Raw genomic sequence first — 144179 nt, 5'->3', positions numbered from 1 at the left:
GTCCAAATTCACTAAAGGGGTGGGGCCACATACAGCCAATCAGATTTCCTTGGTGGATAAACTGCTTCCATTCACGCATTTTTGATGCCAGGAACCTGAAAGCTCACAAATGTGGTCATTGAGTGACTGTGTGTCAAGGTCACAAAAAGTGGGCGGAGCCAAAAACAGCTTTTACTGGGAAAATATAAACTGCAGCCATTCTTACATCGTTAATGGCAGGGTTCTCAAACTTTGCACAGTTGGTCATTGGGTAACTGAGATTAAGATTTTGGAAGGTGGGTGGAGCCTACAACAGCCAATAAAAATTCACCTTTCGATTTTCAAAGGGAATGTTTAAGCTGCTACCATTCTCTTAGGGCCTGTACACACTGCTGCGCTTGCGCTGCGCTTTTCAAATCACATGCGCTTTTCAATCGCAAGGTCTTTTCAAAAATAATGAAAATCGTGGAGACCTGTACACACTGGTGCGATGCGCTTTTCCTATTCTCATGAAGGCTTTCGATTTAAAAATCGCATGCGATTTTAAAAGCGCAGCAGTGTGTACAGGCCCTTATACTGTTAAAAGCAGATGCATCAAACCTGGTACAGTCAGTCACTGGGTGACTAGGGCCCAAACTCAGAAAGGTGGCGGAGCCACAAACAGCCAATAAGATTTGTTTATTTTTCAATGGGAATATACAAAGTATTGATACCAAGGACCCCAAAGCTGATAAACTTGATAATTGAATGACTGTATGTCAAGGTTAGAAAAAGTGGTCGGTGCCAACAACTAAATTTTTAACATGGCAGGGTTCCCAAACTTTACACAATTGGCCACTGGGAGACTGGGATGAATATTCAGAAATGTGGGTGGAGCCTACAACAGCCAATCAAAATTTACCTATTGATTTTCAAGGGGACTATTCACATTGCTACCATTCTTACACTGTTGATGGCAGAGGCCTCAAACCTGATACAGTCAGTCATTGGGTGACTGGGGTCCAAATTCACTAAAGGGATGGAGCCACAAACAGCCTATCAGATTTGTTAGATTGATTTCAGCCATTCTGTTATTGGCAGGGTTCTCAAACGTGACACAGTTGGCCACTGGGTGACTGGGACTAATATTCAGGAAAGTGGGTGGAGCCTACAGCAGCCAATCAAAATTCACCTTTTGATTTTCAAGGGGAATATTGCAACTGCAGCCATTCTTACACTGTTTAATGGCAGAGGCCTCAAACCTGCTATAGTCGGTCGTTAAGTGTCTGGGGTTCAAATTCAGTAAAGGGGCGGAGCCAAAAACAGCCAGATTTCTTTACTGGATAAACTGCTTCCATTACCACAATTTTGATGCCAGGAACCCAAAAGCTCACAAACTTGGTCATTGTGTAGTGACTGTGTGTCCAGGTTACAAAAAGTGGGAGGAGTTAAAACAGATTTTTCTGGGAAATTGTAAACTGCAGCCCTTCTTTACTGTTAATGGAAGGGTTCTCAAACTTAGCATAGCTGCTTACTGGGTGACTGGGATTAATGTTCAGAAAAGTGGGTGGAACCTAAAAATGCCAATCAAAAATCACATGTCGCTTTTCAAGGAGAAAATTACAATTGCTGCCATTCTTGCACTGTTAATGGCACAAGCCTCAGACCTGGTACAGTTGGTCATTGGGTCACAGGGGATCAAATTCAGAAAAGGGGACAGAGCCACAAACAGTGAATCAGATTGGTTTTATTTCATGGGAAAATACAAATTATTGATGCCAAGGACCCCAAAGCTCACAAACTTGGTCATGCCAAAAACAAATTTCACTGGGAAAGTGTAAACTGCAGCCCTTCTTAAACTGTTTATGGCAGGGTTCCCAAACTTTGCCCAGATGGTCACTGAGTGACAGATTAATATTCAGGGAAGTGGGTGGAACCTATAATAGCCAATCAAAATTCACCTGTTGATTTTCAAGTGGATAATTTCAATTGCTGCCATTTTTCCACTGTTAATAGCAGATGCCTCAAACCTGCTACAGTTGGTCATTGGGTGACTGGGGTTCAAATGCTGGAGAGGGGGTGAAGCCACAAACATCCAATCTGATTTGTTTAATTTCTATTGGAATATACAAATGATTGATGCCAAGGACCCCAAAGCTCACAAACTTGGTAATTGAGTGTTTGTCCGTTAGGGTTATAAAGTGGCCGGAGCTAACACCAGCCAAATACATACACGGGCAATGCCGGGTCATCAATGGGTGGAGACAAATACAAATTTCACTGGGAAAATGTAAACTGCAGCTATTCTTACACTGTTAATGGCAGGGTTTTTAAACTTTGCACAGTTGGTCACTGGGTGACTGGGATTAATATTCAGAAAAGTGGGTGGAGCCTACAAAAGTGTATCAAACTTCACCTATTGCTTTTCAATGGGAATATTTAATTGCTACCATTCTTGCACTGTTAATGGCACAGGCCTCAAACCTGGTACAGTTGGTTATTGGGTGACTGGGGTTCAAATTCAGAAAAGGGTGTGGAGCCACAAACAGCCAATCAGATTTTTTCATTTCAATGCAAATTATTGATACCAAAGACCGCAAAGCTCACAAACTTGGTCAGTGAGTAATTGTGTGTTAGGGCTAGAAAAATTATGCAGAGTCAACACCAGCCAAATACATACCCGGGCAACGCTGGGCAATCAGCTAGTATATATATATATATATATTCGCCCTGGTGCTAATGGGGCACCTGTAAAGAAAAACATTTACTCACCTGACAGAAGACTCCTCTACAGGCCTCTGGCGACTGGCGCGCAGCTCCCCCGATCTTCAGCGCAGCAGGTCCTGCTGCACAACTACAGGACAATGGTGCCCAAAACCCTGCACTGGAGACACAAATAGTCTCCGGTGCAGGGCGTCAGATGCCATTTTTCCATGACTGAACCCACAGACTCCGCAGGCTGAAGAGGTGAGCTGCAGGCTGCGGCCGGTGAATTGGCGTATGCTGCAAGCCAGTTCACCACCTGGGGACACACACCGTATGGCAGGCTGGGGGGTGGCAGCCGCAGTCCTCCCTCGCAGCTGCACCTCCCCCTGCACAGCGCTCCAGGCGACTGCCTGGTCGGCCTGGTGCACCAGGCACCTCTAAATCAAACAAATAAAGAGACAATATGCAACCTTGTCGCACTCTTTTACCAATTGTGAACCAGTCAGTTATTCCATACTAGTGCTTCTTGGTTTGCATATAGTTTCCTCAAAAGTGAGAAGATGCTGTGGGTCAATTATGGAAAAAAACACCTATCCCGATCATGGAATGTCACCCGCGGGTCAATCACGGACTGCTCACGGTAAGGTGGGGAGCCACAATTTTTGCCCAATTTGAATGATGAATTGAGCAAAAATATTGTATAGTGTATGGCCAGCATTAGTGACCGGCACTCACGGCTAAACAATTTATTTGTATTTCTTTGATGGTCTCACGTTGGCTAACTTGAGTCTTGCGTATGTGCGGTTAAGTCCTTAGAGAACCGCGCATGCACAGGACTCTTACGGCGGGCGGCGTGATGATGTGATGGGTACGCAGCGGGGGCGAGCACACGCAACTTCAACTGAAGTGGGCGCATTACCGGAGCCGCCAGCGGGACCACGGAGGGGGCTTTGGCATGATATTCAAATTTTCTGAGTTTCACCTGTAGGTAAATCTCAGTCTGAGCGATGATGGAGCTGCTAAATATGGATGGTCAATGATATGCAAATCATTTTGAGTTCATACAGAATTATGAAAATTCTGTATGCAATCTGGAGGATGCCTATTGGTCTGTTAATAGACCAATGGGGAGCCCTTGAGGGGAATTTAAAGATGCTTAGAGCTCTAGTTATACATAGTATAGCTAGAGATACATCCCTGCGGGGCTCCTGCTCTCCTCTCCGCCTACCTATGGCGCCCACCCATGCTTGCACCGTGGAGCACCCACAGCACCTGATATCAGGCGTGGGTGGGCGCGATATGTGCGGTGGGCAGGGAGCAGAGTGGGAGCCCCGCTGGGATGGAGCTCTAGCTATACTTTCTCTCTTGCCCCTCTCACTCACGCTCCCCCACTCTCTCTCCCTCACCCCTCTCATTCATGCTTGCCCCACTCTCATTCACACTCCCCCACTCTCTCTCGCCCCTTTCATTCACGTATGAGAGGAATTGGCACCGGGAGACTTGCTGCTGCACAAGTTCCCGGCTATATTAAATACTATTCCCTCTCCAGGCCGCCATAGATGGTGGGGAATTAAATAATTTGGCTTCCAGCAATTGCTGGAAGCCGAATTATTGTGTTTTAACCGCTTCACAACTGAGGGGTTTACCCCTTCAGCATCCGAGTAATTTTCACCTTTCAGCGCTCCTTACATTCATTCGCCTATAACTTTATCATTACTTATCGCAATGAAATTAACTATATCTTGGTTTTTTGCCACCAATTAGGCTTTCTTTAGGTGGGACATTATGCCAAGAATTATTTTATTCTAAAGGTGTTTTAATGGGAAAATAGGAAAACATTTGGAAAAAAAATAATGATTTTTCAGTTTTCGGCCATTATAGTTTTTAAATAATGCATGCTACTGTCATTAAAATCCCTGTAACTTATTTGCCCATTTGTCCCGGTTATTACACCGTTTAAATTATGTCCCTATCACAATGTTTAGCGCCAATATTTTATTTGCAAATAAAGGTGCATTTTTTTCAGTTTTGCATCCATCCCTAATTACAAGCCCATAATTTATAAAGTAACAGTGGTATACCCTCTTGATATAAATATTTAAAGATTTCAGTCCCTAAGTTAACTATTTATGTTTTTTTATTTTATTTTAATTTTTATTTATTTTTTTATTACAAAAAAAAAAAATTGGTAACAATTGGGGAGTGTGGGAGTTAATGAGTTAATTTTATATTGTAAAATAATGTACACAGTAATTTTTTGTAAATGTGTCCTGCAAGCGTAGGAAGTACACTTGCAGGAAGTTCAGGGAGGCTGGGAAACTGCTTTTTTTCACAATGATCGCGCTGCTTCTCATAGAAGCAGCCGATCATTGCTGGGGGGCAGAGATCAACGAACGGGAATGGTTTTTCCCATTCATTGATCTTCGGATGAGTGGGCGGCGGCGTGCACGATTTCGGGAGCACGCGCACGTGCGAGCGAGAGTGCGGGCAGCGGCGGGGGTGCGTATATCTACACTCCGGGCAGGGAACTAAAGTCCAAAGAAGCGTAGATATACTGTACCCGGGCGGCGAAGTGGCTAAAAGTAACTTCAGCTCCCTATTCCTATTACGGCCTATGGTGGCACGGGCTGCGCCCAAGTCTCCTGCGCTGGATTCACAGTGTTCGCTCTCATTCACACTTGCCCCACTCTCTTTCTCTTTCTCTCACCCCTCTCATTCACACTTCCGCAACTCTCTCTCTCTCATCCCTCTCATTTACACTCTCCCACTCTCTCTACTTTGCACCCTCAATCTAACTCCCCCATTCTCTCCCCTCTCATTCACGCTTGCCCCACTCTCTCTCTCTCGTCCCTCTCAGTCACGCTCACCCCACTCTCTCTCCCTCGCCCCTCTCATTCTCACTCCCCCATTCTCTCTCTCTTGCCTTTCTCATTCACGCTCACCCCACTTTCTCTCTCGCCCTCTCAATTACGCTCGCCCCACTCTCTCTCCCTCGCCCCTCTCATATTCGCTCCCCCACTTTCTCTCTCTCTCTTTCTCACTCCCCTCTCATTCACTCTCGCCCCACTCTTTCTCCCTCGCCCGTTGCTTGCCCTCATTCTCTGGATAAACACTGCAGGTTCCCCACCTCTGCCCTGCAGTAAATTATACACATATTTCAGTAATAACAGGCGCCCATCTGGGTTGTGTTTCACATTTCACAGAAAGAACAATTGAAGCCAGCTTATGTTTTTCCAGGTCCTGCCAAGCTGAGTAATTAAAAGATGTTTTGACATTTTGGTGACCTGGAACCGTACCCGGGTTCCACACTGGCTTTTATTATGACAAATAGTTTGAGTTCTGTCGCTACGGGGAAAATTAATGTTTTTATATTAGCTGCTGCTGTTAGTCTGGGACAAATTTTGGAAGAAATTTAAATTCCTGCAAAACAAAACAAATCAGGATCATAGATATGCACTAATCGCAGGTTCATAGCTACAAGGGAACTACTTGTCCCAGAATGGTCATTTAGCCATTCTTATTAATTAAGTGCTCAGAACTAGACTGCAATTATAAGGATGATCGGGGGAACACAATGCCTGGTGTGTGAGATTCGGAGAGGAAAAGGGAAGCAATCAGCTTTATAATTGAAGCAGGAAAACGAGAGCCGGGGGAAGCTGATTGGGCCATATAGGCTGCATGATGCAGGGAAGCCAGGCATCGGGGCAATCCCCTAGGGCATTATGAAAAAGGATGTGGCGGAAACAACAAAGTCAGAAAAAAATACATGAAGTATTAAGAGATACTGAAGCAAAAAAAATAATAATGATATAATGAATTCGTTGGGTAGCACAGATATTTACTAGAACATTAGTAGCAAAGAAAATATTTTCATATTTTTATTTTCAGTTATATAGTGTTTGTTTTTTATAACATTGCATCATTCTCTAATATTTGCAGTTTACACACTACTCAGCATTCTAAATGATTTTACAGAGCAGACCAGTGAACTATTGACCTGCCCTCTGCAGAGAAAAATAAATTACAATGACTGACAGTTTAGATAACAAGCTTCAGAAGACAGAGCTCTCTGAGACTTTGAAAGTTGTGGAGCTCTTTTGCATAGATAACAACTGGAGTTTAACTCTTCCTGTACTGGAAACAATATTTATACTTATGTCTCTGCTCTTAATGTTTTATTTCTTAGCTGTACTACACATACAAATCATTATATCATAAGTTTATTTTCGCTTCACTGTCTCTTTAAAGTAGCTACAGTATCAGTGCTATAACACTGTCTATATTAGTTACTAGCAAGCTGTTAGCAGGGAGGTGTTGCTTCAGCTGACAGACCAATTACTCTCCTGTCTGCATGCATATGGGATAAAAAGGGAGTGGCCCACACAAGGAGGGAGTGAACAGGCAGCTGGCAGTTGCTCAGGGTAAGAATAATCGAGCGCTGTAAAAACAGCGCAGGAGATTTGGGTGCAGCCAGCGCCACAATAGGAATTACGGCTATAGCAGCGCTCAGTGACTGATTTGGGCGCAGTTAAAAGAAGGCGCACAAAACACTACAAGAACACTAATTCATCCACCCGCAATAGCTGGAAGCAGAATTACATTCCCCCCCCCCTCCCCCCCCTATCATGGCGGCCTGGAGGGGGAATAGTAATTAACAGCGCCGGGACTTGTGCAGGAGCAGGGTGAGCCGTTTAAAGTCTTTCCCCTGCGCTGAAATCTCCAGGCGGGTATGTTATAGGTACACAGAATAAGTTCTATGAATTAGGGCACCAGGTATTTTGCAAGAAAACCTGAAGTAAAAGAAAGAGTTGTAGACTATTACACTACCTGCATTTACTAATCATTTACCAGTAAGGCACATGGGGGTTGATTCCCAAAGCTTATTTTTCATGTCAACTGTAAGGAGAGCTAAATGCATGAGATAAATAAAGAGAGATAGTTCATGAGATAAACAAATAAGGGGGTTGATTCATTAAGCATTAAAGTCAATGGGAACCCTGTGAAGAATAGATCAGATACTCACCTAAGGAGAGGGGAAGGCTGTAAGTCCTAATCAGCCTTCCCTCTCCTCTCCTGGTCCCCGTTACAGCATTCGACCAATTTGGAGGCTTCAGAAGTCTTTGGGAGCCCGGGTGCTCCCGAAAATGGGCCGCTCCAGACTGCACACGTATGGATCCGCCTGTCTTCAGGAGGACTCGGCTCCCAAAGACTTCTGAAGTCCCCCGCAGCCGGGGATTTGAACGGAGGAGCTGCTGCCGCAACAAGAGGACCGAGAGAGGAGCGGGAAGGCCCATTAGGACCCAGAGCCTTCCCTCTCCTTACGCGAGTATCTATTTTTTTTCTTTTGCAATCAGGTTCCCATTGACTTTAATGAGAGGAGCGCAAGTTATGAACATGCTACGTGAGGTACTACAGCCTAGCATGCGCTGCTAACTAACTCGTGCTCCTTCTAAGTAACGGCCTCTCCACTGTACCCGCCCTGAGCCCCGGAAAGTCCAGTGGCTTTAATAGACATGATCGCCGCACTTTCATTGGCCCAATGGGCTGCCTGTAAGGCAGCCCATTGGGCCAATGAAAGTGCGGGGATCACATCCGTTAAAGCCACTGGACTATTAAAGCCCCAATGAGCTTGATGTGGATTGTAATGAGTGAAATAAGTATTTGATCCTCTATAAACAGATCAGTACTTAGTACTTGGTAGCAAAGCCCTTGTTTGCAACCACAGAGATCAGATGTTTCCTGTAGTTGGCCACCAGGTTTGCACACATCTCAGGAGGGATTTTGGCCTACTCCTCTTTGCCGATCCTCTTCAAGCCAGTATGATTTTGAGGTTGATGTTTTGGCAACTCAAACCTTCAGCTCCTTCCATAGATTTTCTATTGGATTAAGGTCTGAAACTGGCTAGGCCACTCCAGGACCTTCATGTGCTTCTTCTTGAGCCACTCCTTTGTTGCCTTGGCCATTGGGCCATTGTCATGCTGGAATACCCATTCACACATCCCATTTTCAATGCCCTTACCAAAGGAAGGAGGTGCTCACCCAATGGCCCCATCTATTGTCCCTTTGATGCAGTGAAGGTGTTCAGTCCCCTTAGTAGAAAAAACACCACCAATGGAAAATGTGCCAACCTCCATGTTTGATGATGGGGATGGTGTTCTTGGGGTCATTTGCAGCATTCCTCCTCCTCCAAAACACAGGAAGTTAAGTTCATGTCAAAGAGCTCAATGTTGCTCATCTGACCACAACACTTTCATCTAGTTCTATTCTGTGTAATTAAGATGTGCATTGGCAAACTGTCTGCAGGCAGGCCTGTATATATGCTGTCTTAAGCAGAGGGACCTTGCAGACTCTACAAAATTTTAGACAGCTCTTTGGTCTTGGCGGCTAATTTGGAATTGGACTAGTTGCTTGCTTCTGTGGACAGGCGTATTTTATACAGGTCCTGTAACAAGCTAGGATTAGGAGCAGAGCCGGTTCTCTCATGAAGCAAGGTGAAACACTTGCATCAGGCGCAGAGATTAGAGGGGCAGCATTTTTGTACTGTGTGTTTACACTAACAGCATGCAGTCAGAGTAGGAGGAGAAGCGAGAGGAGAGTGAGTGAGGTGAAGCAGTCATCATTGGGGAAAAGCAGCTTGTTGTGCTCTGTGAGGAGCCTGAGAGTGAGTGAGTAGGGGGAGGCAGGAGAGCAGCAGTGTTCAATTTGATTTGCACAGCAGAAGGGAGGAGGTAACACTGCTGTCCTGACTGAGGAGGAATGGAGGACCCTGACTGGCTAAGGGTGTGCAATTTGTTTGGCACAGACTTGCAGCCAGTTAGTGTGATATTGTGTTGAGCTGCAGCATGTCTTGTCTGAAGTTGTTGCATATGCTCCCTTGCTGAGTGAGAACATTAAATGATGCATAGTAAATTGTCAGGAGCTGTACAATCATTTCAAATCGTGGGGGGTGGGGGGGGGGGGGAGATATCAGGATATGACTATCAAAGATGGATTAAGGTGAAATGGGGCCTTAGGCAAAATAGCATCTTTAGTTCACCCCCGCTTGCCGCCTGTTATTTTTCTGTAAGATTTAGTAGGGCCAATCAGGCCCCTAAAAAAATCATCAGACCCTAGGGACCTGCCTAAGTTGACTTGTGGTTGATCCAACTCTGATGGACATTATGACTATGGTAGGACAGGCTATGGCTGTATTACGGACATTAGACCATGACTATGGTAGGACATTACATTGGAACTATGGTATTAGACTATGACTGAGGTAGGTACAGTATATTAGATTATGATAGTGGAGACATCACACTATGACTATGGTAGGACATTAGATTATACTATGGTAAGACATTAGATCATGACTATGGTAGGACATTACATTGGGACTATGTTAAGGGCAGAAGATTATGACTATGGTAGGACATTAGATTTTGACTATGGTAAGACATTAGATTATTCTATGGTAAGAGATTCAATTATGACTATGGTAGGACATTACATTATGACTATGGTAGGACATTAAATTATGACTATGGTAGGACATTACATTATGACTATGGTAGGACATTAGATTATGACTATGGTAGGACATTACATTATGACTATGGTAGGACATTACATTATGACTATGGTAGGACATTACATTATGACTATGGTAGGACATTACATTATGACTATGGTAGGACATTTAGATTATGACTATGGTAGGACATTACATTATGACTATGGTAGGACATTAGATTATGACTATGGTAGGACATTAGATTATGACTATGGTAGGACATTACATTATGACTATGGTAGGACATTAGATTATGACTATGGTAGGACATTACAATATGACTATGGTAGGACATTACATTATGACTATGGTAGGACATTACATTATGACTATCGTAGGACATTACATTATGACTATGGTAGGACATTACATTATGACTATGGTAGGACATTACATTATGACTATGGTAGGACATTAGATTATGACTATGGTAGGACATTACATTATGACTATGGTAGGACATTACATTATGACTATGGTAGGACATTAGATTATGACTATGGTAGGACATTACATTATGACTATGGTAGGACATTACATTATGACTATGGTAGGACATTACATTATGACTATGGTAGGACATTACATTATGACTATGGTAGGACATTAGATTATGACTATGGTAGGACATTAGATTATGACTATGGTAGGACATTAGATTATGACTATGGTAGGACATTACATTATGACTATGGTAGGACATTAGATTATGACTATGGTAGGACATTACAATATGACTATGGTAGGACATTACATTATGACTATGGTAGGACATTACATTATGACTATGGTAGGACATTAGATTATGACTATGGTAGGACATTACATTATGACTATGGTAGGACATTACATTATGACTATGGTAGGACATTACATTATGACTATGGTAGGACATTACATTATGACTATGGTAGGACATTACATTATGACTATGGTAGGACATTACATTATGACTATGGTAGGACATTACATTATGACTATGGTAGGACATTACATTATGACTATGGTAGGACATTAGACTAAAGCCTTGTACACATGCTTGATTAAACTCAACCGAGGCGGCCGAGAATCTAGTGTGTATACAGCAGCTCCCGATCCCACTTGGTGCACTGACGAGTTATTCCCCTGACTATGACTATGGGAGAACATCAGATAGTGACATTAAATTATGACTATAGTAGGTCATTGGATTATGACCATAGTATGAATATAAGACTATGGTAGACTCATAATATTGTGACATTCAGTTTAGTCTGTGAAGTGCTGAAAAATATGCCAGTCCTAAAGCAATCTATAATATTATACCCTTCAGGAGAAAGGTATAAAAAGAACGGCATGAAATGCATGTATAGTATCAATATGCAGATGTCCAGCTAGGGAAGGGGACGCTCATATCAGCGGCCTCTGTCTCCACTCTCTGAAGGATTTATCAGTCGGTGGTTCAGCTTCCAAGCACTGAAATGACAGTGTAAACACTGAGCCCATTGACTTTGTCGCTCACATTATGGTCGGGGTAATGAAAACAGAATCTGCGGCTCTTGTAGCCATTCAGCTCTGCCAACCTTGAAACGCCACACGGTATATATTAATAATGGGATATTCTGACTTTTAAAGCACTGCATTGCTCAGGTATAAATCTGGCGCAGGACTGTCTCAGTCTCGGGTCAGTGACAGATTTACTCCTGATAAAATAACTCTGTGTGTTAAGCACAGTGAGCAGGTCACGGTAACCCTGGCTTTCCATTCCGCTCCAGGCTATGTGGATTGGCAGTGCTTGCCTTTCATGCTGCCTCTCCTTGTGGAACCACAACATCTGCCAAAGCTCAAGACTTCCTGCTACACCCTGGGCTGAGAGATACATGGAGGCTGCCATTGCTGTTACACTCTGGAGTGAGAGATACATGGAGGCTGCCATTGCTGCTACACCCTGGAGTGAGAGATACATGGAGGCTGCCATTGCTGCTACACGCTAGAGTGAGAGATACATGGAGGCTGCCATTGCTGCTACACCCTGGGCTGAGAGATACATGGAGGCTGCCATTGCTGCTACACCCTGGAGTGAGAGATACATGGAGGCTGCCATTGCTGCTGCACCCTGGAGTGAGAGATACATGGAGGCTGCCATTGCTGCTACACCCTGGGCTTAGAGATACATGGAGGCTGCCATTGCTGCTACACCCTGGAGTGAGAGATACATGGAGGCTGCCATTGCTGCTACACCCTGGAGTGAGAGATACATGGAGGCTGCCATTGCTGCTACACCCTGGAGTGAGAGATACATGGAGGCTGCCATTGCTGCTACACCCTGGAGTGAGAGATACATGGAGGCTGCCATTGCTGCTACACCCTGGAGTGAGTGATACATGGAGGCTGCCATTGCTGCTACACCCTGGGCTGAGAGATACATGGAGGCTGCCATTGCTGCTACACCCTGGGCTGAGAGATACATGGAGGCTGCCATTGCTGCTACACCCTGGAGTGAGAGATACATGGAGGCTGCCATTGCTGCTACACCCTGGGCTGAGAGATACATGGAGGCTGCCATTGCTGCTACACCCTGGAGTGAGAGATACATGGAGGCTGCCATTGCTGCTACACCCTGGAGTGAGTGATACATGGAGGCTGCCATTGCTGCTACACCCTGGGCTGAGAGATACATGGAGGCTGCCATTGCTGCTACACCCTGGGCTGAGAGATACATGGAGGCTGCCATTGCTGCTACACCCTGGAGTGAGAGATAAATGGAGGCTGCCATTGCTGCTATACCCTGGGCTGAGAGATACATGGAGGCTGCCATTGCTGCTACACCCTGGAGTGAGTGATATATGGAGGCTGCCATTGCTGCTACACCCTGGAGTGAGTGATACATGGAGGCTGCCATTGCTGCTACACCCTGGAGTGAGAGATACATGGAGGCTGCCGTTGCTGCTACACCCTGGAGTGAGTGATATATGGAGGCTGCCATTGCTGCTACACCCTGGAGTGAGAGATACATGGAGGCTGCCATTGCTGCTACACCCTGGAGTGAGAGATACATGGAGGCTGCCATTGCTGCTACACCCTGGAGTGAGAGATACATGGAGGCTGCATTGCTGCTACACTCTGGGCTGAGAGATACATGGAGGCTGCCATTGCTGCTACACTCTGGGCTGAGAGATACATGGAGGCTGCCATTGCTGCTACACCCTGGAGTGAGTGATACATGGAGGCTGCCATTGCTGCTACACCCTGGAGTGAGAGATACATGGAGGCTGCCATTGCTGCTGCACCCTGGAGTGAGTGATACATGGAGGCTGCCATTGCTGCTACACGCTAGAGTGAGAGATACATGGAGGCTGCCATTGCTGCTACACCCTGGAGTGAGAGATACATGGAGGCTGCCGTTGCTGCTGCACCCTGGAGTGAGAGATACATAGAGGCTGCCATTGCTGCTGCACCCTGGAGTGAGAGATACATGGAGGCTGCTGTTCCTGCTATACCCTGGGCTGAGAGATACATGGAGGCTGCCATTACTGCTACACCCTGGAGTGAGAGATACATGGAGGCTGCCATTGCTGCTACACCCTGGAGTGAGAGATACATGGAGGCTGCCATTGCTGCTGCACCCTGGAGTGAGAGATACATGGAGGCTGCCATTGCTGCTACACCCTGGAGTGAGAGATACATGGAGGCTGCCATTGCTGCTACACGCTAGAGTGAGAGATACATGGAGGCTGCCATTGCTGCTACACCCTGGAGTGAGAGATACATGGAGGCTGCCATTGCTGCTACACCCTGGAGTGAGAGATACATGGAGGCTGCCATTGCTGCTACACCCTGGGCTGAGAGATACATGGAGGCTGCCATTGCTGCTATACCCTGGAGTGAGAGATACATGGAGGCTGCCATTGCTGCTGCACCCTGGAGTGAGAGATACATGGAGGCTGCCATTGCTGCTACACCCTGGAGTGAGAGATACATGGAGGCTGCCATTGCTGCTGCACCCTGGAGTGAGAGATACATGGAGGCTGCCATTGCTGCTGCACCCTGGAGTGAGAGATACATGGAGGCTGCCATTGCTGCTACACCCTGGAGTGAGAGATACATGGAGGCTGCCATTGCTGCTACACTCTGGGCTGAGAGATACATGGAGGCTGCCATTGCTGCTACACCCTGGAGTGAGAGATACATGGAGGCTGCCATTGCTGCTGCACCCTGGAGTGAGAGATACATGGAGGCTGCCATTGCTGCTACACCCTGGAGTGAGAGATACATGGAGGCTGCCATTGCTGCTACACGCTAGAGTGAGAGATACATGGAGGCTGCCATTGCTGCTACACCCTGGAGTGAGAGATACATGGAGGCTGCCATTGCTGCTACACCCTGGAGTGAGAGATACATGGAGGCTGCCATTGCTGCTACACCCTGGGCTGAGAGATACATGGAGGCTGCCATTGCTGCTATACCCTGGAGTGAGAGATACATGGAGGCTGCCATTGCTGCTGCACCCTGGAGTGAGAGATACATGGAGGCTGCCATTGCTGCTACACCCTGGAGTGAGAGATACATGGAGGCTGCCATTGCTGCTGCACCCTGGAGTGAGAGATACATGGAGGCTGCCATTGCTGCTGCACCCTGGAGTGAGAGATACATGGAGGCTGCCATTGCTGCTACACCCTGGAGTGAGAGATACATGGAGGCTGCCATTGCTGCTACACTCTGGGCTGAGAGATACATGGAGGCTGCCATTGCTGCTACACCCTGGAGTGAGAGATACGTGGAGGCTGCCATTGCTGCTACACGCTAGAGTGAGAGATACATGGAGGCTGCCATTGCTGCTACACCCTGGGCTGAGAGATACATGGAGGCTGCTGTTCCTGCTATACCCTGGGCTGAGAGATACATGGAGGCTGCCATTGCTGCTACACTCTGGGCTGAGAGATACATGGAGGCTGCATTGCTGCTACATCCTGGAGTGAGAGATACATGGAGGCTGCCATTGCTGCTACACCCTGGAGTGAGAGATACATGGAGGCTGCCATTGCTGCTACACCCTGGGCTGAGAGATACATGGAGGCTGCCATTGCTGCTACACCCTGGGCTGAGAGATACATGGAGGCTGCCATCGCTGCTACACCCTGGGCTGAGAGATACATGGAGGCTGCCATTGCTGCTACACCCTGGAGTGAGAGATACATGGAGGCTGCCATTGCTGCTACACCCTGGAGTGAGAGATACATGGAGGCTGCCATTGCTGCTACACCCTGGAGTGAGAGATACATGGAGGCTGCCATTGCTGCTACACCCTGGAGTGAGAGATACATGGAGGCTGCATTGCTGCTACACCCTGGAGTGAGAGATACATGGAGGCTGCATTGCTGCTACACCCTGGAGTGAGAGATACGTGGAGGCTGCCATTGCTGCTATACCCTGGAGTGAGTGATACATGGAGGCTGCCATTGCTGCTGCACCCTGGAGTGAGAGATACATGGAGGCTGCCATTGCTGCTACACCCTGGAGTGAGAGATACATGGAGGCTGCCATTGCTGCTACACCCTGGGCTGAGAGATACATGGAGGCTGCCATTGCTGCTACACCCTGGAGTGAGAGATACATGGAGGCTGCCATTGCTGCTACACCCTGGAGTGAGAGATACATGGAGGCTGCCATTGCTGCTACACCCTGGGCTGAGAGATACATGGAGGCTGCCATTGCTGCTACACCCTGGAGTGAGTGATACATGGAGGCTGCCATTGCTGCTACACCCTGGAGTGAGTGATACATGGAGGCTGCCATTGCTGCTACACCCTGGAGTGTGAGATACATGGAGGCTGCCATTGCTGCTACACCCTGGAGTGAGAGATACATGGAGGCTGCCATTGCTGCTTCTCCCGGGCTTAGAGATGCATGGAGGCTGCCATTGCTGCTACACCCTGGAGTGAGTGATACATGGAGGCTGCCATTGCTGCTACACCCTGGGCTGAGAGATACATGGAGGCTGCCATTGCTGCTACACCCTGGAGTGTGAGATACATGGAGGCTGCCATTGCTGCTACACCCTGGAGTGAGTGATACATGGAGGCTGCCATTGCTGCTACACCCTGGAGTGAGAGATACATGGAGGCTGCCATTGCTGCTACACCCTGGAGTGTGAGATACATGGAGGCTGCCATTGCTGCTACACCCTGGAGTGAGAGATACATGGAGGCTGCCATTGCTGCTTCTCCCGGGCTTAGAGATACATGGAGGCTGCCATTGCTGCTACACCCTGGAGTGAGTGATACATGGAGGCTGCCATTGCTGCTACACCCTGGGCTGAGAGATACATGGAGGCTGCCATTGCTGCTACACCCTGGAGTGTGAGATACATGGAGGCTGCCATTGCTGCTACACCCTGGAGTGAGAGATACATGGAGGCTGCCATTGCTGCTTCTCCCGGGCTTAGAGATGCATGGAGGCTGCCATTGCTGCTACACCCTGGGCTGAGAGATACATGGAGGCTGCCATTGCTGCTACACCCTGGAGTGAGAGATACATGGAGGCTGCCATTTTTGCTACAACCTGGGCTGAGAGATACATGGAGGCTGCCATTCCTTCTACACCCTGGGCTGAGAGATACATGGAGGCTGCCATCGCTGCTACACCCTGGAGTGAGAGATACATGGAGGCTGCCATTGCTGCTACAACGTAGAGTGAAATCCTGTGAAATCAGCATTAACATTTGCATAATCAAACTCTGAATGATTTGTATGATCTCTGTCTGAGCTACATAAGCTGTGCTCTGCATTGTTATGTCCATCCTGAAGGTGGCACTGCAGCACAAGTCTGGATGCGTTATATAAAGGTTTGTGCAAGATTTTCTGCACCCCCGTGTATTTCAAATACATTGCATTCAATCATGCACAGAATAGGAAAGACTTTCGTGATATTGTGAACCATAGTAACGTTCAGTTACTTTTTAAAAGTACAGCATGCTTAACCCCTGTAAACTGGACGCATTAATAATGTCCTGTTTGACCCTCTTAATGGCAACAAGATGTTTAATGCATCACTTACCACTGCCACCACTGTGCACACGTGCATGTGCTCTCGCCTCTCACACTCGCTGAAACTGCCACATAGGTGATTGGTGAATGGGAACATGTGTTCCCTGAGCCAATCGAAGTGCCTGTAAGGGAAGGATCATGGCTTCAACAAGAAGTCAATGTTCATTCCTGTAGCAAACAAAGAATAAAATATGTGGGGACATCTAGTGGTACAAAAAACACAATACACATTGATTTTACAGTACAAAAATTAAATAAAAAATATTTAGGGCCTTATACAGGGGGTAGTAGTGGATACTAGATGCTAGTGAGAGGCCAGATGACTTTTTTGTTTAGGGGACTGAATGATGGTGGAGGATTATTGGGTTATGGTCGGTGCACTACTAGGACCAGCAGACCTGTCTCCAACAGCTAACGTGTGCACTGGATACACATGATTGCAATATAACAATAGCAACAATAGCAAGAAAAAGAAAAACAACTCTCAGAAGAGGGAACTAGTGTAGCACTGACTGCACCTGTCTGCAACAGCTAAAATGCACTGTGGACACAATGAACATCAATATCACAAGATCAAAACAGAGCCTTTAGAAGGGCTCTGGGGTTATGTAGATGGTAAATTGGTACTGTAGCAGCAAGAAACTTGTCTGAGGAAACAAAACACAGGCCTAACTAACACTTTCCCTATCTGCAGCACACTCTCCCTGATCTGTCTAGCACAGAAGTCAAACACAGATTGTAAAATGGCTGGCTTTCTGATAGGTGGGGGGTGGTCCGGTTGGGAGGGATAGCTGATTAGCTGGCATTTGTCTGCTGACTCTGGGGTAAGGGGTCAAAGTTTGGCCCCATTATAATGTATGGAGGGCGGGTCAAACACGCCATGTGTTCACCTGAGGGGGGGTGAAAGCGAACACCCGTTGTTCGCCGCAAACTATTCGCCAGCAGAACAGTTCGGACCATCTCCATGTGCAACAACAAGCACCCCAAAAAGAAGGCCCTGCAATAATCCAGATGTGTAAAAATACTTCATTTCCCACAATGCAATGCTACACCAATGGACAGTACCGGATAGATAACAGTAATTTTTCAAAAATGATTTTGTTGTATCCACTGTAGCAGGGGCCAGAGGACATTGACATAAATATTTTTGAAAAACTTTTTGTTTTGGAAAAAAAGGAATTGTTAAGGGAACTGAATGACACTTACCTCAGGTGACAGTAAGGTTTATGGAATGTGCAACAACATGCACCCCCCCCCCAAAAAAAAAATGTCCCTGCTAGTGACATCTTTATTGAAGAAGTTCGGCATGGCACAAGAGCTACTGACGTGTTTTTACTCCGCCACCATCGAGTCCGTCCTCTGCTCTAGTGTTGGGCGAACATCTAGATGTTCGGGTTCGGGCCGAACAGGCCGAACATGGCCGCGATGTTCGCAGGGCCGGATTTGTGGGAAGGCATCCAAGGCCGGTTCCTAGGGCGGAAAAGTTCAAAGGGCGCATTGCAAACTGTCTGCGTACCGCATCCACGCACATCGCCAATTGCCGAAGTGATCCAACTGCCTGTGGTGACTGCAGTGTTGCGGGCAGCAGCAACAGACATATCTCCGCCCACCGGCTTCTCCACCCCACTTCCTGCCTGACAGCCCGCTGTTGGATTATGGGGATTATGGGGACAGAGTGTGCAGCGCGATTTGGCTGGTGCTGCTGCTGCTCACACTTAGGTGACTCGGGGGCGCGGCTGCTGGAGGCTCATGGTACAGTCTACAGAGCAACTCCAGGAATTCCGAGACGGAGGAGGACTAGAACGGGGGAGAATGGACGGGAGGCAACTGCACGGCAGAGGAGATTGTCTGACTAGGAGAGGCTCCCCCGGGACTGTGTCGGCTCCATGCATAGAAACAGGCTGCGTGAGTGACAGCTGGGGGAGAGGGCAATGGGCGGACTGCAAGGCTCAACATGCATTGAGAGAGCACCTAAAACTCTAAATGTTCCAGCATAACATTCACCTAAAGCACTGCAAGTCAGGTACAGGCTATGTTGACACTTGTGCATTACAAACCAAACTGGCTAGCCTAATCTGGCACTTGTAGTTCCTCAAACTTGAGCACATACAGGCTATACTTGCACTTGTAGTTCATCACATACAGGCTATATTGGCACTTGTTGTTTATCACATACAGGCTATACTGGCTCTTGTAGTGCAACTTGCATTTTAAGTGCCAGTATAGTCTGTTTGTGATGCACTACAAGTGCCAGTATAGCCTGTGTGTGATGCACTACAAGTGCCAGTATAGCCTGTGTGTGATGCACTACAAGTTCCAGCACAGCCCGTGTGTGGCACTACAAGTACCAGTATAACCTGTGTGTGATGCACTGCAAGTGCCAGTATAGCCTGTGTTTGAGGCACTACAAATGCCAGTTTAGCCTGTACCTGCGGTGATTATTTACTGGATCTGATCTACTTTAGGTATGGTGAGCAGATTTAGGCAATGGATTTAGGCAATGTCCTCTGTGCAGTTTCCCACCACCCAAATCCAGAAGCTGTATAGCGGCTCCTACTGTCCCCCAAAATGTGTAGGCAGGTAACAGGGTGCTACAACTAACACATACAGGACTGCGCTTCAACTGTCAGGCCAAACCACTTCCTCCCTCTTGGTAATGTCAGAGAGGAAGAAGCGACAAAATCACATGATGACGTGCACACCCAGTGGCGTAGCTAAGGAGCTGTGGGCCCCGATACAAGTTTTACAATGGGGCCCCCCCAAGCATTCTATACATAACAATTGATGCGGCGCACCAAAACCTGCCAATGGCAACTACAGGGTCAGAGGTGCAAGAAGGGGATGGGAAACAGTTTGTTAATGATTACCGCTATTCACAGCATCTATAAATGTGATTATTATGAGCACAGGACCAATAGAGCGTTCATTCTGCAGTTGAGGGAGGGCCCCTCTGGCCCAAGGGCCCCGATGCGGTCGCTACCTCTGCACCCCCTATTGCTACGCCCCTGTGCACACCTGCACTCTGGCCTACAGTTCTTTGGCACCACAACTTCCCTCCTGTAGGCAGTCACATGGCTGTGTGACATCAAATATAGGAAGCCATCCACTGCTAGGCAGGTGCGATGGCAGCAGATTTGACTCCAAATCACAACAGGTTCCTGATGTATTTCTCTGACCACTTTGCTAATACTGAGTTTGACACCTTTTTGCCTTCAGAACTTTCTTATTCTTCATGGCATTTCTCTGAAATTTTGATTCACATTAATTGACATGATAGCATCACACAGTTTTTGCGGAGTTATGATCTGTATGTACATCCATCATGCAAATATCTTTAGGGCTCGTTCACACTAGAGGTGTTTTTTGGATTTTTTTAAGCACTGGTGATTTGTACAAATCACCCTAAAAGCGCTGACGCCATGGTTTCCAATGAGATAGTTCTCATTGGGGCGTTCCATTTGCTTTCCGCTGACTAAAGCACTGCATGGACCATTTTCAGGGCCATTTGCCCTGAATGGAAGGTACAGGAAAAACACAAAGGGCTCTATTCATAAAAAAATTGTTGCGAAAAAACTCCTGGAGGGAAAATACCGCAGCGGTATTTTAGATTTCTGGGTGGTCATTCAAAAAAATGTTGGCAGCTGCGATGCAAGTGCGGAGATCTCCCGCTGAAGGCTGGCGGTAAGCTGTCGGAAGGCATGCGGAAACACTTCAGCCGGCAGAGTCCCTCCGTGCGCTGCTCTCTCTGGGAGGTCTGTCCCATTCTCTTGTATGTAATCCGCAGGTTTCTCGCTACATCCGAGGAAGCGGTATTTCCCGTCCACATACCGCTTCCTCTAATCTTTATGAATGACCATTTTGTTACTTTTTTTAGATAAATCTAGAAAAACACTGCAGAAGGCGGAAATTTCTCGCTCTGCTGGGGGATTGTAGATTTTCATGCGGGAACAGCTTTTATGAATGCCCACAATGCTGAATGGTCGGGAAAGTCCGCTGTTTTGAGTGGAAAACTTGCGGTAACCTTTTATGAATAGAGCCCAAAATGCTCACAAAATCGCTTTGTGCAGCGATTGTATTATATACATTAAATACTTTGTATTTATTCTATTCCGGATCAAAGAGTTCACTTCCTGACTTGCGTCAGGGAGTGAATTAAAGAAACGCTCTGGAAAACTGCTTACAAAAACGCTTAGCAAAAACACCCAGCATACAGAAATCGCCGGGAATAAAACAAAATGCGTCAAAAAGCGCCCAATGCGAACTAACACCCTATCGGAACGCAATGGGAACGAGGGCTCAGGGTCTCTTTTTCCTGTGTTTTGGCTTACATTGCAGTTAACACTGCCTGCATCATGGCCACAACTATTTTTCACCGGGTCTACCTCACTCTGAATCCTCCCGCTCCCCCCACCAAATTGCCTAATCTTTTGTTTGAGAGAAAAAAAAACACGTTAGGATGCTGTTGGTCAGGGGGGCGGCTTGTGATAGTGGGCCTAGGGCGGTAAAAAGTACAAATCCGGCCCTGGATGTTCGGGTGTTCGAGCCGAACTCCGAACATAATGGAAGTCAATGGGGACCCGAACTTTCGTGCTTTGTAAAGCCTCCTTACATGCTACATACCCCAAATTTACAGGGTATGTGCACCTTGGGAGTGGATACAAGAGGGAAAAAAATGTAGCAAAAAGAGCTTATAGTTTTTGAGAAAATCGATTTTAAAGTTTCAAAGAGAAAACTGTCTTTTAAATGCGGGAAATGTCTGTTTTCTTTGCACAGGTAACATGCATTTTGTCGCCATGCAGTCATAAATGTAATAAAGATGAGAGGTTCCAGGAAAAGGGACCGGCAACGCTAACCCAGCAGCAGCACACAGGATGGAAGAGGAGGCGCAGGAGGAGAAGGCCACGCTTTCAGGCGCAACTCAGGCCTTGCATGAGGACAAAAAAATGCGTGCGCAAAGCAATGCAATGAGTAGTTTTCAGGACACAATGGGCTATTCGGAGGAGCTATTCCCACCCCCACAATCTTCTACCTGTGAAAGGTCAATGGAACAGCCACAAATGTTGTGCCCGGATTCACAACCTTTTTCTGTGGAAAATGCACCTCGCACTGAAATGCAAGGCGAGGCCGAGGATGAACATGACGTCAACAACTCAACATGACGCAAAATGGGGGTGGAACAGAAAGCTGCTTTCAATGTTTTGAAGGCCTTAATTGCCTCCGGTGGCCAGTTAGATGCATCATTCATCACACCCAAATCCCAGAGCAATGTGTGCAGGAATTTGAATTGCAGGAGGTGTACCGAGATCATCTGGACAAGTGACCAAGTGACCAAGTGACAAGTGACAAAGTGAAAAGTGACAAAGTGACCAGTGACAAAGTGACTGACAAAGTGACCACAGTGACTGACAAAGTGACAAAATGACAAAGTGACCAGTGACAAAGTGACAAAGTGGCAAAATGACAAAGTGACAAAATGACAAAGTGACCAGTGACAAAGTGACAAGTGAGAGGTTGTTCTGGGGAGCTCTACTCCACTGCACACAGTCACATATGAGGAGAGGTCTCGTCGGGACTGCTGATCCTCCTCAGCTTGCTCGAAGCCTTGAGGGTTCCTGAAGATCCTCTGCTTGGAGTTCGCCAGGGTTCAGCTTGGTGTCGGGGTCGGCAGCGTCCTCCTCACTCCAACGTGGCAGATCTTCTGTTGAAGAAAAAAATGTTTTTAAAGTCCAGTACCGCTTCTGAAGGACTCACCAAGAGATGCAGGAGCGCTTCAATCTAGCGCACCATCGCTCGCTGGGTGATGTCTTTCCCTACGCGCTGGAATTCTACGCTGCACATGCTAGCACGCTTTTGCGCAGTGCCGAGGCACATTCCAGCAGCTAGCTACCAAGCTTCTGTGGATCTGATTGGGCCACCATGTTGGACCTCTGCCAAGTCCTCCAAAATTTTGAGCAATCCACGTTGCTTGTGACTGAGCAGTGACAACTCTACAGTCAGCATTACAATACCACTGCTGTGTTTACTGAAGAAATCAATGTTGAAGATGGAAACCGCTGGCATGATGCAAGTGGGGGAATCTGAAGATGAAAACGATCAGCGTGATGATACCAACATCAGGCAATCTGCCTCAGGAAACGCTGGTCCCAGCTATGACAAAGAACAGGACGAGGAACAGCTGGAGTTGGAGCAGGAATTGGATGCCCCCACTGCCGAGGGACAGAGCGGTGCACGTTGGACTTCCACAATTTAGCGGGAAAGGACAGCAGAAGAGGAAGAAAGTGATGCTGGTGACGAATATGGTGCATCACAACAATCACAACGCTCACAAGAACATGAAGACAGAGGAGTCTGGCAGGACTCTCTGGCACACATGGCTCAATTCATGCTAGACTGCATTGAACGCGGCCCGCGCATTATTCACTATTCATTATTATTCATTATTCTGGACAACACCAATTACTGGGTTTATACCCAGTTTATACAAACACAATGTTAAAAAACTGATTGAAGAAAGTGTCAGACAGGTAAAAAATGGAACAATTCCAGCAGGCCCTTGAGGATGGAGACTTTAGAGAGGAGATTGACATCCTCCTCCTTCTCTAGCCAGTTGTACGCCGACAGACTGACTTCAGCAAACCCAGGAGGACCAGGAGGGCAGCAAAGAACACAAGCTGCTGCTAGTGCCCAAAAGTTGACCTGGTTTCGATTACTGGCCAATGTGTGTGAGCTTGCTTTTGACATCCTACAAATCCCTGGAAGACAAGATCCATGAACAGGGAAGAGGAGAAGGAGGGAGGAGGGGGGGGGGGGGGGGGTTACCTTCCAAAACGGTTTGGAAGCATTTAAAAGGGTACTTCTTTTTTAATCCAGATATCCGAATAGGTCGGATATCCGCGGATAATGCGTTCGGATATCCGTGTTCACGCGGATATCCAAAAGGTCAGATTCGGATATCCGAAATGGATCCATTCGGATTATAAAAAGTACTATACGAGCACCCCTGCAACTGAACTGCCTCCCGGCAATCTGCAATCATGAAATCCCGTTCAAAGAACGGGATTTCCTGGAGGGCTTTTCCCTTCACCATGGCGACGGTTGTGATGACGTCATCGACGTCGTGACATCATCGGGAGTCCCGATCCACCCCTCAGCGCTGCCTGGCGCTGATAGGCCAGGCTGCGCAAGGGGTCGGGGGGGGGTCGGCGTGGCGGGTAGTGGCAAATCGGTGCGGAGCGGCGGCGATCGGTGTGCACACGCAGCTAGCAAAGTGCTAGCTGCATGTAGCAAAAAAAAAAAAAAATTATGCAAATCGGCCGTGCAGGGCCTGAGAAATCCTCCTACGTGGCTTACTACGTTCGGGGTTACCGCCAAGAGGATTAAAGGACAACTTTAGTGAGAGGTATGTGGAGCATGCCATATTTGTTTACTTTTAAGCAATGCCAGTTGCCTGGCAGCCCTGCTGATCTATTTGGCTGCAGTAGTGTCTGAATAACACTAGAAACAAGCATGCAGCTAATCTTGTCAGAAACACCTGATCTGCTGCATCCTTGTTCAGGGTCTGTGGCTAAAAGTATTACAGACAGAGGATCATCCAGGCAACTGGTATTGCTTAGTGTACCAGAGACGAAAAAAAAGTTTTCTATATCCCTGGTTGCTTCCTCCAGCCCCAGGGGCGTAGGAATAGACCCTGCAGCCCCTGTCAGTGCGGGAGATGTGCTGCAGGAGGACTCGGGGAGCTGCGAGCCAGATGCCGGGAGAGGAGAAGACTTCTGTCAGGTAAGTGAATTGTTTTTTTTTCACAGGTGCATTTTTTTTTCTAGTGTCTGCTGCCTACATTGTGATTTTCAGGTGACTGCTGCCCACATTGTGATTTTCAGGTGTCTGCTGCCCACATTATGATTTTCTGGTCACTGCTGCCCACATTGTGATTTTCAGGTGTCTGCTGCCCACATTACGATTTTCAGGTGTCTGCTGCCCACATTACGACTTTCTGGTCACTGCTGCCCACATTACGATTTTCAGGTGTCTGCTGCCCACATTACGATTTTCAGGTGTCTGCTGCCCACATTAGGATTTTCTGGTGTCTGCTGCCCACATTGCGATTTTCTGGTGTCTGCTGCCCACATTGCGATTTTCTGGTGTCTGCTGCCCACATTGTGATTTTCAGGTGTCTGCTGCCCACATTACGATTTTCTGGTCACTGCTGCCCACATTGCGATTTTCTGGTGACTGCTGCCCACATTGCGATTTTTCTGGTGACTGCTGCCCACATAAGGATTTTCTGGTGACTGCTGCCCACATTAGGATTTTCTGGTGTCTGCTGCCCACATTACGACATTCTGGTGACTGACTGCTGCCCACATTAGGATTTTCTGGTGACTGCTGCCCACATTAGGATTTTCTGGTGACTGATGCCCACATTGCAATTTTCTGGTGACTGCTGCCCACATGGCGATTTTCTGGTGACTGCTGCCCACATTGCGATTTTCTGGTGAACTCTGCCCACATTACGATTTTCTGGCCCACATTACGATTTTCTGGTGAACACTGCCCACGTTACGATTGTCTGGTGAATGCTGTCCACGTTACGATTTTCTGGTGAACGCTGCCCACATTACGATTTTCTGGCCCACATTACGATTTTCTGGTGAACACTGCCCAAGTTACGATTGTCTGGTAAATGCTGTCCATGTTACAATTTTCTGGTGAACTCTGCCCCCATTACGATTTTCTGGCCCACATTACGATATTCTGGTGAACGCTGCCCACATTACGATTGTCTAGTGAATGCTGCCCACGTTACAATTTTCTGGTGACTGCTGCTCACGTTACTATTTTCTGATGACTGGTGCCCACATTACGATTTTCTGGTGAACTCTGCCCACATTATGATTTTCTAAAGGCCCACATTACGATTTTCTGGTGAACTCTGCCCACATTACGATTTTCTGGCCCACATTACGATTGTCTGGTAAAATGCTGCCCACTTTACAATTAATTTACAGTGAAACGCTGCCCCATTACGATTATTTGGCACCTATGGGGGGGGGGGCCCCATCCAAATATTCGCAGGGGGGCCCAGTAATTTCTAGTTACGCCCCTGTCCAGCCCCATGCGCACAGATCACTCCCATGCCGCCGACCCCCGCTGCCTGCAGCTCCAGTACCGAGTCCCATAACTTCCTCCAGTTGCGGCCAGTCTGACGCAAGAGAAGTGCACTCTCTACGTATCTCTCCAGCAGCCGTAGGAGAGGAATACGTAGAGGGTGCACTTCTCTTGTGTCAGACTGGCCGCAAATGGCTGAATTAATGGGACCCGATCCCAGAGCTGCAGGCTGTGGAGGACGGTGGTGTGGGAGCGATCAGAGCGGATGGGGCTGGAGGAAGCCCCAGGGATGTATAAAACTTTTATTTTTTTTTCGTCTTTGGTTTCCTTTTAAAAGGAAATAAATATGGCTATCACTTTGGCTTCAGGTGTCCTTTAAACGTTATTACTGTCATTTTCTGTCTGCACGAATGCTGCACTCAATCCCATTGGCTCATTTTATCCTGATTGGCTACGCTCAGCGCTTCCGTGTCACCCTGCAGGGGTCAAAGCACGACACCATGGCCAAATCATGGAAAGCACTGCCAAATGTTGCCAACCGGTTTTCTGCTCTGTAGCATCTAATTTACAAAGCTGCAGCTCCTCAGCGTGATCTGAAATGTAGGATATGTGAGCCTATTGTCTGGTACACACAATGCAATTTCCTGTCAGATAGATGAGTTGATTGATTATTATCAACAAGTCCAATCTGATTTCTGATCACTCCTATACAAAACCAATCAGAAAAACGATTGGAAATCAGTTTGCACCTGTCGGAAATAATGGATTTGACCAATCTATCTGATGGGGAAATTGCATGGTGTGTTCCAGGTATTAGGCTCACTTCACATCTGCCACTGGACCATGTGAGGACAGCGGGGGTGGACAGTTTAGTGTTTGATGTGGTCCAGCTGGAGCCCGGGGCAGATGCACTACTTCCATAGCCTACATGGGGAATGCATCTGCCTGTTTGAGAACAGCTCCTGTATATAAAATAGAAGCCATTTACTGTCAGTTTTGTGATGGAAGTGAGTGTGGGGCAATGGACAATGAACTTGACATTGTCTTTTGTGTAAAATGTAAGAACTGCAATTTAAAAAAGTCTAATAGTTATAACTAATATTAATTTCTATTTGTTGTTATCTGCATTACATCTCCAACATTTTCGGTATTATGTTAATGTGGGAAAAAAAAAGGTCGCTACAAACCCCTCCCACTTTTAGGCCACACCCCAAGCCGGTATTTTTTCACCCAAAAGGTGGCAACCCTAGTGGGGAATCATGCGGCGTGCAGAGAAGGACAGCTGTGTGGGGACTGAGTCACAAGTCTTTCGAAGTACAGTAACTAGATAAACACTTTGGTGACCCAGGCGACTTCTCTTGTCAGTCACAATCCCTCCTGCTTTATTGAATGTCCTTTCTGACAGGACACTTGAAGTAAGGTTCGATGGCAAATTTTGACAGCTCTTGCCAGAGATCAAGCCTGCACACCCAGTAGTCGATATCAGCAGTTAGTGCCAGGTAGTCAAATACCTTTCGGTCGAGGCATTCTCTGGGGGTGGATCCTGAAGGGTTCTGGCGATGCATTGGACTTAAAAAACTCTGCATGTCCGAAGTTGCCAACACATTGGCAAAGCACCCTGTCCTTGTAGGCGTGGCCGTGGGAGGATGATTACTGGCACCTCTTACCCTGTTATATTTGCTTTCTGCTGTGACATCACCCTTAAATTCATTGTACAGCATAGTTGGCAGGCTGTTTCGCAAATGCTGCATCCTTTCTGACTTCTGGTACATTGGTAACTTTTACGACACTAAACCGAGGGTCTAGTAGCGTTGCCACCCAGTACAGGTCCTTCTCCTTTATTCTTTTTTATTCAGTTTTCCTTCAGCAGGCAGGAGAGCATGAAAGACCCCACTAGGTTGGATGCAGATGTAGCCGTCTCCTGCTCCTCGTCATCAAGGACATCATCCAAGGTGTCCTAGTCCTCCTCTAGCCACGTACAATACCAGGGGTCCATGAAAGGTGACAACAAGCTCTCTGGGACGCCTGCACCTGTATGGGAAGCAGGAGATTTGGGTGCATGAGACAAGTAGAAAAAAAGGGCGCCCCATTCACTCCCATTATAAATATCGTTTAATGGGCGCCGAACAGGGAAAAAAAAGGCGCTGGAGATTATTAACGTTTTAACAAACGGCACCCGGAGATTTTTAAGGATTTATAACTATGTTTGTGATGATTTAACTTTACAAAATGAGCCCGTGACGAATAACGTTTATAAAGATACTAAATCACTATTTCTAAAACATTTCTAAAACATTATTATCCACCCAAAAAAATTATTTACATTTTTTTATTTACATTTTTTATTTATTAATGTCTGTAAAACATTATTATCCATAGGGGGTCTTAGGTTTAGGCACCACCAGGGGGGTCTTAGGTTTAGGCACCACCAGGGGGTCTAGGGGTTAGGGATAGGTACAGGGAGAGCTTTGGGGTGGTTAGTTTTAGCCACCACCAAGGGGATCTTAGGTTTAGGCACCACCAGGGGGGTCTTAGGTTTAGGCGCCAACTGGGGGGTCTAAGGTTTAGGTACCAACAGGGGGGTCTTAGGTTTGGGCACCAACTGGGGGGTCTTAGGTTTAGGCACCAACAGGGGGGTCTTAGGTTTAGGCACCAATAGGGGGGGTCTTAGGTTTAGGCATCACCAGGGGGTCTTAGGTTTAGGCACCACCAGGGGGGTCTTAGGTTTAGGCACCACCAGGGAGTCTAGGGGTTAGGGATAGGTACAGGGAGGGTTTTTAACAAACGTAAATATAAGTTTCAGTTTACAAACAGGGAAGATTAACGTTTTAAGAATTGCCGATCTCATACACATTATTTAGTGATTTATAAATTCTTAAAACACTATTTGTAAACGAAATTCTACACAATATTTTTATAAACGATAACACCACGCGCCCTTTTTTCCCGGCGCCCTTTTTTGATGTACGCCCTGTATGTTTTCCATTTCCGCAAAGCCAACTTCCTCCTCTGACTTCTCTCTCTGCACTGCTGCAGCAGCTGTACAGCAGGTTATAATGCTCCTTCTGGTGGTGATTGCGACCACAACTCTTCTTCCTGCTCCTGGTCATGCTGATCTACTGCCTGATCAAGAACTCTTCACAGGGCATGCTCCAGGAAAAAAGCATATGGTATGAGCAGGGGCGAGCCTGGGGTGCCTGGCACCTGGGTGCAAGATTTTCTCTGGCGCCTATGGGAGTGGTTAAATTTACCGCGCCCAACCACATAACCACACCCATGTCCTGCCTAATCACACCCACACCTTCCACGCATGCACGTGATACCCCATTCCTACCCCTCTTCCATGGGCTTGCTCCTGGCTGGCTTTGGCTTCCTGCGAGTCTGCTAGTCTCTGGACTGACTCAGGCTGAGAGGCTCTGCGTGTGCGACGCAGTCACACACTGCGTATTTATGGCTGCCTGCGGCCACCCTACTCTCGCTGTCGTAGGCTCCTCCCCCCGCCAAGCCCAAGCGTGAGGTGGGCTGCCTGTATCTTTCCCGTTGCGCCGCGCAGCCTGCCAGTGTTGCCAACCTTTCACGTTATTTTTTTACTGACAAATACCTAAAAATTTACTGACAAAAGATTATTTTTACTGACAAAATTTCCCCACTAAATGCACATAAGAGACAGCTTTTCCCCATGTAAATGCACATAACAAGAGACCGCTTTTCACCAGCAAATGCACATAACAAGAGACCGCTTTTCACCAGCAAATGCACATAACAAGAGACCGCTTTTCACCAGCAAATGCACATAACAAGAGACCGCTTTTCACCAGCAAATGCACATAACAAGAGACCGCTTTTCACCAGCAAATGCACATAACAAGAGACCGCTTTTCACCAGCAAATGCACATAACAAGAGACCGCTTTTCACCAGCAAATGCACATAAGAAGACAGCTTTTCACCAGCAAATGCACATAAGAGAGATTTTCACCAGTAAATGCACATAATGACAAACAGACAGTGTCCCCAGAATATATAGCCAGGGATATATGTCCCCAGGATAGGTAGCCAGGGGGTATATGCGCCCAGGATAGGTAGCCAGGCGGTATATGCGCCCAGGATAGGTAGCCAGGGGGTATACGCGCCCAGGATAGATAGCCATGGGGTATACGCGCCCAGGATAGGTAGCCAGGGGGTATACGCGCCCAGGATAGGTAGCCAGGGGGTATGTGCGCCCAGGATAGGTAGCCAGGGGGTATGTGCGCCCAGGATAGGTAGCCAGGGGGTATGTGCGCCCAGGATAGGTAGCCAGGGGGTATGTGCGCCCAGGATAGGTAGCCAGGTGGTATCTGCGCCCAGGATAGGTAGCCAGGTGGTATCTGCGCCCAGGATAGGTAGCCAGGTGGTATCTGCGCCCAGGATAGGTAGCCAGGTGGTATCTGTGCCCAGGATAGGTAGCCAGGGGGTATGTGCGCCCAGGATAGGTAGCCAGGGGGTATGTGCGCCCAGGATAGGTAGCCAGGGGGTATGTGCGCCCAGGATAGGTAGCCAGGGGGTATGTGCGCCCAGGATAGGTAGCCAGGTGGTATCTGTGCCCAGGATAGGTAGCCAGGTGGTATCTGTGCCCAGGATAGGTAGCCAGGGGGTATGTGCGCCCAGGATAGGTAGCCAGGTGGTATCTGTGCCCAGGATAGGTAGCCTGGGGGTATGTGCGCCCAGGATAGGTAGCCAGGGGGTATGTGCGCCCAGGATAGGTAGCCAGGGGGTATCTGTGCCCAGGATAGGTAGCCAGGGGGTATCTGTGCCCAGGATAGGTAGCCAGGTGGTATGTGCGCCCAGGATAGGTAGCCTGGGGGTATGTGCGCCCAGGATAGGTAGCCAGGGGGTATGTGCGTCCAGGATAGGTAGCCAGGTGGTATCTGTGCCCAGGATAGGTAGCCAGGTGGTATCTGTGCCCAGGATAGGTAGCCAGGTGGTATCTGTGCCCAGGATAGGTAGCCAGGGGGTATGTGCGCCCAGGATAGGTAGCCAGGTGGTATCTGTGCCCAGGATAGGTAGCCAGGTGGTATCTGTGCCCAGGATAGGTAGCCAGGGGGTATGTGCGCCCAGGATAGGTAGCCAGGGGGTATGTGCGCCCAGGATAGGTAGCCAGGTGGTATCTGTGCCCAGGATAGGTAGCCAGGGGGTATGTGCGCCCAGGATAGGTAGCCAGGTGGTATCTGTGCCCAGGATAGGTAGCCAGGGGGTATGTGCGCCCAGGATAGGTAGCCAGGTGGTATCTGTGCCCAGGATAGGTAGCCAGGTGGTATCTGTGCCCAGGATAGGTAGCCAGGGGGTATGTGCGCCCAGGATAGGTAGCCAGGGGGTATGTGCGCCCAGGATAGGTAGCCAGGTGGTATCTGTGCCCAGGATAGGTAGCCAGGGGGTATGTGCGCCCAGGATAGGTAGCCAGGTGGTATCTGTGCCCAGGATAGGTAGCCAGGTGGTATCTGTGCCCAGGATAGGTAGCCAGGTGGTATCTGTGCCCAGGATAGGTAGCCAGGTGGTATCTGTGCCCAGGATAGGTAGCCAGGGGGTATGTGCGCCCAGGATAGGTAGCCAGGGGGTATCTGTGCCCAGGATAGGTAGTGAGTGACAGGAGCGCGCCCCGCCGCCTCCGCTCCCCCCTCACCTTTCAGCAGCCCAGTCAGACCTCAATCAGCGGGCGACCCGACCAGGAAAAGGGCGCCGGACGCACCCGCTCTATATGCGGAAGTGATGTCACTTCCGCATATCAGTGCGGCGTGCTAGGTCCTAGCGCCCGCCCGCCTGATCGAGGTCTGACGCGGCGGCTAGAGGGAGGGAGCTTGAAGCGGCGGCGGCGGCGGCCACAGGGGGAGAGCGGGGCCGGGCGAGCGGGGCCGGGCGGCGCCTCTCAGAGGCAGGCGCCTGGGTGCCTTGCACCCGCAGCACCCGCCCAGGCTCGGCCCTGGGTATGAGGTCGCTGATGGTGCCTTCGGTGTGACTGAACAGGTTTGTTACCTCCTATAAAGGACACAGAGCCTACAGGCATCGTGCATGAGCCCCCAGTAACTCTGCAAAAAAATCCCCAGCTCCACAGATCCTGTCCTAGCACTCAGATCATAGAGATACTCACTGATGGCTCGTTGTTGTGCAGAAGTTCAAACATCAAACACCTAAGTATGGAATTCCAGCATTGCAAATTAAATGCCTTACTGGCATGTTGTGTTGCTGCTGAATGTCAGGAAGGCGCGCCGTGGCCGTGTATGAACATCTGAAATGGCCACACACCATCCTGTCCTGCCTTAGGACTTTCTGAAACCTGGGTACTTAGAGACAAAGCAGTGGACAATCAGATTGAGAACATGTGTCATGCAGGGCACATGTGTTAACTTGTCTGATTTCAGTGCTGCCAACAGATTGCTTCCATTGTCACATACGACTTTTTCGATGTCCAGTTGGTGCAGAGTCAGCCACTGATCCGCCTGTGACTTCAGAGCTTACAAGAGTACTTGTTGGGTATGACTCTTGGATTCCAGGCAAGTCATCCACAAGACAGTATGACAACATCATACCTGTGATGTGGAATAGGCTCTGGGGAGCTGGGGGTGTGCAGTTGTAGTAGAGGTAAAAGAGGGCACAGCAGCAGACAGGGACTTAGCCAAAGAAGATCATGAATCAAATGGAGGAGTAGGAGGAGGTGGCAGGCCTGCATGCAATTCATGGCAATGACACCAATTCCACTGTAAAGCCATGCATTCCATGCATCCCAGCCATCACCAGGTTTACACAGTGGGCAGTGTAGGTAATATACCTGCCCTGATCGTGCTTTGAAGACCATGGTGGTCATATGGGTCCTTGCCCCAACACTCTGCCAGAGTTGAGACATTTCTGCTGGGTACCTTCCACTGCGGTGTCCAAATTTATATACATTTTTTAAATGCCTCAGCGTTCACCAGCGGGTATGGTAAAAGCTGGCAGTTTGGACAAGCCAGCAGTCAGACACTGGACAAGGGGGTGACTCGGAGAAATTTGTTTCTTACGCTCAAACATGTCCCTCACAGAAACTTGACTTGAGCAGGAACTTCTCAAGGTGGAGTGGAAGGTGGTTAAGAAGGGACAAGGAGAGCAGAGGTAGACATAGATGAAGAAGCTGGACCAGGAGGAGGGTGGCTTTGACTTTGTGTGCTTCTTATATTAATGTGTTGATTCCATTGTGCTTTGTGATGGGAGGTCAGGTGCCTTCGCAAAGCAGTTGTACCTAGGTGGGAGTTGGCCTTCCCAACCACTCAGCTTCTTATGGCACAGGTTGCAAACGGCATCACTGTTGTCACAAAGAAAATGCCACACTGCTGAATCTTGTGGTGATGGCATTGTGGTGCTAACAGTTAAAGTTGGCGGGAGTGTTGGCTGGCTGACCCCTGATGCTGATACCTGCTGTTTGCCTCCAGATCCATGCAAGCTCTCCCTGCTTCATACTAGTCTTCTCCTCTCTCTGGGACTCTGTCTCCAAATCCAAACTGTCCTCCTCTTGATCTAGAGTTACCAGACGTCCCGGATTGCCCGGGACGCGTCCCGGATTTGGGGTCCACTGTCCCAGGCAGCACGAGGTCCCAGGAAACGTCCCGCTTTCAGCAGCAGGACGTCCCGGCCTCGGGACTCTGGTCACTCTATCTTCATGAACTGGCAGCGGCGTCTATAGACGCCATGCCAGTTCATTGCCCGCAGCCCCGCTCCAGCCTAACTGTCTTCCGGGGTTCCGACACCGGCAGGCGAGCAGGGCTACGGCAAGATGGCTGCCGGAGCCCTGTACTGGAGACTATTTGTGTCTCCAGTACAGGGCTTTCGGGCGCCATCTTGCCGTAGCCCTGTCAGCGCGGGAGAGAAGATCAGCAGTAAGATGGTCCCGGGAGCAGCGCGCCAGAGGCCGGAGACTTCTGCCAGGTGAGTAAATACTTTCTTTTCCAGGTGAAATGTTTGCCCGCATTGCGTTTCTTTTCTGGTGAAATGTTTGCCCGCATTGCGTTTCTTTTCTGGTGAAATGTTTGCCCGCATTGCGTTTCTTTTCTGGTGAAATTTTTGCCCGCATTGCGTTTCTTTTCTGGTGAAATGTTTGCCCGCATTGCGTTAATTTTCTGGTGAAATGTTTGCCCGCATTGCGTTTCTTTTCTGGTGAAATGTTTGCCCGCATTGCGTTTATTTTCTGGTGAAATGTTTGCCTGCATTGCGTTTATTTTCTGGTGAAATGTTTGCCCGCATTGCGTTTCTTTTCTGGTGAAATGTTTGCCCGCATTGCGTTTATTTTGTACTGACGTTGCCCGCATTGCGTTTATTTTGTACTGACATGTTTGCCCGCATTGCTTTTATTTTCTGGTGAAATGTTTGCCCGCATTGCGTTTATTTTCAGGTGAAATGGTTTCCCGCATTGCGTTAATTTTCTGGTGAAATGTTTGCCCACATTGCGTTTATTTTGTACTGACATGTTGGCCGCATTGCGTTTATTTTGTACTGACATGTTGGCCGCATTGCGTTTATTTTGTACTGACATTTTTGCCCGCATTGCGTTTATTTTGTACTGACATGTTGCCCGCATTGCATTTATTTTATACTGACATGTTGCCCGCATTGCATTTATTTTGTGCTGACATGTTGCCCATTGCGTTTATTTTCTGGTGTCCGGGGTCCGGGAGGATAAAGTCTCAATACGTAGACAAGATGAGGTAAAAAGACAGTGGGAACCTATCATTATGGAGGGTGGAGAGGGGGGTGGGGACAGTGTAAAGATTAAGGAGGTTGGTAAAAATTCAAGTAGCCAATTTCATGTAAACAAAATTGGTAAATGTGGTGGTAAAAATATAAAGTGCATGGTAACCAATGCTCGGAGCCTTGCAAATAAAATAGACGAACTAGAGTTCATTCTGAATGACAAAGGCTATGACATTGTGGGAATAACCGAGACATGGATGGATGAAAGCCATGACTGGATAGCTAATTTAAAAGGATACAATGTGTTTAGGAGGGATAGAACAGGGAAAAAAGGTGGAGGGGTTTGTCTCTTTGTTAAAGAGAATCTGTATTGTTAAAATCGCAGAAAAGTAAACATACCAGTGCGTTAGGGGACATCTCCTATTACCCTCTGTCACAATTTCGCCGCTCCTCGCCGCATTAAAAGTGGTTAAAAACAGTTTTAAAAAGTTTGTTTATAAACAAACAAAATGGCCACCAAAACAGGAAGTAGGTTGATGTACAGTATGTTCACACATAGAAAATACATCCATACACAAGCAGGCTGTATACAGCCTTCCTTTTGTATCTCAAGGGATCATTATACACAGGCAGTGTGCATAGAGGGGCCAGGAGGGGGGAGATGCATCACAGAACCACAACACTGAAGAACTTGGCAGCCTTCCAGACACAGGCTGACAAGTCTGACAAGAGAGAGATAAGTTGATTTATTACAGAGATGGTGATAGTAGAACGTGCTGCAGTAAGCCAGAACACATTAGAATAGCTTTTGGAACTTGTAGGATGATAAAAAACAGGATGTAATTTTTGTTACGGAGTCTCTTTAAGAATTCTCTTACAGCTGTCCTCAACGATGAGATGGAGGAAGATTGCGAAGATGTGGAGTCCGTTTGGGTAAATATTCATGGTGGAAATAAAAGTTGCCAATTGCTTATTGGGGTATGCTACAGGCCACCTCTTATTAATGAAGCTGCAGAACTGCGATTACCACAGCTGATTGAAAAAGCTGCAGGTAAAAATGAGGTCATAATTATGGGCGACTTCAACTTTCCAGACATTGACTGGAGTATTGAGGCTACCCATTCTGGTAAAAGCAGCAGATTTCTGGCAGCACTACAGGACAATTACTTGACTCAAATGGTAACTGAACCAACTAGGGGGCATGCGTTACTGGATCTGATCATTTCTAATAGACCAGATAATGTATCAAATGTGCAGGTTCAAGAACATTTGGGAAATAGTGATCACAACATGATAACGTTTGATCTGGTGACTGATAGGCCACAGGGTAGCGGGACCACTAAAACTATGAATTTTAGAAAAGCAAAGTTCACTCAAATTAGACAGGCACTAAGTTTGGTGAACTGGGATAATGTACTACAAGGGGAAGACACTGAAGGGAAATGGCAAGCTTTTAAACTTATACTCAATCAATACTGTAGTATGTATATCCCATATGGAAACAAAATGTCTAGGAATAAAAAAAGGCCTCTATGGATGAATAGAAAGGTTAAAGATAAAATGAAGAGGAAAAAGAATGCCTATAAGGTCTTAAAACAGGAGGGGACCGAGGCTGCACTAAGCAATTATAAGGAGTGCAATAAAAATTGTAAAAAAGAAATTAGGCAGGCAAAGATTGAAGCTGAAAAACAAATCGCTAAGGATATCAAATCTAACCCAAAAAAGTTTTACAAGTACATTAACTCTAAAAAAAGAAAGGTTGACTGTATAGGACTCCTAAAGGATGAGGATGGGAACTCAATGGTGGATGACCAAGGTAAGGCAGAGTTATTAAATGCTTTCTTTGCTTCTGTCTTCACAAAAGAAACAGCACTGTTGCAAACTACAGAGGCAGAAGAGTCTCAATCTTCTAACTGTAATATTAAATACTTAACGCAGGAAGAAGTGAAGGCAAGACTAAATAAATTAAAAATAGACAAGGCACCTGGCCCGGATGGCATGCATCCTCTGGTCCTAAGGGAATTAAGTTCAGTTATAGATAAACCCCTTTATCTTATCTTTTGTGACTCTCTTGCAACTGGCAGAGTCCCAGTGGATTGGCGTACAGCCCACGTTTTCCCATTATTTAAGAAGGGCAAAAAATCTGATCCAGGAAATTATAGACCTGTAAGTTTAACATCAGTTGTATGCAAACTATTTGAGTAGTTACTAAGAGATACTATACATGACTTCATAGTAGAAAATAATCTTATTTCTCAGCATCAACATGGGTTTACTAAAGACAGGTCCTGTTTGACTAACATGCTCAGCTTTTATGAGGTAGTGAATGCTAATATGGATATTGGGAATGCTGTAGATGTGATATACTTGGACTTTGCAAAGGCCTTCGACACTGTTCCCCACAAAAGTCTGGTGCAAAAGTTGAGGATGCAAGGACTGGGGAAGAGTCTGTGTTCATGGATAGGGAACTGGCTAATGGACAGAAAACAAAGAGTTGTGGTCAATGGATCGTACTCAAAATGGGAGACTGTTAGCAGTGGGGTCCCACAGGGGTCTGTTCTGGGTCCAGTGCTCTTCAATTTATTTATTAATGACCTAGTAGATGCAGTAGTGAGCAATGTTGCTATTTTTGCAGATGATACAAAATTGTGCAGAATCATCAACTCTCAGGAAGATAGTGTCATATTGCAACAGGATCTGGATAGGATGGCTATATGGGCACATACATGGCAGATGAAATTCAATGTTGACAAATGTAAGGTCATGCATTTTGGACGTACTAATGGTCTAGCACCATACAAAATAAATGGGATACAGTTGGGGACATCAAACTTGGAGAAGGACTTAGGAGTACTCATTGATAACAAGTTAAATAATCGTACTCAATGCCAAGCAGCTGCAGCTAAAGCTAACAAAATTTTGGGATGCATTAAAAGGGAAATAAAAACTCGAGATGCTAGCATAATATTGCCCCTGTTTAACTCTCTAGTAAGGCCACATCTGGAATATGGAATTCAGTTCTGGGCACCACATTACAAAAAAGATATTGCAGTTTTAGAGCAGGTGCAGAGACGAGCAACAAAATTGATGCGTGGGATGGAAGGTCTCACTTATCGGGAAAGGTTAGATAAACTGGGTTTATTTAGTCTAGAGAAAAGACGCCTTAGAGGGGATCTAATTAACATGTATAAATACATCAGAGGGCAATATAATACCTTGGCGGATGAGCTTTTTGTCCCTAGGCCTTCTCAAAGGACTAGAGGACATGATCTGCGCATGGAGGAAAAACGTTTTAACCATTTATTTAGGAAAGGGTTCTTTACAGTAAGAGTGATTAAGATGTGGAATGCATTGCCACAGGAAGTCGTTATGGCAAACTCTATACCTGCATTTAAAGGGGGCTTAGATGCTTTCCTTGCGTTGAAAGACATCCATGGCTACAATTACTAGGTAATGCCTAATGATGTTAATCCAGGGATTTTATCTGATTGCCATCTGGAGTCGGGAAGGAATTTTTCCCTTTAGGGGCTAATTGGACCATGCCTTGTAAGGGTTTTTTCGCCTTCCTCTGGATCAACAGGGATATGTGAGGGAGCAGGCTGGTGTTGTACTTTATACTGGTTGAACTCGATGGACGTATGTCTTTTTTTCAACCAAAATAACTATGTAACTATGTAACTATGTAACTGTTACTGTATTTATTATTTAATGCTCATAGATGGCTATGTTTGCTGCTTTGTGGTTACGGTATACTATTAGCATCACACAGTTTCTGCACACCCATGATGCAAAGTCTCGTTTGTCTTATGCCTCGCTGTTACATCATTACGTTAGCTCCGCCCATACAATGTTATGACCATGCCCATTTTTTTGACGCAACCCCCCAGTCTTCGTTGCTGCACGCTCCTCAGTCCTCCCCACTTTTCGCCGTGGCGCGCTAAGCGCGCTGCCCCCCTCCCCCCCACGCCCCCCTCCCCGTCCCAGGTTGGACCCACAAAAATCTGGTCACTCTACTTGATCTCTTCTTGTGGACACCTAGGTCACGCCCATCAACACATTATCAGCATCAGCTACTTCACCTCCATCTGACAACTCAAAAAGACAACTCAAAAAAGGCAGCTGCAGCGGGGACATCATCACACCTTATGTCAATCTGTGTAACGTTGCCTAACTGATACATATCAGGTGTAACATTCTTATCACCTTCATCTTCTGGCAATAATGCTTGCAAATCACTAGCTTCCACAATCTGATGTGGAAATAACTCCTCTGACACATGAAGTGAAGCAGCTGAAGTAGTAGTTGGGGGCCTTGGGGCCTTCTTACAGCTCGGGGTCCTCCTGCGGTTACAGGTGCTGCTCCCCTGTAATTATGCCCCTGTACAGCATTAGGCAGGTGGATTTAATGTGTAGACTGATCAGTTTAAATTAGAACTGTTATTCTTACACGAAAGGTAAACTCATAAAATGTCATGAAGTCTTTATTTGCTCCAGTCTCCACCCCTCCCCCACACTGCAGTTTTCTGACAGGAGGCCAGTTTGAGAGGGATTGAGTCACCTCAGGATCAAAGGTTTATATCACATGAATGCACCTCTGCGAAGGACCTGCTATTATTATACCGGAAATACAGAAAGACATTTGTGCACCTATCAAATCACACCGTTGCATTGTAAACACCCTGTTGAAGGTATAGTATGGTCAGCAGAGGATGGTACAAAGTCGAAGTTACATCAACACTTAGAGGTTTTTTTGATTCTTGAAGATTGCAGATTCAGTGTCACTCTGGTTTGTCTGTCTGCTGAGTGTCCTCTTTGCCAGGCACTCGGCATACTAACCCCAAGGCGAGCTCTTTGCCTGTCCCTTTCCTGGACAGCCAGAAGATTTGCCAAGGCCGAGAAGCAGAGGAGGCTGTGCAGGTGAGGAGTGTTGGTGGTGAGGTGAAGTGGAGAGCGTGGATTCTGGAAGCTCAGCTGTGATTCTGGTAACTGGATCTGTAGTAAGACGCTAATGTGTGTAAATATGTAACCAGATCAAATGTAATTTATCTTATACAGGGATGGACTGCTTGCTGCGTACATTGGATGGGGGGGGGGGGGGGGGGCATATGAAGTTTTAACAACTCTGTATTGCAAATATTTTTACTATTGAAGGACTAATGAACACAGAATAGTCTTCATTGTTTCATTGTATGTCTTTATTGTCACATACAGTGCTTTTACGATAATTCCAGATATCCCAATCAGTGCTGCTCGGATACCCCTTTTCAAAATCCGGATCAGATTCGGATCCGGATACCCCGCTATCCGATCCGGGTCGGATATCCGAGTTCAAACTTTCCCGATCCGAATCCGAATCGGATATCCGACCCTAGTATCCGGCGGATTCGGATATCCGGATAGAAAAAACGGAAGTGGCTTTTAAAGGGACTCCGAGCAGTGCAGAAACTATGGAAAGATGCATATCATTTTAAAGCTCTCTTTCTCCTCTTTCCAATGATATATAAACCACCACCCTACGTCTTTTAGTTTTCTCTATTTTCGCGATTGAAATTGCCGCGGCCGCGATTTCGATCGCGAAAATAGAGAAAACTAAAAGGCGTAGGGCAACGATTTAGGTGTCGTCAGAAAGAGGAGAAAAAGAGCTTTAAAATGATATCCATCTTGCCATAGTTATATTGTATTACACAGGACGACACTTTCCCCAGTGTCAGCAGCTCCATTCTGCTGAATGCAGCTGCTGACTTTGACAAAAAGTCGCCCTGTGTAATACAATATAACTATGGAAAGATGGATATCATTTTAAAGCTCTCTTTCTCCTCTTTCTGACGACACCTAAATCGTTGCCCTACGCCTTTTAGTTTTCTCTATTTTCGCGATCGAAATCACGGCCACGGCAATTTCAATCGCGAAAATAGCGAAAACTAAAAGGCGTAGGGTGGCGGTTTATATATCATTGGAAAGAGGAGAAAGAGAGCTTTAAAATGATGTGCATCTTTCCATAGTTTCTGCACTGCTCGGAGTCCCTTTAAATTGCTTTAAAAGTGTTTTTTAGGGTATACGAGGCATGTAGCATAATTATTTTGTAAAGTGGAACACTAAGTGATGATGTGGGGACTTATTTCCCCCCCCAAAAAAAAAATTGCTGTCAATTACATTAGGCCTAGGTTCCAGACAGCGGTTGTGCAGCCCACATTGTGTCCAAAGTCCGACCGCACAACTGGGAGATGGCAGTTTTCAGCCAAGACACCTCCAAAAAATTACGCAGCAATTGTGTTTTGGGTTAAATCTAGGTGGTATCAGTGACCTGTGGCACCCTGGCGGTGGGAACTGCACAGGCAGCAGGAGTAGGGCAATGCAGCAGCAGCAGGTGTGCCAGGAGCATGCCGGACGTGGCACATTGCAGTTGGCACTTAGCACATGTCACGTGTCACTTACCACCTGTCACTTGCCACTTGTCACGTTGGTACTTGCCAAGTGTCACGTCACGTGGCACTTGACACGTGGCCACGTGCAAGTGACACTTGGCAAGTGACACGTGGTAAGTGACACATGCCAAGTGCCGAGTGACAGTCAGACAGCAGAGGAGAAGCCACTAGTGCACACTAACTGTCACACTGCCACTGTTCACAGCACAGCAGTTCTGTAGATAGCTAACACAGTAGCAGGAGAGCGTTGATTCTGGTAACTGGATCTGTAGTAAGACGCTAGTGTGTGTAAATATGTAACCAGGTCAAATGTAATTTATCTTATACAGGGATGGACTTCTTGCTGCGTACACTGGATGGGGGGGGGGGGGGGGGCATATGAAGTTTTAACAACTCTGTATTGCAAATATGTTTACTATTGAAGGACTAATGAACACAGAATAATCTTCATTGTTTCATTGTATGTCTTCATTGTCACCTGCAGTGCTTTTAAGATAATTCCAGATTTACCAATCAGTGCTGCTCGTATACCCCTTTTCAAAATCCGGATCAGATTCGGATCTGGATACCCCGCTATCCGATCCGGGTCGGATATCCGAGTTCAAAATTTCCCGATCCGAATCGGATATCCGACCCTAGTATCCGGCAGTTTTGGATATCTGGATAGAAAAAACAGAAGTGGCCTTTAAATTGCTTTAAAAATGTTTTTTAGTGTGTTTTTTTAGGGTATATGAGGCATGTAGCATAATTATTTTGTAAAGGGGAACACTAATTGATGATGTGGGGACTTAAAATCCCCCCCCCCCAAAAAAAAAAATGGCTGTCAACAGAGCCGGGACAAGGTCCTCCAGCACCCAAGGCTGAGACACAAGTGCGCCCCTCCATCCCTCCACTCCAGCCGTCACACACTGATTCCTATTAGACTAAGAGGCACCCCAGGGCCCCCAACACCTTAATATCTAGTTATCTTGCTTGCAGTCACTGCCATGTATCCCCTTTTCTTATTTCTTTCTGCTTCAAACACAATTAGGAATGACAGCTGAATGAATTGTGCGCCCCCTCCTACACTGCGCCCTGAGGCTGGAGCCTCTCCAGCCTATGCCTCGGCCCGGCCCTGGCTGTCAATTAACATTAGGCCTAGGTTCAAAACAGCGGTTGTGCAGCCCACATTGTGTCCAAAGTCCAACCGCACAACTGGGACATGGCAGTTTTCAGACAAGAAACCTCCAAAAATGTACGCAGCAATTGTGTTTTGGGTTAAATATAGGTGGTATCAGTGGCCTGTGGCACCCTGGCCTGGCGGTGGGAGCTGCACAGGCAGCAGAAGCAGGGCAATGCAGCAGCAGCAGGTGTAATGTGTGCCAGGAGCATGCCGGACGTGGCACATTGCAATTGGCACTTAGCACGTGTCATGTGTCACTTGCCACGTGTCACTTGCCAAGTGTCATGTGGCACTTGCCAAGTGTCACGTGGCACTTGCCAAGTATCACGTGGCACTTGCCACATGTCACGAGGCACTTGCCAGGGGTCACGTGACACTTGGCAAGTGCCACGTGACACTTGGCAAGTGCCACGTGACACGTGCCAAGTGCCACGTGCCAAGTGCCGAGTGACTGTCACACTGCCACTGCTCACAGCACAGCAGTTCTGTAGAAAGCTAACACAGTATGTACTACTACTGTAACAACTACTAGCACACTGACTGCAGTACTACAGTACTAACTACACAATAACACAGTAATCCTATCCCCTAATCCCTAACCTATACCTAAGGCTAATAGCTGGCCAGCCTGCAGCACACACTCTGATTGTCACACAAATGACATCAAGCTAATTAATGACTTAACAATAGTGTAGTGATAGTGAAGGGGTTAATCACTGAACAGCTTATCACTGTGTACAGCCCTTGGCCCAGCAGCACTGAGCACACACTCTGACTTTCACACTATGACATCAATCAAGCTAATTAACGATTTAACAATAGTGTAGTGATAGCAGTGAAGGGGTTAATCAGTGAACAGCTTTAGGTTTATAACTGTGTACAGCCCCCTTGCTAGGCCACCAGCACTGGAGCATGTCTCTCAGTGAGCATTCAGAAAGCTAAGATGATATGTCTCATCATGGCAGCCCTCCTTATTATACAGAGGGGCTGGCCAGTGTTCCTTTCCGTGATTGGGTGGCAGGGTTTAGGCTGGGAGCCCTCTGATTGGCTCAATGAGGTCAGGTGGGGCTGGCAGAAAGCTAAGACGATACGTCTGATCATGGCAGCCCTCCTTATTATACAGGGGGGCTGGCCAGGGTTCCCCTCTGTGATTGGTTGCTAGGGCTTCTGCTGGGAGCCCTCTGATTGGCTCCAGGACGTCATCTCCTTAGTTACAGTATTTCGGATCCGGATATCCGCGGATATCCGGGTTATGCGGCCAAATATCCGCAGATAGCTATCCGTATTTCTAGAGAAAACCCGGAATCTTGAATCCGATCCGGATAGCGTAAAAAAGTTTGGATATCCGGGTTACCCGGGTATCCGGAATCCTGATGAGCAGCCCTGTTACCAATTACCACGTTGCTGGAAAAGGGTGAGTATACTATCCTCTTATATATTAACCATTTGAGCCTGTGGGTATTTTTCACCTTATGGACGAGAAGAATTTTCCCATTTCAGCGCTCCTCCCTTTCTTTCCCCAATAACTTTATCACTACTTATCACAAAAAAATGGTCTATACCTTATTTTTTCCGCCACCAATTAGGCTTTCTTTGGGTGGTACATTATGTTAAGAATTATTTTATTCTAAATGCATTTTAACTGGAATAATTAAGAAAAAATTGAAAAAAAAATATTATTTCTCAGTTTTCGGCCATTATAGTTTTAAAATACCACATGCTACCGTAATTAAAATCCACACATTTTATTTGCCCATTTGTCCTGTTTATTGCAACGTTAAAATTATATTCCTAGCATAATGTATGGTGACTATTTTATTTGAATATAAAGGTACATTTTTTCAGTTTTACATTCATCGCTAATTTTTAGCCGGTAAATGTATACTATGTATTATATATGTAATATTTTGAACAAAAACAGTGTTTATTCTCGGTGGACATGTCCGGGATTGGCACAAGGGACATTTGTCCCCTGCAGCCAATCCCCCCTGCTACAAGCAACATCACGATCGTGGGCATTTGCCCGCACGATCACATGCAAACCCCCCCAAACTGCAGAGACGTGACTAGCATGTCCCTGCAGCTGTAGCAACTGCCGCTGCAGACATGAGGCTCATGTCCGCGCAGCATAAATGGTTAATAATAAACTCGAATCTTCAGCACCCAATACAGATTATACCACCACACCACGTCCACATGCATTTTACCAGCACCTGGCAAGCATTATACTACCAGCACCCGGCAAGTGTTATACCAGCACCCGGCAAGTGTTATACCAGCACCCAGCAAGCATTATACCAGCCCCAAGCATGGATTATACCAGCACCCAGCATAGATTATACAGGCAACTGTCACAGATTATATCAGCACCTGGCATTGATTATACATGCACCTGGCATACCTTATACCAGCAACCATAACAGATTATAACAGCAACCATCACAGATTATACCAGCACCCAGCAGGCATCAACCACCAGCACCCAGCACAGATTATACCAGCACCCGGCACAGATAATACTAGCACCCGGCACAGATTATTCTAGCACCCGGCACGGATTATACCAGTGCCCGGCACCAATTATACCACCGCCTGGCATGCATTATACCAGCACCCAGCACAGATTATACCAGAGCCCGGCACAAATTATACCAGCACCCGACACAGATTATACCAGCACCCGGCACAGATTATACCAGCGCCCTGCACTTATTATAACAGTACCCGGCATGCATTATACCAGCACCCGGCATGCATTATACCAGCACCTGGCACAGATTATACCAGCACCCGGCACGGATTATACCAGCATGCATTATACCAGCACCTGACCAGATTATACCAACACCTGGATGCATTATACCAGCACCCGGCACAGATTATACCAGCACCCGGCACGGATTATACCAGCACCTGGCACAGATTATACCAGCACCCAGCACAGATTATACCAGCACCCGGCACGGATTATACCAGCACCTGGCACAGATTATACCAGCACCCAGCACAGATTATACCAGCACCCGGCACGGATTATACCAGCACCCGGCAAGGATTATACCAGCACCCGCCACAGATTATACCAGCACGCGGCACAGATTATACCAGCACCCGGCAAGGATTATACCAGCACCCGCCACAGATTATACCAGCACCCGGCACGGATTATACCAGCACCCGGCAAGGATTATACCAGCACCCACCACAGATTATACCAGCACGCGGCACAGATTATACCAGCACCCGGCAAGGATTATACTTGCACCTGGCACAAATTATACCAGCACCCGACACAAATTATACCAGCGCCCGGCACAAATTATACCAGCGTCCGGCATGGATTATACCAGCGCCCGGCATGGATTATACCAGCTCCCGGCATGGATTATACCAGCACCCGGCATGGATTATACCAGCACCCGGCATGGATTATACCAGCGCCCGGCATGGATTATACCAGCACCCGGCATGGATTATACCAGCACCCGGCATGGATTATACCAGCACCCGGCATGGATTATACCAGCACCCAACATAGATTATACCAGCACCCGGCATAGATTATAAAAACATACAGTAATATATTATACAGATTCTATTATTACATAGGTTATAAAACATACAGATAAATTAATTGGCCCTAGACTAGGATACATACACTACACCATACATACATAGGCGTAGCAATCATCCCTGCGGCCCCTGCCATCGCAGGGGGGCCCAGAGGCTTTGGGGGCTCCTCCTACCTCTCCCCCAACCACAAGTGCAGCCAATTAACTAAAAGCATCCCTGTTTGCTCACAAAAAATGTGTGCAGGAGCGTGTGTAATTTTTTCCTGCTTCCAGATGCTGCTTTATAGAAAAGTACTCTCTGATGCTATTTGCCGGCTCCCGATCATGTGACCCTTAAAGGAGTCATCAAGGAAAATTAATAAAATAAGTGCTACTTACCGGGGGCTTCCTCCAGCCCCAAGCTCCCAGCATGTCCCTCACGCAGCTCTCCCCGCAGCCATTCGCCGCAGCTCCGTCCCGGTCCCCGGCGATGACGTGAGGGCGACCTCCAGGTCGGCCTGTACTGCGCCTGCGCGAGCAGCGCTGTCAATCACCACCACGTGGGCCAGAGCGGACTGCGCAGGCACAGTAGTTCTGCGCCTGCGCAGTCCGCTCAGGCCCATGTGGCGGTGATTGACAGCACTGCTCGCGCAGTACAGGCCGTCCTGGAGGTCACCCTCAAGTCATCGCCGGGGACCGGGACGGAGCTGCCGCGAACAGCTGACTGCAGAGCTGCGGCGAGGGACATGCTGGGAGCTTGGGGCTGGAGTTAGCCCCCAGTAAGTAGCACTTATTTTATTAATTTTCCTTGATGAATACTTTAAGGGTTTGGGAACCAAGGGGGCCCTATGCTATCATTTTTGCAGGGGGGCCCTATTAAGTCTAGTTACGCCCCTGCATAGACATATGACTATGGTCGGGATTAGACTGTGAGCCTCCCTGTTAAGTGACCAGACAATATACTCTTTACAGCGCTGCAGAAGATATCAGCGCTATATAAATACTAAATAATCATAATAATTACACCAGCATCCGACACAGATTATGCCAGTATCAGGAATGGGCATGCATTATGCCAGCACCCAGCTAGCATTATAACAGCACCCAGTATTTGCACAAATCTTCATTTGATATAAAATATGTAAAATGAGCTGTCATTTCTAACCCTGCTTTCCCATCCTAGGCAGTGATGTAGCAGCAGAATGCACAGGAGCAGCTCCCTCTGGTGGACATCTGTAAACTGCAATTCTACAATACTGTATATCAATTAGCACAAATTCAAATGCCTGCCTGGTACACACCAGGCAATTTCCCATCAGATAGACGGGTCGAATCGATTACTTCCTACATGTCCAATCTGATTTCGGATTGTTTTTCTAATACATTTTGTATAGAAGTGATCCCAAAATCGGATTGGAAATAATTGATTTGACCCGCTTATCTGATGGGAAATTGCATGGTGTGTACCAGACATAAAGAATACCCAGGCAGGTCATGGTGATCCAGAACGACTAGGAATGTATAAAAGGCTAAAAGAGACCAAAAAGACCTATATTGAAAAGCAATGCTAAATGTAATTTTGCCCTCTTAACCCTTCAGCAGCCAATTTACTTAGAGGCTTGCAAGTGCACTTTTTTCTCTCTTATTTGTTACATTTACTTGTTAGTAATTAGTGCTGCTGTAAAGCGAATTTATTGCCACTTGTCTCTAGGGGGTAGTGTGAGACAATAACAGAGGGCTTCTGCTTTCTGTTTCTATGTCTTACACTAGCAGAGAGACATCAAAGCATTCCAAGAATATACAGCACAACAAGTTCTGCCGGCTGAGGTCAAAAGCACTGATCTACTGATTGCGTGCTTGTTCCAGGTGTGACTCCACTGGTTGCATGCTTGTTCCAGGTGTGGCTCCACTGGCTGCATGCTTGTTCCAGGTGTGGCTCCTCTGGCTGCATGCTTGTTCTAGGTGTGACTCCACTGGTTGCATGCGTGTTTCAGATGTGACTCGACTGATTGCATGCTTATTCCAGATGTGACTCCACTGGCTGCATGCTTTTTCCAGGCGTGACTCACCCTGCTGCATGCTTGATTCAGGTGGGACTCCACTGGCTGCATGCTTGTTCCGGGCGTGACTCAGCCTGCTGCATGCTTGATTAAGGTGGGACTCCACTGGCTGCATGCTTGATTCAGGTGTGACCCCACTGGCTGCATGCTTATTTCAGGTATGACTCTGTTGGCTGCATGCTTGTTCCAAGTGTGACCCCACTGGCTGCATGCTTGATTCAGGTGTGACCCCACTGGCTGCATGCTTATTTCAGGTATGACTCTGTTGGCTGCATGCTTGTTCCAAGTGTGACCCCACTGGCTTCATGCTTGTTCCAGGTGTGACCCCACTGGCTGCATGCTTGTTCCAGGTGTGACTCCACTGGCTGCATGCTTGTTCCAAGTGTGACCCCACTGGCTGCATGCTTGTTCCAGGTGTGACCCCACTGGCTGCATGCTTGTTCCAGGTGTGACCCCACTGGCTGCATGCTTGTTCCAGGTGTGACCCCACTGGCTGCATGCTTGTTCCAGGTGTGACCCCACTGGCTGCATGCTTGTTCCAGGTGTGACCCCACTAGCTGCATGCTTATTTCAGGTATGACTCTGTTGGCTGCATGCTTGTTCCAAGTGTGACCCCACTGGCTTCATGCTTGTTCCAGGTGTGACCCCACTGGCTGCATGCTTGTTCCAGGTGTGACTCCACTGGCTGCATGCTTGTTCCAGGTGTGACCCCACTAGCTGCATGCTTATTTCAGGTATGACTCTGTTGGCTGCATGCTTGTTCCAGGTGTGACACTGACACAGCTGAAGGCATGACAAGCAGTTGGCATTAGTGAAGATAATGACCTCTATGTTCTTCTCACTACAATTTTCCATTAAATCTCACTTTCTGATACAACATTATAGATTAAACTTCAGCCATAAAAAATAAGCAGATTCTGCCAGCGAATGACTGAGGAATACAGTGAATAAACTGTAATAAGCTTTATAGAGTCTCTGGAAGCGAGATAACCTTGGAGAAGCCGAGTATATCAAGCGAAATGGCGCCGCCGTTCTTCGTGAATTTAGGAATGTGAAACCGACATTTTCTCTCCACAGAATTAATTGTATAATAATTTTATCCTCCCTCGGATACGGAATGCGAATGAGATCCCGTTACAACGCGCAGTGCAAATTAGAGTTTTATAGCTGGACGACTATAAAATGTTAAATAAATTTAACAAATACTGAAATAGACGTTTACAGTTTAAGTCAATTTTTCTTTTCGCGTAGAGAGAATGGATGCGATGAGCGTGGGGGAGGTACCTGGTGGATGGATACACTTTCATCTTCCATCACTTTATCACTTGGCTGGGCGGGGAAATCTCTGCGTTTGGGTTCAAAACTCCGCCCACAGAAATGATGATCAGCTACTTCACAAGTATTTTACACTGTGCAGATTGCATCTAGAGAAGTGAGACTTTTTGAAAAGCAAGGAAACCATGTAACACACGTGGAATGTCTCGCGCTCTGCATGTTGTGTGCAATGGCCATACATCAGGCAACTTGGCGGCCGAATGACCAACCGATTCGATTATTATAATCAAATCTGATAAAAATCGGTGCTGCCAAGTGCATGCCCGACGACAATGCAACTAATTTGGATCTGAAATTGGTTGCATATTCGATTGCTCATGCTGCAAGATGTTGGGCAGACTCGCTCGATCAGGTGTGCGGTGGTTATGGCGTGCAATTTCGGGACAGTCCCGACGAACCCCCCGGCGCTGTCTCCTGTAATGTTAAGTGTCCCCCGGGGCCCCGTGCATGCCCTCCTGCTGGCTCTGGCGCACTCCGCTCTACATACACGCGCAGAAAGGGGGCACGTATGATGTCAGACATCATACATGCCGCCACGTTACTAGGCAACCACGTGGCTCGCGTGCATAAAGAATAGAGTATGCCGAAGTCAGTGGGAACAAGCGGAGGTCGCGAACAGATAATGTATAACATGTATGGGGCCCCAGGGGTTAACATTAGAGGTAAAGCGTTGAGGCGGCGAATGCAGCATCACAAGGCTGATTCCTGATTGATTTCAGCATGAAATTGATCAGGAAACAGCCTGCGGAGTGTGGGCAGCCAACAGATCTCACTCTAATCAGATTCCATCAGAGAGAGATATGTATGTTGATCAAATCTGCCCATCATCACTAGATGTATGACCACCTTAAAGGACCACTATCACGAAAAAAGTAGGCAGTTAAAAAATGTGACAGATGATGCTGTTGAAAACAAAGAAAGCCCAGAGAATCCCCCTTAAAAAGATGGACTGGCCCAAAACCTGTCATCTGTCACATTTTTTAACTGCCTACTTTTTTCGCGATAGTGGTGCTTTAAGGGTATTAGAAGGCTGTAGAATGTCTGCTCACACAAAGCCCCGTGCTGCTGAATCATGTGGTGTCATTGCACCATGCATTTTATGCCCAGTGCTGTGCTGCCTGGAACAGGTTAACCTCCTTGGCGGTAACCCCGGGGTAAGCCGCGCAGGAGGTTTTCTCCGGCCCTGCTTGGCCGATTTGTCTAATTTTTTTTTTTGCTGAACGCAGCTAGCACTTTGCTAGCTGCGTCAGCACACCGATCGCCGCCGCCCCGCGCTCGATCGCCGCTATCCGTCGCGCCGTGCAGCCCCCCCCCCCCAGACCCTGTGCGCTGCCTGGCCAATCAGTGCCAGGCAGCGCCGAGGGTTGGCCCGGGACTCCCAATGACGTCCCGACGTCGGCGACATCATCCCGCCCCGTCGCCATGGCGACAGGGCAGGCCCTCCAGGAAATCCCGTTCTTTGAACGGGATTTCCTGATCGAAGCGGGCGGGGGGATGGGGCCCTGGGCTCGCTACATGATATACTAAAAAAAAAAAAAAAACTGCTGCGGCGGTATGAAAAAATCCGCCAGGAGGGTTAAGGTGTCATGATGCCCCAGGCAAAACAGCATCTCAGGCCTACCCCTGCTGGCCAGGTGTCTCTTCTTGGTACAGTTTGGTGGGGGCTGTGGCCAGCCAGGCGCATGCATTTTATAAAGGCACCTGTGTGACAAATGTGACATGATGAATAAAATCTATAACACATTCCAAGACACAAAAAGGTGCAAGAGAGATATATGTATATCCCTACCCTAGCTATACCCCCCCCCCCCACCCCACACCTGACCAGCCTATTTACCATGACTTGGTTACCTACAAGCTAGCCTCAGGTCATGCCATTTTTGCATAGCTAGGCGTTATCTTTAAGCACAGGAGGAAGCTAGAGAGAAACAGCTCATCGGTCCTAACACAACTCAAGGAGTACAGAAAGTCTCAGGCCCAGTGCACACCGAGTGGTTTTTGGAGCGATCCGCCGGCCGCATCCGCCTGGAAAAATTCTTGGCTAATGTATTGCAATGGGATGGTGCACACCGGCGGTTTGAGGTTTTTGCCAAGCCTCAAACCGCCGGTGTGCACCACACATTGAAATACAATAGCCAAGCGTTTTCACTGGCTGATGTGGCTGGTGGATCGCATACAAAATCCGCTTGGTGTGCACCCGGGCCAAATATCTGCTCTCTGCTCCCAAAACCGCTAGCGTTTTGACGATCTGCTAGCGGTTTTGGTGTGCACTGGGCCTCACTCTGTGTTACATAGCAGCACTTATAACAGCAGATGTTTTCCGGAATCTTATAGAGCAGGTTATAAGTGATGGAATAACAGCATGCCATACTGCATGTATGGGACGTGAGCGGGGGTACGTGTTTGTGTCCAGGGACGATTCTAGACTTTTTGCTGCCTGAGGCAAACCTGTGAGGATACGCCCCCCCCCCCCCCCCCTCCTTCCCGATTTGGAATAATCACACAGCTCCTGACAATTTGCACAGCACATTATACAGTAGCTGTGGTGCGAGTTTTGTTTTACTTAATGCTAATATGCCATGTAATATTTCTTCTTCATTTAATGTTCTCAGTCAGCAAGGGAGCATATGCAACAACTTGAGACATGACATGCTGCATCTCAATACAATAACACACTGGCTGGCTGCGAGTCCGTGGCAAACAAACTGCTCATCCTCAGCCAGTTGGTGTCCTCCAATCCTCCTTAGTCAGGACAGCAGTGTCCTCCTCCCTTCTGCTGTGCACGTTAAATGAAACACTGCTGCTCTCCTGCCCACCCCCCTCCTCACTCACTGTCATACTCCTCACACAGCGCAACAAGCTGCTTTTCCCCAATGATGACCTCTTCACTTCTCCTCCTACTCTGACAGCATGCTGCAAGTGTAAACACACAGTACAAAAATGCCCGCCCCTCTAACCTCTGCGCCTGATGTAAGTGTTTCACCTTACTTCATGAGAAAACCATTCCTGTTGGTGTCACACAACCCGTAATGCGCTTTGGAGCGATGAAGGCGTTAAATACATGTATTGTTATTCCGCTTGTCCCATTGTCTCTACAACAAGCGGCTGTATGTCATTGTGAGCTACAGTTGTGCGGAGTCCTGGTGGGCATGCGATGCACGGATATGATTGTACGCAAGAATGAATGCAGAGCCTGCCAGCCTATAATTACACCTCATTCTATTAGCATGGCAGCTGCGTTCTGCTGAGACAATGATTCCCACCCTCCTCTCTTCATCATAGTTATTTTATCATCATGAAAGAATCGTCAAATCACGCTAAAAGTGCCCGCGTGGCCTTACTTAGGGTTAATATAAGGGGGGAGGCCGGTGTCAGGGGCTGGCGGAGGGGTAACATATATCAGGCTTGTAGCTCTAAGTATAGAAACTCCCTGAAGTATGACTGGAAATAACGTTTACAACCTTTTACGTTGCTTTTTGTCCTTCAGCCGCTGCGGCAAACACTCTCTGAAGACAGCTGGCTGACGCTCCCTGAATGAAGCGGGAAATGACTAGTCATGCGTATTATAGAAACACTGTCCTAGGGGGCTATTATACCATAGTGTGATGTGGGCTTCAGATATCGCCTGTAGACAGTTTCAGTATTGGAGCTGTCAGCGCACTGCAGAGATATGTATTAACCACTTGAGGATCGTAGGCTCACACCCCCTAGTGACCAGGCTATTTTTTGCAAATTAGGCCACTGCAGCTTTAAGGCCTCGCTGCAGGGCCGTACAACTCAGCACACAAGTGATTTCCCCCCCCCCCCACTTTTCTGCCCACCAAAAGAGATTTCTGTTGGTGGGCTCTGATCGCTTCCAGAATGGTTTTTTTTTTTTTTTTTATAAATATTTATTTACCTTTTTTTTTTAAAATAAACTAAGCTATTTTTTTTTACTGGCCAGCCCTTCCTTCCTGTCCCCTGCCAGCCAATCACTGTGATCGGCTGATGCCTATGAGAGCCGATCACTCCTGAGCCTGCCAGGGGGACAGCCGTAGATCGCAGCGTTGTACACAGTAAATAGATGGCACTGGGAAACTGATGACAGAGCGGAGCTCGTCATTCAAGCAGAGATGCGCGCGCGATCTCCTTCAAATCCCCGCCCCAGGACTTGACCCCTGCCCCAGCAATACAACCCCCCGCCCACCTAGGGGTGTAGCAATAGCCATAGCAGTCATAGCAGCTGCTATGGGGACCTGGAGCAGAGGGGGCCCAGGTTAGTACTCAATGGCCTTGATTCACTAACCGGCGCTAAGCCGGTTAGTGAGCCTTAAAACTTTGTGGGCTCAAACCAGGGCGGTAGGTTGTTTGCGCCCACATATCGTGCAGAGCTCCGTGCACTTTGCGCGCAGCACGGTGCGCCTATAATGACGCACGGTGCAACGATAACCTCACATGCGGTGCGATGATAATCTCACATGTGGTGCCCCTTTAACCGCACGCCATTATAGGTGCACCGCGGTTTGCACGCAGTGCGACGTTTTCGCCGCGATGTAGCTTTGCACGACTATTAGTGCGGGCAAAGCTACTTTTCGGGCACTGAGTGTCTTTTCATTCCGGCACTAACACTTAGCGCCGGTTAGTGAATCAAGCCCCATGTATTCACCATTAACTTCTTGTGTATCTCCACCCTCTTTCTTTGTCTCAGTGCCCATGAACCGTGTGCAGTGGTGATTGCATAAGAATGTAAATTCCCCAATTAACTCATATCCATAGGGTAGGGGCGGATGGCATTGCCTAATGCCTATATCTGAGGGCCCCATGAAAATTTTGCTATGGGACCTCATGATCTCTAGCTACGCCACTGCGCCTGCCTAGTCCTTACCTCCTGCACCCACAAAGTAAAAAAGGCCCAGCAAGTGATCTCCGAATGAAAAAAAATAATGTCAGATTCTTGTTAACATCACCTGTGCCGAATCCACCAATGCCAAAAATAAACATTGATGACGTGACACCTGATGAAGGTTGTTAGATCGTAACATGTAGTGTGCTCTGTTAATACAAGCTTTTACATTCAAGCCAGGGCCGGGCCGAGGCATAGGCTGGAGAGGCTCTAGCCTCAGGGCGCAGTGTAGGAGGGGGAGCAGAATTCATTCAGCTGTCATTCCTAATTGTGTTTGAAGCAGAAAGAAATAAGAAAAGGGGATACATGGCAGTGACTGCAAGCCAGATAACTAGATATTAAGGTGTTGGGGAGGTTGTGGGCCCTGTGGCACCTCTTAGTCTAATAGCAATCAGTGTGTGATGGCTGGGGTGGGAGGGATGGAGGGGCGCACTTTGGTGTTTCAGCCTTGGGTGCTGGAGGACCTTGTCCCGGCTCTGATTCAAGCATTCAGTGTACAGTTTCATTATTCTGAGATTCAGAATGACATGATTGCCATTTGATTTTAGCACTAGTTATAGACGAACATCGCGAAAGAACATTCACGCACCGTTCGCGAACATTTCTGCAAAAGTTCAGACTGCATTGACTTTAATGGCAGGTGAACTTCTGAAAGCTTCAGGACATACTGTATGTGCAGCCACAATTTATTTTATAAAGGTGTCCAAACTCTCCAAAAACCAGGGCAGTGGCAGGGGTCAAAGGGAGATTGAAGAGACTCTGAAGTCTCCAAAAAAATGAGGTTTTTACTTTAAAAACCTCATTAACATTATTGCCCCTCTCAAATCGATGCATCCCCGTGGCTGAAAACACTCTAAATCCCCCGTAACTCGCCCTGCAAAATCCAGGACTTTCTTGGTTGTGGAATTTGCTGCCGGCTCTTTGCGCGCCAATCAGCACGTATCTCCGCCTCTCGCCGGCACGCTCAGTGAAGGAAGACTGAGAGGGGCGGGGGAGAGGCGGTGATCCGTGTTGATTGACGCACATAGAGGAAGAGCTGCAGTCAAATGCTCTGCCTCTATGCAGAAGGAGCCTGCAATGTGATTTAGGGTGTTTTCAGCCACGGTGATGCAGCGATTTAAGAGGGACAATAATGTTAATGTGGGTTTTAAAGTAAAAACCTCATTTTTTGGAGACTTCAGAGTCTCTATATAATGGCAACATCCCCCCCCCCCCAAAAAAACCCTACATATTTTACGCAGAGGCTTTTTTATGAGTCAACGCAGGAAAACTACATTTCGTTTCTACATTGTTAGTTACACTCACTGTAGCAGAGGTCTGAAAATGGTGCATTTGCCCGCTTAAAGGACCACCATCGCGAAAAAGGGTATCATTTAAAATACATGTAAACACATACAAATAAAAAATATGTTTCTTCCTGAGTAAAATGAGCCATAAATTACTTTTCTCCTATCTTTCTGTCACTTCCAGTAGGTGGTAGAAATCTGACATTACCGACAGGTTTTGGATCAGCTCATTACCTCATGGGAGATTCTTAGCATTGCCTTTATTCTTTAAGAAACTCCTTGAAAAAGATTTATACAAATTTGCTGGCCAGCCTCCCTGCTCGCTGCACAGTTTTTTGGCAGTTGGATGGAGCACCTGCCATTTACTAAGGCCTAGTGCAAACCAGAGCGGTTCGGCTGCGGTTTGCGATCCGCTTGCAGGTGCGGATCCACTTGGGTAATGTATTTCAATGGGCTGGTGCACACCAGAGCAGGAGGCGTTTTGCAGAAACGCATACTCCCGGGCTGCTGCAGATTTTGGATTGCGGAGGCGTTTCTGCCTCAATGTTAAGTATAGGAAAAACGCAAACCGCTCTGAAAAACGGCACTTCAGAGCGGTTTGCCAGGCGGTTTTTGTTACAGTAGCTGTTCAGTAACAGCTTTACTTTAACAATACATTAAATCTACCACACCAAAAACGCTTCACAAAACCGCAAAATGCTAGCTGAAACGCTGCAGAAAAAGAAGAAAAAGCGTTTCAAAATCTGCTAGCATTTTGCGGATCTGCTAGCGGTTTTTGGTGTGCACTAGGCCTAAGTGCTTCTAAAAATAAAGAAAACACTGAGAATCCCCCATGAGGAGATGGGCTAATCTAAAACCTGTCGGTTCTGTCAGATATCTACTACCTGCTGTAAGTGATGGCAACATAGAAGACAAGTCATTTATGTCTTATTTTACTCTGGGAAAATTGTACTTCTTATTCGTATATGTTTATCTGTACTGTATAGTAGAGTGACCAGATTTTTGTGGGTCCAACCTGGGACGGGGAGGGGGGCGTGGGGCAGGGGGGGGGGGGGCGGCCCACGCAGCACGCTGCGTCGAAAAGTGGGGAGGACTGAGGAGCGCGCAGCGACGAAGACTGGGGGGAAGGGGCTGCGCCACAGTGGAAAATGGGCGTGGCCATGACATTGTATGGGCGGAGCTAACGTAATGATGTAACAGTGAGGCATAAGAAAGCAGTGTTTACGCCATGATGTGGACAAACGAGACTTTGCATCATGGGTGTGCAGAAACTGTGTGATGCTAATAGTATACCGTAACCACAAAGCAGCAAACATAGCCATCTATGACCATTAAATAATAAATGCAGTAACAGTTACCCCGGACACCAGAAAATAAACGCAATAGGCAACATGTCAGCACAAAATAACCGCAATGCGGGCAACATGTCAGTATAAAATAAATGCAATGCGGGCAAACATGTCAGTATAAAATAAATGCAATGCGGGCAAACATGTCAGTACAAAATAAACGCAATGCGGGCAACATGTCAGTACAAAATAAACGCAATGCGGGCAAACATGTCAGTACAACATAAACGCAATGCGGGCAACATGTCAGTACAAAATAAACGCAATGCGGGCAAACATTTCACCAGAAAATAAACGCAATGCGGGCAAACATGTCAGTACAAAATAAACGCAATGCGGGCAACATGTCAGTACAAAATAAACGCAATGCGGGCAACATGTCAGTACAAAATAAACGCAATGCGGGCAAACATGTCAGTACAAAATAAATGCAATGCGGGCAACATGTCAGTACAAAATAAATGCAATGCGGGCAAACATTTCACCAGAAAATAAACGCAATGCGGGCAAACATGTCAGTACAAAATAAACGCAATGCGGGCAAACATGTCAGTAGAAAATAAACGCAATGCAGGCAACATGTCAGTACAAAATAAACGCAATGCGGGCAAACATTTCACCAGAAAAGAAACGCAATGCGGGCAAACATTTCACCAGAAAAGAAACGCAATGCGGGCAAACATTTCACCAGAAAAGAAACGCAATGCGGGCAAACATTTCACCAGAAAAGAAACGCAATGCGGGCAAACCTTCCACCAGAAAATAAATGCAATGCGGGCAAACATGTCACCTGGAAAAAAAAGCATTTACTCACCTGGCAGAAGTCTCCGGCCTCTGGCGCGCTGCTCCCGGGACCACCATCCCCCTGCATATCTCACGCGCTGACAGGGCTACGGCAAGATGGCGCCTGAAGCCCTGTACTGGAGACACAAATACTCTCCAGTACAGGACTTCGGCAGCCATCTTGCCGTAGCCCTGCTCGCCTGCTGGTGTCGGAACAGACACCGGAAGAGGAGGCTGGAGCGGGGCTGCAGGCAATGAACTGGCACGGCGTCTATAGACGCCGCTGCCAGTTCATGAGGATGGAGTGGCCAGAGTCCCGAGGCCGGGATGTCCCGCTGCCTAAAGCGGGACGTTTCCCGGGACCTCATTAAGCCTGGGACAGCGGACCCCGAATCCGGGACGCGTCTTGGGCAATCCGGGACGTCTGGTCACTCTACGTTAGGGGCACGTTATGCGTAGAAGTGTACCGAACGGTTTGCCGGCGAACGGTTCCAGGCGAACATTGGGGGTTCGCGTTCGCCTGCGCCAGGCGAACTTTTCCGGAAGTTCGATTCGCCCCATAATGCACTATGAGGGTCAACTTTGACCCTCTGCATCACAGTCAGCAGGCACATTGTAGCCATTCAGGCTACAGTAAGCCCTGGAGCCCCACCCCCCCTTATATAAGGCAGCCTCCGGCGGCCATTACAGTCACTCGTGTGCCTGCTAGAGAGAGGAAAGGGACAGCTGCTGCAGACTTTTTCTCTTAGGGACAGATTAGTTAGGTTCTAGGCTGCTTTGCTTGTTCCTGACTGATTAATATTGCTTTTAAAGCACCCAGCAACAGCTCTTTTCAGAGCTCAACCTGTACATTTTTTTTTCTGACACTTTTGTTGCATGCACAGCCTTGCTAATTAATAGTGTGTGTGCCACTGCCAGCAGCCCAGCACATTCAGTGACTGACTGCCTGTGTGTGTGACAGGGAGCTGCACATTGTACTACCCAGTACTGCGTATACCCCAGTACCTGTTGTGTTTACTTAACCCACCTCATCACTGCATATACCTAGCTTTGTGTTGAGTGAACCCAGCTCACTGCATCTAACTACCCAGTACCTGTTGTGTTTACTTAACCCACCTCATCACTGCATATACCTAGCGTTGTGTTGAGTGAACCCAGCTCACTGCATCTAAGTCTAACTACCTGTTGTGTTGAGTGAGAACCCACCTCACTGCATCTTAAGTACCTTTTTTTTTAACAGGTAAATTTTTATTGAAAATTTCCTTTTTTGGTTACAACATAACATAACATATTATAGGACCCAAGGGGTCCAACTTATCTACCATAACTGAACAATGGGTCATTACATCATTGGTAGGAAGTCGAGAGAAAGAAGAGGATAGATTCTTCAACGAGAAAAGTCGTGAAGAAGAAGAGAAGAGAAGAAAAATCATCTCACCATATCATTACATGTGACTGTCATCATTATCTGGAGTCTCATTCCATTGCTGGATGTTGCGAATGATTATTGAATCAGAATAAAAAGAGCTTGCCTGTATAAGTTCTAGAGTTAAGTCTTAATTACACTAATTCCTGATTGTGGTAGTCAGGAGAGACCATCAAGGCCTATCGCCCTGTGTATTGTAGTGCATGTACCCCCCTCCCACCAGATCCCGTCCGCAGCTACAGCCACACCATAGATTCTCATTAATTATCACATAAGGATATTCCGCAGAGCCTCTGCACAAGTTTTGTATGCAAGTATTTATGTTGTTTGTTGTATTTCCTGCTGCACCTCATCCGGATCTGTAGAACTGTATTAGTATTCCTAGCCTGTTAGCTGTGTTCTAAACGTCAGTCAGCACATTCCTGCAATATCTGTCACACCATCCCGACCAGATGTTGTCAAATTTAGTGGGACAGTTCCTACTTTTATAAGTCATCTTGCATAATGGTAGCATTTTGTTAACCATGTTTATCCATTCAGTCTTGGTAGGCACAACAGACTGGTTCCAATGAGCTAGAATTACTTTCCTAGCTATATGACATAATGTGTAAATCATTGCTATTTTGTATTTGCTGTAGCTGCCTTTAACAAATATACCCAGCATCACCATTTTGGTGTCGAATTTGAATGGGGAATCTATCACGTTGCGAATTGTTTTTTCTATTTGGTCCCAATACCTGGCCAGTGCTGGGCATGACCAAAACATATGCATGAAGCTTCCCTCTGTCGAGTGACATCTAGTGCATAAGTTCGAGTGTGCTGCATTGATTTTGTGTAGCCTAACCGGCGTATAGTATACCCTGTGGAGATATTTCAGCTGGATTAATCTGTCCCTGGACGAGATCAGAACCGATGCACCCCTAGCCACTGCCTCCTCCCACACCTCTCCTTCTATTTCCCCCCCTAGGTCCTGTTCCCATTGGCTACGGATCTGTATTATGGCCCAACTGGTTCATAATTTCTGCATAAATAGCAGAAAGCGGCTTGTCTAGGTGTTTGGTTATCAACAGGGATTCAATTGGGTTGGATTTAGTCAAAATCCTTCCCCTGCCAAATTGAGCTTTGGTCGCATGTGATAGCTGGTGATATCTAAATTGCATATGGTTAGGGTGATCATTTGCTAGTTTAAGTTCAGAGAAGGATAATAGGATTCCATCTGGGGCGATATCCTTTAATATTTTAACTCCATATCTAGCCCAGACGGCTGGGTCAGGTATAGTAGAGAATTGAGAGGCATATGGGTTGCCCCATAATGGGGTATAAGGGGACCATTGTTGAGGAGGTGTTAACCTGCGATGGAGGTACTGCCATGCCCTAATAGGAGTTTTCATGACAGTATTGATATTTGGAGTGGAGTTGGGGCCTCTAAATGGCAGGTTTAAAAGGGCTTCGTAGGAGCCCATTATGGCTGCTTCTACCACCACTGCAGGGTTAAGCTCGTTACAAGAGAACCACCAGCGTACACTGACCAATGTGGATGCCAAGTAATAGTGGAAGAAGTTGGGCATAGCCAATCCTCCTTCTTCTGTAGGTAGCTCTAACATTTTAAGTGACATGCGTGGAATTTTCTTTGACCATATAAATGGTATAAGAGTTTTGTTTAATTCAGTAAAATATTTTTTGGGTATCCAGACTGGGGAATTTCGAAAGATATAAGTGAATTTGGGGAGCAACATCATTTTTATCGCATTGACTCTGCCAATAAGTGTCAGGGGTAGCTCTTGCCAGGTGTTGCATTTATCCTTAACCTTTTTAATTATAGGGAGGAGATTGTTACCCAAGAACTTATCAAGGTCTTTTTGTATTATTATGCCAAGGTACGTAAACTTCGTAGACCACTGCAGGATTGCGTTAGAGCTGATGTATGAAGAGAGGTCCTTGTCTAATGGAAAAAGAATTGACTTTGTCTTGTTTATTTTTAAGCCTGACCATTTCCCAAAACAATCAATTGCCTCTAGGGCAGCAGCTAGGGATGGGCCCGAGTCCTCGAGGTATAGAAGGACATCGTCCGCGTAAAGAGATATCTTCTCTTCAAGCCTTCCCATCTGAAGCCCACGTATATTACTGGATTGCCTAATTATAATTGCCAATGGCTCAATAGCCAAGGCAAACAAGGCCGGCGAAAGGGGGCACCCCTGTCTCGTACCTCTGGTTAAATTGAAGGCCTGTGTAATTTTATTATTTATGCGTAACTTAGCTGTGGGGTTAATATAAAGTAGCCGGATCATCTTAATAAAGTTGGTGCCTATGCCAAATCTATCTTAAGTACCTTTACTGTATACTGTTCAGTGAACCCAGCTCACTGCATCTAACTACCCAGTACCTGTTGTGTTTACTTAACCCACATCATCACTGCATATACCTAGCGTTGTGTTGAGTGAACCCAGCTCACTGCATCTAACTACCTGTTGTGTTGAGTGTGAACCCACCTGGCCACCTCACTGCATCTAACTACCTGTTGTGTTGAGTGAGAACCCACCTCACTGCATCTTAAGTACCTTTACTGTTGAGTGAACCCAGCTCACTGCATCTAACTACCTGTTGTGTTGAGTGTGAACCCACCTGGCCACCTCACTGCATCTAACTACCTGTTGTGTTGAGTGAGAACCCACCTCACTGCATCTTAAGTACCTTTACTGTTGAGTGAACCCAGCTCACTGCATCTAACTACCCAGTACCTGTTGTGTTTACTTAACCCACTTCATCACTGCATATACCTAGCCTTGTGTTGAGTGAACCCAGCTCACTGCATCTAATTACCTGTTGTGTTGAGTGTGAACCCACCTGGCCACCTCACTGCATCTAACTATCTGTTGTGTTGCGTGAGAACCCACCTCACTGCATCTTAAGTACCTTTACTGTTGAGTGAACCCAGCTCACTGCATCTAACTACCTGTTGTGTTGAGTGTGAACCCACCTGGCCACCTCACTGCATCTAACTACCTGTTGTGTTGAGTGAGAACCTACCTCACTGCATCTTAAGTACCTTTACTGTTGAGTGAACCCAGCTCACTGCATCTAACTACCCAGTACCTGTTGTGTTTACTTAACCCACCTCATCACTGCATATACCTAGCCTTGTGTTGAGTGAACCCAGCTCACTGCATCTAACTACCTGTTGTGTTGAGTGAGAACCCACCTCACTGCATCTTAAGTACCTTTACTGTTGAGTGAACCCAGCTCACTGCATCTAACTACCCAGTACCTGTTGTGTTTACTTAACCCACCTCATCACTGCATATACCTAGCCTTGTGTTGAGTGAACCCAGCTCACTGCATCTAATTACCTGTTGTGTTGAGTGTGAACCCACCTGGCCACCTCACTGCATCTAACTACCTGTTGTGTTGAGTGAGAACCCACCTCACTGCATCTTAAGTACCTTTACTGTTGAGCGAACCCAGCTCACTGCATCTAACTACCTGTTGTGTTGAGTGTGAACCCACCTGGCCACCTCACTGCATCTAACTACCTGTTGTGTTGAGTGAGAACCCACCTCACTGCATCTTAAGTACCTTTACTGTTGAGTGAACCCAGCTCACTGCATCTAACTACCTGTTGTGTTGAGTGTGAACCCACCTGGCCACCTCACTGCATCTAACTACCTGTTGTGTTGAGTGAGAACACACCTCACTGCATATAGCTAGCATACCCCCGAGATGGACAAAATGGACAAACCAGGTAGAGGAAGAGGTAGAGGCATACCCAGAGGAAGGCCACCAGGCACCGGCAGGTCTGTGGCTGTGCGAGGTGGTGTTGCTGTGATTTCATGCGGACCTGCCCCAAAATACAGTGCTCAGAAGAAGGCACGTGCCATCACTTCCCAAAATCGTGAGGAGGTGATTGAGTATTTAACACAGAACACCTCATCTCCCGCAGCCACCAGCGCTACAACAAGCACCACATCCGCTGCATTTGACACTTCGCAGGAGTTATTTGGTGGTGGTGGTGAAATCACTGATTCCCAGCCACTACTGCAACAACAACAAGAAGGCGCAGGTACACCACCTCATACGTCTGAGTTAGGTGGCGATAGTATGGACGTAACGTGTGTGGATGGGGATGATGGTGGACCACCTGAAGTTGGTGCACTTGAGGAGGTGTCTGAGGAAAGCGCAGCTGGCCAGGAGGATTATGATGACGATTATACGGATACCACATATGTTCCCGGTAGAGGAGATGACCAGGGGGACAGTTCAGAGGAGGAGTCAGAGAGGAGTAGGAGGAGACGACTCCATGATAGAAGCAGAGGGAGCTCGTCCTCAGAAACAGCTGGGGGCAGTGTCCGGTGCCATGTATCGCCAGCTATGGCCAGGGAGCACACATGCCCTTCAACGTCAGCTGCTGCTGATGCCACCGTAGCGCCATCACCCCAGGGGGGCTCAGCGGTTTGGAAATTTTTTCACGTGTGTGTCTCAGATCGGAGCAAAGCCATCTGTTGTCTCTGCCAGCAAAAATTGAGCCGTGGAAAGGCCAACTCTCACGTAGGGACAAGTGCCTTACGAAGGCACCTGGAGAGAAGGCACAAACAGCTATGGCAAGAACACCTGAGGAAAAGAAGCACCCCTCAAAAGACAAGCAGCGGAGAACAACCGTGGCAGCCGTCACAGGGGGCTTCTGCTGCTCCACGTTCCCATGGTATTGTTCGTGGCTGGGGGGAGGAAGAATGGATACACTTTTAAACAATTTAAAAATACAACCATCTAAACTTTCAAACAATTTAAAAATACAAACATCTAAACTTTCAAACAATTTAAAAATACAACCATCTAAACTTTCAAACAATTTAAAAATACAACCATCTATCATTTTCAAAAAATTTAAAAAAAGGGCAAAAAAACTTGCCCTCCGTAAAACATTCTTGGCAAATGCTTTCGACTTGGTTTGTCTTCCGCTGGCTCAAGGGTCCATCTGACCACAGATGCCTGGTCTGCAAAGCAAGGTCAGGGCAGCTACAGCATGGGTCTCAGCAGGCTCCCACTTCGGGCCGCAATCCAACCTTCATTCCCCGCGGTGACAATGACAGACTTGCCCTCCATAACGGATTCCCGTTAAAGGATTTAAAGTTAATTAATTTCAAATACACAGCAGGGCCTCGAAAGTCCGCCTCCTGTATTGTTATTTTTGGTCACTACCTCGGGGCGGGCGTGCATGCCTACCTGCTGCCCTCCTTGGATGTGTAGTGGTAGCCGTTTCTCAGGCTCCACACCGGATTCCATCCCTCATTCCCCGGCCATTACCCGGGGTCACAAATGACAGACTTGCCCGCCCTCATATGATTCTCGTGAAAGGAATGTGGTGTCATCTTTGCCCGCCATAACTATGTTCTCGTTAAAGGATTTAAAGTACATTAATTTCAAATACACAGCAGGGCCTCGAAAGTCCGCCTCCTGTATTGTTATTTTTGGTCACTACCTCGGGGCGGGCGTGCATGCCTACCTGCTGCCCTCCTTGGATGTGTAGTGGTAGCCGTTTCTCAGGCTCCACACCGGATTCCATCCCTCATTCACCAGCCATTACCCGGGGTCACAATGGCAGACTTGCCCGCCTCCACAGGATTCTCATTGTAGCGGTACTGAACAAGTACACAGCAAGTAGAAAATGTAAATTAAACAACAAAACGTAAGCTTTTTAACAATGCCATGGAAAGTTGAGAAGGAAGTCACACATTACCTGACATCACTGAGTGAGGAAGAGCAATCACGCCATGTTGCGCAGTAGTCCAGCATGGCCGTCACTACACAAACAGCTGTTTGCGGTGCGTTACACAGTGAGTTTGGTGTGTCAGTGTGAAGCAGTACTCTAATTACACTCCCTGATTGATGTATACACATGCAAGATGTTTGAAAGCACGTTAGGCCTGCAATTTAGCATTCAATGTGATTTCTGCCCTTAAAACGCTGCTTTGCGTCACATCCAGATTTTTCACCGGGACTTTTGGCATGTATCCCACTCCGCCATGCCCCCCTCCAGGTGTTAGACCCCTTGAAACATCTTTTCCATCACTTTTGTGGCCAGCATAATTTTTTCTATTTTTCAAAGTTCGCCTCCCCATTGAAGTCTATTGCGGTTCGCAAATTTTTCCGCGAACCGAACCTTCTGCGGAAGTTCGCGAACCGAAAATCGGAGGTTCGCGACATCTCTAGTTATGCGACCATAACGTCCCCTAAAACGCAACGTTTTAGTGTGTAAGTAGCCTTAATGTAATGATTTTCGCAATAGTGGTCCTTTAATAAATGTTTTACAGAACAGTCAGTCAAGTCAGTGACACCTTATTTTTTATTGTGACAGTAAACTCAAACAGAAATCAAATGCTGCAGTAACAACACACCAGGGCCGGGACAACACAGAGGCCGGAAAGGCGGGAGCCTCTGAGCGGCAGGTCATCAGGTCAGACTGGGGCACTTTCAAAGACATTCCAATCCTCAGACAGTTATGGTGGCCACTAATGATCCAATCTTTCTCATCCAATCTTACCAAATCTATGTAGTAGAAGAGTAAACTGAGTGAATATACTTGAACAGATAATATGGGCAGTCCCTTATATTACATAGAAATGGTAAGATTGGATGAAAAAGATTGGATCATTAGTGGCTACCTTTAAGGAAAAAAAAGTTTTTTTTTCCACTGTCCTGTGAGACACAGCTAAGGGAGTGTAGATAAAAAGCTCTTTGCACAGTTGTTCTGAAAGAGTGCACCTAATAAGGAGTCATACATAGTTTAGACAGTAAGATTGGTAGACAGTTCCTTGTTTGTTTTTTTTATCTCTTCTTTGCTGACTTCTGTCAGTGATGTCATCCAGCCAGTGGCGGACATACGGCCGTGCAGGCCGTGCCGCCGCACGAGGGCCCCTGAAGTTCCGCTGCTTCAGGGGCCCATTAAGTATTGCAGGTTTTTTTTTTTAATTTTACCTTTTATTTTTATTTTAACCTGGGGGGCCCCTACTCCTGTCCTCCCCCCTCACATCGGCCCCCCCCCTCCCCCTCATGCGATGCGGCGGGAGAGCAGAAAATCCAGGAAGTCTCCGCCGGGGCTGCAGCAGACACTAGAGGCTGCTGCCGCTTGGTCTCCCGTGTCTCCAACTTTGTACACTGCTCGCTACTTCCTGGTTTAGTAGCGAGCAGTGTACAAAGTTGGAGACACGGGAGACCAAGCGGCAGCAGCCTCTAGTGTCTGCTGCAGCCCCGGCGGAGACTTCCTGGATTTTCTGCTCTCCCGCCCGCCGCCGCCGCCGCGCATACCGGGAGGGGGGCCCCGAGGTGAGTGAGGGAGGATAGGAGTCGGGCCCCCCACCCGGATAGCTACACACCCATCCACCCGGCTACCTTACCCACCCGGCTACCTACCCACCCGGATACCCACACACCCACCCGGCTACCTAACCACCCACCCAGCTACCTACCCGGCTACCTAACCACCCTGCTGGCTACCTACCCACCCGGCTACCTACCCACCCGGATACCCACACACCCACCCGGCTACCTACCCGGCTACCTAACCACCCACCCGGCTACCTACCCGGCTACCTAACCACCCTGCCGGCTACCCACCCACCCACCCGGCTACCTACCCGGCTACCTAACCACCCTGCCGGCTACCTACCCACCCACCCGGCTACCTACCCACTCGGCTACCTAACCACCCACCCGGCTACCTACCCACCCGGCTACCTACCCGGCTACCTAACCACCCACCCGACTACCTACCCACCCGGCTACCTAACCACCCACACATCTACGCACTCACCCGGCTACCTACCCACCCGGCTACCTAGCCACCCACCCGTCTACCCACCCGGCTACCTACCCACCCAGCTACCTAACCACCCTGCCGGCTACCTACCCACCCACCCGGATACCTACCCACCCACCCGGCTACCTACCCACCCAGCTACCTACCCGGCTACCTAACCACCCACCCGGCTACCCACCCGGCTACCTAACCACCCACACATCTACCCACCCGGCTACCTAACCACCCACCCGTCTACCTACCCACCCAGCTACCTAACCACCCTGCCGGCTACCTACCCACCCGGCTACCTACCCACCCGGCTACCTACCCACCCGGCTACCTACCCACCTGGCTACCCACCCACCCGGCTACCCAACCACTCACCCGGCTACCTAACCACCCACCCGGCTACCTACCCGGCTACCTAACCACCCACCCGGCTACCTACACACCCACCCGGCTACCTACCCACCCACCAGGCTACCTACCTACCTACCCACCCGGCTACCTACCAACCCACCAGGCTACCTACCTAAAGACCCACCAGGCTACCTACCCACCCACCCAGCTACCTAACCACCCACCTACCCACCCACCAGGCTACCTACCCACCAGGCTACCCACCCACCCGGCTACCCAGCCACCCACCAGGCTACTTACCCACCCGGCTAAGGGCTGCCTACCTACCTACCCACCAGGCTACCTATCCACCCAACCACCCATGGGAGCTGCGCGCTGGATGGAGGCTGGGACAGGAGGTCTGCTGCTGCAGGTGAGTAAATGGTTTTTTTTATTATTTATTTTAGCAGGTGTATGTTCTGGGCAGGTCTGCCACATGATTGCGTGTATGTTCTGGGCAGGTCTGCCACATGATTGCATGTATGTTCTGGGCAAATTTGCTACATGATTGCATGTGTTTTCTGGGCAAATCTGCCGACATGATTGCACGTATTTTCTGGGCATATCTGCCGACATGATTGCACGTATTTTCTGGGCATATCTGCCGACATGATTGCACGTATTTTCTGGGCATATCTGCCGACATGATTGCACGTATTTTCTGGGCATATCTGCCGACATGATTGCACGTATTTTCTGGGCATATCTGCCGACATGATTGCACGTATTTTCTGGGCATATCTGCCGACATGATTGCACGTATTTTCTGGGCATATCTGCCGACATGATTGCACGTATTTTCTGGGCATATCTGCCGACATGATTGCACGTATTTTCTGGGCATATCTGCCGACATGATTGCACGTATTTTCTGGGCATATCTGCTCACATTATGTGTATTTTCATGAGAAAACCTGCACAATTATGTGAATTTTCTGGGGAAAGGGTCACCAAAACCTGGGCCCACTGTCTTTGCGTTGCACTTTTCAAGGGAACCTGAGGTGAGAATAATATTGAGGCTGCCATATTTCTCTCCTTTTAAGCAATACCAGTTGCCTGGTTGCCGTTCTGGTCCTCTGCCTCTTATTCTTTCAACCATAGACCCTGAACAAGCATGCAGCAGGTCAGGGGTTTCTGACAATATTGTCAGAACTGAGAAGATTAAGCTGCATGCTTGTTGCTGGTGTTATTCAGTTTATTACTGCAGCCAAATAGATCAGCAGGGCCGCCAGGCAACTAGTATTGTTTAAAAGGAAATAAATATGGCAGCCTCCATATCACTCTCACCCCGGGATCACTTTAAATTACAGTTAGCTCCGCCCTTATCCGGTCATTGCCACGCCCATTTTTTGCCGCGGCGCTACGCGCCGCAGGTTCTGTCCACACCCATTTTTTGCTGCGGCGTGCTTCGCGCGTCGTAGGTTATAGCCACGCCCATTTTTTGCCACGGCGCGCTTTGCGCGCCGCAGGTCAGGAGGGCCCACAATTGATATTTTGCACAGGGGCCCACTGCTGCCTGTGTCCGCCACTGCATCCAGCTGCTCCCCCAGGAAGCAGCTCAGTCATGCATGGGTGGCTGATGGAGAATGGAATTCTAATGGAAAGAAAAACAAAAGTTTGCTTTCTTAAAACAGAAAGAATTTGCGATAATTCAGGTTGGAGTGAGCTTGAGATGTCTCCCAGTGCATTACTGCCAAATATATGCAAATTAACCATTAACAGGGAAAGAGAAAGGTATTTGTGCTGTTCGTGTGTATGTGAGAGAGAAGCCCTGCTCCCTTCCTCCATCCTCAGGGCCGGCGCTACCATTAAGGCAAAGGAGGCAGCTGCCCCAGGGCCCCAGAGCTTGTAGGGGCCCCCAGTGGCTACAAGAGGAAAAAAATTTTTTGCAAATCGGCCTTATAGTTTTTGAGAAAATCGATTTTAAAGTTTCAAAGGAAAAAAACAAAACACATTTAAAAACCTGTCGACTTTAATGGTTAATAGCAAATCCACCTTAAATGCTAGAAACCCTAAATTTGCAGGGTATGTTAAGGAGATCGTTAGGAATAAGAGGAAAAAACTATTTTTCAAAAAGACCTTAGAGTTTTTGAGAAAATCGATTTTAAAGTTTAGAAGGAAAAAAGTATACTTTTAAATGCGGTAAATGTCACTTTTAGTAGCAAACCTAACGGTAGTGTAATTTTACAGGCATCAAACGAAAGCGCAATAAATTATCTGACGGGGTTTCCAGGGGTCCATACGCAGCCGCAGCGCTTTGGCCAGGGATCGCTATACAGCAGCAATATGGCTGTATGAAGATCCCTGGCATTTTTTCCTATTTTCCCAATTTTTTATGTTTAGAGTGTGGGAATTTAAAAAAAAAAAAATTATGTGGGGTCCCCCTCCTGAAACTTTTTAACCCCTTGTCCCCCATGCAGGCTGGGATAGCCAGAATGTGGAGCTCCGACCGATTGGGACTTCACACCCTGACTATACCAGCTGCAAAAAAGGTCCCCTAATGCCGATTTTTGTTCCGGGGTATCTGTTGGGGGGGCCCAGGTTTATTTTGCCCTGGGGCCCCATTGTTGCTTAAACCGGCCCTGTCCATCCTGAACCTGTGCTCTGGAAGTAAGGGAGACTGTAGGCTGAAAAGGCTTCTGTGCTTCTCCCTACCGCCCTTCACTCCCAGTACTGAAAAGGACCTGGACTTACAGAAATGACACTGCAGTGTCCTAATGCTGCCATGCTAGAGTAAAGGCAGCCATACATCTAGCGATGATGGGCAGATTTCACCAAGAGACAAATCTCTCTCTTATCCAATCTGATTAAAGAGAGATCTGTCAGGTGCCCATACACCTCAGACCGATTCACCGATTTTAGCATGACATCTCTTGGGAATCAGACGAGTCCCCTGCTTCTGCTGCATCCGCCGCCCCCTAGTGTATAAATGTGCCCCCCAATGTGTATTTATACATAACCTGTCCTGTGTTGCCCCCGTGCGGTGCCCATACATCTTCTGCTCCTCCATTTGCGCTTCACATGCCGCTGGCATTTAGCACACGTGACATCACACATGCGTCACACGCTATATGCTGGTGGCATGTGAGCCACAAATGGAAGAGAAGAAGCTGAAGGTGGATGGGCACCGTGTGGTAAACGACACAGGACAGGAAATGTATAAATGCACACATGGGGGCACATTTATACATTTGGGGGAACAGCACCAGGGGTTTTGTCGCATCCATCACTCGGACCACTTTACAAAGTACATAGTCATGTCACTGACTGCCCTCTGATGAGCTCACGTTCTATTCTCTGCCATAGTCATAATCTAATCTTCTACCATATTATTATTGTGTATTTATAAATTACTGACATCTTCTGCAGCACATTACAGAGTACATAGTCATGTCACTGACTGCCCTCAGAGGAGCTCACAATCTAATCCCTACCATAGTCATAGTCCAATCTTCTACCATATTATTATTATGTATTTAAATAACACTGACATCTTCTGCAGCACTTTACAGGGTACATAGTCATGTCACTGACTGTCCTCTGATGAGCTCACTTTCTATTCTCTGCCATAGTCATAATCTAATCTTCTACCATATTATTATTGTGTATTTATATAGCACTGACATCTTCTGCAGCACTTTACAGGGTACATAGTAATGTCACTAACTGTCCTCAGAGGAGCTCACACTCTAATCCTACCATACTTATAGTCTAATGTCCTACCATATTATTATTATTATGTATTTATATAGCACTGACATCTTCTGCAGCACTTTACAGGGTACATAGTCATGTCACCGACTGTCCTCAGAGGCGCTCACAATCTAATCCTACCATAGTCATAGTCTAATGTCCTACCATATTATTGTGTATTTATATAGCACTGACATCTTCTGCAGCACATTACAGAGTACATAGTCATGTCACTGACTGTCCTCAGAGGCGTTCACAATCTAATCCTACCATACTCCTAGTCTAATACCCTACAATATTACTATTATGTATTTATATAGCACTGACATCTTCTGCAGCACTGTAGAGAGTACATAGTCATGTCACTGACTGTCCTCAGAGGAGCTCACAATCTAATCCCTGCCATAGTCATAGTCTAATGTCCTAACATATTATTATTATTATGTATTGATATAGCACTGACATCTTCTGCAGCACATTACAGAGTACATAGCCATGCCACTGACTGTCCTCAGAGGAGCTCACAATCTAATCCTACCATACTTATAGTCTAATGTCCTACCATATTAATAGTATGTATTTATATAGCACTGACATCTTCTGCAGCACTTAACAGGGTACATAGTCATGTCACCGACTGTCCTCAGAGGCGCTCACAATCTAATCCTACCATACTCCTAGTCTAATACCCTACAATATTATTATGTATTTATATAGCACTGACATCTTCTGCAGCACATTACAGAGTACATAGTCATATCACCGACTGTCCTCAGAGGCGCTCACAATCTAATCCTACCATACTCCTAGTCTAATACCCTACAATATTACTATTATGTATTTATATAGCACTGACATCTTCTGCAGCACTGTACAGAGTACATAGTCGTGTCACTGACTGTCCTCAGAGGAGCTGACAATCGTATCCCTGCCATAGTCATAGTCTAATGTCCTAACATATTATTATTATTATGTATTTATATAGCACTGACATCTTCTGCAGCACATTACAGACTACATAGTCATGTCACTGACTCTCCTCAGAGGAGCTCACTATCTAATCCCTGCCAAAGTCATAGTGTAATGTCCTAACATATTATTATTATTATTATTATTATTATTATTATGTATTTATATAGCACTGACATCTTCTGCAGCACATTACAGAGTACATAGCCATGTCACTGTCTGTCCTCAGAGGAGCTCACTATCTAATCCTACCATACTTATGGTCTATGTCCTACCATATTAATATTACGTATTTATATAGCACTGACATCTTCTGCAGCACATTACAGAGTACATAGTCATGTCACCGACTGTCCTCAGAGGCGCTCACAATCTAATCCTACCATACTCCTAGTCTAATACTCTACAATATTACTATTATGTATTTATATAGCACTGACATCTTCTGCAGCACTGTACAGAGTGCATAGTCGTGTCACTGACTGTCCTCAGAGGAGCTCACAATCTAATCCCTGCCATAGTCATAGTCTAATGTCCTAACATATTATTATTATTATGTATTTATATAGCACTGACATCTTCTGCAGCACATTACAGACTACATAGTCATGTCACTGACTCTCCTCAGAGGAACTCACTATCTAATCCCTGACAAAGTCATAGTGTAATGTCCTAACATATTATTATTATTATTATTATTATGTATTTATATAGCACTGACATCTTCTGCAGCACATTACAGAGTACATAGCCATGTCACTGACTGTCCTCAGAGGCGCTCACAATCTAATCCTACCATACTCCTAGTCTAATACTCTACAATATTACTATTATGTATTTATATAGCACTGACATCTTCTACAGCACTGTACAGAGTACATAGTCGTGTCACTGACTGTCCTCAGAGGAGCTCACAATCTAATCCCTGCCATAGTCATATACTAATATTTTCACTATAGGATTGTTTGGGGGAAACCAGTTGACTTGTATGTTTTTGTACCAGTATGTTTTGAAAATGTAGGAGGATATGAAGTATCTGAATGAAATCTGGGGGCACTTATATCTGGCTTCCTGTATTGGGGGAACCTATTTCTGGAGTGATACTGGGGGCCCCTATACCTGTACCTGGCCACCTACACAGGGGGCACCTATACCTGGCTACCTAAAACTCATAGCAAAAAAAGACTTCAAGTAATCTCCACTATTGTGATGATTACTGTATACGTGCCCAATGCAGTCCTGTGGAGCAGCTCACTATATACACCAGCCTGTAAAGAGGAACAATAACTGAGATGTGGCCGATGAAAGGGGGGGGGGCGTACTTGGGCAGCTCAGCCTCTGTTGGTGATAGACCTTGTCCCGGCCCTGCAACACACACTGAGTGATGTGAGTGCAACAGTTGGTGTCACAAAAGGTGATGTCAGTGTCAGTGACACGTATTACTTTTATATAGTGACAGTGGACTCAAAAAGAATTCAAATGCTCCAGAGTGGGCCTAACACACTGCACAAACAATTTACCATGCTTTCACATTGCACGCATTGGCGTCCGTATTTCGGCACCGCGTGTAGGAGGCAGACACGCACAACATCAGAAGTGCATAGACTGCATTGCCTGATGTTCACACTGCATGCGTTCCATACCAGTGCGGTGCACAAACGCATGCTGCACGCATTTTTTAGCAAAACGCGTGGGAATGGGATCAACCACGTAATGCATGCAATCGCAGATGGCGGGGAATCACGGGTGTATCTACCGCCCCTGCAAGACATGCAGCCACGGGGGGCCCCGAGGGGGAGAAACCTGAGAGGTGGCCCGTGGCTCTGATGCTCACCACCCACCTGTATGCCTTAACGAGCGGGCTGACACTGCAAAATTGATTTGTTTTGATGCAGACTGTTCCTGCAGAGTGCGGTGGCAGGCACTAGGACCTGGAGGAATGCTTCTTTCCTCTCTCCTATACATCCTGCTTGGACGCTTCCTCGCCAAGCAGATTGGGCAGCCCCGCATGCGCAGTACGAGCCTGTGTCCCATTAAATTACGCAGCCACGTAAAACGTCCTAAATATCTCCGCTTTCACACCACGCACACTCCCGAAATTTTCAGGGGAGGGAGGGGACCCCCAGATCTAGCTCTGTGCCGACTTGCAGCCCCCGAGCCCCGCTGGTTCCCGAGACTGATTGCAGCAAACCTATCTCGGGAACCAGCGGGGCTCGGGGGCTGCAATTCGACACAGAGCTAGATCTGGGGGTCCCCTCCCTCCCCTGAAAATTTCAGGAGTGTACGTGGTGCGGAAGCGGAGATATTTCAGATAAATAATGTCTAACTTCCCACTGAGCATGCGTGATACTCAGTAAGGAAGGCTGCTTCCGGGCTGCCCATTCTGACATTACATCGGTCAAGCACGCTGGATGGAGAAGGGCAGGCGACATAATCCAGACCAGGAAGAAGAATGTGTCACGCTGTCGCTGCCAAATGTATGTGAGACACACAGCCTGTCTGTGATGTGTGCAGTGTGTATGTGCCTGTGAAGTGTGCAGTGTGTATGTGCCTGTGATGTGTGCAGTGTGTATGTGCCTGTGATGTGTGCAGTGTGTATGTGCCTGTGATGTGTGCAGTGTGTATGTGTCTGTGATGTGTGCAGTGTGTATGTGTCTGTGATGTGTGCAGTGTGTATGTGTCTGTGATGTGTGCAGTGTGTATGTGTCTGTGATGTGTGCAGTGTGTAGTGTGTATGTGATGTGTGCAGTGTGTATGTGTCTGTGAAGTGTGCAGTGTGTATGTGTCTGTGATGTGTGCAGTGTGTATGTGTCTGTGATCAGGGCCGGATTTAGGCCAAGGCCGCCTAGGCATAGATGGAGGGGAAGAGGAAGCTTCTGCACCGGAGACAAGCGGAGAAATGAGTGACACTGATAGCTGCTGCGGGGTGAAGGTGAGCTGGATACTGAAAGGGGAGTGGCAAAAGGAGGGATTAATGGAGTCATCTGGCCACCTATACTGGAGGGGAGGGGTCATCAGGCTACCTATACTGGAAGGGTCATCTCGCTATACTGAAGCTGAAGGGGGCGGCTGGTGTCAGTGCCTTGGGCGGTAAGAAATCCGGCCCTGTCTGTGATGTGTGCAGTGTGTATGTGTCTGTGAAGTGTGCAGTGTGTATGTGCCTGTGATGTGTGCAGTGTGTATGTTCCTGTGATGTGTGCAGTGTGTATGTGTCTGTGATGTGTGCAGTGTGTATGTGTCTGTGATGTGTGCAGTGTGTATGTGCCTGTGATGTGTGCAGTGTGTATGTGTCTGTGATGTGTGCAGTGTGTATGTGTCTGTGATGTGTGCAGTGTGTATGTGTCTGTGAAGTGTGCAGTGTGTATGTGTCTGTGAAGTGTGCAGTGTGTATGTGCCTGTGATGTGTGCAGTGTGTATGTGCCTGTGATGTGTGTAGTGTGTATGTGCCTGTGATGTGTGCAGTGTGTATGTGTCTGTGATGTGTGCAGTGTGTATGTGCCTGTGATGTGTGCAGTGTGTATGTGCCTGTGATGTGTGCAGTGTGTATGTGCCTGTGATGTGTGCAGTGTGTATGTGCCTGTGATGTGTGCAGTGTGTATGTGCCTGTGATGTGTGCAGTGTGTATGTGTCTGTGATGTGTGCAGTGTGTATGTGCCTGTGATGTGTGCAGTGTGTATGCGTCTGTGATGTGTGCAGTGTGTATGTGTCTGTGATCTGTGAAGTGTGCAGTGCGTCTGTGCAATGTGCAGTGCATCTGTGCAATGTGCAGTGCGTCTGTGAAGTGTGCAGTGTGTATGTGTCTGTGAAGTGTGCAGTGTGTATGTGTCTGTGAAGTGTGCAATGTGTATGTGTCTGTGATGTGTGAAGTGTGCAGTGTGTATGTGTCTGTGATGTGTGCAGTGTGTATGTGTCTGTGATGTGTGCAGTGTGTATGTGTCTGTGATGTGTGCAGTGTGTATGTGTCTGTGAAGTGTGCAGTGTGTATGTGTCTGTGATGTGTGCAGTGTGTATGTGTCTGTGATGTGTGCAGTGTGTATGTGTCTGTGATGTGTGCAGTGTGTATGTGTCTGTGATGTGTGCAGTGTGTATGTGCCTGTGATGTGTGCAGTGTGTATGTGTCTGTGATGTGTGCAGTGTGTATGTGCCTGTGATGTGTGCAGTGTGTATGTGCCTGTGATGTGTGCAGTGTGTATGTGTCTGTGATGTGTACAGTGCGTGTGTGCCTGTGATGTGTGCAGTGTGTATGCGTCTGTGATGTGTGCAGTGTGTATGTGTCTGTGATCTGTGAAGTGTGCAGTGCGTCTGTGAAGTGTGCAATGTGTATGTGTCTGTGATGTGTGCAGTGTGTATGTGTCTGTGATGTGTGCAGTGTGTATGTGTCTGTGATGTGTGCAGTGTGTATGTGCCTGTGATGTGTGCAGTGTGTATGCGTCTGTGATGTGTGCAGTGTGTATGTGCCTGTGATGTGTGCAGTGTGTATGCGTCTGTGATGTGTGCAGTGTGTATGTGTCTGTGATCTGTGAAGTGTGCAGTGCGTCTGTGCAATGTGCAGTGCGTCTGTGCAATGTGCAGTGCGTCTGTGAAGTGTGCAGTGTGTATGTGTCTGTGAAGTGTGCAGTGTGTATGTGCCTGTGATGTATGCAGTGTGTATGTGCCTGTGATGTGTGCAGTGTGTATGCGTCTGTGATGTGTGCAGTGTGTATGTGTCTGTGATCTGTGAAGTGTGCAGTGCGTCTGTGCAATGTGCAGTGCGTCTATGAAGTGTGCAGTGTGTATGTGTCTGTGAAGTGTGCAGTGTGTATGTGTCTGTGAAGTGTGCAGTGTGTATGTGTCTGTGATGTGTGAAGTGTGCAGTGTGTATGTGATGTGTGAAGTGTGCAGTGTGTATGTGTCTGTGATGTGTGCAGTGTGTATGTGTCTGTGATGTGTGCAGTGTGTATGTGTCTGTGATGTGTGCAGTGTGTATGTCTGTGATGTGTGCAGTGTGTATGTGTCTGTGAAGTGTGATGTGTGCAGTGTGTATGTGTCTGTGATGTGTGCAGTGTGTATGTGTGCAGTGTGCAGTGCGTCTGTGAAGTGTGCAGTGCGTCTGTGAAGTGTGCAGTGCGTCTGTGCAGTGCGTCTGTGAAGTGTGCAGTGCGTCTGTGAAGTGTGCAGTGCGTCTGTGAAGTGTGCAGTGCGTCTGTGAAGTGTGCAGTGCGTCTGTGAAGTGTGCAGTGCGTCTGTGAAGTTGGCAGTGCGTCTGTGATGTGTGCAGTGCATCTGTGATGTGTGCAGTGCGTCTGTGATGTGTAGTGTGAGACATGTGTAGTGTGGATGTGATGTGTGAAGTGTGCAGTGTGTATGTGTCTGTGATGTGTGCAGTGTGTATGTGTCTGTGATGTGTGCAGTGTGTATGTGTCTGTGAAGTGTGCAGTGTGTATGTGTCTGTGATGTGTGCAGTGTGTATGTGTCTGTGATGTGTGCAGTGTGTATGTGTCTGTGATGTGTGCAGTGTGTATGTGTCTGTGATGTGTGCAGTGTGTATGTGCCTGTGATGTGTGCAGTGTGTATGTGTCTGTGATGTGTGCAGTGTGTATGTGCCTGTGATGTGTGCAGTGTGTATGTGCCTGTGATGTGTGCAGTGTGTATGTGTCTGTGATGTGTACAGTGCGTGTGTGCCTGTGATGTGTGCAGTGTGTATGCGTCTGTGATGTGTGCAGTGTGTATGTGTCTGTGATCTGTGAAGTGTGCAGTGCGTCTGTGAAGTGTGCAATGTGTATGTGTCTGTGATGTGTGCAGTGTGTATGTGTCTGTGATGTGTGCAGTGTGTATGTGTCTGTGATGTGTGCAGTGTGTATGTGCCTGTGATGTGTGCAGTGTGTATGCGTCTGTGATGTGTGCAGTGTGTATGTGCCTGTGATGTGTGCAGTGTGTATGCGTCTGTGATGTGTGCAGTGTGTATGTGTCTGTGATCTGTGAAGTGTGCAGTGCGTCTGTGCAATGTGCAGTGCGTCTGTGCAATGTGCAGTGCGTCTGTGAAGTGTGCAGTGTGTATGTGTCTGTGAAGTGTGCAGTGTGTATGTGCCTGTGATGTATGCAGTGTGTATGTGCCTGTGATGTGTGCAGTGTGTATGCGTCTGTGATGTGTGCAGTGTGTATGTGTCTGTGATCTGTGAAGTGTGCAGTGCGTCTGTGCAATGTGCAGTGCGTCTATGAAGTGTGCAGTGTGTATGTGTCTGTGAAGTGTGCAGTGTGTATGTGTCTGTGAAGTGTGCAGTGTGTATGTGTCTGTGATGTGTGAAGTGTGCAGTGTGTATGTGATGTGTGAAGTGTGCAGTGTGTATGTGTCTGTGATGTGTGCAGTGTGTATGTGTCTGTGATGTGTGCAGTGTGTATGTGTCTGTGATGTGTGCAGTGTGTATGTCTGTGATGTGTGCAGTGTGTATGTGTCTGTGAAGTGTGATGTGTGCAGTGTGTATGTGTCTGTGATGTGTGCAGTGTGTATGTGTGCAGTGTGCAGTGCGTCTGTGAAGTGTGCAGTGCGTCTGTGAAGTGTGCAGTGCGTCTGTGCAGTGCGTCTGTGAAGTGTGCAGTGCGTCTGTGAAGTGTGCAGTGCGTCTGTGAAGTGTGCAGTGCGTCTGTGAAGTGTGCAGTGCGTCTGTGAAGTGTGCAGTGCGTCTGTGAAGTTGGCAGTGCGTCTGTGATGTGTGCAGTGCATCTGTGATGTGTGCAGTGCGTCTGTGATGTGTAGTGTGAGACATGTGTAGTGTGGATGTGATGTGTGAAGTGTGCAGTGTGTATGTGTCTGTGATGTGTGCAGTGTGTATGTGTCTGTGATGTGTGCAGTGTGTATGTGTCTGTGATGTGTGCAGTGTGTATGTGTCTGTGATGTGTGCAGTGTGTATGTGTCTGTGAAGTGTGATGTGTGCAGTGTGTATGTGTCTGTGATGTGTGCAGTGTGTATGTGTGCAGTGTGCAGTGCGTCTGTGAAGTGTGCAGTGCGTCTGTGAAGTGTGCAGTGCGTCTGTGAAGTGTGCAGTGCGTCTGTGCAGTGCGTCTGTGAAGTGTGCAGTGCGTCTGTGAAGTGTGCAGTGCGTCTGTGAAGTGTGCAGTGCGTCTGTGAAGTGTGCAGTGCGTCTGTGCAGTGTGGAGTGCATCTGTGAAGTGTGCAGTGCGTCTGTGAAGTGTGCAGTGCGTCTGTGAAGTGTGCAGTGCGTCTGTGAAGTGTGCAGTGCGTCTGTGAAGTGTGCAGTGCGTCTGTGAAGTGTGCAGTGCGTCTGTGAAGTGTGCAGTGCGTCTGTGATGTGTGCAGTGCGTCTGTGAAGTGTGCAGTGCGTCTGTGCAGTGCGTCTGTGAAGTGTGCAGTGCGTCTGTGAAGTGTGCAGTGCGTCTGTGAAGTGTGCAGTGCGTCTGTGAAGTGTGCAGTGCGTCTGTGCAGTGTGGAGTGCATCTGTGAAGTGTGCAGTGCGTCTGTGAAGTGTGCAGTGCGTCTGTGAAGTGTGCAGTGCGTCTGTGAAGTGTGCAGTGCGTCTGTGAAGTGTGCAGTGCGTCTGTGAAGTGTGCAGTGCGTCTGTGAAGTGTGCAGTGCGTCTGTGATGTGTGCAGTGCGTCTGTGATGTGTGCAGTGCGTCTGTGATGTGTAGTGTGAGACATGTGTAGTGTGGATGTGATGTGTGTGGCTGGGGCTGCAGAGACTGTGGGGGGCTTGACTCCGAGCCTTAGTGTATATTAATATATATATATATATATATATACAGTGGAGGAAATAATTATTTGACCCCTCACTGATTTTGTAAGTTTGTCCAATGACAAAGAAATGAAAAGTCTCAGAACAGTATCATTTCAATGGTATGTTTATTTTAACAGTGGCACATCAAAAGGAAAATCGAAAAAATAACCTTAAATAAAAGATAGCAACTGATTTGCATTTCATTGAGTGAAATAAGTTTTTGAACCCCTACCAACCATTAAGAGTTCTGGCTCCCACAGAATGGTTAGACACTTCTACTCAATTAGTCACCCTCATTAAGGACACCTGTCTTAATTAGTCACCTGTATAAAAGACACCTGTCCACAGAATCAATCAATCAAGCAGACTCCAAACATGGGACTCTTTCCAACATGGGAAAGACCAAAGAGCTGTCCAAGGATGTCAGAGACAAAATTGTAGACCTGCACAAGGCTGGAATGGGCTACAAAACCATTAGCAAGAAGCTGGGAGAGAACGTGACAACTGTTGGTGCGATTGTTCGAAAATGGAAGGAGCACAAAATGACCATCAATCGACCTCGCTCTGGGGCTCCACGCAAGATCTCACCTCTTGGGGTGTCAATGGTTCTGAGAAAGGTGAAAAAGCATCCTCGAACTACATGGGAGGAGTTAGTGAATGACCTCAAATTAGCAGAGACCACAGTCACCAAGAAAACCATTGGAAACACATTACACCGCAATGGATTAAAATCCTGCAGGGCTCGCAAGGTCCCCCTGCTGAAGAAGGCACATGTGCAGGCCCGTCTGAAGTTTGCCAATGAACACCTGAATGATTCTGTGAGTGACTGGGAGAAGGTGCTGTGGTTTGATGAGACCAAAATAGAGCTCTTTGGCATTAACTCAACTCGCTGTGTTTGGAGGAAGAAAAATGCTGCCTATGACCCCCAAAACACCGTCCCCACTGTCAAGCATGAGGGTGGAAACATTTTGCTTTGGGGGTGTTTTTCTGCTAAGGGCACAGGACAACTTAATCGCATTAACGGGAAAATGGACGGAGCCATGTATCGTGAAATCCTGAATGACAACCTCCTTCCCTCTGCCAGGAAACTGAAAATGGCTCGTGGATGGGTGTTCCAGCACGACAATGACCCAAAACATACAGCAAAGGCAGCAAAGGAGTGGCTCAAGAAGAAGCACATTAAGGTCATGGAGTGGCCTAGTCAGTCTCCGGACCTTAATCCAATAGAAAACCTATGGAGGGAGTTTAAGCTCAGAGTTGCACAGAGACAGCCTCGAAACCTTAGGGATTTAGAGATGATCTGCAAAAAGAGGAGTGGACCAACATTCTTCCTAAAATGTGTGCAAACTTGGTCATCAATTACAAGAAACGTTTGACCTCTGTGCTTGCAAACCAGGGTTTTTCCACTAAGTACTAAGTCTTTTATTGTTAGAGGGTTCAAAAACTTATTTCACTCAATGAAATGCAAATCAGTTGCTATCTTTTATTTAAGGTTATTTTTTCGATTTTCCTTTTGATGTGCTATCTGCCAATGTTAAAATAAACCTACCATTGAAATGATACTGTTCTGAGACTTTTCATTTCTTTGTCATTGGACAAACTTACAAAATCAGTGAGGGGTCAAATAATTATTTCCTCCACTATATATACACATCCTCCATTGGCAAGGTTATCTCCTCCATGGGTTTTAACTATCATCTGTATGCAGATGACCCCCACATCTACATCCACACCCCTGACATATCCACCACTACCATGGACAAAGTCTCCTCCTGCCAATCAGCCATCTCCTCCTGGATGTCTGCTAGGTTCCTGAAACTAAATCTAGACAAAACGGAATTTATGATCTTCCCACCCCAGCCATCCACGAACCTTCCAGATGTGCAGGTCACTGTTAACCACACTACCATTCGCCCTACCTCTCAAGCCCGCTGTCTGGGTGTCACCCTGGACTCCGCACTCTCCTTCACTTCCCACATCCAAAACCTCACAAAGTCCTGCAACTTCCACCTTCGTAACATCTGTAAGATTCGCCCTTTCCTGACCTCTGCCACCACCAAACTCCTCATCTATGCCCTCATAATTTCCCGCCTTGACTACTGCAATGCCCTGCTGTCTGGTCTCCATATGACCCGAACAGCCCCACTGCAGTCCATCATGAATGCGGCAGCCAGAATTATCCACTGCTCCCATCGCTCCACCACGGCAGATCCCCTCCTAGAATCCCTCCACTGGCTTCCTATCCAGTCCAGAATCAGATTCAAGATACTGTGTCTGACCTACAAATCTGTCCACAAAACCTGTCCAACCTACATTTCTGATCTTACTCAGAGGTACACACCTAGCCGCTCACTCCGCTCTTCCAATGAACTTCGCCTAACCGCCCCCCGCATCACCCAGTCCCATGCACGCCTCCAGGACTTCTCAAGAGCTGCTCCAACACTATAGAACTTCCTACCTCCACCCATTAGGGCAGCCCCCTCCTTCAACATCTTCAAGAAAGCCCTCAAAACTCACCTTTTCACTCTGGCCTACTACCCCTCACAAGTGCTCTAAACTAGAGTGACCAGACGTCCCGGAGTGCCCGGGACGCATCCCAGATTCGGGGTCCGCTGTCCCAGGTTTAATGAGGTCCCGGGAAACGTCCCGCTTTAGGCAGCGGGACGTCCCGGCCTTGGGACTCTGGCTACTCCATCCTCATCATGAACTGGCAGCGGCGTCTATAGACGCCGTGCCAGTTCATTGCCTGCAGCCCCGCTCCAGCCTCCTTCTTCCGCTGTCTGTTCCGACACCGGCAGGCGAGCAGGGCTACGGCAAGATGGCTGCCGAAGCCCTGAACTGGAGACTATTTGTGTCCATCTTGCCGTAGCCCTGTCAGCGTGGGAGATATGCAGGGGGAAGGTGGTCCCGGGAGCAGCGCGCCAGAGGCCGGAGACTTCTACCAGGTGAGTAAATGCTTTTTTTCCAGGTGAAATGTTTGCCCGCATTGCATTTATTTTCTGGTGGAAGGTTTGCCCGTATTGCGTTTCTTTTCTGGTGAAACGTTTGCCCGCATTGCGTTTCTTTTCTGGTGAAATGTTTGCCCGCATTGCGTTTCTTTTCCAGGTGAAATGTTTGCCCGCATTGCGTTTCTTTTCCAGGTGAAATGTTTGCCCGCATTGCGTTTCTTTTTTGGTGAAATGTTTGCCCGCATTGCGTTTCTTTTCTGGTGAAATGTTTGCCCGCATTGCGTTTATTTTGTACTGACATGTTGCCCGCATTGCGTTTATTTTGTGCTGACATGTTGCCCGCATTGCGTTTATTTTGTACTGACATGTTTGCCCGCATTGCGTTTATTGTCTGGTGAAATGTTTGTCCGCATTGCGTTTATTTTCTGGTGAAATGTTTGCCCGCATTGCGTTTCTTTTCTGGTGAAATGTTTGCCCGCATTGCGTTTCTTTTCTGGTGAAATGTTTGCCCGCATTGCGTTTCTTTTGTAGGTGAAATGTTTGCCCGCATTGCGTTTATTTTGTACTGACATGTTGCCCGCATTGCGTTTATTTTGTACTGACATGTTGCCCGCATTGCGTTTATTTTTTACTGACATGTTTGCCCGCATTGCGTTTATTTTGTACTGACATGTGTGCCCGCATTGCGTTTATTTTGTACTGACATGTTTGCCCACATTGCGTTTATTTTGTACTGACATGTTGCCCGCATTGCATTTATTTTATACTGACATGTTGCCCGCATTGCGTTTATTTTGTGCTGACATGTTGCCCGCATTGCGTTTATTTTGTGCTGACATGTTTGCCCACATTGCGTTTATTTTGTACTGACATGTTGCCCGCATTGCATTTATTTTATACTGACATGTTGTCCGCATTGCGTTTATTTTGTGCTGACATGTTGCCTATTGCGTTTATTTTCTGGTGTCCGGGGTAACTGTTACTGCATTTATTATTTAATGGTCATAGATGGCTATGTTTGCTGCTTTGTGGTTACGGTATACTATTAGCATCACACAGTTTCTGCACACCCATGATGCAAAGTCTCATTTGTCCACATCATGGCGTAAACACTGCTTTCTTATGCCTCGCTGTTACATCATTACGTTAGCTCCGCCCATACAATGTCATGGCCACGCCCATTTTTCGCCGCGGCGCCGTCTATTCCTGTATTGTCATATTGCTGTATGTCACCCCTAAATATTGTCTGTAACCTAAATTAATGTTCAGCGCTGCGTAATATGTTGGCACTTTATAAATACAATAAATAAATTATATATATACACATACACACATATATATATATATATATATATATATATATATATATATATATCCTGCCTGATTTATTTTTGGAGGGAGGGGGCGGTTGTTGCTGCTGGGGGGAAGGGGAGTGTTTGGTTGGGGGGCCCCATCCAGAGTTTGGCAAGGGGGCATGGCCATCTGCAAGTGATAATGTAAACGAGGCCTTAGGGTTACTAACAGTCCTGAAAAGGACTTTTGGGGCTCTAGCTGGTGAACTACAAGGAGCACTACTTAGGTGGTTTCTCCACTTTGCGTTATGTTCGGCCTACTCTAAACCACCAGAGAAACTATATTGGAGAGTAAACCCTAGATCATCAAGGAAACCATATGGGGAGGGGGGGCAGCATTAGACACCAGGGATCTGTATAGGGGAAGGAGGGGGCCACTAGACAGCAGGAAACTGTATAGAGGAGAAAGGACCACTAAACAATAGGGGATGGAGGGGGGCTATTAGACACCAGTGAACTTTATAAGTGAGAGAGATGACCACTAGACATTGAGGTCGGCCCACGACTTGGTACCAGAGCTCAATTTCGGCCCACTTTGTATTTGAGTTCGACACCCCTGCCCTAGCCTAAGGGTACATTCACAGTGGTGTGTTGCGGAACGTCGCAATGCAATGCAACACCTATGCAATGTTCACAATGCGGCCGGTGCAACTTAAAGGCGTGCGGCATCCAAACGGACTGCATGCACACAAAATGCGCGCTAACAGTGACACAACATTTTTATTGACTGCGTGCTTCACTGTTTACGACACAAAGTATAGATAACGTGTGGTGCGACTCCATTGCCTTCCTGCTTATACAGGGAGCGCAACACCCACTGTGCACCAAGCCTAACTCTGCTCATTGAAAAGTTCAGTGTTAGATGAAAGTATCACAAATGTTGAGGGATCTGAATTTAATTTATAATGCTAATCAATAAATGGTGATTTGGGGTTCCATTGTCTGCATTGTCTGGGCAGCATGGTGGCGTAGTGGTTAGCGCTCTTGCCTTGCAATGCTGCGTCCCCGGTTCGTATCCCAGCCAGGTCAACATCTGCAAGGAGTTTGTATGTTCTCCCTGAGTCTGTGTGGGTTTCCTCCGGGCACTCCGGTTTCCTCCCACATCCCAAAAACATACAGATAAGTTAATTGGCTTCCCCCTAAAAATTTGCCCTAGACTACAATACATACACTAAGATATAGACATATAACTATGGTAGGGACTAGATTGTGAGCTCCTCCGAGGGACAGTTAGTGACAAGACTAAATATACTCTGTACAGCGCTGCAGAAGATGTCGGCGCTATATAAATACTAAATAATAATAATGTTTGAAAACTGCAGAGGATTGTAACTGGATTAAACGTCCCTCTGTCCGATCACCATGGCGTTTTCTCGTTACTCTCCAAGCGCTGCCTAAAACTCCATCGCCAGCCTTTTGGGCGGATTGACCCTTCAATTCCATTTTTTCATTGAAAATATTGAATTCCCGTTCGGCTGGCCGTTCTCGACTTTGCTTCATATTAAACGCTCTAGCTACCGGGCCAAAAATTGATTTTTTTTTCCTTTTCTGCCTTTTCTCTACAAAGATGTAATGACAGGTGACTTGTTCTGTTATTGAGAAAAAAATGTCATTTTTTTTCTTTAACATCGTAGTGCCTGAATACAGCAAAGAGGGGGCCGCTAATGCAGTGCGCAGTGCCGAGCGCCCAGCTGGTACCTCCAGCTACTGCTATTGTTGAGGGACGTTTGTAGAATGTGCGGCACACAGAGCACTTATGTATGGCGGTATTCAGAAGAAAAGGAACAGATTTATATCCAGAAGATGGTTTACTAGCAGCCAGGTCTGTCTCTTGGGCAGTGCGGGCAAGATGACCTCCCTGAGTGCAGACCAGCAAGTAGAAGAAGGGGGGCGCAGGCAGAAGGACATAACCGCTAGGGAGCTGGTGACGTGCGGTGCAGCCTAATGGAAGAAGAAAGAAGATTACCAGCGTGAGCACCTTCCTTGACTCCTCCTGGGCTGCGTGCACCTGACGTCAAGTCAACATCATGTTACCAACACGTGATGACACCTGATGTCCTGTAGCGGTACTGCAGGCTGTCAGTTCGTGGCGCCCATGGAGGAGTCGGCTTTCCGGGCTCTCTTCGCCTGTGTGTTTTCCTAGTCCCTGCTTCCTCCTGGATGAGCGGCTGGTCACTAGTAAGTAGGCAGATCTACTTGTGACATGTGGCTGTGCGACTGTCCCTAAAGAGTAGGGGTTCGTAAGTCCACGGGGGGGGGGGGGGGGGGGTGGATTTCTGTCACTCTGGAGGGACCAGTACATGCCTCCAGGTTAGCGACACCTCTTTTGCTATCGGGGGGGGGGGGGGGGGGAAACAACCTACGCAGGATTAGGTGGGCTGTGCTCAGGTGTCAGGGATCACAACAAAACGTACAACAACAAGCCAAATCTCTAGCAGATGTCAGGTTACTGCTGTACACATGCTGGAGTCACTCACCATTCTTGGCCGAGGCTCTCTTTATTGTCAAGGACTGAGATTCTGCAAGTTCTACAAATTCTTCAAGACCCAACTGCTTGTATGTGCTGCTCCACAGACACTCTGCTGATAGTTGTACTGATTATTAAAGTGTACCTGTAGGGGAAAAAGTGACTATGGGGTACTCATTCGGAAGGGGGGGGGGCTCTGGATCCAGGAGAGACTCCCCCCCCCCCCCCCTGTTCTCCTCCACTGGCCCGTTCCAGCACTGGGGCCTCTGAAAAATCGCTTCTCAAAAGCTTGCGCACTAGCACAGGCCCACTCAGCTTCCTTTGGCAACGGAGGCATAGCTATGGGTGGGCAAGGGGGGGACACATGTCCCTGGGCGCAGCACTGTAAGGGAGCACAAAGCATGGCCATTGCACCCCCAAGTGAGTGAGAGGTGGCTCGCTGGCTGCCCAAAGTGGCCCTGCTTCTCTCCCTCTCTCTGCAGAGGAATGCAGAAGTGTTAACAGCAGCAGAACAAGGGGGCACACCTGGCTAACTATAGGGGGTACATCTGGCTATCTAAACATGGTGAAGGAAGGCACATTTGGCTATCTAAAGGGGGAGAAGGGAGGCACAACTGGCTATCTAAACAACATTTGTACATTTGGCTCCATCCATGACCACACCCAAATTCTGATGCATGGCCATGCCCAATTTGTCCTTTGGGGTGCAAAAACTGTCTTTGTCCCCGGGCGCTGAAAATCCTATCTACACCTCTGTTTGGCAAAATCTGAGCCTGATCGGGTCCATGCTACTGCACATGCGTGAGCCATCTGCACCTGAGCAGTAGCATGGGCCCATTTAGGCTCGGCTTTTTCTGCCAGAGCGGCTCTTTGTTACTGCGCAGGTGCAGTGTGGACACGCCTTGGGGGTCTCGGCACTGGATGTGGCTGGTGGAGGAGGACGGGGAGGCCTCTTTAGGATCCAGAGACTTCTTCTCCAGAGGTAAATATCTGTTTTTGGGCATTACAAACCTCCCTGGTTTGATTCAGGTCCTTTTTACACTAGCAGGTAATACCTGAGTAGCATTACCCTATTTTTCTGCAAGGGGCCCCAAAAGCATTGAAAAACTATAGAGACTTTTGCACGTATTTCTTTCACTTGCAGTGCACTGGAAGTATCCGAGCTGACGCAAGGGCAACAGAGTGTTACTCGCAAGCACCACGCTTAACACACGGTGCTTGGGGTAATGGAAGTCTATAAGCGATACACATGCACAGACCAACGGGAATCCCAGGGAATCTCAGTAACGTATTTCCTGCTATGCACATGACTCTGACGGGCATTCCGCGATTAAAAGCAATCTCAAAACGTGTTGCCTGCAGCATTTTGTTGCGATTTTCGAACAGTCACGGTACAGTGCTTAACCACTTGAGGACTGCAGTGTTAAAGTGGATCCGAGATGAACTTTTACACATTGCATAATTGTGTTCCTTTCCTATTGTTTATAGGGCATTCCTCAAGTCAAATACTTTTTTGTTTTTGTTTTAATGCTCTAATTCCCTATAAGCTAAATAAGCCACTCCCACGGGTTTTCAGAGAGCCAAGGCACTTTTAGACAGTAGCAAGGGCTCATGGGAGCTCAGTCTGGGCAGGAGGGGGAGGTATTACTAGCCAGAGATTTCCAAGGCAGAGGGGAGGAGGGAGGAGGAGGGGGGATTAGTTTTCTTTGCTCAAGATGCAGATAAGCCTGCCTCTGTGTAATGTTTACAAACAACATGGCTGCTGTCATTGTATCACAGGAAGAAATATTCTTATTCTATTAAAGCTGTTTGCAGCTAGATATGCTGTGTAAACTATCTAAACTTTAGATAAGATATATAGACAAGTTACTTGTTATAGTTAGTTTTTCATCTCGGATCCGCTTTAAACCCCCCTAAAGACCAGGCCGCTTCTCACTAAATTGGCCACTGCAGCGTTAAGGGCTCGCTGCAGGGCTGCACAACTCAGCACACAAGTGATTCCCCCTCCCCCCCTTTTCTCCCCACCAACAGAGCTTTCTGTTATTGGGGAGTTCTGATCGTCCGCCAGATGTTTTTTTTTTTAATAAATATTTTTATTATTTTTCTAATAAATATGCCGATTTTTATTTTTACTCTTCCCCATCCCTCCCTCCCCCCACCAGCCGATCACTCCCCAGCTTCTGCCTTAGATCGCTGCGCTGTACGGGGTAAATAATTGCCGTCTAACAGTCTCCTAGCGGCGATCGCCGCTGGCGGACTAGAGGCAGAGTGGAGCTCTGTCATTCATGCGGAGATGGGCGCGCATCCACGCGCACAATTTCCTGCAGTAGCCGGCCCCAGGACCGCCTAACGCCAATTGGCGTCAAGTCCTGCGGCCGGCTACTGCAGGAGATCGTGCGTGTCGGTCACGCCGATGGGTCATTAGGAAGTTAAACAAGCGCTGAATCACGGAAGTATACAGTGATTTTACCGCGCTAATTGTGGTAAAGTCACCCGTGCTAAACGGTAGCGGTTTGCGCTTTCAAGTGTGAATGGGCTCTAAAACAGGCCCCAAGCTAGCCCATCTTTCCTGCTTCCAAGATATCATCAAGAAATAATGGTTCACTTGCTGCCTAATATATCCACCCCATGACAGGTGCTATTGTAATGAGAATTATTGTTATCCACGTCACCTGACAGTGGTTTCAGTGAAGCACATGATCGGTATATTATTCAGCCAAGCAAAGAAAGGAGAGAAGGCAAAGCTTGTGTTAGAATCACTGAACAAATAAACCTACCCATCTAGTCTAACATGATCGCCATAGCCAAGCCTCCGCCCACCTGACCTTCCCCTGTCTGGCCTGCACTGTACAGGATGGTACAGGAGATCTGGCAGTCTTGTAGTGATGGGAATTCCGGCTCTTCTCGGAGAATCGGCTCTTCTGAATCGGCTCCCATTAAAGAGCCGGCTTTTACGGCTCTGAATCGGCTCTTCATTAAAATTCACTAGACACCACTCAGAATCGAAGTAAAAGCCCCGCCTCTGTCTCCTTGACAACTCCAGACTGCTTCTCTGACTGGGCAATCCCTCCTGCTATTGCTCTGCTCCGCCCCATACACTCCTACAAGCTGCAAGAGGAGGACTACATCTCCCAGCATGCCTCAGCGCCCTTTATTACACAGCAAATTAGAGCTGTGTGGGGCGGCTGATGCATCGGCTCTTTTAAAACTGAGAACCGGCTCTTGTCGTTCGCAGCAAAGATCGTTCGCGAACGACCCATCACTACAGTCTTGGCATGATGGAGCTTAAAGCTGCCCAATGTCATTATTAACGAGTTCTGCAGCGTCAGTCTGGAGATTTCCTGCAGTCTGCAGAGCGACATGAGAACCGTGCAGGTGAGGGATCATCACCTCCATACGTCTCTGTATGTCTTCTAGTTTATCTTCTCTCGGGGTAAATGAAAGAACATCTGGGGGTTCTTAGCACGCTTATGTTATATACATGCATCATCTCTGCAAATAGAGTGACTTTTTTTTCAGTAGTTCTATCCAGCTTCCTTTTAAGGGCGCTTTTTCATTTTTGTAAGCGCTAGCGATTTTTCAAAATCGCCTTGAAAGCGCTTACACCATGCTTTCCTATGCGCTAGTTCAGATTGGGACGTTGCGTTCGCTTTCCGATTAGTATAGCGCTGTATGGACCATTTTCGGGCAATTTTGTGATAATGGGAGGTATAGAAAAAGCGCAAAGCGCTAGAGAAAACTCTTTTGCTGGCGATTTCGTGGACGTTTTTTCCCTGTTACAGACCTAATTAATGATCATTTATGCAAATTTATAGGTCCTTTTACCTTTAAAAATAAGGCCTAGGATACTTAGAAATTGCAAAACATCCCAAAAAGTGCTTACAAAAATGCTTACCAAAAACACCCAATGCACAGAACTCCATGGTGGTGATTTTTAGTGTTCAGCTGTGGATTAAAGCAACTTTCGCACTGTGCACTTTGCATTGTGTTGTGCACTCTAGAAAATAGGATTGCAACGTGACAGTATTGAAAAGTTGTTTTGCACATTGTGAGTGCGATGTGATGTATACAGTGAAGCATATACTACTTAGAAGTATGCTTCACTAAATGGTAAACTCGCACCTTGTTCTGTATGTGCACAGCATGCTGCACATTTATTCCCCACGCGCACCACTAACGTTCCGATGATGTTATTGTAGCACTGAAATATATTTGCATCGCATTGCAACAGATGCAGTGTGAAAGTAGTCTTATGGTTAGATTTATGTAGTGGGTATTTTTAGCAATCAGCAGTGGAGTGACAGTTAGCTTTGTGCAGCAGTTAATGGCCATGGCAGTGGTTTTTAGCACTCAGCAGTGGGCTGACGGTTAGCTTTGTGCAGCGGTGACTGGTCATCACTGTTATTTTGTAGCTTTTTGCAGTGGATTGACGGTTAGCTTTTTAAAGCAGTGATTGGTTATGGAGGTGATTTTTAGCATTCAGCACTGGATTGACGGTTAGCTATGTGCAGCAGGGATTGGTCACAGAGATGATTATTCATATTCAGCAGTGGATAGACGGTTCGCTTTCTACAGCGGTGATTGGTCACAGAGATCATATACTGTATAGTTTATAGTGTTAAGCAGCGGATTGACAGTAAGCTTTCTATACGGTGATTGGTAATGGCAGTGGTTTTTAGTGTTCAGCAGTGGACTGACAGTTAGCTTTGTGCAGCAGTCATTGGTCATGGCTGTGATATTTAGTGTTTGCCGGTGTAGTGACGGTTAGCTTTGTGCAGCACTGAAGTGATTGACCACAGAGGTGATTTTTAGCATTCAACACTGGACTGACTGTTAGGTATGTGATTGTGATTGGTCATGGTGGTGACTTTTAGCATTCAACAATGGACTGACTGTTAGGTATGTGATTGGTCATGGCTGTGATTTTTAGTGTTCAGCAGTGGATTGACGGTTAGTTTTGTGCAATGGTGACCGGTCATGGCGGTGGTTTTGTAGCTTTTTGCAGTGGACTGATGGTTAGCTTTGTGCAGCAGTGTTTGGTAATGGCAGAGGTTTTGGCATTCTGCAGTGGAGTGACGGTTACCTCTCCCCCCAAAGTCCACCAGAGTTTATAGTAAAGCAACAGAGGTCCTGGCCACATGAAGTTATGGAGATTAAGCTGAGACTACCTGCAGGATGGTTAGAGATGTAATTGGTTAAATGTTCTCATTAAGTCACAGTGGAGAATCCATCAGTGTTCTGTATGAGGGGTGCTAAAAAATACTAAGTCTGACCAAGGAGGGAATAATCTACAACCAAGAGATGTACATTGCATCCCACTCCAACGTTTTACTCCTATGGCAATTCACTTCTCAAGGTCTGTTAACAATAACAATAATATTTTTATAGCGCTTTTCTCCCTGGGGACTCAAAGTGCTGTGACCTGCATTATGCAGTCTCAAAGGCTAGGGAGAAGAGGTGAGTTTTTAGCCTTTTTTTAAAGCTGTCCAGAGAAGGAGCCTCTCGCACTGATTGTGGAAGTGAGTTCAATAGAGTCGGGGCTGCATAGCAAAAGGCCCGAGCACCAAATGTTAGGTGTATCCTGGGAATAACTAGCTTTATCTTGTTGGCAGAGCGGAGGGTGTGTGGAGGGGTATAAAGATCCAATAGATTCGCTATGCATTTGGGTCCCATGTGGTTTAGAGCCTTGAATGTCAGCAGGCAGATCTTAAAATGGATTCTCCATTTTACTGGCAATCAGTGGAGAGTTTGCAGTACTGGGGTGATGTGTGAGCCGTGGGGGGCATTGCAGTACTGGGGAAATGTGTGAGCTGCGGGGGGCATTGGCTAGGAGTCTGGCTGCAGCATTCTGTACTAGTTGTAAGGGGTGCAGAACCTTATCCAGGGATCTGACGAACGGGGCATTGCAGTAATCCAGGTGAGAGGATACAAATGCATGAACCAGGGCAGGTACTGTAGGTCTTCAGCTGGGATAAGGTGTTTGATTCTCACTATATTTCTTAGATGGAAGAAGGAGGACTTGACGACAGCTGATACCTGGTGTCTTGAGTTTTAAATTTCCATCCAGGATCACCCCAAGGTTTTGCACAGAGTCTTTATACTGTACGGTATCTCCCCCAATTGCTAGTTTGAGGTGGGGAGCGTTTTGAACTTTATCCATCATGTGTGGCCCGCCTACCACCAACACCTCTGTTTTGTCAGAGTTCAGCCTCAGCCATCCAATTTTGTAAATCCACTAGACACGCATTGATGGATGCTGATGGGCCTTGGGTGCCAGGCTTGAAGGACAGATACAGTTGTGTGTCATCTGCATAACAATGGTATTCTAGGCCATAGTTCTGGATAATTTTGTCCAGTGGGCATGTAAACTGCAAAGAGTAATGGTGATAGCACAGGACCCTGTGGAACTCCATAGGCAAGTGGAACTGGATTAGAGTAGTGGTGTGTGCCCAGACATACTTGCTGTGTCCTGTTAACCTGCCAAAATAAATTCTGAGTTCTGGTTACTGAAGTCTATCTCTGGCTGCTGGCATGGGCGTAATAATAGCCCCTGTGACCCCTGCCACTGCAGAGGGGTCCCATTGGCTTTGAGGGCGCCTCCTCCTCCCAGCTGCATGCAGAGTAGCACAGGAAGCATTATATTTACCTGCTTTCAGAGCCATGGATCTCCGTACATCAAAACAGCAGCACATTCTGCTGCCATTCTCCGAGCTCTCGATCACATGACACGCATCAGATCAGTCATGTGATAGGGAGCCGGTGAATGGCAGCAGTGAGAGTGTGCTGTGATGCATGGAGGCAGGGGCGTAGCAATAGGGGGTGCAGAGGTAGCGACCGCATCGGGGCCCTTGGGCCAGAGGGGCCCCAAAGGGCCCTCCCTCAATTACAATATTAGCTCTCTATTGGTCCTGTGTTCATAATAATCCCTTCTATAGATAATTTGAATAGTGGTAATCATTAACACACTGTTCCCCGCCCCCTTCTTGCACCTCTGACACTGTGGTTGCCATTGGCAGGTTTTGGTGCGCCATATCAATTGTTATGTATAGAGTGCTTGGGGGGCCCCAATGTAAAACTTGCATCGGGGCCCACAGCTCCTTAGCTACGCCACTGCATGGAGGAGACCCGCAGAGCTGGAACAGGTAGTGAGTGTAAGAGTGTAATATCTGCTCTCAGTGCTGTGGTGCTCCTCAGTGTATCCCAGCACACGCTGCCTGCCTGGTGCTTGGGGGGGGGGGGGGGTTTGCTATCGACCTAGGGGTCTCCATGCAGTTTTTTCTGCAGGGGGGGGAGCAATACATGGTAGTTACGCTCCTGGCTGCTGGTATCGCCTCCAAGTCATTCCCTACATTTCCATCCTGTTCAAACTCTTACGTTAGGATATCTCCTTTAATAGGCACTACAAAATTAAGTAGTATTTATTTTATTTATTTATTTGTTGTATTTATAAAGCGCCAACATATTACGCAGCGCTAGTATTCTGAATAAACTAAAGATAGTCATCAAAATATCTTCCTTATGCTCAAAAAACATGTCCATAACTTTTCCTATTGAGGTTAGAAGATAATTCCATGCACAGGAAAGCTGATCACTGAGGGAGTGCAAATTGCCAAAACTTAACTGTAGATCCAGTGAGAAGAGAAAGGGGCCATGCACATCCCTGTGTTAAAACTTAACTTTTATTCAAACAAGAGAAAAAGGCATACGTTACATATCCTGTGGATTACAGAGAGAGGTACAGGCAAAGTGGGGAGGTCGACAGCCGTTTTGCAACCTTATATGCAGTGGCGCATCGTCCTGGGGTTCCTGTGGTCATAGACATGATAAAACAGTTTCAGGTCACCATAGACGTTCTCCCAGCTTTTGTGGCAACTTTATTCTCCCAATCTCCATGCCAAAAATTGTCAGACCACATCTTCACAGGTGAGTAGGGCGGCGTGTGTCGCTCAGTGTATACATCATATACTTATGTTTCCTCTGCAGGCTATCTTCTGCAGGAGCCTCACAAAAGTCCAGAGTTCACCTCTTCATAGTCCTCGAATCTTGGTCTTTGCTGCACTTTGCCTTATATCACTCGATTATGTGATCAGTACTGTTGGCGTAAGTTCTTTCTTCTGGGCCACAGTTTCACTGGGTCTTATTACCACCATAGTATTGGTCTAATGTCGTATTATCTTTAGCCAACGGGTTAGGATCTTGGTGTTTCTATGCGACTCGTTGATGGTTTTGTGTTATCTTTTAGATCGGTTTGGCAATTGTTGTCCTTCAGAAAGAGACACGTCGTCGTCTCGAAACATTGGAGTGTTTTACATGCAGCAATAAAGATTTAAATGTACTCTTCATCTGGAGTGCCGACCACTCACTCTGACTATATGTTGGTTGTCCAGTAGCCATTGGTCTGAGCACCCAGGAACCATTGGGCCAATACCCTATGGTTGTGTCACGCACGCACGCACGTACGCACGCACGCACGCACACACACACACACACACACACACACACACACACACACACACACACATATACTATTTCGTTTCTTCAAAATTGTGAGGCTTGGTGGTGTATTCTCCACAGTCAGCATGCAACGCATGAGCTGGCGTGGAGGAGGTACACACACCAGCACAAGGAAACAGGCTATCCCTAGTATAGTGGAGGGGAGGACTGACTCCAATAGGAGATTGTGGCGCACAGAGCCGGTGCAGATCTGACAGCCACAAACAATGCTTTCGTTATAACGTCTCAGCGCAAAGTAGCGCTGAGCGCATAAACCAGAACTGAGGAGATCAGGACAGGTAGACAGAATGAACGCTTGCTAGCTAGCGGCTACTTAGCGACAGCAAGCGTCCAAAACCAGACAGACTGGAATGAGGCAGCCAATGCGTTGCGGCGATGGCGTGCCTCACAAAGACAGGACAGGATAGTCAGAAAATAGCAGGATTAAGATAGATGAACGTAACACAGATAAATATACAATAAGTATGTTTTCCTAGCGTATTACAATTACAGCTATCAATGAAACTATTTGTAACGTCTGACTAACATATGTATATATCGGCAATGAACCGATATATGACATAAGCAGGAACGCTGACTAGGAATGGAGTAACACAGGGAACAGGACTCAGAAGGATTCGCTATCTCTTCGCAGAGATGAACGCAATCCACAAACGGTAACAGAACAGGATTCAGAAGGATTCGTTATCTCTTCGCAGAGATGAACGCAATCCACAAACGGTAACAGAACAGGATTCAGAAGGATTCGTTATCTCTTCGCAGAGATGAACGCAATCCACAAACGGTAACAGAACAGGATTCAGAAGGATTCGTTATCTCTTCGCAGAGATGAACGCAATCCACAAACAGAACCAGGAGCAGGGTAACTACCTCAGCACGGGTGGTCACGGTACGCGCAACCTACCAAAACGTGCTGGAAACTGACTAACTGCACACAGGATATAAACAGTTCGTGTACGTATACATCAGCGACACTGATGTATTAACGTAACACAAATACAAGGAAAATAATAAACGTGCTGGTATGCATATATATTGGCAATGAACCAATATATGATGCAAAGACCAGCAAAGTATCTTTATAACAAGAAACACGATCGGGGGTTAAAGCGACAGCAAGGCAGGCTTAAGCTGAAGCTATGAAAACCCAAGGAAACCCTGCAGGAAGCAGATCTTTATACTGAGGTCATCCAATGGGAGCAGACATGCAGATTCCCACACAGGTGAATGATAATCAGTCACAAGCTGACAGCAGGGAAAGACAGACAAAGCTATGCAACTTGCATGGAAATAGATCAGAACTGCCTGAGCTGCAGCACTACTTCCAGCAATAGCTGCTGCAGCAGCGATCATTACAGTACCCCCGCCTTTAAAAGCGGATTCCAGACGCTTTTCAAAACTGAAATTTCCAACAAAACAGTCTGACTGATAATTCATGATGACCGGGACAGCCCGGCAAGACCGAATTCCAGAATCAGTCCCCACAAGACTGGACCCATCAGAACCAGAACCTACAGAACCATGCCCATCAGTACTACAAGCCCCAATGTGACACCCATCAGAACCATGATTTCCAGAAGAAAGCCCTCCGAAATTCCCTGAGCGATACCCACCACCTTCCAGGAACCGTTCAGAAACGCCAAAGCCTTTGCAATGCCCACCGGTACTGTCTTTACCAACACAAAACCCACTGTTGAACCAGTCCAAGGCACCAGGACAAGTTTTATCAGAGACCTCCCAGAACACCTTGAAGCTCCAAAGAGATCCCCATAGGTCAGAATGCCCCTTAGGCTCACATGGAGAACTATCAAGAACCCCTATGGAACCTAGGGCAATTCCCGAGTCAGGGCCACAAGGACAAACATCAATATCAGGGCTTTCAGGGACCAGAACCATCTCTGGGCATGCAGGCAGACTGGCAACATCAGAACGTGTTCCCACTAAGGAAGCATCAGAGCACGCTAACACCTTAGACACACTTGGGCATTCTGGCACACAAAGAACATCTGGGCACACCGGCACAAGAGAAACCTCTGGGCATGTCAAGGAACTGTGAGCCTCAGGGTCAGCCAAGACAGGACCAAAACCAGGACTGGCCAAAAAAAAATCATCATGACTAAACTTCGCAACTACTGGACTTTTACACGAGAATGCTGGATCAGACTTAGATGTCGCTGATTCCAGCAAAGTCAGTAACAAATCAGATTCAGGGGCACTAACAAGACAGGACAAATCTTCTGATGTATGCACTGAACCAGATAGGGACTCCACAACTACCTCTGGACTGAACAGAGACTCATTTAATACACTGGATTGGAGCTCATGAGGCGCTGCAGAACAAGTCAGTATTGCAGCAGCCCCCACTGGACTAGGCAAAACTGAGGAATTCCCTGGACAGGAAGGGGACCCTGGAACCTCTGCCACAGCGGCCAGAGAACCAGAATCTTTCAGGATACAGGGCTGGGTTTCAGGAACACTCATCAGACCGGACTGAAATTCTGAGATTTCTATTATTTTGACCAGAGAATCAGAATTATCCATGTTACAGGGCAAGACTTCTGAAACATTCAGAGGACAGGGCTGGAGTTCCTCGGCTGTTACAACACTGGAGAGGGACTCAACAACATTGGTTAAATCAGACTGTGTACAGGGCAAGGTATCTGACACACTTGCTGACGAGGACAATATTTCAATGGCTTCTGCTTTGCTGGGCAGAAATTCATCAAGTTTTATTAGAGCAGACTGTAATTCCAAAACAGCTGCTAGACAAGTGAATATTACTGCAACACCAACTGAGGTAAGCAGTGCTTCAGCCTCCTCTGCTAGAGGGTTTAAAGTATCCAAAGTACTGGGTGAAGCATAAGACTCTGCGACCACAGCTTCACTGGACAGGATCACTGAACAGTCCATATTGCAGGGCAAAACCATGGAAGCACCTGCTGGACAGCATAATGATTCTGTGACCTGAGTTTCATTGGAGAGATCTACTGCACAATTCATGGTACAGGGCAAATTTATTGGAAAATTTTCTGAACAAGGTAATAATTCTGCGATTTCAGGTTCACATAGCAGATGCTCTGAGCTATACACGAAACTAGAGCGAGGTGTAGAAACAGGAAGATCAAGACACAATGTTTACGCATCTGAATCACCATTCATTTGCTGGGACTCGGAAACTGATGTAGTGCATCTATTGGCATCTGCTGGATCAGACAGGAGTTGAACTTTCCTGATACCTCCACGTCTCCATACTTCCTGGGTTAGCTCCTCCCCCTAACCCCTATAGGACCCGTATAGATCTATAAATAAAGGTCATGACCCTATACACCCCATTCTCTTTTTTTGTCCTCAGACACTATAGGATCCGTGGTGGTATGGTTATTTTCAACTGTATATTTTATTCTATCTTATTCTATCTTTACACTAATTAATCTATTTTCTAGCTCATTGAGCACCTTACCCGTAATGCTAGGTTTTTTTCCAGCTACCTACATTTTTTTCCCTGGCTGGGAGACTTCTATGGCTGCTAAATGCGCCCCACATAGAGCTCCTACGGATCAGTATGGTGTTTTGCACGGGCTAAATGCCTGTAAGGATTCACTGTGTGTCCGCTTCAGGATGCGCTTGGCCTACCTGTGGGCTTTCTCCTCATCTCGTATCATCTTCATGTTGCTCAGGGAGGACTGGGAGCGCTGCAATGGCGGCGGCGGCTTCCGGTATCCTCCAACAGCGTCCGGAAGTGGATTCTGCGCATGCGTGCGCCAGCGCCGGCCAAAGTACTCGGAGGAGTTCCGAGCGGACATATTGGTTGTGGGCGCACGTGCCCTTTCTAGCGTGCGTAGGTGGAGCACGCTTAGGGCGCTGTATTTAAGTCAGTTCGTTCCTCTCCTTCAAAGAGAGAGGAGTGGAGGACTGATAGGCTCCGCTGGTTGGTGCATTTTGCCTCTGACAGTGTGGACTTTCAGGAACTTAGTTGAATAGTAAGTAGGAAATATTCTCAATGGTCTAATCATAGTGTTGGCTCTTTTGGCTAATTTATATGAGGTTATTGATTACTGGTTTGTATTCCCCACAGTGAATCCAGCCGAAAATACTGATCCAGGTCCATCTGGGTAAGGTTTTTTTCCATATATCTTAAAGGGGCCTCAAAAAAAAAAAAAAAAAAAAAAAAGGGGTAGCATACAATTAGCAATTAAATTATTGCTTATATGTTCTAGAACACAGAATCAGGAGGATACAGACCAGGGATCTAACAGACCAAGGTCTACAGTTCAGCCAGTAGATAATGCTTCTTCAGGAGCTTCTAGGTAAGAAATGGGATATTATCCACATAAATATTATTCCAAAAAAAAACAACAATCCCCAATAAAGCAATTAAATATTGCTTATGTTTTGTAGAGCGAGTGGTACAAGAGGATCTGAAGCAAGATCTAACCGTACACATTCAAGGTCAAGATCAAGATCGAGATCAAGATCAAGATCAAGACCAAAGAAACATATTTCAAAAAAGACTCGCAGATCATCTAGGTCTAGATCCAGGTCACGCTCCAGGAGAAGGAGGCATTCCTCTAGATCAGGCTATCATCATCACAGTTACAGATATAGATCACCATCACCAATTAACAGACGCTTACCGGATAAAAATCAATGTTGGGCCTGTCCCGGTCAGGCAATGCCAGGAAAGACTGTGTGTGAGACATGCTTTGCTCAGCTAGCAAAGTCACAAGAGAACAAAACCGAAGACATATCTGACATAATAAGAAAAGTGGTGAGAGAAGAGGTGATGGCACATTCATCAACCTCTCAACAAGCGGAAAAAGATCAAGAATCAATTGATACGGACAGAGGAGAAGATGATGAAGCCCCTTGTCTATTTGACTTCAGACTAACAAGCCCTTTCATAACGGCTATAAAGGAGGCACTAGATTGGGCAGAACCCTCCGGCGAGGAAGAACAAAGCAGGGAGTATTACTCACATTTATCGAAAAAATTGAATACTTTTCCAATAATGAGGGAAATAAGAAACTTAATTCTGGAGGAATGGAAGAAGGTGGAAAACAAAACCTCATTTCATAATCGTTTTTCCAAACTTTATCCATTAAAAGACGAGGAGGTACCTTTCCTCTTAAACCCGCCAACAATAGATGCTTCTTTATCAAGACTAGCGAAGCATGTGACGCTTCCTAGGGAGGATTCCGCAATCTTTAAGGATCCGCTTGAACGGAGAGTAGACAACGACCTGAAGAGATCATATGTATCGGCAGGGGCTACCTGTAAACCAGCCATAGCTCTTACTTCAGTGGCAAAAGCTCTTAAAGTCTGGACATCCAATATAGAGCAAGCAGTTCAACAGGATGCAGATAAGGAAGAAATATTATCAGCAATGGAAGATTTGAAAATTACGGCAGACTTTGTAGGCGAAGCTTCAATGGACATCCTTAGATCACTTTCCAGGATTATGCTAAACTCAGTCACCGCAAAGAGGGCTATGTGGTTAAAGTCATGGAGGGCAGACATGGGCTCCAAACAGAATTGGGTTAAGATACCATACGATGGAGTATCTCTCTTTGGGAACGAGATGGATAAGGCGATTTCCAGAGTAACCGGAGGAAAATCGGGACTTATCCCACAAGACAGGCCACAGAAGAGAAATTTTCCGCCCAACAGGAAACAAAATACCCGTTTCAAAGACGCAAGAACATATAGACCAGGTAAACCGTTCAGAGGTAACTGGAAAAGTTCACAATCTTCTCTAGCAAGATCACTGAAATCTAATACATCGTCTTCTGGCCAAACTAAGCAGTCTTTTTGAAGTTACGCCCACCCGGACGTCCATGGTGGGGTCCCGTCTGATGAACTTCAAGGACGTTTGGGTGGAAAAGGTCAAGGACAAATGGGTAATTGCGACAATATCAGCAGGGCACAAATGGAAATTTCGATACTCTCCGAGAGACAAATTTATTCAAACACGGCTTCCAAAGAACCAAGAAAAGGCAGCCACATTGAGAGACTATGTGAATTTATTGCTGCAACAGAACGCAATACGCACAGTCCCATCAGGGGAGGAAGGAAAAGGTATCTACTCTCAGCTCTTCCTTGTGCAGAAAAAAAGCGGAGGATACCGTCCGGTGATAGACCTGAAGTATCTAAACAGATCGATATCAATTCCGAAATTCAAAATGGAATCCCTCCAATCAATTATTCTGGTCATCATGCCCCAAGATTGGATGCTATCCATCGATCTTCAGGACGCGTATCTTCATATACCCATACAGGAGAAACTGCAAAAGTACCTGAGATTTTGTATAGACGATACACATCTCCAATTCAATTCTTTGCCCTTCGGGCTCTCAACAGCACCTCGGACATTCACAAAGGTGTTAGTCTCAGCAGTGGCGGAGTTGAGGCTCAAGGGTATCAGAATTCACCATTATCTAGACGATATCTTGATTTTGGCAGACTCAGAGCTGAAACTAATCATGCACAGAGACATCACAATCAAATTTTTGGAAGAGTTGGGTTGGATAATCAACCTCAAGAAGAGCCAGATGACTCCATCCAGGAGATTAATCTACCTCGGAGCAACCTTCGACACAGTGTTCAACACAGTGTGCTTACCGGAGGAGAAAGTACAAAAGATTCACAAAATGATGTATTCAACAATGTACCTTCCTTACATCTCAGCAAGACAGTGCCTGCAGGTACTAGGAGTAATGTCATCAGTGATTCCCATGGTGAGATGGTCCAGATGGAACATGAGAAAATTTCAGTTGAATTTCCTAGGCCAATGGAATCAATCATCAATGAGCCAAAGAATAAAGCTATCAATACCTTGCAGGATTTCATTACTATGGTGGACCAACCAGGACAACTTAAGACAGGGCTTCTCACTTATTCCCCAAAACTGGAGCATAATTACGTCAGATGCGAGCCAGGAAGGCTGGGGAGCCCATTGTCTTCATCACTGGGCACAGGGTCAGTGGCCGGAGGTCCAGAAAAAAGTTGTTTCCAATGTATTAGAACTCAGGGCAGCTTTTCAGGCAACCAAAGCTTTTGCACATGTTGTGAGGAATACAGCCTTATGCTTAAGGATGGACAATCGTGCAGCTGTAGCATATGTCCAGAAGCAAGGTGGGACCAGGAGCTTATCACTAATGAAGGAGCTTTCTCCATTAATGAATTGGGCAGAGGAGAACCTGATAGCAATCAGAGCAGTCTACCTTCCAGGGAAATCGAACGTGCAAGCGGATTTCCTATCTCGGAATACGCTCGACAACAACGAGTGGAAGTTGAACTCGGGAGTTTTCAAGCAGATAGTACAATTGTGGGGTCTTCCTCAAATAGACCTTTTTGCATCAGACCACAACAACCAATTGCCAGTATTTCTCTCCAGACACTGGGTCCCAGGCACAAGTGGAATAGATGCTTTGACGTTTCCATGGAAGGCATCACTGGTATATGCCTTCCCCCCAGTTCCACTATTACTGAGATTCCTGAGGAGGCTGATGACAGAACAAATGGAAGCAATAGTGGTGGCTCCTTACTGGCCCAAGAGGCCTTGGTTTCCTCTATTATTCAGGATGTCACTTTACCCTCCTCTGAGGTTACAGATGTCACAGAACATATTAACACAGAACGGAATGAGTCATCAGAATCCGGAGATGCTGTCCTTAGCGGTATGGAGATTGAAAGGAAAATTCTAATCGAAGCAGGATTCTCTCAGTCAGTGATAGGTACCTTATTGCAGGCAAGAAAAGTCTCAACAAACAAATCATATCACAGAATATGGAAAAAATTCATAGACTTTTCTTCAATCAGGAGAGTTGACTTTATGTCCCCATCAATACCTCATATTCTCGAGTTTTTACAAACAGGCGTTGACCTTGGCTTAAGTGTCAGTACCATAAGAGGTCAAATATCAGCCATTTCAAGTCTGATAGGCAAGAGACTGTCTGCAGACAGACTGATCCAGTTGTTCTGCCAGGCATTAATGAAAATCAGACCGCCAATCAAAAAGATACTTCCCTCATGGGATTTGCCGTTGGTTCTGGAATACTTATCGGGGCCTCCTTTTGAGCCTATTGAATCCTGTTCTATTTGGAACCTAACTCTGAAAGCAACATTCCTAGTAGCCATATCTTCGGGCAGAAGAGTCTCAGAGATTCAAGCTTTGGGAGCTACTGATCCTTATATTACCTTTTTCCCAGATAGGGTAGTTCTGAGACCAGTAATGACTTTTCTACCAAAGGTAGTTTCAACTAAACATCTAAATCAAGAGTGGACGCTGCCAGCCTTTCCAGACTCAGAAGAAGGATCTTCATACAAGCATCTGGACATTGCTAGGATTTTGAGAGTTTACATTGAGGCTACAGAACCTTTTAGAAGTTCGGATCATCTGTTTGTTTGTCCTTCAGGCCCCAGAAAGGGGAAGGAGGTTTCGGCTAGGACAATAGCCACCTGGGTAGTCAGATTTATAAAGTCAGCCTACAGAAACATTGGAACAAATGAAATGCCCTCAACTTCAGCACATTCAACCAGAGGTGTATCAGCTTCATGGGCAGCCTCATCGGGGGTTTCGCTTACTACAATATGTAAAGCAGCAAATTGGGCTTCCCCAAATACATTTATCAAACATTACAGAATAGATCCATCTGTGTTAACCTCTGTTAATTTTGGAAGAAAAGTCTTGGCATCTGTGGATAAATAATTGTTATCTGACCTTATATAAATATTTTGCATATTCCCACCCGTCTGGTTTATTGTGTGCTAGTTATATCCCAGGAAGTATGGAGACGTGGAGGTATCAGGAAAGCTGGAAAATTTGTACTTACCTCTGTAATTTTCCTTTCCTGATACAACTCCACGTCGACATACGACCCTCCCTTATTTTTGTGTGTCTGAGTACTATAAACAAGAATGGGGTGTATAGGGTCATGACCTTTATTTATAGATCTATACGGGTCCTATAGGGGTTAGGGGGAGGAGCTAACCCAGGAAGTATGTCGACGTGGAGTTGTATCAGGAAAGGAAAATTACAGAGGTAAGTACAAATTTTCCAGCTTTATTAACACAGGTAATTTCTGCAGAAGTGTTTGCAGAGACAGGCAAGATTTTTCTGGTGTCTGTTTCACTAAACAAAGAGTCATGAGTACTGGCTAGGCTGGACTCGGAAGTCAGCAGGACCTCTGGATTCTCTGCTGAGAAATTTGCGCAGGGCAAGGTTAAGAATGTATCAGTGGCTTCTGTTTTACTGGGAAGTAACACTGAGTTATCCATGGTACAGGGTGGAATTGCAGGAACTTCAATTTCACACAAAAAGAGCTCCGAATCACCTGCTGAATCAGCCAAAGGTGCTGAAGCAGGCGGGTCAGAACGCCAAATTTGCGAATTCGGAGTCACATAAAAATCATCCAAAATCAGTTCCCACACATCAATCAAAGGAGCCACACAGTCATACCTACACACACCAGCCTCTATTAGGTTATAGGCTGACTTAATGCATGCGTTCAATACCACTTCACTTTTTGCACTGTAAAATTTACAAAATGAACTTGAATCATTCTTCCATTCACAGACCAGGGCTTCCATCTCTCCCCTCTCGAATGGAGGATTCCAAGCATACTTAACAGGCAGATCATGGTTTGCAGATATGATTGTAGCAGGCACATGTATAGGGTTAATTAGCAGGTGATTGGCAGATTCCTTATTCTTAAGAATCTCCAATACCTGTAGCAAGTGTTGAACTGTAGTGTATGCAAACTTTCCTTGCTTCGCAAATAAGTTGATTTGTTCAATACTCTGTAATATCTCCTCATAATCATACTCAGATAATTCTTTTAAACAAAAATCTTTATTTTCCCTAGCCAGGGAGGAAAGTTCATTAGTAGTTTCATAAGTCCATTTAACTCCCCTGAAAGACAATTGCATTTCATTATCTGTTAATGGCAGAATCTCATTATAGGTCTCAGTCGCTAAGGATAACGATTCTGCAGATTGGACACGTTTCTTAGAACGTTTGCGTTTTGCCTTTGACCTTGCGGTTTTTGGTGTTTTATTCAAAGCTGCAGGAAAATTATCAGTAACACTTTCTGCTTGCTGAACATTTTTGCAAGCAATTGAAGGAGTAGCTGATTGGCCTGCTGCCAGGAGTTCATTAAGAGGAAAAGGCAATGGATCTATGCGCAACCAGTTATGGATCACAAACGCTAGAAATTCCAGCGGTCTATCTTTCAAATCGGAATGATTGAGAACATCAAATGCCCACTGGAATAATTCCCCTTTAAACAAAATATAACTTAGTTGGAGTGCCCAGGTTGAAACAGGAGTCGCTTGGAGATCAGGATTGGTCAGGAACCTGGCACATTCAGAGAAAAACTCATTTTCTGTTTCAGAGCTAAGTTCTTCAAATTTCTTAAAGGAACAGGAACCATAATTAACAGTGTCATACTTTCTGGGAATCCCCCCCACAATGGGGATTGGTAATGGGGTTTTCATAATGTGAGGCTTGGTGGTGTATTCTCCACAGTCAGCATGCAACGCATGAGCTGGCGTGGAGGAGGTACACACACCAGCACAAGGAAACAGGCTATCCCTAGTATAGTGGAGGGGAGGACTGACTCCAATAGGAGATTGTGGCGCACAGAGCCGGTGCAGATCTGACAGCCACAAACAATGCTTTCGTTATAACGTCTCAGCGCAAAGTAGCGCTGAGCGCATAAACCAGAACTGAGGAGATCAGGACAGGTAGACAGAATGAACGCTTGCTAGCTAGCGGCTACTTAGCGACAGCAAGCGTCCAAAACCAGACAGACTGGAATGAGGCAGCCAATGCGTTGCGGCGATGGCGTGCCTCACAAAGACAGGACAGGATAGTCAGAAAATAGCAGGATTAAGATAGATGAACGTAACACAGATAAATATACAATAAGTATGTTTTCCTAGCGTATTACAATTACAGCTATCAATGAAACTATTTGTAACGTCTGACTAACATATGTATATATCGGCAATGAACCGATATATGACATAAGCAGGAACGCTGACTAGGAATGGAGTAACACAGGGAACAGGACTCAGAAGGATTCGCTATCTCTTCGCAGAGATGAACGCAATCCACAAACGGTAACAGAACAGGATTCAGAAGGATTCGTTATCTCTTCGCAGAGATGAACGCAATCCACAAACGGTAACAGAACAGGATTCAGAAGGATTCGTTATCTCTTCGCAGAGATGAACGCAATCCACAAACAGAACCAGGAGCAGGGTAACTACCTCAGCACGGGTGGTCACGGTACGCGCAACCTACCAAAACGTGCTGGAAACTGACTAACTGCACACAGGATATAAACAGTTCGTGTACGTATACATCAGCGACACTGATGTATTAACGTAACACAAATACAAGGAAAATAATAAACGTGCTGGTATGCATATATATTGGCAATGAACCAATATATGATGCAAAGACCAGCAAAGTATCTTTATAACAAGAAACACGATCGGGGGTTAAAGCGACAGCAAGGCAGGCTTAAGCTGAAGCTATGAAAACCCAAGGAAACCCTGCAGGAAGCAGATCTTTATACTGAGGTCATCCAATGGGAGCAGACATGCAGATTCCCACACAGGTGAATGATAATCAGTCACAAGCTGACAGCAGGGAAAGACAGACAAAGCTATGCAACTTGCATGGAAATAGATCAGAACTGCCTGAGCTGCAGCACTACTTCCAGCAATAGCTGCTGCAGCAGCGATCATTACAAAAATATTGCACTTTTTGTTAGCATAGGTTTGTCAATGTCTGTCTGGGGGAAAAAAAAAACAATGCTTTGGATTGAGAACTTTTTAGCAAACCCTTGTAAATAATAATAAAAAAATTATACGGGTTATAGGATTCTTAAGGTGGTTACATACTGAAAGATTTGCAGCAGATTTGACCATCAGATAGATTTCTGTCAGATGCCTGTTAGGTCGAATCTGACTGAATCTATCTGATGTGTGCCACACACTAGGAACAGATTTCCAATAGATTTTTTCAGAATGATATCTATTGGAAATCGATCTAAATGCATTATTGGACCATTAGATCCAATGCAACTCTATGGGCCATCGATCTGCTGCCAGCAGCGGATCGACCTAGATTTTCCTTCCTGTCAAATAGATCAAATCGATCATAATCGGTCACAAATCGATTTGCGTCCGATCGATTCAAACAATCGATGTCTGAAATCAACCAGTGTATTGGCCCCTTTAGAGAAGATTATTTCCTGTATGCGACCCTCATAGGACTTGCCTTGCGATATGCTGTTTGCTTTGCTGCCATTGTACAAAAAAATAAATAAAATATATATATATATATATACTTTTTTGTTAAAGAAGACCTGTACTGAAAAAAGTTCCCCTGGGGGGTACTCACCTCAGTAGGGGAAGCCTCTGGACCCTATCGAGGCTTCCCCCGTCCTCCTGTGTCCCACGGCGGTCTCGCTGCAGCCCACGGAACGCACAGGCGACAATTGTCGGGCTGTGCAATATTTACCTTTTTCTGGCTCCAGCGGGGGCGCTGTTCCGACTCTTCTGACTGAGATAGGCAGAAATAGCCGATCTCCATCGGGTCCGCTCTACTGCGCAGGTGCAGAAGACTTGTGCCTGCGCAGTAGAGCGGCCCGACGGAGAGCAGCTATTTTCGCCTATCTCCGTAGCAAGAGCAGCTACTGCGCCTGCGCTGGAGCCAAGAGGTAAATATTTACATCGCCGCCGCTTCGGGAGGTGTTTCGCCGTCGCCGTGGGACCGAGGAGGACGGGGGAAGCCTCAATAGGATCCGGAGGCTTCCCCCACCTCAGGTGAGTACCCCCCAGGGGAGGATTTTTCATTACAGATTTTCTTTAATAAAATGTAGTTAATAATAAAGTAACCAAAAGGCTGGATAGTAAAACATGAAAAATGTCTTGTGTCTGAGCAACGTCCCCGCACTGAAGCACGATCAATAACACCCTATTGATCAGGAGCCTCCGTTATTTAACTGTGCCCTTATCTTTTAATGTTGCTATTATCAGCTAAATATAAAAGCACAGATGAGAAGTGATCGCAGGTCTATTGGCCATCTAATGACAACATATTAATACATCTGATAGCACCTTATGAGGTTTCCTTTATTACTTGTATAGTTGATGTATGATCTGCGCCCACTGGGATAATACCTCCTGTTTATCTTTCTATCAACTCCATCCTGGCAATGACATCATTGTGGCCAACACAGTCACAGGATATTAAAAAATATTCAGTGCCGTATCATGAAACATTTCTAGATGAGGCCACTATAAAATATTGGGGTAGATTCACTAAAATCTATTAATATTGTTGTGTGCAGAAAATATTGTGCAATTAGTGTGGCCCGTGATACATGGGTAACGCAGGTGGTGCTTTGATAAGGAACGTTACGTTACTTGCATGATGCACATTACCATAGCATGTGTTACCTATAGGATACGCAAGGCCGGATTTATACTTTTTGTGCCCCTAGGCAAAGTATGTTAAGGCTCTCCTTTCTTGTGCAGCAGTACTCCTCCCATTCCAAATGCAGCCCCCTCTTCCATGTGTAACATCCATGTACAGCACTCCCTCCCATTCCATGTGCAGCCCCCTCTTCCATGTGTATCATCCATGTACAGCAGCCCCTCCCATTTATGTGCCGCCCCCTCTTCCATGTGTATTATCCATGTACGGCAGCCCCTTCCATTCCATGTGCAGCCCCCTCTTCCATGTGTATCATCCATGTACAGCAGTCCCTCCCATTCCATGTGTAGCCCCCTCTTCCATGTGTATCATCCATGTACAGCAGCCCCTCCCATTCCATGTGCAGCATCCATGTACAGCAGCCCCCTCCCATTCCATGTGCAGCCCCCTCTTCCATGTGTATCATCCATGTACAGCAGCCCCTCCCATTCCATGTGCAGCCCCCTCTTCCATGTGCAACATCAATGTACAGCACTCCCTCCCATTCCATGTGCAGCCCCCTCTTCCATGTGTATCATCCATGTACAGCAGCCCCTCCCATTCCATGTGCAGTCCCCTCTTCCATGTGTATCATCCATGTACAGCAGCCCCTCCCATTCCATGTGCAGCCCCCTCTTCCATGTGTATCATCCATGTACAGCAGCCCCTCCCATTCCATGTGCAGCCCCCTCCTCCGTGCATCATCCATGTGCAGCAGCCCCTCCCATTCTATGTGCAGCCCCCTCTTCCATGTGTATCATAAATGTACAGAAGCCCCTCCCCTACCATGTGCAGCCCCCTCTTCCATGTGCAACATCCAAAAGCAGCAGCGTCTCCCCTTCCATGTGCAGCCCCTCTCATCCATGTGTATTTCCAATGTATGCAGCCCCTCTTTCATGAACAGCTCCCTTGGGCATCAGTTTCCCTTTTTTTTTTCGTGTGTTGCTCCCCATTTTCAGCCTCCTTTTTCATATGTAGCAACCCCTCTTTCATGTGTAGGTGCCCCCTTGGGCTGCAGCCGCCCAAGGCCCTTGTTTTTTGCCTTTCCAGAAATCTGGCCCAGAGGACACGCTAAGTGCGCAATGCATGGTACTGTGCTGGGGTAACTATAGCAAAGTCCCCAGTATCCGGCATCAGCAGGGATCGCCTGATGCTGGATACGGTTGCTTGAGCAGCCGGCCTAAAAAGCCGAATGAAGGCTCACCTTGCTGCCGCTCAAATCTCCGCTAAATACAATTCCCCTTCCGAGTTGAAGTAACTCAGAGGGAGATGTAATTTGGGGTCTGGCGATCACCAGAGCCCTGAATTACCCTTGCGCGGGGTGTGCAGCATAGCATTAGTGCTATGTCGGTGCCCAGCTTAGGGGCTCGGTGTTGAGTACCGAAATTAACTGATTCAGTGCAGGAGTGTGTCAATCAAACTAAATAAACTGGACTTTGGTGGAAAAAACAGTATATATGACTAATTTAGCTGTGGAAAATGCCATACTGCAGAAATGCAATAACATCTAGTTGATTCTGGTAGCAATATATTATTTAACAACCCCCCTCCCCCCCCAAAAAAAAAAAAAAAAAAAAAAAAAAACGTTTTACTTTAGAAGTTTCATGAGAAATCCAGTAACCTTCTCTTCAGTTAAAATCCTCCTATTAGATTTGTATAGGCCACTCAGTTACTTATTTAAGGTATCTTGGGTCTAAAAGGAGGTAGATGAGATGTTCATGATTGTGATTGGAGAGAGAAAGGTTCTTTTTTGTACTCAGTAAGCAATTACACATACAGACATTTTTACTTGCCTTAAAGCAAATCTGCAGTGGAAATAAATTTATGAGATAATCAATTACATGTGTAGTATGGACAATAAATAGAACATAAGTAGCAATGTAAAGAGTCCCGTGTTGTCTTCCAGTACAGGAAGAGTTAGGGCTCGTTTCCACTAGTGCGGCGTGCGTCTCGTAGACGCACGCCGGCACTGAGCGGGTGGGCGGGATCGCAGGCGATTCCCATCAGCCGTGCCATGCACGGCTATGGGAATCGCAGCCTCCGCCGCGAATTCTGTGGGGGTTTCCGGCCGAATCGCTACTGCAAGCGATTCGGCCGGCGGCGCCGTTGTCCCCTATGGCAGAGTTTCCCCGCGCGATTTGCCTGCGGGGAAACTCTGCGGATTCGCGGCCGTTTCCGCGAGAGTGGAAACGGGCCCTTAGTTGAGTTTTTATCTATGCATAAGAGCTTCTCTGAGGTTTTCTGAAGAGCTTAAAGAAATTGTCAGCCATAAAATGCTGCCTCCTGACATACTTACCTGGGGCTTCCTCCAGCCCCTTGCAGCCCACATGTCCCACCACCAGGCATGGTCGGAAGAGCCCATTTCCGATTCCGCTGTAATTCCGCATACCGGCATAACGAAATCCCGCTACCGCTGCATTCCGGCGTAATTCCGCTACATTCCGGCATAATTCCGCGTAATTCCGCCGGGTAAATTTTCCGTAATTTTTAAATGGATTTCCGTAAATTTCAGCGGAACTACTCAGTTGCTCATTTGAAACATCGTTTTTGTATCTGAAATTTAAGATGATCATCAATACTGTTGATAATAGTCTATTGTTAATAAAGTTGATTTGTACTTTTTAAATTTAGCTAAAAAAAAGTACTTTCGTTTTTTGCGGAAATCCGTTTCTTTTGTAATGCGGAGTGATTGGGTGGCGCCCAGGCGGAAGTTCGCAGATGTCACTTCCAGCCAGGAGTCCCTGAGTGCATGTGGACGGTAATAGTGAAGATAGTTACCAGGACAGGAGGAGTGACGTCAGCATCAGCAAGCATTTGCAAGTGATTTCACCAGCTGATCATGATTAGTCAACTAATTCCACATATCCTGATTGGTAAAAAAAATTTCCGATTCCGAATTCACGGTATTCCGCATATTCCGACTACCGTTTTGTAATTTCCGCGTTCCGCGGTACAATGCGGAACACCCAATTCCGGCGGAATTTCGGAAAATTAGCTTCCGTGGAATTCGGAAGCTCATGGCTGTCCACCACGCCGCATCTCCACTCGCAGCCGCTGACCCGGGGGGCCCCACCGTTTCAGAGGCCGACCTCGAGGGCATCCTTACTGCACCTGCGCGAGCGCCGCTGTCTATCAAACCCAAGGGCTTGATTGACAGCGGCGCTCGCGCAGGCGCACTAGAGGAGGTCGGCCTCTGCACCGGTGGGGACCCCGGGCCGGCGGCTGCAAGCGGAAATACGGCGTGGGACATGTCGGCTGCAAGGGGCTGAAGGAAGCCCCGGGTAAGTAAATCAGGGGGCAGCATTTTATGACTGACAACTCCTTTAAACAGCCAAGAAACTGTGAGAGACAGCTTGAGATAAGGTTTTACTTCAGGAAAGTTCAAAGGGTCATTATTTCTGCTTTGTTTTATTGCTTAAAATACAGAGTGGTGATCCTAAACATGCAACTGTGAAAGTCTGATGCAATGTTTTAAATAAAGCTATATATACTAAATTTAAAAATATGGGACTCTTTTCTTTGCTACTGATTATCCATACAATTCATTATCTCATAAGTTTATTTTCACTTCAGAATTGCTTTAAATGCAGGTGTGGCAATATGGTGCCCCATTAAAGATAAAACTGTAAAAGCTGGGGATATTACTAAATTATTTTGAACTGAAAAAATTATGTACACCGAAAATTATGTACAAAATGATGTGTCTTCAAGAATGTGAAATGCAGAAGTCCAGATAGAACTTATTTATTTTCTTGACCTGGATAAAGATCATAGAAAAAGATATGTACAGAATGTTTGTCCCAGATGAATGGTAATTATTTTTTGTGTTTGTTTTTTTCAATGTACAGAAAATGGACATCAACAAATATTTTTCTAGAGTGGGATATAAGAGATCTAGCAAAGCAAGTGACCTTGAAGCCTTGTTTGAGATCATGTATCGCCACGTCATGACCTTACCCTTTGAGAACCTCAGTGTACATTGTCGCGAGCCTATCTCTCTGAACATAGAAGACATTTTTGAAAAAGTTGTGATGAAGCAGAGAGGGGGATGGTGTTCTGAGCTCAACCATCTTCTCTTTTGGGTTTTGAAGTCCATGGATTACAATGTGGTGATGCTCGCAACTCATGTTTACCAACCCCATTTGGACGAATACAACCCCTCTGCTACTCATCTATTACTCAAGGTGACGATAGACAACAAGGTGTACATTGTGGATGGGGCTTTTGGATCCTCCTCCCAAATCTGGCAACCCCTGGAGCTCATAAGTGGGAAGGATCAGCTTCAGACTCCTGGAATATTCCGTCTCACAGAAAATAATGGGACTTGGTTCTTGGACAAGATAAGGAGAAAGCAGATGGTGTCTGATGGGTCGTTCTCAGAATCAGAACTTATCGATAGATCATGTTATAAGAAGATCCACTGTTTTACCTTAGAGGAGAGGACTATAGAGTTCTTTGAGTTTTCCAGCAGATTCCATCAAACATCTCCAGAGTCTGCCTTCGCCAACAAGTCAGTGTGTACTCTCCAGGTTAGTGATGGACTACGAGCACTAGTTGGATGGACATACACAGAAACCAAATACAATTATCGAGAAGGCATTGACCTGGTGGAGTTTAAAACGCTACAAAATGATGAAATAGAAGAGGTTTTAAGAGAGAAATTTGGTATTGTCTTACAATCTAGGCTTGTTGTGGCCAACAACCCTGGCAGATACACAATTTAAGGGTGAAAGCTTGAATACACATTTGATGGTTGCTTCATGGGCAAAACATAATATCCAAAACATTTTTTGATGATTTGTAAATTTTTTAAAAGAAAAAATTGTCACATTTACAAAGTATGGATTTATATTTCCTTTTACAGAGCTCATCACCCGGTTTTATGGGTGGAAAGAGGTGCAACTCTTTCTGTTGGTTTCTCTGCATCAGTTTTTAGGCTCATTCACATGTTCACATAAAATAAATGGGTGGGACACATTTCCCAAAATGACCAGTGTTTGGCAGTTAACTGGTGGCCCAGTTGTCTAAAATGACACTTTCACTGTAGGCATTTCAGTTTTAGGAGTACCACTCATGATAGTAGATATGTAAGAGAGTACTTTGGGTCCTCCAGGCCAATACTGCCAAAGTGATAACATGTGTTCCTCTATTTGCCTATGGAGCTAGAGGTAAGAGTTATCTGGGCAAAACCAGCTAGCCTGAACTATCATGGACTGTGGACAGCTCTTATTAGTTTAGGGATTAAAGACAGAAGGTACTATGTCTGCTGACATCAGTCTGTAGGTCAGTTTGGAGGTCGGTGAGTGGTGCACATTGTAGGAACCCCTCACAATCAAGTATTCTGTATTACTCATGTATTTAAGAAGCATCTCTTTGGGCCAATGTCACGGACGATTGCGGGGACGCAGGCGCGTCCTGGAACCGCCCGTGAAGAAAAGCGATCGCACTCGATTCTCTGCGTCGATTGCGCTTCAAATCGATAGAATCTGGATTGAGTGTGTAGGAGGTCTGCAGTCCTTTCTTAGCAGAGGAATAGCATCACCTTAACTGCAGGATGGCTCTTTTGATATGCTAATGAGCCTGGGCCCAGAGAGTCCCTGGCTTCAAGCTGTGCTGATGGCCCATCCATCAGGTATAAGGTGACAAGCAGCTGGCAGGAAGACTGGCCCTGTGACTGCTGATCAAGCCAGAGGTGTAAACTCAAAGTTGTCTAAGCAGATTTCACATTCAGATGTTAATTGAAGGAGCCAACAGGGCCTTTTCATAGACAAGAAGCAGACACAGCTGGACTCCAGTCAGGCTGACTCCGGCCTTAGCAGGAAGAAATGAATGTACAATATAATCTTTTGCCCATTTACAGAATACAATAAATAGGGTGGTTATGAGAGCGGTATCTTTGGATCCCTAGGGTCATGCTGGATCTCTTGATACCAGTCGAGAGGGGCCCGGGGCCCCTACCACCCAGGTATGAATCTACTCAGGACCCTGATCTGATGCACTAGCCATGTCAGGTATCATATTAATCTGTATTTTCCTCCAAGTATGAAGCTGTTACCCCCCTAAATGTAACGTGTATGGTTCAGGAGTTACAGCAATTCATAAGTTTAGCTCTAAAATCTCTCAGAGGGAATGAACTGTCATTTGCTGGTAGCTCAGAGGGGGCTGGCATTGCCACACCCCCAAACCAGCTTCATCAAAAGCACAGAGCCAGCAGGCGGGCTGGGTCCTCCACACTGAACCATCTTGCACTCATCAGATGCCAGCTTGAGGATATGCTGGTATCCACCTGGTCTGAACTCTGGACTTTGAAACCAAGGACTTTATGATTCTTCCCACAATAAGGACATCTTTCCAGGAACTAAGTAATTTTCTCCCTTCTTTTATTTTTCATACTGGCTATTGCTGTTTTCATAATTGTTGATTTTCATAATTGTCTGTATATATTAATTATTTATATTGCGTGAATAAACGACTTTCTCCAAGTCATTCACTTTCCGCTACCCTGCTTATCAGCACACACAGAAATGATCCCGGGTCTCTGAAGATACGCTACTGTTTGTTTGTTGTTGGCTAGACAGAATATCGTGTGTTTAACCGTTTTATTCGCAGGATTAGTCAGTCAGTTAGTGGGCCCCACGGTCCCATAGTAACCGCGGTGGTGGCAGTTTACTCTGAACCAGTAGGTGACGTTGCAATCACCCGTGTCTCACAGGCTCCCTTCTGAGTTGTCTGCGGCTAATTCTTAGCGGTTCCTGCGCATTGACTGCGACCAGAGTTCGCACGATCTGTGCGCTGGCACCGTTTAGAAGGCTAAGTGCGGTCAGCCACAAGGGCTCCTGTGACAGCCAACAATTTAAAAGAACAATTACTCTGAAATAACTGGGAGGGAGAAGGCGCCCCCAAAAAAAGGTGGTGGTGGATGAACGGTATATCTATATTATGTTACTAAAAATAGCAAAAAATATACTACGTGGTAATATATACTACCCTACCGGGCAGCACGGTGGCATAGTGGTTAGCGCTCTCGCCTTGCATCCAGGGCTGTGGAGTCGGTCCAAAAATCCACCGACTCCGACTCCTCAGTTTAGGATTCCACCGACTCCGACTCCTCAACTCCGACTCCTCTAATTTGCATATTACAATTTTGTTGATTAAAAGTATGTAACATGAAATTCGTCTCTTAACTGCCAACGCTTAGGAATTTTACAAGACAACTGAAGTGAGAAGGATATGTAGACTACTATATTTATTCCCTTTAGACTAAAACTAGTCCTTGGTAAGAGTACTTGTAAAAGGTACAAACCGGAACAAAGAACATCTATCAGGCCCTAGGCAATGTAAGTGTGGGTACATGTAAGAATGATGTGCAGGTACTCTGCAGGGGAATGAGGAGATTGTAAACAGACAACACCTCTGTGTTCAATGTGCACAGCATTCTCAGTGGATTCCCTGCAGCTCTGTGGGGAGTGCATATGTAGAGTATAGTACTACTGTGTAACAAAGTAAACCTAAGACAGATTAAACTAAAGTTTTATACATACCTGGTGCTTCCTCCAGCCGCCTTCAGGATAATCAGTCCCTCGTTGTCCTCCTCCACCACCTGGATCTTCTGCTATGAGTCCAGGTACTTGAGCCAGTCGGGCGTAGTGCGCATGCACACACTCCGCCGCCAGGAGCATACTACACCTGTGCAGCACTATTGCGCAGGTGCAGAATGTTCCTGGCTGTGGGAGCAGCATGCGGCCGGACAGCGCTGACTGGCTGAATTACCAGGACTCATAGCAGAAGATCCGGGTGGTGGAGGACAGCGAGGGACTGATTAGACTGAAGGGGGCTGGAGGAAGCCCCAGGTATGTATAAAACTTTACTTTTCATCCGTCTCAGTTACCCTTTAATTTGTAGTCACCAAACCAAATTTTAACAACATATCAAATTATTTGATTTCATCAGCAAAGGGAGTGCATACATTTGCATAAATCAGCATCAATGCAGAATTATTTCCATCTTGTTGACCATCTCTATTAGTGACACAGCTACACATCAGGCTTTATTCTTACAGCATAGATGTTATTTAGTATATATAAGAGATTCCTGTGTACACATCATATATACAGTCACAATCAGATATGTATATCTGACCTTAAAAATACGGGGACTGCTTTATTGAGCAGCACAAGTAACTAATTTTGATTGGTTTATTTCATTTTTGTGGACTAAGCACAGCTATTACGGTATATATAGTGTATATATACATTATTTTTAATGACTATTATCTGAGAAATAGAAAAATGTATCATATTTTCTATTTTAATTACAGTTACAAATTCATTAGGAGTCGGTGAATTTTTTCCCGACTCCGACTCCAGGCACCCAAAATTGCCCGGCTCCACGACTCCGACTCCACGACTCCGACTCCGACTCCACAGCCCTGCTTGCATCGCTGGGTCCCCGGTTCGAATTCTAGCCAGGTCAACATCAGCAAGGAGTTTGTATGTTCTCCCCGTGTCTGTGTGGGGTTTCTCCAGGCACTCCGGTTTCCTCCCACATCCCAAAAACATACAGATATGTTAATTGGCTTCCCCCCTAAATTGGCCCTAGATTACAATGCATACACTACACAATATAGACATATGACTATGGTAGGGACTAGGTTGTGAGCTCCTTTGAGGGACAGTTAGTGACAAGACTATATATACTCTGTACAGCGATGCGGAAGATGTTGGTGCTATATAAATACTAAATAATAAGAATAAAAATGGCTTACCTCAAAGGAAGGGGCAAAGCCAATGTCAAACAAAAAGTTTTATTATTCATCAGACACTTAGTGATAACGCGTTTCGCGGAACACAGTCTGCTTCCTCAGATCAAATACAAAGTGTCTGAAACAGGGAACAATGTAGGCACTCCTTAGAATAATATTATAATCAACATATAACAATATATATCAACATATAAAAACATTCCAAGATGATCATTAAAAAACGCATATAATAATCGTATGCCTATAAATATAATCATCTTGGAATGTTTTAATATGTTGATATATATTGTTATATGTTGATTATAATATTCTAAGGAGTGCCTACATTGTTCCCCATTTCAGACACTGCTTTGAATTTGATCTGAGGAAGCGGACTGTGTTCCGTGAAACGTGTTATCATAGTGTCTGATGAATAATAAAACTTTTTGTTTAAAATTGGTTTTGCCCACTTCATGTGAGGTAAGCTATTTTTATTTTTTGCTATTTTTAGTCACCTAATATAGATATACCGTTCATCCACTACCACCTAATTTTGGGGCACCTTCTCCCTCTCAGTTGTTATGTCACAGCCTCCCAGCTGCTTTGGGGGGTTAGTCTAGTGTTCAATTTCTGAACTATTGTTTTTTTTCTGGAGCACGACCCACATATTTGATGACCAAAGAACCCGAGTGAGGACGGGATTTCCTCACCTGCCTTCATACTGTGATTGCTAGTCGTGCTACCCACACTTGTCAATATTCCTTTGCTCTTTAAGACTACGTGATCAGCACTTGACATACTACATCATAAGAGGCTCCTGGTGTCTCTGTGTTTTCTCCTGTCTCCCTAGGAAGTCTGTTGAATCCCTTGGGATAACACACACCCAATTATTCTGAAATGGCCTCCAGAACGGATCAGGGCATTTAGCATGAAATAATCTGTAGCAGCCACCAGTCAGCAGGGCAGAGTGAGTTGCTCTATAGGCCCATACACACGTCGGATTTTTCTGAACGACGGGTCGTTTGAACGTCCCGTCGTTCAGTCGTCCGCACGCCAAATCGGGCGCCCGGCGGATGGCTCAAAATCAGCCTTATCACCCGAACGACAGTCTGTACACACGCCCGATTTGGCGTGTGGACGACTGAACGACGGGATGTTCAAACGACCCGTCGTTTGGAAAAATCCGACGTGTGTATGGGCCTTATCAATCAACTGATTTGATTGTATCAGTATTGTGTGCAGCCAGTCAGAAAGCAATGTTTGCTGGTTTTGTAGCTTATATATCTACCTATAGCCCCTATGAAACAGGTTTCCTAAGTTGACGAGAACTGTGGTCAATAACATAGACTTTACGGCATTATGAATCTGTGGCTCAGTCCACAAGGCTGACTTTCTCTCTAGTACAGGAAAATACTTGCAGCTGCAGTGACATTAAAGATCTTTAGAGTCCTTCAGAGCAGAGGATGAGTATTCAGACTACTTTAGAGCAGAGTATGAGTATTCAGGCTACTTCAGAGCAGAGTATCAGCATTGAGACTACTTCAGAGCAGAGTATGAGTATTGAGACTACTTCAGAGCAGAGTATGAGTATTGAGACTACTTCAGAGCAGAGTATGAGTATTGAGACTACTTCAGAGCAGAGTATGAGTATTGAGACTACTTCAGAGCAGAGTATCAATATTCAGACTACTTCAGAGCAGAGTATAGGAACATGGACTTCTTGAGACCCGATTATGAGTATTCAGACTAGTTTAGAGCAGAGTATGGCAACTTGGACCGCTTGAGAGCAGAGTTTGAGTATTCAGACTACTTCAGAGCAGAGTATGAGTATTCAGACTACTTCAGAGCAGAATATAGGAACTTGGACTGCTTGAGAGCAAAGTATGAGTAGTTACACTAGTTCAGAGCAGAATATGAGAACTTAGACTGCTTGAGAGCATAGTATGAGTATTCAGACTATTCCAGAGCAGAGAATGGGTACCAGCCCCATTTCTAGAGGCGTGCTGCCGCCCTAAGCACAGAGGGAAGGGGGGGGGGGGGGGCGCCGTGATGCAGGGGGAGCCGCGGCCACACTGAGATTCAGCCGCTGGAGGGAAGTCCCGACTTCTCCCCCTCTTCCTCTCCCCAGGGCTCCCCTCCGTGCTCCCCCTCTATGCAGAGTTAGAGCAGGGAAGCATTTATTAATAACTCACCTCCCTGCTCGTTCCAATCGCCGCCGCTCACTTGCCGCTGATCTCTGTCTGCATAGCCGCCACTGATACACGCTCTACTTCCTGCTTGACAGGAAGTAGAGTGTATATCAGCGGCTATGCAGATGGAGATTAGCGGTAAGTGAGCGGTGGCGATTGGAACGAGCAGGGAGGTGAGTTGTCAATACATGCTTCCCAGCGCTAGCTCTGCAAAGAGGGGGAGCACGGAGGGGTGCCCCGAGGAGAGGAAGGGGGGGGGGGGGGGAGTCGGGCTCTCCTCCAGTGGCTGAGTCTCAGTGTGGCCGCGCCTCCTACCTATCCAACCTATACTGCGGGCACTCACCTAGCTACTCTATACTGGGAGCGCCTACCTATCTAGCCTATACTGGTGGCACCTACCTACCTACCTTATACTGTGGGCACCTACCTATCTAACCTATACTGGGGGCACCTATGTATCTAACCTATACTGGGGGCTCCTACCTATCTAACCTATACTGGTGGCAACTATACTGGCTACCTATATTGGAGGCACCTACCTAGCTAACCTACACTGGGGGCACCTACCTATCTAACCTATACTGGGGGCAACTATACTGGCTACCTATATTGGAGGCACCCACCTAGCAAACCTATACTGGGGGCTATACCAGGTGCACCTGCCTGTCCAAACTATACTGGGGGCAACTATACTGGCTACCTATACTGGGGGAGCCTATAGCTGGCTACCTACACTAGGTGCAACTAGACCTGGCTAACCTATACTGCAGGCACCTATACCCGGCTCCATGTAGGGGGGCGGGCGCTCAATTTTTACACCCCCGCTGTGAGTGCAATTTAGCCTAGAAACTGCCCTGATGAGTACTAGGACTGCTAGAGAGCAGAATGGCTTCAATTTACTAAGACACGCTTGGTAAAAAATTAATGTTCGATAATTAAACTCATGCAGTATTTTACACTTTTTTTTTCCTTTCAAATTCACTAAGATTTTTACACATGTGGTAATAGTTTGGTAATTTACCAAAAGACTGCATGACAATTCATTAAGATTCTTACCTCATGCAGTATTTCATTCGGTATTTGATGGATTATTGCAATGCAGAGAAAATGGATGAATGATGGGATTTTTTTTACTATACCAACAAGTAAAGAGCAAGTCCAAGCTGCATAAAATTAACAAAAAATTTGTATCAGTTCAAAACCATTAGTATCTTATTAACTATTTCCAACTACTACTACTAACATTGGAAAATATGTTTTCATTATTAACTTTCTTATTTTTCTGAATAGTTTACCGTTATTAGTTTTCATTTTTCTCTGCGGTTTCCTCCCTTCTATATACCAAACATCTCACTTGTTTTACTGTATGCTCTATTCTTTGTGAATTGACATTTATTGAGGTATTTACTGCACAAGTCAGTAATTGACTTTACTAGCAAGCTTGGATTTATTTTACAGGAGCCTATAGGCACAGATGTCCGGGCACCTTAGACTTTGCCTTCCATGAACCTACCAACCCCCACCGAACCGCACCACAAGTGTGCTGGCTGGCCCAGCTATCACTTCTCCCTTACTTCCCTTGCCCGTCATAGGTAGCTAGAGGTGCCCCTTAGTATTAGGTAGCCAGAAGTACCCTCAAGTAACTAGAGGTGCCCCCAAGCATTAGGTAGCTAGGAACATCAGTACTAAGTAGCTGGAGGTGCCCCTGACTGAAGGGAGATCTAGTCAGTGGAATGCTGAGAGCAGGGTGAGTAACCTTATTTACACCCTCATCAGTAGAGATGTCGCCGAACGGTTCGGGTCCTGGAGAAGTACGGCTGCGCTGGGCCGGCGGTGCGCGTCCTTGAACGCACGACTGTTGCCGGGCACTTTCTGCGCATGTACGTGACGTCATGAGTGACGTCACGCTCATGCGCAGAGAGTGGCCGGCAACAGGCGCGCGATCAAAGACGTGCACCGCCGGCCCAGCGCAGCCGTACTACTCCGGGTCATAGCGACCCGGAAGTGGTAGCGGCCCATAGGGGTTCGCCGGTGAACGGTTCGCCTACATCCCTACTGATCAGGACTCTGCATAGGGAAGGAGATAAATCATAGGGAAGGAGATAAATCATGAGTTAAGTCAAATAAGTGGAGATAAATTATAAGTTAAGTCATTTAAAGTTTAAATGCTCACACACACGCTCAACAAAAAGTCTTTTAAATGCACAATTATCAAACAACTTTTGCTGTTGAAACAAACCAAAAAAGTTGTTTGCTGTTGTTCAAACTGTTGGATTGACTTGAGCTGGGTCTTATCAGTTGTTTGAACAATAGCAAACAACCTTTTTGGTTTGTTTCAACAACATAAGTTGTTTGATAATTGTGCATTTAAAAGATTTTTTGTTGAGCGTGTGTATGAGGCTTTAGGCTTTCACACCATTTCTTGTGAAACACCTAAAAAAAAATCTCTTGCTATTGTTCAAGCAGCTAATAAGACTGATAGGAAGTCAATCCAAATGTTGAATTGACTTCTTATCAGCTGCTTGAACAATAGCAAGAGATTTTTTTAGGTGTTTCACAATAAAAATTGTGAGAGCCTAAAGGATCATACACCTACTAACTATCTGTCCAACTATCTGCCAAACTTGTCTGTTAAGCCCCATACAACTTTTGTTGTGAAACAAGTTGAAACAACTAAAAAAAAGTATTTTGCGATTGTTCAAACAGCTGATAAGACTGATAAGAAGTCAATCCAAAATACTTTTTTTAGTTGTTTCAACTTGTTTCACAACAAAAGCTGTTTGACAATTGTGCTGCAGAAAACACCACTGTTGAGCGTGTGAATGGGGCTTAACAGACAAGTTTGGCAGATAGTTGGACAGATAGTTGGTAGGTGTGTATGAACATTGCGTACAAACGCTCTACAGAAGCACACGACGGGTCCGTTGGACCCTCCCGCTGGGCGGACTTTCAGCAGACTGTAGTGCGTGTGTACGCATTGTCGGCGGACTGATAAGGCTGTTCCTGAACGATTACACACGCACTACAGTCTGCTGAAAGTCCGCCCAGCCGGAGGGTCCGGCGGACCAATCGGTGGCTTCTGTAGTTCATGTATACGCACCTAAAATGACTGCTGTTGAGTGTGTGTATGGGGCTTTAAACATACGCAACAACATATTAATCTTTAAAGAAAATCATTTCTTTGTTACAGCTAATACAAATCCTGCAATAAATCCGCAGTTTGTCTACTTCCTGCTTTCATGGAAGCAGACATATTGTTAACATCCTGTGTTTACCAAATAGCTCTCTGCCGAGGCAACCAGCTGACACATTTGAAGAGATCAAATTACAACTTGTGATTAGTCACAGATGAGGGGGAATTAGACAGGCTAGACTCTCTAAATACAACAGCCAGTATCTTCCTCTGTGAATTCCTGCTGGCGCCTCTGTTCTTTTAGCAATCTGTGCATATGTATATCTATTAAAAAAACAACCTTTTAGCCTATCACATTGTTAGGGGGTGTGGTTATAAATAATGACAGTTGGTACAGTCTATTTTTTTTTCTTGTCTGCCAGTAGTAAAGATGATGACTTGCAAGCTGATTGTGGATCAAACAATATGAACAAATTACATGGCAAATTTCAATCATTTCTTGAGCTCTCTTTCCTCTTGATCCCTCTTCTATTTTTTACTTCTCACTTTGTAATGTATTGATTTTATTTTTTTTCCCTTTTCGCTAAAGTTCCTCTTTAAGGTGTAAATCACAACTACACTGTAGAAGAGACTTTTAGCTCACCTGTACAGTTATTAAATAATGAGTAAAAAAAAAAACCTCACCTGTGTCTGTGTATTTCGTTTTGGCTGTGAAGGACAGTAGATCCAGCAATGTTACCTGTATATTTGGCCTCCTGACGACTCTCCCCGTTATGGATGCTTCTATTCACAGGTCACAGTGCAGGAGAATCCACAACCACCCTGGGAATGAGTAGAGAATAAGGTCATCAGGCCTGTGGAAACTATGATGAGAAGTTACAGTGAGGTGAGGTCAGATGAAGTCAGGTGAGCCTGACCTGAATAGGATACGTTTGGTATTATCTAAATACGTTGTGTATCCGGCACGTAGCTGGCTCAGAGATATTCCCCACTCCAGACTACGTCTTGCCCGATGATCCCTGCTGGCCATGGAGGACTTTGGAGATGCATGTGGATTCCCCAGGTCTGTGAGATACCGGTAAGCACAATAATTAATTTTTATCTTGTAAGTGCATTCATTTTCTACAAAAAAAAAATATCACACCATAGGTCCACCACACCACTGGCTTACCTATGTGGGGACACTGTAGATCTGCCTGGCTACCTGGGGGCACTGTGGATCTGCCTAGCTATCTGGGGCCATTGTGGAACTGCCTGGCTTTTGGGGACAGTGTGGATCTGCCTGGCTGTCTGGGGACACTAGGGATCTGCCTGGCTGTCTGGGGACACTAGGGATCTGCCTGGCTGTCTGGGGACACTAGGGATCTGCCTGGCTGTCTGGGGACACTAGGGATCTGCCTGGCTGTCTGGGGACACTAGGGATCTGCCTGGCTTTGGGGGACAGTGGGGATCTGCCTGGCTATCTAGGGACACTGGTAATATGCTTGGCTATCTGGGGACACTACGGATCTGTCTGGCTATCTGGAGACAGTGGGGATCTGCCTGGCTATCTGGGGATGCTGGTAATCTGCCTGGCTATCTGGGGACACTGGTGATCTCCCTGGCTATCTGGGGACACTAGGGATCTGCCTGGCTATCGGGGGACACTAGGGATCTACCGGGCTATCTGGGGACACTGGGGTGGGGATCTGCCTGGCTATCTGGGGACCTGCTTGGCTATCTGGGGACACTGGGGTGGGGATCTGCCTGGCTATCTGGGGACACGCCTGGCTGAGGACACTGGGGTGGGGATCTGCCTGGCTATCTGGGGACACTAGGGATCTACCGGGCTATCTGGGGACCTGCCTGGCTATCTGGGGACACTGGGGTGGGGATCTGCCTGGCTATCTGGGGACCTGCTTGGCTATCTGGGGACACTGGGGTGGGGATCTGCCTGGCTATCTGGGGACCTGCTTGGCTATCTGGGGACACTGGGGTGGGGATCTGCCTGGCTATCTGGGGACACTGGGGATCTGCCTGGCTGAGGACACTGGGGTGGGGATCTGCCTGGCTATCTGAGGACACTGGTAATCTGCCTGGCTATCTGGGGACACTAGGGACCTGCCTGGCTAACTGGGGACACTGGTAATCTGCCTGGCTATCTGGGGATCGTCCTGGCTATCTGGGGACCTGCCTGGCTATCTGGGGACACTGGTGTGGGGATCTGCCTGGCTATCTGGGGACACTGGAGTGGGGATCTACCTGGCTATCTGGGGACACTGGGGTGGGGATCTGCCTGGCTATCTGGGGTCACTGGGGATCATCCTGGCTATCTGAGGACCTGCCTAATGGAATTCTATGGGCCTCAGGAAAAAATGCATATGCATTTTCTATGCGTTTTCAAACCTGCGTTTTTAAAACGCAGCAAAAACACACATAATGAACGTCAATGGGAACGCAATGGTATGCGTTTTCTCTGTGTTTTTATATGCATTTTTTCAATAAAAACACGTATTTTTTTGTTGCTGTATTTCCGCCTCCTGTTGTCTTCATAGTGATTTGCCTAAATGGAAATATAAAAAGGCATGGAAATATAAAAACCGCAAACGCATTAAAACGCACACAACATTAACATAAAACATGACATAAAACGCAGCCTTACGTTATATTATGTGTGCACTCAGCCTCATGCTCTAACAAGTCAGCACCAATGATTAGTTTATTGACAGGTTTCACTCATATCCGCCAAAAATGTTGCAGGCAATTGTGTTCCATTTAAGGGTGGTTCAGTAAGGTTATATCTGCAATATGTGCACGTCCGAGGTTAGCGGGACGCTGTTATTTATAGCTTGTAAAGCAATCCCCGGTTGCGCTGCAGCTACGCAGTAACATCTACAGGCCTGCTGGATCGCTGTCTGGCTGATTTGACCTTTCTGTAAGGTAGCGGCCTCAGGAGACGCTCCGCTGGCGTTATAAACATCTCTTACGGCAATCTACGCCGTGTACATCTCATACAGGGAGGGGCTAAACTGCTTACAGGTCTGTCTGCAAGAAAACATGAAACGTCCGATAAAGACAAAACACAGAGTAAAAATAAAGAAGCATCAATAATCGGAGAGCCCTGTAGATAGAAATACAAGAACAGAGGTCTGCTGAGCGGGAAAAAGAACCCAACCCCTCCCCTCTCCTGCTAACCAAAGGCAGAAGCTCTGACAGCATATGCTCCAATGTCTAACACCTTGTACACATCTACTAGAAGGTTCTTAGCCAATCAGGGTTGCCCCGTCGAGCATTTAGTATGTGTACAGCGGCCTCCGATTCCCCAGATGTATCAGCAAGAAATCCTAATTGGGATTGTTTCGGCTGAGCCTATTGTTCTCCTACTCACCCAGCGCACTCTGTGCCCTTGCAGTGTTTGCAGTGCTGCCTGCTCTACACCCCCCCCCTTCCCCGGCTTAGTAACAGACAATGCCTGCAGGCGATAGTCCTTATACATGTGTATGAGGCCCTCTGTAACAGTTGAAAAGAGCGCAAGATGCGTCCTGTTGAAATAGGTGCCCGATAAAATAGCTGGCGCCGCAAAAGCGCAGTGTGTATAGCAGGTGGCCTCTTAGCGTCCACGTTTTTATCAGGTGTGCTTCTCACCAGGATGCTGGTGGATAGGGTTAGACAACTGCACCGGGAGGGGGGTGCCTTTAGTATTAGGACCCAGGGGGTCATTAGGGTTGGGCAATGGGGGGTGGGTTTAAAGTTAGGCACCACCGGGTGGGTTTTAGGGTTGGGCACCACAAGAGGAGGTCTCAGGGTTAGGCACCGCCAGGTAGGTCTTATGTGTGGGCACTACTACTTAGAGGGTGGTGCTCTGTGTGAGAGTAGGGTTAGGTCACAGTAAAATATTGGTAAAGATAACCAATATTTTACTATATGAATAAAGTAGTAGAATATCGGTAACCAATATTCTACTAACGGCTATTTCCTGCGCCCTATTTAACAGGCGCCATTATTGAATGGACGCCTCTGTAACCCGATACATAGTGGTACACATCGTTTATCATCATTATTGTGTCCACATAAATTGTAGCATACTTCTGTAGCTGGGGGAATTGTGAATTGCAGATTGTGAGGTCAGAGAGGGATAATCGGATTGTCACAGTCAGGTAATGAGAATGGATTATGCGCGTGCCGGACACATTAATCCTGCAGCTAAATCCACACCATCCTATAAGGGGATTAACATTATAGAGCCAGAAATCAGATCACTAGCGGGCCTGCTATGATGCTCACGAGAGAGGGCAGCTGATTGGCCAGCCGGTGACACTGGCAGGGCGAGGGGGCTTCAGAGGGAGAGGCGAGGAAATAAAAAGGATCTGTTTAAATTTTGATGAACTTCTGCTAAAAAGCATTGTAGGAGATATGGGGACACGTTGTAAATAGTGGATGGGAATATTAATGATGGAACAGAGCTCCGCATCTCTGAGTGCTCAAGTGTTTAATTATAAAATATCGCATGTGTTATTTTATTACGGAAAAGCACTAGAATTTTTTTACAGTGTTGGTGCATTGTTAGTGTGTTAGTGAAAAGTGTGGTTAAAAGGAGGCTCTAATTAAACTGTATTGCAGGTTTTTGCTCTCCTTTAAAGAACAAGCGACACCCATGCTAACCTAAAAAATAAAAAACACATATATAAGTAGATAAATACTAGTTCTGCTTACATAACAGATGTATTGTGCTATCTGCTAAACAATTCCTGTGAATTTTATAAAGGAAAAGCAGAAAATCCTATTCTAGGCAGTGGCCATCTTGCCAAGCTAATGCTGACATCATATCCTCCCTGACTCTTGTTTCTCCCCCTCCCTTCTCTTGCTCATTGTGTATTCATTAACTGCCCTCCTCCCAGAGTCTTCAGACACTCCCACTGAGGTGTATACTAGGAACTGCACTGCCTTTTTTTTCTTTTCTCCTCCAATCGCTGAGTCACCTCAGCCTTGCTTGTAAACACAAGTGAGCAGAGGATCATGTTTCAGATAGGCTTGGCAGGGAAATACATGGAAGAGGAGGACTATATTATAGATAAAAAGAACCTCCAGCAGGCAACTGTTTGGCACTGACTACTAAAGGGCCAGTGCTCCTAAAGTATGTGATAACTCCAAATCATAACAGCAGAAAAAGTTTTGCAAGTTTTGAATGCAGGATTAGTATCTTTATCACTTAAAGGACAACTGAAGAGAGAGGTATATGGAGGCTGCCATGTTTATTTCCTTTTAAGCAATACCAGTTGCCTGGCAGCCCTGCTGATCCTCTGCCTCTAATACTATTAGCCATAGCCCCTGAACACGTATGCAGGAGATCAGGTGTTGCAGACTTTAAAGTCAGATCTGACAAGACTAGCTGCATGCTTGTTTCTGGTGTTATTCAGATACTACTGCAGAGAAATAGACCAGCAGGGCTGCCAGGCAACTGGTATTGATTGAAAGGAAATAAATATGGCAGCCTCCATATACCTTACTTCAGTGCCCCTTTAATACACTCGGGCCAGTTGCTGTTGAAATTTGATTTTTATGGTGACAATCCCGCTTTAAAATATTGGTAAAATAGTAGCATTAGACACACACTAAAGGTGCCCATACATCGCTAGACCAAGAGACATCAGAGATCTGCTGGCTGCCCATACACCGCTGATGGATTCCCAACAGATGCTGAAATCTGTCAGGAAGCGGCCCAATGGCGCTGCTGACGCCTCCTGTCTGGCCAACCGCCCAAATGTAAACATTGCCCCAGTGCCTATGCAGTGCAGTGACGTTGGTGGCGAGTGACGTCGGCTGGAGGCAGCCATAGTGACACACGTCAGGATTTTAAGTATGAAACAGCGGCTGTAAGTGAGCGGCGGAGTGGGAAACACAATGTCAGTGTATGTGGCGAAGTGACCCCTCTGGCCCTATACAAACAGCGGAGCAGCCCCTGCAATCCCTGAGGCCTGAGCGGTAGTGAACATCACCGCTGGTACATAGTTGTATGAGAATGCTATTAGGCAGGGATTTGCTGGCCTCTCATGTGGGACTTTTCTTTTAGGCCTCTTTTCCACGAACTGTTTACAGGCAGTGAAATGCCTCTCAAACTCTCACAACTGCTGACTGCTGCTGGTAACTGCTTGTTGCTGCCTGGTAACTGCTTGCTGAGCACACAGTTCAAACAGTTCGTGGAAAAGAGGCCTTAAAGCTGTAACTACATCGGCTTTGAATTAAAGTTTTTAAGCACTTTTACGGGATGGAAGCATTTTTTATTTAATACACGGAAAGTATCAAGAAAGCATTAAAGAGAACCCGAGGCCAGGGTCGGTGCTACCATAGAGGCAAAGGAGGCAATTGCCTCAGGGTCCCAGAGCCTGTAGGGGCCCCCAGTGGCTACAAGAGGAAAACATTTTTTTCAAAAAGACCTTAGTTTTTGAGAAAATCGATTTTAAAGTTTCAAAGGAAAAAAGTATACTTTTAAATGCGGTAAATGTCACTTTTAGCAGCAAACTTAACGGTAGTGTAATTTTACATGTATCAAAAGAAAGAGCAATAAATTTCCTGACGAGGTTTCCAGGGGGTCCATACGCAGCCGCAGTGCTTTGGCCAGGGATCGCTATATAGCCGCAATATGGCTGTATGAAGATCCCTGGCATTTTTTCCTATTTTCCCTTTTTTTTATGTTTAGAGTGTGGGAAAAACATTTTTTTTTAAATTATGTGAGGTCCCCCCTCCTGAAACTTTTTAACCCCTTGTTCCCCTTGCAGGCTGGGATAGCCAGAATGTGAAGCTCTGACCGATTGGGGCTTCACACCCTGACTATACCAGCTGCAAAAAAGGTCCCTTAATGCCGATTTTGTTCCGGGGTATCTGTTGGGGGGCCCCCCAGGTTTATTTTGCCCTGGTGCCCCATTGTTGCTAAAACCAGCCCTGCCCGAGGCAGTGCGGTGGGGAACAGTAGGGACACAGAGGCATGTTCCCTGCCTCATGGCATGCCTCTGTCTCACCCCCCTGCCAATCTCTGCCCCCCCCCCCCACGCTATAGCCCCCCGACAGTGGTGACAATAATTGTCACTACTCTCGAGGGGAAAGGAGGAGAGGGATTCCCTGCTCAAAACTCCCACTGGGGGCGTTCTTGCATGCTTTCCACAGCTGCTATTGGGCAGCTGTCTCTCCCTGGCCACTCCCCCGCCTTCCTGCATGCTGAGAGAGCATCTCGCATTTCTGTAATTACGGGCGTAAATTTTGCCACTACGGCTCAAATTTATAATTTCGTAATTGCCATACAAACCGTAATTCGGAATTCTGTAAGCGTGATTTCGGTTGCGTAATTTTGCGTTTCTGCTGATTATGTCAATTTAAGTAATTACTAAACTCAAAGTCACTCACTAGATTGCAATTACTGATAATGCAAAGGCCCCTGCACGTGCTGTCACTTTAAATGTATCACGAGGCTCTATCTGCAGCCACTTCTAAGACAGGTGCTCTTTGTCAAGGTGCAATTAGTGCTCATACATGCTGAGACACTTGGTTTTGGGCCTTGCAATATCTGATAATGCAAAGGTCCCTGCACGTGCTGTTGCTTTAAAAGTTTTAGGAGGCTCTACCTGCAGCCACTTCTAAGACAGGTGCTCTTTATCAAGGTGCATGTAGCGGTCATGCATGCTGAGACACTTGGTTTTGGGCCTTGCAGTATCTGAAGCCAGGGGTAAGTATAAATTAGCAATAGTGTACCATCTCTGGTACACTTTAAGAGGGGGGGGGGGGAAAACTGTGGTTGGTAAGTGGTTAAACAATACTAGTTGCCTGGCAGTCCTGCTGCTCTTTCTGGTCAGTAGGTTCTAGATCACACACCTGAAACAATCATGCAGCTAATCTTTTGATTTTTGTCATAGAGATCTGATCATTAGGGTTGTTAAGGGTCCATGGCTTAATGTATTGATCAGTGAATCAGCAGGACTGCGAGGTAATGTGCATTATTTAAAAGGAAATAAACATATCAGCCTCCATTTCCCTCTCACATCAGGTTCCCTTTAAAGAGGAGCTCTTTACTTAGAAATAAGCGGCTCCTTCACAAAAGCTAACCATATACCAGTCTCTATAAAGAGAATATAAAATAGCCCCATACCTGGAAAAGCTCCAAAACTCTCGAGAGGAAAATCCTGAGTGTCTACAGACTGAGTGCTCACAACCTGGAAATAGAGTCTGGGAGGCACAGACAGACGTACAAACCCAGGGAGGAGAGACTGTGCCAACACTGTGAGCAGAAGACCCCTGAGGATGAAAGCCGCTTCCTGCTGCACTGTCCCAAATATACTGCAACCAGGGACACTTACTTTAAGAAATTGCTGGAACTATTCCCAGACTTTCTCACATTAGAAGATGAGAGAAAAACATATATGTGACGCCGGGCGACGCCCAGTCGTCCGAGGATTCGCGGCCGATTGTCCGATCGCAACCGTGATCGGAAAACTGACATTCTTTATTTTTAAAATAGAAGTTTTTCCTTCCTGCCTTCCCCCCCCTTTTGCCATGAGGGCTGAATGGGCCTGCGTTAGCATATGGCTAAAGCAACCTGGTTTAGCAAGAAATCCTGTTAAGCCTCCCGGAAAAGCTCTGGTGACACTAATGTGCTAATTGGGCAGAGCTGAAATACCAACAGAGTCTATTCAACAGGGGAAGCTAGCACAGCATGAGGTCTATTGACACCTACATTCCTCCCAGTCTTGACGGCACCGACTAAACTGAGTATGGAATGCATGGTGTTGATAACTTTGTCACATTTTGCAAATACCATCCATGGGAGGAATATGAAAATTACATAATTTTGTTTCCCTAATTCTGTAGAATATGGTGATACTAGACATAGCCAGGTAACCCGAGCAGGGGCTGAGATATGAATAATGGGGTCCCCGTGCGCCCCAAATATTGCAAGTTTGATGTCCTATGAACGTGTATTCTCAGCCCAATCTGAATATGAAATCGGTTTGCATGTGCGACAAAACCCCGGCGGGGTATGAAATTGGACATATTTTGTGGATGGCTGGAAGTTCCTCCCCTGAGAACTCACTGCCTGACACGCCCCTGGGCTGAGCTTGAGACTCCGCCCAGAAATGTCAGTGCTCAAAACTGATTGCATGAGGACCCCCAGCCAATTCCCCCACTTTCCATCATACCGAAAAGACTGCCACTGCTTGGGGAAATAGCAGTGGCCATCTTGCAGGCGGAGCAACGGCCATGTGGTTCGGCCATATTGCGAACTAACTGCAACAAAGGAACTTTGTCTTTTCCCGAACGGACTTTCCACAGAATCATAAGTATTCGTTCTTTTTATCCCTTTTTCTTTTATGTACTGTGTTATCACTGTCTCTCATCGTTTAATTGTTCACGATTGTCTGTATATATTAATTATTTATATTGTAACAAATAAAGGCTTTTTAAAAGGTCTTTACCTCTCAGTAAAACCTTCTATTCAGTATACACAGACGAGACCTAAACTTCCGAAGGGACGCTACTGTTTTGATAGATAGATAGGAATTGCACAGTTTTAACCGGTTGTTTGTTTCACAGGTCTATAGCCAGTTAGCAGTTTTCTCTGGGCTGATAGAAAACAGAGATGGTGGCAAATCTACCCCTGGGTTGGAGTAAAAGTGTATTTTCGTAACCTCACAGGCTCCCTACTGCGTCGTGACGCTCAAACTCCGCCAATTCTACGCAGATTGCGTCCATAGCTCTCAATCTGTGTGCTAGAATCGGATCGGACGGTTTTGCGTGTTCACGGCCAGTGGGGCTCTTGTGACAGTGGTCGGCAGCGTTTGGGATCTGTGTGTGCTGATAGTATCTCAGGTAGGGCTATCGAATTAGCCCTATCGAGAAACGAACTAATTCGTTGGTAGTGACTGAGTGCAATATATTTTTCATATATACAGAGAGACTGTGTAACCAGTACCCCTCCCCTAAGTTTTCTTTTATTTGGCATGGAAATGTCCGGGAATTACAAGGTCATGGTCCTATCCGACCTGCAGAGTCTGTGCGAGGCGAGAGGCATGGACATCCGCGGCAAGAAACAGCAGGACCTGATAACGGACTTGTACCGATGGGATAGCCAGAATCTGCGGACGCTGGAGGTGTCCACTGTGGAGGACACCGGCTCATCTAACGCAAGTCGAGGGGAACCAGAGACTGAAGATCCTGTGCGTACCGAGGTTGAGCAACCCGCGGGCAATGCGGCAACAGATACGCAGGAGGCTGTCAGTGTGATCCCCGACCCCAGAACCCCTGAAAGTACTCGCCTGGAACCGGCCAGTACTGGACTGTCCAGTTATGTTGATCCAGTAATGCAGCAGGCATTGCAAAAGCTGATGGAAACTGATGTGGACAAGTACCTGCAGTACATGGCGGAGCAAAAGCGAGAGGAACGCCAATCTGCAGAGGCGCGGGAGAGACGACAGCATGAGCTGAACATGGCGAAAGTGCAGCAAGCCAGCCGGAGTTCAACGCCCAGCCTCCCTGCTGAAGGGACTGCCGCTCCAGTAAGTGCAAAATTTAAATTTGCTATTATCGAAAAAGACACTGACATTGACTTGTTTTTGAGGTCTTTTGAAAAGGCCTGCCGTCAGTATCGTCTGTCCCAAGACCAGTGGGCCAGACATCTGACACCCTTGCTGCGCTACAAAGCGCTTGATGCTTTCTCAGAGCTGCCTGTGGAAAAGGACAATGATTATACCGCTATAAAGGAGGCTATAATCACTAAGTACCAGCTGACGCCAGAAGCCTACCGGAAAAGGTTCAGGTCCTGGCAGAAAAAATCTACTGATTCTTATCAAGATGTGGTCAGCAGTCTGCTCACCACACTCCGCCAGTGGACGCTAGGCCTCACTAAAGGGTCTTACGGTGTCCTGGAGGACTTAATCGTCCTGGAGCAGTTTCTGAACATTTGCCCGGCTGATGTACGCCAGTTTGTGCTGGAGCGCCGACCGGCGTCAGCGACGGTCGCTGCAGACCTCGCTGAGACCTTTGCAACGGCCAGGGTGCCGGAGACCCGCAGGACTGCCCCATCTAGCTGGAGAGGAGGTCAGTCCCACAATTTTGCAGACTCTCCTACCTCTGTGAGCCGTGCGCCCCAGAGGCCCTCCAGCGCAGCTGCTGCGTCCAGGCCTGCAGTAACAGAGGGCATCACCTGTCACTTTTGCCGCAAGCCCGGACACATGAAGTTTAACTGCCCGGAGCGGAGGCAGACAGCGCCAGCTCCTGCACCACCTACACCTCGCCCACGGCAACTGCCGCCAGCCAGCGCACCCCAGCCGGGAGCACCCAACAACGTCATGTTCGCAGGTGGGAGAGGGATCCACTCCGCTACGAGCAACCACCAGCTGGTTACAGTGAACGACCAGCTTGTTACCGGTTTCCGCGACACTGGAGCGGATGTCACCCTGGTGCGTGCGCACCTGGTCCCGACGGAAAATATCCTCCCTGACAAATACCTTACCCTCACTGGAGTGGGGGGCACTCTTTCTCGCATTCCCCAGGCTCGGGTGTCCATCGATTGGGGGGTGGGGGTTCAAGAGAAGGTTGTTGGGGTCCTGGACCAACTGCCGGTCCCAGTTTTGTTGGGGACCGACCTGGGCAAGCTTGTGTCCTATTATGAACCTGCCCCAAGCCCCTCAGACTGCCAGGAGGGAGACGGACTCTCCGCCCACACTAAGGTACTTTGCACCAAGGGGCAAGAACAGGGGGGAGGTGGGTTGAATGTGCCCAGTCCAGGGGTACCGAGTCCAATAGTACCTGTGTCACAGGTACCTGTGTTTGATATACCGATTGTTTGTGATGAAAATGTTGTTGTACCTGTCACTGTAATTCATGCATGCAGCCAGGATGTGAGTAATGCCAGTATGTGCCAGTCTGAAGGTGTACCTGTACTGGCAGTAACACGCAGCCGCGCTGCTCAGAACCTGGGCTCAGAGCAGGTGGAAGAGGTTCCGGCCTCCTCCCCCTCCTCTGACCACAGGGATGGTAGCCTTCAGCCACTAACTGCATATGCCACGGGCCAGCTGGCTGAGAGCGAGAGTGCTGCATTTGTGCAAGCACTCCAGACTGACCCTAGCCTCGAGGCACTCAGAAGACAGGCTTCGGAGCCCCTCACGAATGAAGATACCTTCAAGGTATATTGGGAAGGTGGTAAGCTGTACAGCGAGCCTGTACAGCCCACCGAAGGTGAAACAAGTGTGGGTACCAAGTTGCTTGTGGTACCCAGTGCCTTCCGGGGGCATGTGCTGAAGTCCGCACATGACATTCCCCTGGCAGGGCACTTGGGAATCCACAAGACACTTGACCGTATCCAGGGTCATTTCTACTGGCCCAGGATGCGGATCGATGTGACCAACTATTGCCGCTCATGTACTGTTTGCCAAAAGGTAAAACGGGCTGGGAACCCCCGCAAGGCTCCCTTGTGTCCACTGCCAATCATAGGTGAGCCCTTTCACAGAGTGGCAGTCGACATAATTGGACCATTGCCCACTCCCAGCAGCAGTGGCAAAAGGTACATCCTGACGGTGGTGGATTACGCCACCCGCTATCCTGAGGCCATGGCGCTTTCCTCCCTGAGGGCGGACAAGGTAGCAGACGCGCTACTTAACATTTTCTCCCGAGTCGGGTTCCCTGCGGAGATGCTCTCCGATCAGGGATCCCAGTTTATGTCCGAACTCATGGAGGCCCTGTGCAAAAAGATACACATGACGCACATTGTCTCCAGTCCCTACCACCCGCAGACCAATGGACTGTGTGAACGGTTCAACGGGACGCTGAAGCAAATGCTGACCACGTTTGTTGAGTCGCAAGGTGGGGACTGGGAACGATACCTGCCTCATCTGTTGTTTGCGTACAGGGAGGTGCCGCAGGAGTCAACCGGGTTTTCCCCGTTTGAACTCCTGTATGGGAGGAATGTCCGAGGACCCTTACAATTGATGCGGGAGACATGGGAGGGCAAGGGCGACCCCACTGATGTCTCCGTGGTCGATTACGTCCTCAAGTTCAGGGACAAAATGGAGTCCCTGTCCGCAGTAGTGACCAACAACCTGGCCCAGGCTCAGGCCAAACAAAAAGCATGGTACGACCGCACTGCTGGAGAGCGGTCATTTGATGTGGGTGACAAGGTATATGCCCTTCTTCCCGTGAGGCAGAACAAGCTGCAAGCAGCCTGGGAGGGGCCTTTTACTGTAGTGCAGCGGTTAAACCCTCTGACGTATCTAGTGAACATGGGGGGCAGGAAGCAGAAGAGCTTTCATGTAAACATGCTGAAGGCCCACCATGACAGGACCCAGTATGCGCTGCCAGTGTGCAGCCGGTTAGAGCAGGGAGAGGCAGACCCCCTGTTAGACCTGCTGGCTGACGTACGAGATGTGGACGGCGACCTAAACGTCAATCCACAGCTCGCCTCAGCCCAGCAAGAGCAGTTACAGAAGGTGCTGGGCCAGTACCAGCACACCTTCTCCGGTATCCCGGGGCGGACCAGTATGGCGGTGCATGGGGTAGATACAGGTACCCATCCCCCCATCAGGCAATCCGCTTACCGTGTCTCTCCCGAGGTACAGGCGGACATGCAGAAGGAGGTGAGGGAGATGCTGGAGTTAGGGGTGGTTCAAAAGTCCAGTAGTGCCTGGGCAGCCCCTGTTGTCCTGGTCCCCAAGAAGGACCAGACAACTCGGTTCTGCGTAGACTACAGGAAACTGAACGCCATCACCACTACAGACGCCTACCCCATGCCTCGCATTGATGAGCTGCTAGATACACTGGCATCAGCCAGGTACCTATCAATCATGGATCTGAGCCGGGGGTATTGGCAGATACCACTTGCACCTGACGCGAGGCAAAAGTCGGCCTTCATCACCCCTTTCGGCCTCTTCGAGTTCACGATGATGCCCTTTGGGATGAAGAACGCCCCCGCCACGTTTCAGCGGGCCGTGAACGACCTGCTAGAGGGAATGCAAGGGTTCGCTGTAGCGTATCTGGATGACATTGCGGTGTTCAGCCCCACCTGGGAAGAACACCTCAAACACCTGTCCCAGGTACTAGAGAGGCTGGCCATGGCCAATCTGACGGTTAAACCGAGTAAGTGTCAGATTGGCATGACCGAGGTGCAGTACTTAGGTCACCGGGTGGGGGGTAACACCCTGAAACCTGACACGGGAAAGGTGGACGCCATCCTGGCATGGCCTCGACCTATCACGAAAAAGCAGGTCCAGGCGTTCCTGGGGACCGCCGGCTACTATAGGAAATTTGTTCCCGCCTATAGTACACTGGCGAAGCCCCTGACCGATGCCACTAGCAAGAAGCACCCCAAGGTTGTTAGCTGGACCCCCGCTTGCGAGAATGCCTTCCAGGCCTTGAAGCAGGCCCTCGCAAGCGCCCCTGTGCTTCAGGCCCCAGACTTCAGTCGTCGGTTTGTGGTGCAAACCGATGCCTCTGACTACGGTCTCGGCGCAGTCCTCAGCCAGGTGGATGGAAAGGGGGATGAACACCCTATCCTCTACCTGAGCCGGAAGCTCCTGCCCCGAGAGGTAGCCTACTCCACAACTGAAAAGGAGTGCCTGGCGATCGTGTGGGCCCTACAGAAACTGCAGTCGTATCTGTACGGCCACTCCTTCACGATCGTCACTGATCACAATCCCCTGAGTTGGCTAAACCGTACTGCTGGAACCAACGGCAAGCTCCTACGGTGGAGCCTGTCATTGCAGCAGTACGACTTTACGATCCAACACAAAGCAGGCAGCCGACACCAAAACGCTGATGGGCTGTCGCGGTGTCAGGGGGAACCCGACCCAACAGCGCCAATAGCTGCTACGGAAGGCGTCCTGTTGACACCTCCCTGAGCAGAGCTCGGGAAGGGGGAGGTGTGACGCCGGGCGACGCCCAGTCGTCCGAGGATTCGCGGCCGATTGTCCGATCGCAAAACTGACATTCTTTATTTTTAAAATAGAAGTTTTTCCTTCCTGCCTTCCCCCCCCTTTTGCCATGAGGGCTGAATGGGCCTGCGTTAGCATATGGCTAAAGCAACCTGGTTTAGCAAGAAATCCTGTTAAGCCTCCCGGAAAAGCTCTGGTGACACTAATGTGCTAATTGGGCAGAGCTGAAATACCAACAGAGTCTATTCAACAGGGGAAGCTAGCACAGCATGAGGTCTATTGACACCTACATTCCTCCCAGTCTTGACGGCACCGACTAAACTGAGTATGGAATGCATGGTGTTGATAACTTTGTCACATTTTGCAAATACCATCCATGGGAGGAATATGAAAATTACATAATTTTGTTTCCCTAATTCTGTAGAATATGGTGATACTAGACATAGCCAGGTAACCCGAGCAGGGGCTGAGATATGAATAATGGGGTCCCCGTGCGCCCCAAATATTGCAAGTTTGATGTCCTATGAACGTGTATTCTCAGCCCAATCTGAATATGAAATCGGTTTGCATGTGCGACAAAACCCCGGCGGGGTATGAAATTGGACATATTTTGTGGATGGCTGGAGGTTCCTCCCCTGAGAACTCACTGCCTGACACGCCCCTGGGCTGAGCTTGAGACTCCGCCCAGAAATGTCAGTGCTCAAAACTGATTGCATGAGGACCCCCAGCCAATTCCCCCACTTTCCATCATACCGAAAAGACTGCCACTGCTTGGGGAAATAGCAGTGGCCATCTTGCAGGCGGAGCAACGGCCATGTGGTTCGGCCATATTGCGAACTAACTGCAACAAAGGAACTTTGTCTTTTCCCGAACGGACTTTCCACAGAATCATAAGTATTCGTTCTTTTTATCCCTTTTTCTTTTATGTACTGTGTTATCACTGTCTCTCATCGTTTAATTGTTCACGATTGTCTGTATATATTAATTATTTATATTGTAACAAATAAAGGCTTTTTAAAAGGTCTTTACCTCTCAGTAAAACCTTCTATTCAGTATACACAGACGAGACCTAAACTTCCGAAGGGACGCTACTGTTTTGATAGATAGATAGGAATTGCACAGTTTTAACCGGTTGTTTGTTTCACAGGTCTATAGCCAGTTAGCAGTTTTCTCTGGGCTGATAGAAAACAGAGATGGTGGCAAATCTACCCCTGGGTTGGAGTAAAAGTGTATTTTCGTAACCTCACAGGCTCCCTACTGCGTCGTGACGCTCAAACTCCGCCAATTCTACGCAGATTGCGTCCATAGCTCTCAATCTGTGTGCTAGAATCGGATCGGACGGTTTTGCGTGTTCACGGCCAGTGGGGCTCTTGTGACAATATATCTTACTGGAAGAAGAGGAATCCACAGTGACAATAGCTGCACACTATGTCACAGCATGCCACAGACTGAGAGGAGCATAACGGAACTGTAAACCTAAAAAACGTCCACAGACTGCTTAGCCATTGTCCCCCTACCCCACCCCCCTTCCATGTCCCCCTTTTCCCCTTGCTTTGGCAATACTTGTAATGAATCTTGGTCATGGAATAGACAGAATTAGGGAAAGGCAGTCCTCAATGAATTGGAATTAGGATTTGGGTGTGTAATCTGGGAGCTTCAAGCTCCTCAGGGAAAAACCACACACAAATCCTTGGGCCCCAGAAAAAAACTAAAGTACATAACTTATTAACCACAGAGCGAAAAAGTTAGAAAGCAGGGCCTCAACATGATTCCAAAAATACAAAATAACTCAGACCACACTCAAGGGTTGAACTATCCAGCATCTTGCTAGTTGCAATTTTTGGCACATTCTCTCACCTCTATTACGAGGTCAAAACCCACGTTAAAGCCATCAGCTGTGTCTTAAAGGGGACATTCACATATACTCATTAGTTGCAATACCCTATATCTAGAATTGCTGCAGCATTCTAACTAGTTTAATTGAGTGTGGTCTGAGTGTGGAATGCGGATGTATGTGTGGAGGGGAGACTGAGGCACCCTGGGATCCTCATTTTTTAAGTGATTTTAATTGTTTGTTGATTACTGTGAATAGGTCCATAATAAAGTTATTTTGTATTTTTGGAATCATGTTGAGGCCCTGCTTTCTAACTTTTTCGCTCTGTGGTTAATAAATGAATCTTGGTCATGCCAATAAAGCTATCTTTGATTTGATATTACTAAGATTAATATCAAATGCTATTGACTTTCTTACCTTATTATTGTATGTGTAAAACACAGCCTCTCTACAATGATCTTAATAGAGAGCATCAGATGGAAATGCCAGTGGTGCTGTTAAAGTGGATCTGTAATTTGAGAAAATCCCTCTGGGGGATACTTACCTCAGGAGGGGGAAGCCTCTGGATCATAACGAGGCTTCCCCCATCCTCCTCCGTCAGCCTGCCCGGGTCCCCAAAGTGTGGTGAGGTAAATATTTACCTACAGCGAACCTGCGCAGGCGCACTAGCCGCTCTTCCTTCCGGTAAGGCGGAAATAGCTGAACCTGATCGATCCACTCTACTGCGCAGGCGCGAGTCCTTTTGCGCCTGCGCAGTAAAGCAGATATGTTTGGGCTCGGCTATTTCAGCCCAAACGAAGAGCTATTACTTCGCCTGCGCTGGATCCCAGAGAGGTAAATAAATCCTCTCTTGGGGAGGATTCCGGGGAGCCAGTGCTGGATTGCCTGCAACTGCAGGGGACGGGGAAGCCTCATTGAGACCCTGAGGCTTCCCCCTCCCAAGGTGAGTATCCATACAGTTTTTTTAAGTACAGAGCCTATTTAAGTAACCAAGGCTCCTCCTCCTTGCTACTAATCACTCCTGCAGGAAGAGGAAAGTACCCGGGTTGTACAGAATGCAGTCTAGAATAGAAATAAGGTTTGTGTTTAGTTTGGGATATTTATACATGGAAGCAAATTTAAATAAAAATTATACATATTTTTATAACCTTACATTATAAAACGATTTGTGTTAAGCAGATACATGTTTATAGCCAATTGGGATTTCCACCGATGTCCCGAGTCACCTCTTAGCAATTCGTGTGATTATGATTGTAACTGAAAAATCATAATCACAAAAAGTTAAAATTTACAACCATACATATACTTTTGTAATTACTATTTGTCGAAATTTTCGTAAATACAAGTATTTTTCGGCCAAATTTACCAGTAAAATACAAAATTAGGCTTTAGTGTTACTCAATATAATACCCATGAAATTTTCTTGTTTAACTTCACTGGCGGTATGAATATTTCCAGATTTTAGGGTCTTTTCAGCACGTTTCAGACCCTAAACTCAGGAAAAATAATCATGCCGCCAGAACCCCAAGCACTCGCTCACCTCCCTGGGCTCCAGCGCTGCAATTTTACCTCCGTCCTCCAGGTGGTGCTGTAACTCTGTAGTGAGATCACTGACGGCCATCTCACCATCTCACCAGTGATTCAGAGCCTCGGAAGACAGGAAGGAGTAAGGCTACTGACGTCTGGATCCCCCGGGAAGGGAGTAAAAACTCCTGCTGCGCACTGTACTCTGCATAGAACTCCCGGCGGCTAGCCCGAGTGTACCTCAGAATTACCGCCAGGGAGGTTAACAAGAAGTTACAAAATTACAGGTAACTCGAAATTACGATTTAACTTGAAATTACGACACAAAATTATGACTTTACAAATTAGGAATTTTCTGATAATTACCAATTACAATTTTGTGTTGTAATTACGAAAACGCAAACATTTCAGCTTATCACTAATCACCTCTACACGGCTGCAGCCACCTAGGCAAATTGCAGACCTGCTCCACTGGCATTCTACTGCTTTAGGCAGCTGGAAGTTGATTTCTGGTTGGTTAACATAAATAGATGATAGGTCCTGCTGTTTGCAGCATTGTGAAATGAAGCCATCTCTATCACACGCGACTCCCCCTCCCCCGACGTCTTATCGTGCTTGTGAATAAAGCTGTGGGATCAGTGAAATAATCAGGATGAAGCCCCCACGCCGCCTTTATGGATAGAAATTTATCTCATGTGAGCTGGAAAATCTTCCCGGGTGTCACTTTCGAAGTGACGCGTTCCAGATGACTTCGCAGCCGCGTGTTTCAGCTTAATGGAACAATTCGAGGTTTCGCTGAGACTGCGTTTTTCCCCCTTTTTTCATCTGAGACAATAAAAAACAATTTTGCAAGAAAGCTTTAACTCAGCATGGGCAATAAGTTTCCTGACGCAGCGGCGGTGACAGGAGGGACGCCGCCATCTTCTGGGCTTCGTATTACATTTCTGATGGAATTTTACAGATGAAAGAAAATACAAAATAAAATACAGCTTGACCTTAATATATAAAGTGGTCCTCCGCCTGAGGCAGCCGCTCGCCTGGGATGGGAGATGTGGAGCTGTCTGAGTGTGGCGGAGCGTGGCCCCTTCTCAGCGCACAATGCAGAGATGCAGTGCAAGCATATTAGCCCAGAGTGGACAATCCTATGTAATCATCTCAGTATAATACAATACTTTAAACTAAAGCAAACCTATAACTTTCAAGGGAAAAGTTAGATACTTACCTCTGTCACGAAAATCTTACAACTTAATTGTATATGTTTACATATATTTTAAAAAGTATGTGTCTTCCAGAGTAAAATGAGCCATAAATTACTATTCTCCCATGTTGCTATTACTTACAGTAGGTAGTAGAAAGCTGACAGAACTGACAGGTTTTGGACTAGCCCATCTCCTCATGGGGGGTTCACAGGGATTTCTTTATTTTCAAAATGCACTTAGTGAATGCCAGTTGCTCCGTCCAACTGCCAAAAGTGTAAGGTGAGCAGGGAGGCTGGCCAGCATCTTTGTATAAATCTTTTTCAGTAAGTGTCTTTATAAAGGATAAAGGTCATGCTGAGAATACCCTATGGAGAGATGGACTAGCCCAAAACCTGTCGGTAATGTCAGATTTCCACTACTTCCTGCAAATGTTAGCAGCATAGGAGAGAAGTAATTTATGGCTCATTTTACTCAGAAAGAAACCAACTTCTTATTTGTATGCATTTAAAATTTTAATATTTTCGCGACAGTTCCTCTTTAAATAAAAATCTATTTCTTCTTAATATTAGAAAAATACTTGAGGGTGGAGGGACCCAAAAGTAATGGAAAAAAGGCCAATAACCACAAAACGTGACCTGAGGAGGCGGGAAATACCTGCGAAAAGCGTCATCCAAAACCTACTGTGTGCAATAACATTTTGAATAAATTTTGAATTGTTTTATTCACCCTCAAGTATTATCTTACTCCTTTGTTGGGGGTTTGTATTTTAAAGAGGAACTCCAGTGAAAATAATGTAAAAAAAAATGCTTCATTTTTACAATAATGATGTATAAATGATTTAGTCAGTGTTTGCTCATTGTAAAAAATTTTCTCTCCCCGATTTACATTCTGACATTTATTACATGGTGACATTTTTACTGTGGGCAGGTTATGTAGCTGCTGCTAGCTGTTTTGGCCGTTAGAGACAGCTGTAAACAGCTAATTCCTGTCTGTGAACCTTGTTACATTGTAACAAACTGCCAAAAGTACCGCGGTCCCAGAGCTTCTTGTGGGAGGGGTTTCAGTACAAAATCAGTCATACAGCGCCCCCTGATGGTCTGTTTGTGAAAAGCAATATATTTCTCATGTAAAAGGGGGTATCAGCTACTGATTGGTATAAAGGATACCCGAGGTGACATGCGACAGGATGAGATAGATATGTGAATGTACAGTGCCTAGCACACAAATAACTAGGCTGTGTTTATCCGTTTATGAGTTTCATTCGGATTTCATCCAGGTAATTAAAGCACCTGAGCGGGTGTGAGAGAGGGGGTTAAAAACTTACCAAACAGGCGTCTTCTTTAACCCGTCCCAATATGCGTTCATAGCTGCGTCACGTGACTACAACACGGAAGGAGGAAGCGTTTATAATCACGTGACGCGACTTAGAACGCAGTGTGGGAGGCGGCGTGGGATGGGTTAAAGAAGATGCGGTGAGCATCCCTGGCTGTGTTCCTTTTTTCTTTCTCTGCCTGAAAAAGTTAAATATCAGGTATATAAGTGGCTGACTCAGTCCTGACTCAGACAGGAAGTGACTACAATGTGACCCTCACTAATGCAGCGGCATCCTCCGGCGATCAAGCCCGTCCGGAAATCCTGTTCTGAACAGGATTTCCATTAGGGCTTCCCCCGTCGCCATGGCGGCGGGCGGGGTGACATCACCGACGTCGTGACATTAAAGGGAGTCCCGATCCACCCCTCAGCACTGCCTGGCACTGATTGGCCAGGCAGCGCATGGGGTCTGGGGGGGGGGGGGGGGGGGGGCAAGGCGAATCGGCACGGATCGGGCAGTACACACAGCTAGCAAAGTGCTGCGTGTACAAAAAAAATATGCAAATCGGCCCAGCAGGGCCTGAGAAATCCTCCTGCGCGGCATAGCTCGGACTTACCGCCAGGAAGGTTAAGCCGCCTGGACGTAATTGTCACGTCCAGGTGGCTGCTGCTGAGCTTCTGCGTGCTCCCATGCCGCCACCTGGTAGCCTGACGATCAATGAATGGGAAC

The 144179-nt window shown here is 46.9% G+C and overlaps 1 protein-coding gene across 5 annotated transcripts; it reads left to right on the top strand.

Moving 5' to 3' along the window:
• Window positions 1–39672: 39672 nt before the first annotated feature.
• LOC137539115 (arylamine N-acetyltransferase, pineal gland isozyme NAT-10-like) lies at window positions 39673–115058 on the top strand. 5 transcript variants are annotated; one of them, XM_068261602.1, is made up of 2 exons: window positions 39673–39726; window positions 112480–115058. In XM_068261602.1, the coding sequence occupies exon 2, from the start codon at window positions 112483–112485 to the stop codon at window positions 113353–113355; it is 873 nt and encodes a 290-aa protein (XP_068117703.1). In that variant the 5' UTR covers window positions 39673–39726; window positions 112480–112482; the 3' UTR covers window positions 113356–115058. The 5 variants fall into 5 exon arrangements, with proteins under 5 accessions (XP_068117703.1, XP_068117702.1, XP_068117704.1 ...); XM_068261601.1 differs by lacking the exon at window positions 39673–39726 and adding an exon at window positions 39738–39955; XM_068261603.1 differs by lacking the exon at window positions 39673–39726 and adding an exon at window positions 39974–40020.
• Window positions 115059–144179: the final 29121 nt, after the last annotated feature.

This window comes from Hyperolius riggenbachi, chromosome 11 (genome assembly GCF_040937935.1).
Source record: "Hyperolius riggenbachi isolate aHypRig1 chromosome 11, aHypRig1.pri, whole genome shotgun sequence".
NCBI lineage: Eukaryota > Metazoa > Chordata > Amphibia > Anura > Hyperoliidae > Hyperolius > Hyperolius riggenbachi.
This window is presented reverse-complemented; position numbering and strand designations above follow the sequence as displayed.

What these genes read in the sequence shown, in the direction of transcription:
- LOC137539115 (XM_068261600.1), top strand. Translation starts at nt 74,562, where the DNA reads ATGGAGAAGGGCAGGCGACATAATCCAGACCAGGAAGAAGAATGTGTC. An exon ending in TCACGCTGTCGCTGCCAAAT is followed by an intron (nt 74,628 to 112,479) that starts GTATGTGAGACA and finishes TTCAATGTACAG; the next exon opens with AAAATGGACATCAACAAATA.